Source organism: Bos grunniens, chromosome 21, assembly GCF_055505025.1.
Source record: "Bos grunniens cultivar Pamir isolate PY7600 chromosome 21, Bosgru_T2T1.0, whole genome shotgun sequence".
Taxonomy (NCBI): domain Eukaryota; kingdom Metazoa; phylum Chordata; class Mammalia; order Artiodactyla; family Bovidae; genus Bos; species Bos grunniens.
In genome coordinates this window covers 56,848,324-56,992,502 of record NC_141185.1, presented here as the reverse complement: position 1 = coordinate 56,992,502, position 144,179 = coordinate 56,848,324, and the positions used below count along the sequence as shown (strand labels likewise).

At 40.4% G+C, this 144,179-nt stretch overlaps 1 long non-coding RNA gene across 2 annotated transcripts; it reads right to left on the bottom strand.

The window, feature by feature from the left end:
- Positions 1-30,327: 30,327 nt before the first annotated feature.
- LOC147349774 (uncharacterized) lies at positions 30,328-107,588 on the bottom strand. Of its 2 annotated transcripts, XR_015150145.1 has the most exons (3): positions 106,975-107,142; positions 36,877-36,951; positions 30,328-30,491 (listed from the first exon to the last, which is right to left on the bottom strand). It is a non-coding gene; the product is annotated as an uncharacterized LOC147349774 (long non-coding RNA). The 2 variants fall into 2 exon arrangements; XR_015150144.1 differs by lacking the exons at positions 30,328-30,491; positions 36,877-36,951 and adding an exon at positions 87,412-87,562 and having other exon boundaries at positions 106,975-107,588.
- Positions 107,589-144,179: the final 36,591 nt, after the last annotated feature.

Sequence of the window (144,179 nt, the reverse complement as noted above, 5' to 3'; positions counted from 1 at the left end):
ATAAAGAAGACTTTTGGACTCTGTGGGAGAAGGTGAGGGTGGGATGACTTGAGAGAATAGCATTGAAATAGGTATATTACCATATGTGAAATAGATTGCCAATCCAGGTTCAATGCATGAGACAAGGTGCTCAGGGCCGGTGCACTGGGATGACCCTGAGTGAGGTGGGAGGGGTTTCTGGATGGGGGACACATGTACATCCCATGGCTGATTCATGTCAATGTATGGCAAAAACCACTACAATATTGTAAAGTAATTAGCCTCCAATTAAAATAAATTAATTAATTTTTAAAAATCTACAAACAGTAAATGTTGGAGAGGATGTGGATAAAAGGGAACCTTCCTACACTCTCGGTGGAAATGTAAATTGATTCAACCACTATGGAGAACAGTATGGAGGCCCCTTTAAAACACTAAAACTGGAACTCCCAGTGACTCAGCAATTCCACTACCAGGCATATACCCTGAGAAAATCATAATTCAAAAAGACACATGCACCCTAATGTTCATTGTTGCACTGTTTACAATAGCCAGAAATGGAAGCAACCTAAAAGTCCATCGACAGAAAAATGGCTGAAGAAGACGTGGTACATGTTGGGGGAGTGTGGAATTTCCTCGGTTCTGTCTTGCCACAGCAAAGATTTGAAATGGTGGACCAGTGTTACCTCTTTGTTACAGCTCAGTTTTACTTGACAAAGGATAGTACACCCTTGCAACATGACGGCAGGCCGACCACAAAGAAGAGTCCTCAATCATCTTGGCTTCCTCTCTTTATACATTTGTCTCCATGCTCCTGAGCCTACCCTATGCAAACTGGGTTAGCCAGGAGGGCTGTTTTTTTCACCCGAGGTTCTCACTCAGGTCTGTGGATTTTCTTTTGCTCCATTTTCGCGAGCTTTTCCCTTTCTTTGTCTTTCAGCCACCGCCATTTTGGACTCCTTTTTCCTACTCTAATTACCTAACATTCCCCCCTCAAGAGATGGATGGCCCAATTCTTTGGAAGTAGGAGCATCGAAGTCTCTCTAGCTACTTCCTGCTGAGCTGAGATGGCAATGGGCCTTGGGCCTTCCCCTCTCACTAGTCTCACACCTCAGAGTCCTTACAGCAGTGTCCATCTAAGGGTGAGTGATATTTTTCGTGGTCAGGTATAGTTTTATATATCCTTGTTGAACTAGCACTGCATTCTCTAGCTTGTTGACCCGGCCAGAGACAAAATGGGTTGAACAATTGATAATATATGGAGTGATCATAAGCAGCATCAACGTGGTGATAACAGGGGTTAGTAAGGGCATTAGCCAACTCTAAATCCCCCCTCACCAGGAGAAGGATCCCCAAAAGAGAGATTGTAGCCACCCTGAGAATTCTCCAGCTCATTCTTCAAGATCCTGTATGATCTCAATGTTTTTCTTAAGGACTGTGAGACTTTCTTTAACTTAGCTGGAGGTATTTACCCAGAAACAACATGTCTCATTCAAGATGGCTGAAGTTCCTCCTTGTTCAGGGATCAGGGATCTATCTCCTGTCTATTTTGGAGTACAAACCCTGCCAAGCTGTGTTGGCTGTTTAGAGCTATCCTGAGAAATCTTATCCCCAGAAACTTAATTTTGGGGGTGTTTGCTAGAATGGTACTCATTTGTAGTCCTGAATGGGTATCTGAGATCTCCCAGGGCTCACAGGTGCATTGACCGTCCTCTTCTGTTTTCTTTCATGGCTTGACTCATGAATAGTGAATCCAGGAGTCATGCCCTTGTACCTTGACTGCTGTGGGGGTAGAAAGTATTACAGGGTAGGGGCCCTTCCATGTGGGCTGGAGTTGAGCCTTTGGGGACCCATCTTTCCAGACTTTAATTAGGACTGGAGTCCTGGGGCATATAGTGGCGGCTCTGTAGAATCTTTTGGGTCCTAGTTGACACCCACAAGGATATATCTTGTTGGAATTGCCCATTGGCCGTGGTATAAGATCTCCTGGGTTATCTTTTTTATCACTGATTTTAAGAATTGGTTGGCCTTTTTACTTTTCCTGAAGACTGGGGCCTCCAGGCACAATGGAGGTAATAAGTAATGCCCACTGCTTTAGAGGACCCTTGGGTGATCTTAGAAGTAAATGATGTCCCATTGTCACTTTGTAATGATCTGGGCAGACCAAATCTCAGAATGATTTCATGGAGCAGTTGTTTTAACCACCTCCTCAGTCTAGATGGGAAAGCCTTCAATCCATCCTGTGACTGTATCTATGATGACTAATAGGTATTTGTACCTTTGGGGAACTAGCATCTGAGTGAAGTCCATGTGCCAGTCCTCTCCTGGGTAGGTCCCATGCCGCTGGATGGGCTGGGCCAGCTGGGGTCTTTGAGCTCATTGGGGCTTAATTGGCAAGTGGGACAAAAGGAAACTACTTGTCTTGTAGTTGTTTGGAGGCCTGTTCCTTTGAAGGACCTCTCTAATAATCTTTGGAAGTCCTTCTCCCCTAAATGAGTGATGGCATGTAAGGAGTTAACCAACTTCCACTGGAGAGTCCCAGGCAGAGAAAGGCGCCCCTCCTTTTGGAACCACCCCATATGATCTTCTTGAAAGCCCTCACTCTTAGCTTTAAGAGTCTCACCTTCAGTATATGAAGGAGTTTCTGGCAAATTAGTCTGTGGAACTAAGGTGGCAATCCCTATTAGGTCATGGTTCTATAATGCTGCTCTCTTAGCTGCCTGATCAGCTGCTTGGTTCCCTCGTGCCACTTCCGTGCTCCCTTTTTGGTGTCCTTTACAGTGGGAGACTGAAACCTCCATGGGCAGATGGACTGCCTCCAAGAACCTATGGATTTGATCACCAGATTTGATTGGGGACCCTCGGGTGGTCAAGTGGCCTCTTTCTTTCCAAATAGCAGCTTGTGCATGTAGCACCAGAAAGCCATACTTGGAGTCAGTGTAAATGGCTACTCTTTTTCCTTTTCCAAGCTCTAAAACTTGAGTCAGGGCTATGAGTTGAGCCAATTAGGCTGAAGTACCAGCTGGCAAAGGTTTAGCCTCTATAGTCTCGAAATTGGAGACTGGCTCTTCTTTTTCATCCAAGACAAAGCTGCTTCCATAAGTGTACCAGATTTCCTCAGGATTGGTCAGAGGATCTTCCAACAATCCCTCTCGGGGTTTTGTCCAGTGGTCCAAGGTTTCTAGGAAAGAGTGAAAGGGGAGAGAGCCCTCGGGTGTAGGCAGGAGGGTAGCTGGGGTAAGAACCTCTCAAAGGGATATAGTCAGGCCTGAATTTTCCATCAGCACTACTTGATATCTGAGGATCTTTGATCAGACATCCATAAATGGCCTCTCCCATTCAGAAGTTGCTTCACTTGGTGGCTGGTAAAAATAGTTTGCCCCTAAGAGAAGAGTTTTAAAGCATTGTCTACCAGGGACCACCAGAAACTGGTGGGAAAATATTTGTCCATCCCAGCAACAAAGAAGTGCTTGGGTGAATCTTTTTGTAATTATCTTTCCTGTAGCACCCAAGTTGATACAGGTTTGGGAGGAGAAGGCTCTGGAGTAGGAGATCAGGACATAGTGGTAGCCTCTGTGTCAATCAAGAAATTCTCAGACCTACCTGCCACATCCAATTGCACCCTTGGCTCCAGCCCCATGATGGTTATCTGTGACAGGTGGGCTGGCTGGAGAGGGCGGCTTCAGTCCTGTTGAACCATCGTGAGGGAAGACTTGGTGCTTGACCTTGAGGCTCTTGGTCCTGAGGGCAAAGTACCACCCAGTGTCCTAGTTGATGGCATTTGTAGCAAGCCATTTTAGGAGACTTTCGACAGTTTGGACACTCTTTGGCCCAATGTCCCACCTGTCTACAGATTAAGCATTTGCCTCGTGCCTTGTCCTTTAAGGACTTGGGGTCTGCCATAGGGCTTCCCTGGAGGGCAACCAGTATCTGGGCATGCCTTGTCTTTTTCCTTTTCTCCCTTTCCTAGGCCTTGGCCTCCCTCTCCTGTTCTGTTATGAAGGGTATTGGTGGCTGTCTGGACCATCTCATCTAAAGAGGCAGCAGGGTCCTGCTCCTGTAGCTGATGTAACTTTATCCTGATGTCTGATGCACATTGGGACAGGAATTTGTCCTTTAAAATCACCTGTCCCTCATAAGAGTCTAAGTCCAGATTGTAAACTATTGGAGGGCTTATTTTAGACTTTTCAGAAAGGCAGTGGGGTTCTCACTGGACTCCTGAGTTATTGCTGAGACCAGGCACAGTCCCATGACTAATAGGACTCTTTCTATTTCCATGGGTGGGCTTCCTTAGGACTGAGTCTTTCTGAAGCTTATCCTACCCAGTACTGTTGCAACCTGAGAGCTGGGCATCCCCAGGTCATGGTGCAGATCCCCAGGAAGGCTGAGGTGTGACAACCTCCCAAGGACCAGATCCCTAAGCAGGTCGAGGCAGGTCGACCTCCTGGGACCCCAGGCTGGAGTTGGGCATCCCCGAGGTCTCTAGCATGAGCCATGCTGGGTAGGATTAAGGGGTTGTAATCTTAACTCATTGCCGGTTTGTCCATGGCAGATGGGAATATATACCATGATGTAAAGTAATCCAAGCCTGAGCCCTGAGACTTGGAACCCAACAGCCTTAAGCCTTATCCTCTTATTGCTCTGAGGGAATGTAAGTCACTGATTTTTTCCCCTAGTCCTCCTTAAGAGCAGTTTAGGGTGTTTCCAATGGTAAACATTTCATTGTCATAGACTCACTTTAGATAATAGCAGAAGTAATGACAAAGGAGTGGGTTATTTGCTCCTGTTAGGAGCATTGAGAGTATTTTAATAATATGCTGGGGGGAGCAATGTTGCCTATAGAAGGGGCAGGGTCCTGGTTGTAGGAGTTAGTAAATGGCTTCAGGGAAAATTGGTGAGGCAACAGATCAGATGTTCCATAAAAGTGAAGTGCAGATTTGATCCATGTTTGTAGCTTTAGGAGAAGGGTGGTAATGGTTTGGGTCCAAACAGCCTGCAGAGCTTACTCCCAAAGTGACAAAGTTATCCCTGGAAGCCCAACTGCCCTTGAAGGGATGTCATCAACAGATGGACTTCTAGCAGGCATTGTGTGCCTGTCACCTGCCCTAGCAGGTTCACTGAGAGATGCTGTTGTTGCACATGTTGTAGGAAACATGGAATATGAAGGCCTGAATATCTAGAGTGGTTCCATATTATACAATATTTCCCTCCCAAGGGCCAGCTGTTTTCTGGTTGTCCCTCCAGAAGATTGTAGAGGCAACATTGTGGGCCTTGATGGGGCTCAGGGAAAGTGCATGAAAGGAAGGGGGCAGGGCACAACTTTCCAGAGAATGGCATAGCCCAAGGGCATAACATAAACCAATTAAAATCAAATGGGTCCAAGATGACAGACAAGTTAAATTCACCTAAACCTTAATCCTCAATCTGCAAGCTAAATGACACACCCAGAGGCACCATCAAAAACCAAGGAGTGTTGCCCAAATGTTGGAATGATCCTCCCACTTATGCATATGAGCTCAAAAAAACTAACCACACCACATTTTATGGCCTACGCATACACCCTCTGTGATGCCACACACTCTGTGGACTGTGCTTCTCTCTGAATCTGAACAAATCTACCTCTTACCTATCAAAGTGAAAGAGGAGAGTAAACAGTTGACTTAAAGCTCTACATTCACAAAACTAAGATCATGTCATCCGGTCCTATCGCTTCATGGCAAATAGATTGGGAAACAGTGGAAACAATGGCAGATTTTATTTGGGGGGACTCCAAAATCACTGCAGATGGTGACTGCAGCCATGAAATTAAAAGACACTTATTCTTTGGCAAGAAAGATATGACCAGCCTAGATAGCATATTAAAAAGCAGAGACATTACTTTGCTTTTGAACTGTGGTATTGGAGAAGACTCTTGAGAGTCTCTTGGTCTGCAAGGAGATCCAACAAGTCCATCCTAAAGGAGATCAGTCTTGAGTGTTCATTGGGAGGACTGATGTTGAAGCTGAAACTCCAATACTTTGGCCACCTGATGCAAAGAGCTGATTCATTTGAAAAGACCCTGATGCTGGGAAAGATTGAAGGCGGGAGAAGAAGGGGATGACAGAGGATGAGATGGTTGGATGGCATCACTGACTCAGTGGACATGAGTTTGAGTAAACTCTGGGAGTTGGTGATGGACAGGGAGGCCTGGCATGCTGCAGTCCATCGGGTCGCAAAGAGTCAGACATGATTGAGTGACTAAACTGACCTGAACTGAACCTATCAATGTGTCTCTCACTGAATTTTTTGCAGTGAGACATCAAGAACCTGAGCTTAGATTCCTTGCCATCCAAGGGACTCTCAAGAGTCTTCTCCAGCACTCAGCTTTCTTTATAGTCCAACTCTCACATCCATACATGACTGCTGGAAAGACCATAGCTTTGACCAGACCAACCTTTGTCAGCAAAGTTATGTCTCTGCTTTTTAATATGCTGTCTAGGTTGCTCATAGCTTTTCTTCCAAGAAGCTGCTGCTGCTAAGTCACTTCAGTCGTGTCGGACTCTGTGCGACCCCATAGACGGCAGCCCACCAGGCTTCCTGTCCCTGGAATTTTCCAGGCAAGAACACTGGAGTGGGTTGCCATTTCCTTCTCCAATGCATGAAAGTGAAAAGTGAAAGTGAAGTCACTCAGTCGTGTCCGACTCTTAGCGACCCCATGGACTGCAGCCCAAGAGGCTCCTCCGTCCATGGGATTTTCCAGGCAAAAGTACTGGAGTGGAGTGCCATTGCCTTCTTCGTTCCAAGAAGCAAGCATCGTTTAATTTCATGGCTGCAGTGATCTGCAGTGATTTTGCACCACACAAAAAATAAAGTTTGTCACTGTTTCTATTCCTTCCCCATCTATTTGCCATGAAGTGATGGGACCAATAAACTGTGGAAAATTCTGAAAGAGATGGGAATACCAGACCACCTGATCTGCCTCTTGAGAAATTTGTATGCAGGTCAGGAAGCAACAGTTAGAACTGGACATGGAACAACAGACTGGTTCCAAATAGGAAAAGGAGTTCGTCAAGGCTGTATATTGTCACCCTGTTTATTTAACTTATATGCAGGGTACATCATGAGAAATGCTGGACTGGGAGAAACACAAGTTGGAATCAAGATTGCTGGGAGAAATATCAATAACCTCAGATATGCAGATGACACCACCCTTATGGCAGAAAGTGAAGAGGAACTAAAAAGCCTCTTGATGAAAGTGAAAGAGGAGAGTGAAAAAGTTGGCTTAAAGCTCAACATTCAGAAAACGAAGATCATTGCATCTGGTCCCATCACTTCATGGGAAATAGATGGGGAAACAGTGGAAACAGTGTCAGACTTTATTTTTCTGGGCTCCAAAATCACTACAGATGGTGACTGCAGCCATGAAATTAAAAGACACTTACTCCTTGGAAGGAAAGTTATGACCAACCTAGATAGCATATTCAAAAGCAGAGACATTACTTTGCCAACAAAGGTTCGTCTAGTCAAGGCTATGGTTTTTCCTGTGGTCATGTATGGATGTGAGAGTTGGACTGTGAAGAAGGCTGAGCGCCAAAGAATTGATGCTTTTGAACTGTGGTGTTGGAGAAGACTCTTGAGAGTCCCTTGGACTGCAAGGAGATCCAACCAGTCCATTCTGAAGGAGATCAGCCCTGGGATTTCTTTGGAAGGAATGATGATAAAGCTGAAACTCCAGTACTTTGGCCACCTCATGCAAAGAGTTGACTCATTGGAAAAGACTCTGATGCTGGGAGGGATTGAGGGCAGGAGGAGAAGGGGATGACAGAGGATGAGAGGGCTGGATGGCATCACTGACTCGATGGATGTGAGTCTGAGTGAACTCTGGGAGTTGGTGATGGACAGGAAGGCCTGGTGTGCTGGGATTCATGGGGTTGCAAAGAGTCGGACACAACTGAGCGACTGATCTGATCTGATGTGATCTGATGGGACCAGATGCCATGATCTTAGTTTTCTGAACGTTGAGTTTTAAGCCAACTTTTTCACTGTCCTCTTTTACTTTCATCAAGAGGCTCTTTAGTTCTTTGCTTTCTACCATACGTGTGGTGTCATCTGCGTATCTGCAGTTATTGAGATTTCTCCCGGAAATCTTGATTCCAGCTTGTGCTTCATCCAGCCTGGTATTTCATATGATGTACTCTGCATAGAAGTTAAATAAGCAGGGTGACAAAATACAGCCTTGATGTATTCCTTTCCCAATTTGTAACCAGCCTGTTGTTCCATGTCCAGTTCTAACTGTTGCTTCTTTGCAGTAAGCCAGGCTTTCTTCCTGTAAAGTGCGGGCCTTGTTCCATGAACTTCTTGACCTGCATACAAATTTCTCAGGAGGCAGGTAGGGTGGTCTGGTATTCCCATTTCTTTAAGAATTTTCCACAGTTTGTTGTGATCCACACAGTCAAAGGCTTTGGCATAGTCAGTAAAGTAGAATCAGATGTTTTTCTGGAACTCTCTTGCCTTTTCAGTGGTCCAGTGGTAACTTGATCTCTGGCTCCTCTGCCTTTTCTAAATCCGCTTGAACATCTGGAAGTTCTTGGTTCACGTACTATTGAAGCCTGGCTTGGAGAATTTTGAACATTTCTTTGCTAGCATGTGAGATGAGTGCAATTGTGCAGTAGTTTGAGCATTCTTTGGCATTGCCTTTCTTTGGGATTGGAATGAAAACTGACCTTTTCCAGTCCTGTGGCCATTGCTGAGTTTTCCAAATTTGCAGGCATATGGAGGACAGCTCTTTCACAGCACCATGTTTTAGGACGTGAAATAGCTCAGCTGGAATTCTTCAACTCCACTAGCTTTGTTCACAGTGATGCTTTCTAAGGCCCACTTGACTTTGCATTCCAGAATGTCTGGCTCTAGGTGAGTGATCATAACATCGTGATTATCTGGGTCGTGAAGATCTATTTTGTATAGTTCTTCTGTGTATTCTTGCCACTTCTTCTTAATATCTTCTGCTTCTGTTAGGTCCATACCATTTATATCCTTTATTCTTTCCATCTTTGCATGAAATGTTCCCTTGGTGTCACTAGTCTTCTTGAAAAGATCTCTAGTCTTTCTTATTCTACTGTTTTCCTCTATTTCTTTGCATTGATCACTAAGGAAGGCTTTCTTATCTTTCCATGCAATTCTTTGGAACTCTGCCTTCAATGGGTATATCTTTCCTTTTCTCCTTTGCCTTTAGCTTCTCTTCTTTTCACAGCTATTTGTAAGGCCTCCTCAGACAGACATTTTGCCTTTTTGAATTTCTTTTTCTTGGTGGTGGTCTTGATCCTTGCCTCCTGTACAGTGTCATGAACCTCCATCCATAGTTCTTCAGGCACTCTATCTGATCTAATCCCTCGAATCTATTTGTCACTTCCACTGTATAATCATAAGGGATCTGATTTAGGTCACACCTGAATGGTCTAGTGGTTTTCCCCACTTTCTTCAATTTAAGTCTGAATTTGGCAATAAGGAGTTCATGATCTGAGCCACAGTCAGTTCCTGTTCTTATTTTTGCTGACAGTATAGAGCGTCTCCATCTTTGTCTGCAAAGAATATAATCAATCTGATTTCAGTATTGACAACCTGGTGATGTCCATGTGTAGAGTCTTCTCTTGTGTTGTTGGAAGAGGGTGTTTGCTATGACCAGTGCATTCCCTTGGCAAAACTCTGTTAGGTTTTGTCCTCCTTCATTTTGTACTCCAAGGCCAAGTCTGTCTGTTACTCTCGGTATCTCTTGAATTCCTACTTTTGCATTCCCATCCCCTATAATGAAAAGGGCATCTTTGTTGGGTGTTAGTTCTAGAAAGTGTTGTAGGTCTTATAGAACTATTCAACTGTAGCTTCTTCAGTGTTACTGGTCAGGGCATAGACTTAGATTACCGTGATATTGAGTGGTTTGCCTTGGAAACGGACAAAGATGGCTCTGTTGTTTTTGAGATTGCACCCAAATACTACATTTTGTCCTCTTTTGTTGACTATGATGGCTACTCCATATCTTCTAAGGGATTCTTGCCCACAGTAATAGATATAATGGTCATCTGAATTAAATTCACCCATTCCAGTCCATTTTAGTTCACTGATTCCTAAAATGTTGATGTTCACTCTTGCCATCTCCTGTTTGACCACTTCCAATTTGCCTTGATTCATGGACCTAACATTCCAGGTTCCTATGAAATATTGTTCCTTACAGCTTTGGACTTTACTTCCATCACCAGTTACATCTACAACTAGGCATTGTTTTCGCTTTGACTCCATCTCTTTATTCTTTCTGTTGTTATTTCTCCACTCTTCTCCAAAAGCATATTGGGCACCTACTGACCTGGGGAGTTCATCTTTCAGTGTCCTTTCTTTTTGCCTTTCGTACTGTCCATGGGGTTCTCAAGCCAAGAATACTGAAGTGGTTTGCCTTTGCCTTCTCCAGTGGACCACGTTTTGTCAGAACTCTCCACCATGACCCATCCATCTTGGGTCTTCCTGCGTGGCACAGCTCATAGTTTCATTGAGTTAGACAAGGCTGTGGTCCATGTGATCAGTTTTATTAGTTTTCTGTGATTGTGGTTTTCAGCCTGTCTGCCCTCTGGTGGAGAAGGATAAGAGGCTTTGGAAGCTTCCTGATGGGAGAGACTGACTGAGGGGGAAACCAGGTCTTGTTTTGAGGGGCAGGGCCAGGCTCAGTAAATTTGTAATCCAATTTTCTGTTGATGGGCAGAGCTCAGGCAAACCTGTTGTTTGATCTGAGACCAAACTATGGTGGAGGTGATGAAGATAATGGCAAGCTCCTTCAAAAATCCCTTGCATGCACTGCCGCACTCAGTGCCCCCGATCCTGTAGCAATCTATCTTGGCGTCCTCTTTTTATACATTTGTCTCCAGGCCCCTGAGCCTGCCCTATGCAAACTGGGCTAGCCAGGAGAGCCGTATTCTTCACCTGAGGTTCTCACTCAGGTCCGTGGATTTTCTTTTGCTCCATTTTCACGGGCTTTTCCCTTTCTTGTCTTTTAGCCACCGCCATTTTGGACTTCTTCTTCCTATTCTAACCACCTAACAGTACATATACCCAACAGAATGGTACTCAGTCTTTGATAGAAACAAATGGAATCATTTGTAGAGCCATGAATGGATCTAGAGATTATCATACAGAGTGAAGTAAGTCAGAAAGAGAAAAACAAATATATATTAATGTATGTATGAGGAATCTAGAAACATGGTACATATGAACTATTTACAGGGCATTAATATTTTGGCCACCTCATGCGAAGAGCTGACTCATTGGAAAAGACCCTGATGCTGGGAGGGATTGGGGCAGGAGGAGAAGGGGACGACAGAGGATGAGATGGCTGGATGGCATCACCAACTCGATGCACATGAGTTTGGGTGAACTCCAGGAGTTGGTGATGGACAGGGAGACCTGGCGTGCTGCGACCCATGGGGTCGCAAAGGGTCGGACACAACTGAGTGACTGAACTGAACTTAAATATTTTTAAGTGCTATGAACATAATGTAAACCTATAATTAAATAAGACATTTTAAGTTTATTTACTATCTGCACTTTTCTTTGAATTGCCTATTCATATCTTTTGCCCATTTTACAATATATTATAGCTTTTTTTGAGGTCTAATTTTTTTTTTTTTTTTTTTTGATTCTTTTTTAAGGGACCTGCTTGCTGAGCAGGTTATCTAAGAAATTAACACAAGAAGTCTGGAGGTCTGGTTTCTGGTTTAGTTTCTACTGTGGAATGACTGGGTGACCTTGAGAAAAAACATAAGCTTTCTGGGGCTCATTTTCAGAGAGTATGGAATTATGAAGGATGTAAATTCAGGGACAAAGGTTTTGTTTGTTTAAGAAATAAATTTATTTTAAAAATATAAATATAGCCATATTATAAAATACTTGGAAAGTCAGAAATAATTCTCTGTAATTCTAGATACCCAAATGCAATCATCATTGCAGTTTATTAGTATTTTCTTTGACTTTTTTCACACTTGTGTTTCTATACCTATTTATATAATTGTAGCATGTACAAAATTTTGATTTTTATGATGCTTACTCTTTAAGTCCTTGATTATGACTGTGAAAATGATTTGTCTTTCCTTTGAGAGTATTGTTGATAATCATGATACAAGCTTTAGAATGGCTGTTCCTAGGAAACTTAGACCTAATGGCTAAAAGGTCAGAACTTCTGAATGATGTTAATAAATAACTTTCATTTACTCACTCATTTGAAATAGAAAATTGTGATAAAAAAAAAAAAATCCTTCTCATGGAGGCAGTCTTGGAGAAGTTTAAAGGATTTACAGTTGAGAGTAATAATTAGGGAACTTTGCTTTCCAGTGCTTTTAGTTTCCGCTTTGAGGGAGAAGTTGAATTCATGTGTGCATATTGGTAGTAACTAAAAGGAGAGTAACTTGTAGTATTTGAAGTCTATCTTTGGCTTCCCTGGTGGCTTAGGTGGTAAAGCGTCTGCCTACAATGCGGGAGACCTGGGTTCGATCCCTGGGTCAGGAAGATCCCCTGGAGAAGGAAAGGGCAACCCACTCTAGTATTCTTGCCTGGAAAATCCCATGGACGGAGGAGCCTGGTAGGCTACAGTCCATGGGGTCACAAAGAGTCAGACATGACTGAGCAACTTCACTTTCACATGGACAAGGACATGGAGAGGCAAGTAGGGGGGACAAACTGAGAGACTGGTACTGACATATGCACACTACTGTGTGCAAAACAGACAGCTAGTGAGAACCCGGGCTTCCCTTGTGGTTCAGCGGGTCAAGAATCCGCCTGCAATGGGGGAGATCTGGGTTCGATCCCTGGATTGTGAAGATGCCCCAGAGAAGGGAACAGCTACCCACTCCAGTATCCTGGCCTGAAGAATTCCATGGCCTGTATGGTCCGTGGGGTCGCAAAGTGTCGGACACGTCTGAGTGACTTTCACTTCCACTTTCACTCTCAGTGAGAGCCTGCTGTATAGCACAGGGTGCTCAGTTCGATTCTCTGTGAAGACCTAGAAGAGTGGGATGGGGGGAAGGAGGTCCTGAAGAGAGGGCATATATGTATACATACAGCTGATTCATGTTGTTGTACAGCAGAAACTACCACAATATGGTAAAACAGCTATACTCCAATTAAAAAAAAGAAAGAAAGAAAAAGCAAGCTGAGAATACAGAGTGACAGCCATGCTAATTTAAATTAGGGAAAGTTTCTTCTTTTTCCTGTAGATAAAGCCCTTCCATAAACTCACTAACCTTGACAGCAGAATGTTAGCTTAGATATTATTTCCACTTTTAGCAATGAGAAGACCTAGAGAAGTTAACAGGATCACCCAGCATGGGGGTGGGCATTGGTAAGAAGGGGCTGCCGGGACACCCCAGAAGAAACACTGGTTGTGCACCTGGATATCAAACACCCCTCTCAAGGTGCTTTACAAATGCATAGAGCCCTCATCTGACGTTTTGATCTATTTCTTCTTTCCTTAAAAATTCTCATCCTAAGGTTTGAAGTCATTGTACAAGGTAAAATATTAGTAAGTGGCAGCTGCTGCTGCTGCTAAATCGCTTCAGTCGTGTCCGATTCTGCGACCCCATAGACAGCAGCCCACCAGGCTCCCGTCCCTGGGATTCTCCAGGCAAGAACACTGGAGTGGGTTGCCATTTCCTTCTCCAATGCGTGAAAGTGAAAAGTGAAAGTGAAGTCGCTCAGTTGTGTCCGAATCCTAGCGACCCCATGGACTGTAGCCCACCAGGCTCCTCCATCCATGGGATTTTCCAGGCAAGAGTACTGGCGTCGGGTGCCATTGCCTTCTCCGATTAGTAAGTGGCAGACATACTCAAACATATTGTGGTGATTTCAAATCCCGTTTCCATCCTACTACACAGGGACTTCATCATGGGTCAGGATCTTTCTTAAAAAATGCAGACTGCTTATTCTTTCTCAGGGAAGGAAGAGATATGTTTGTATGTACATTTATATATAAAGACTCATATTCTGAAAATTAAAAGAGTTATAATACAACATTTTTTTTAAAAAGACAGCTTCACAGGACAATAAAAAAGGCAACAGAATTTAACCAGCACTTCACAAAAGAGGATATCCAGGTGGCCTAAGCTGGTGATGGACAGGGAAGCCTGGTGGGCTGCAGTCCGTGGGGTCTCAAAGAGTCAGACACGACAGAGCAACTGAAATGAACTGAACTAAACTGAAATGGCCAATAAATATACAGAAAGGGCTCATATTTGTTTATTTTCTTTTTGTTTTTACAGCAGGTCCTTCAATTCAGTTCAATTTGGTCGCTCAGTCATATCTGACTTTTTGTGACCCCTTGGACTGCAGCACGCCAGGCCTCCCTGTCCATCACCAACTCCAGAAGTTTATTCAAACTCATGTCCATTGAGTCGGTGATGCCATCCAACAATCTCATCCTCCGTTGTCCCCTTCTCCTCCTGTCTACAATCATTCCCAGCATCAGGGTCTTTTCAAATGAGTCAGTTCTTTGCATCAAGTGGCCAAAGTATTGGAGTTTCAGCTTCAGCATCAGTCCTTCCAGTGAACATTCAGGACTGATTTCCTTTAGGATGGACTGGTTGGATCTCCTTGCAGACCAAGGGACTCTCAAGAGTCTTCTTCAACACCACAGTTTAAAAGTATCAATTCTTTAGCCCTCAGCTTTCTTTATAGTCCAACTCTCACATCCATATATGACTACTGGAAAAACCATAGATTTGACTAGACAGATCTTTGTTGGCAAAGTAATGTAATGACATTACATTAAAAGTAATGACATTACACTAAAAGTGAAGTAAGGACAGCAAGTCCTTATTAACTATATATTTTATGTATCAGTGTGTACATGTCAATCCCAAACTCCCACTGCCCCTCCCTCCCACTCTTACCCTTAGTAACCATAAGTTCATTCTCGAAATCTGTGAGTCTGTTTTTGTTTTTTAAATAAGTTCATTTGCATATTTTTTAGAGTCCTCATATAAGCGATATCATATGGTATTTGTTTTTCTCTGTCTGACTTACTTCACTTAGTATGATAATTTCCAGGTGCATCCATTATTTCAAATGGCGTTATTTCATTTCTTAGAGCTGAGTAGTAATATGATTCTGTTTATATGTAGCATATCTTCTCTATCCATTTCTCTGTTGATGGACATTTAGGTTACTTCCATATCTTGGCTATTGTGAACAGTTCTGCTATAAACATTGGAGTGCTTGTATCCTTTCAAACCATGTTTTGCTCCAAGTGTATTGCCAGGAATGGGAATGCTGGATCATATAGTAGCTCGCTGTTTAGTTTTTTAAGGAACCTACATACTGTTCTCCACAGTGGCTGCACCAATTTATATTCCCACCAATAGTGTAAGAGGGTTCCCTTTTCTCCACACTGTCTCCAGCATTTATTGTTTAGAATTCTTGAAGATGGCCAGTCTGACTGGTGTGAAGTGATATCTCATTGTAGTTTTGATTTGCATTTCTCTGATAATTAGCAATATTTAGCATCTTTTCTTGTGCCTTTTGGCCCTCTGAATGTCTTATTTGGAGACATGTCTATTTAGGTCTTCTGAGCATTTTTGATTGGACTTTTTTTTAGATATTGAGTTGCATGAGCTGTTTGTAAATCTTGGAGATGAATCCCTTGTCAATTCCATCATTTGTGAATATTTTCTCCCATTCTGTAAACTGTCTTTTCATTTTGTTTGTGGCTTCAAAAAGGGCTCCTTTATTAAACATCAGTTCAGTTCAGTTGCTCAGTCATGTCTGACTCTTTGTGTCCCCATGAATCACAGCATGCCAGGCCTCCCTGTCCATCACCAACTCTCAGAGTTCACTCAAACTCATGTCCATCGAGTCGGTGATACCATCAGAGGACAGCCATCTCATCCTCTGTTGTTCCCTTTTCCTCCTGCCCCCAATCCCTCCCAGCACCAGGGTCTTTTCCAATGAGTCAACTCTTCACATGAGGTGGCCAAAGTACTGGAGTTTCAGCTTTAGTATCATTCCTTCCAAAGAACACTCAGGGCTGATCTCCTTTAGAATGGACTGGTTGGATCTCCTTGCAGTCCAAGGGACTCTCAAGAGTCTTCTCCAACACCACAGTTCAAAAGCATCAATTCTCCGGTGCTCAGCTTTCTTCACAGTCCAACTCTCGCATTCATACATGATCACTGGAAAAACCATAGCCTTGACTAGACGGACCTTTGTTGGCAAAGTAATGTCTCTGCTTTTGAATATGCTATCTAGGTTGGTCATAACTTTCCTTCCAAGGAGGAAGCGTCTTTTAATTTCATGGCTGCAGTCACCATCTGCAGTGATTTTGGAGCCCCCTAAAATAAAGTCTGACACTGTTTCCACTGTTTCCCCATCTATTTCCTATGAAGTGATCAGGGAACACTAATTAAAACCACAAGGGGATGCTGTTTCATACATACCCAAATGACTAAAATGAAATAGAGACTGTACCAAGTACTAACAATTATGTGAAGCACCAGGAACTTTCATATTCTGCTAACGGGATGACAAACAAAGCAATTAACTTTGGAAAATCTTTAGCAAGATATATTCAAGTTAGATACTCTAGAACCTAGAAATTCTGCTCCTTGGTATATACCCAACAGAAATGCATAGATAAATTCACTTACAGACACATACAAGAATGTTCATGCTTCTTTATTCATGACAGCAAAAAGCTGGAAACAACCAAAATGTGCATCAACAGTTGATGCATGGCAAAACCAATACAATATTGTAAAGTGAAAAAATAAAAATAAAATAAAAAACAGTAGAATGTTAAATAAACCATGACATATTAATGCAATGGCATTCCATATGGCAATGAAAATGAACTACACACAACACTCAATTACACGCTACCACCCAGATGACATCCACAAACATGCCAAAGAGGAAACGAGAAGAAACAGACTCAGAGACATAGAAAACAAGCTCATGGTCACCAAAGTGGGAGGGGAAGGAATAAATTAGGAATTTGAGATTAACAGGTACACGCTACTGTCTGTCTGTCTGTCTATCTAAATGTATGTCTTGTGTTAGTCACTCAGTCATGTCTGACTCTTCGTAACCCCATGAACTGTAGCTTGCCAGGCCCCTCTGTCCATGGAATTTCCCAGGCAAGAATATTGGAGTGGGTAGCCATTCCTTTCTCCAGGGGATGTTCCCAGTCCTGGGATTGAACCTGGGTCTCCCACTTTGCAGATAGATTCTTTACCATCTGAGCCACCAGGCCACGCACCTACTGAACAGCACAGAGAACCACATGCAATATCTTATATGAGACCTTAATATCTCATAGATATCAGACTTGTGGTTGCCAAGGGAGGGGGCAGAGAGTGATGTATGGGGTTGGTAGATGCAAACTGTTACACTTAAAATAGATAAACAAGGTCCCACTGTACTGCAGAGGGAACTATATCCAATCTCCTGAGATAAACCATAATGGAAGAATATTTTTAAAAGGAATGTGTATATGTGTGTAACTGAGTCACTTTGCTGTAGAGCAGAGATTGACAGGCACAACACCGTAAATCAACTATACTTCAATAAAAAATCTTATAATAACCTATAATGGAAAAGAATCTGAAAAATTATATCTATGTTGATGTATGGCAAAACCAATACAATATTGTAAAGTAATTAGCCTCCAATTAAATAAAGAAATTTAAATTAAAAAAAAGAAAATGCAAAAAAAAAATTATATCTATATATGTATATATAAAACTGAATCGCTTTGTTATATACCCAAAACTTACACAGCATTGTAAATCAACTGTACTTCAATTAAAAACAAGGAAACCAGGCATAAAATAGTACTTACTGTGTGATTTCAATTATGCAAAGTTCAACAAAAAGCAAAACTAATCTTTTGTGCTAGAAGTCAGCCCAGTACATTTTGGGGTAGCAGCCAGCACAATTCTGGTCCCAGTAAACACTCTGCCTTGGTCTGGCTGTGGATTACTGGTGAGTTTATTAAAATGCATCATTTATTATATGTCAGTAAGAGTTTAAAAAATCTTCAGGAAAACAAAAAAGAAATAAAAGTTGTAGAAAGAAAGGAAGGGGCACAGGCTGGATTCCACAAGAAGTGAAGCAAAGAGAAAGGGCCCGCAGCATCGGGAAGACACGCAGGGACCTTGTGTGTTTCTCCTGCAGACTTCTGATCCACAGCCTCTCATGGTGGCTCTAACCCTGGGAGCTCCCAGCAGACAGCAGGGCAGGCTTTAAGCTCTTCATTAGAACTAAAGGATTTTAAGATCCATGTGTTTTCAAAGTAACACCTAATATTTTTATTTGATGCAGACAGAGTCTGTATGTTAAAAGCTACTTCCATGTTCTGTGCAGACTGAGATCTGTGACTCTATTGATACTGAAATGTGGTCTTTGCTTTGTCTGGCTCTTAAAGGAGATGTTTTGAATCACTCAGATACCAAATGGAAAACTTGATAGATTGAGTGGTTAAAGCTCTATTTGGAGTGAACCAAACAGACTGATTTTCTATTGCACATAGTTCTTCTCCAAAGCTGATTCTCCACCACATCGTTTTGTCTGTGTGTTGTTTTAGGCAAAACATTATATTGAAAGTTCTCACCGCAACTCTTTTGCTCCTTACAAAGGATCCTGACACAATCTGCTGGACTTTAGGTTCACCCCAAACACCACCACTAGCATAGATGAACTGCAGTATTTTATAGTTTTATGTGCTTATTCAGTGGACTTTTCTGGTGGCTCAGCAGTAAAGAATCCACCTGCAGTGCTGGAGCTGCAGGAGACTCAGGTTTGATCCCTCAGTTAGGAAGATCTCCTGGAGGAGGGCATGGCAACCCACTCCAGTATTCTTGCCTGGAGAATCCCATGGACAGAGGAGCCTGGCGGGCTATAGTCCACATGGTCACAAAGAGTTGGGCACAACTGAAGTGACTTAGCATGCACACACGTGCTTATTCACTACCTAGGCAAACATCAACTGAATGCCACATGCACTGGGTTATCTACCAGGAGCAAGGCCGAGGAAAGAATGGGTAAGTAACTCAAGGTCAGACAGTAGCAAGGCTACAGCACAGACATTGAAACCCACGGCTCTTGCCCCTCTCTGCCCTGCTATTTCCAGTCCCGTGAGCCTACCTCTTCCCCAACCTCTGAACTCTCAGGTAGCCTCTCGAGCTGCTTATAACTGTTAAAAACAAAGGAAAATATTCAGGGAAAGGTTTCTCACCTTGTTGCCAAATTGGTAAAGATTTAGACAAGATATACCCCCAGATGCTGGCATGAGGGTTTTTTTGTTTTTTGGTTTTTTTTCTTCTTTCACAATGGGAAGGTGAAAAAAAAAAAAAAAAAAGCATGCTCACCATGCTTTACCTCCAAATTGGAGATCAGACTCAGATCATTGGTAGCAGAAGAAAATCAAACTGTGTGGCCCTTTCAAAGGCCAAACAAATAGGGAAGCTATTTGTGATAGTAAGTGTTTACTCTTTTAGACTGGAAATTTGTCCAAACAAGACAAGTTTATTTGCCAATCAAGAGTCAAGTTTCAGGAAGGCCTCCTCATCTATTACACTAGATCATTACAATGCAAAGGATGAACTTGACAGAAAAGACATGTGGACCTCTTGGAGGACACAAAACTCTAAAATACACTTCACAGGTGATCATGCCATTGTTGAGCAAAATTTGTGTTATAAAAATTCTCTGCTAAGTTAAGCCAAAATGTTACCTACCTGCAATTTTTGTCCTTGTTCTGAATTTTGCCTTTGGAAGAAGCATGTTACAAGTTTAATCCCTCTTCAGTATGACAGTTCTTTAAAGATTTAAAAACCACAGCATATTACTGACCCCAGGCTTTTTTTTTTGGCCAAACCTAGAACCCATATCCTCTTTGATGACATTTAATTTTCCAGTCAGTATAATTTTTTTTCAAAGACCAGTCTAATGATAAGAGTTAATCTTTATTTTTGGATTACAAACTTAGTATATATTCACTATAAAAGTAATTTTAAATCCAGACAAAAAAGAAGACATAATAACTATCACCATTATTTCCATGACCCAGATAAAAGCTAATATTTTGCTATATATTTTATCAAACTCTTTTCTGTGCATATTTATAAGCATAACTTGAATATTGTAAAATGAGTCCATACTCTACATACTGTTTCAAACTGTTAGAGTTTACTTAATACACAATTAACACTTTTTCCTTATCAAAAAGTACAAGTGGTTCCATAAAAAAATGACACGCTCACTTTTTTCTGTTCTAAGTTCAAATAAGTAGCCTGGAAATTACTTAGAAGACAAGGGTAATGGACTCTGAAAGCTGGAAAGGAGGTGAACAGGCTAGAAAAGGTAAGACTTGAGTAGCAACAATGTGGTGAATTTCCTGGGTTCAAGTCTAATCTCCCATGTATCCCAGACTGAGCTCTGGAGAGTCCTAGAAACCAGTAGACAACAACACCAAAGACAACGGCACCATGGACAACGACAAAACACACAAAAAACAAATAAAGCCCTTTGGATAAAGGGCTGGAAAAGAGATGCTTGTCTCTCTCCACAACCAGGAAATGGTTCTATCCACCTACAGAAGAGCAAGTAATGCCAGGACAGCTCAATCCACAGTCTACAGCCAGGGCTGTGGTGACTTCTGACCCCTTGTACACACAGTAGGTGGACAGTATGAACAGGGAACCTGAGGAAGTGCCTCTCACCCTGGCAGATGTCACCAATAAGGGCTGAATTAGGAGTCCCACCAACACCAGGAGAAAAAGTCAAACAGCATTGCAAAGGCTCTGAACACTAAAATGTCGTGGACATAAAAGCTAAAAAGTAGGTTAGAATTTACACAATAAACCTAAGCAAAGCTACTGCTTGCTAAGATAGATTTAAGGATCAAGGTTACTAACATAGTAACCAAAGTGTTCAGGAGAACATTAAACATCATATATGCCAAGGAACCAAGAAAATCACAATTTGAATTAGAAAAGACAATCAATTTATGTCAACATTGAGATGTGTGAGATGTTAAAATTATCTGCTAAGGATTTTAGAACAGTCATCATGGAAAATGTTTCCACGATCAATTAAAAATCCTCCTGAAATTTTTGAAAGAAAAAAGCCAATCTCAGCAAAGAAATAGAAATTATAAAAAGGGACGAAATGAAAATAATAGACCTAAAAAGGTAATCAAAATTTAAAAGTGGCAGGATGATCTCAATAGTATAAAAATAACACAGAGAATAGAATCAGTGAGCTTGAAACAGATCAATAGAATTTATTCAGTCTGCACAACAGAGAAAAAATAGACCGAAAAACATTCAGACTTCAGGGATCTGTAGAGCAATAGCAAAAGATCTAAAGCTTTTCTCATTGGAGTTTCAGACTGAGGAAGAGTGAGGGATTGAAAAAATACAAAGCAAATTCCTGAAAATGTTTCAAAATAGACAAAAATCATAAATCTACAGATTCATGAATCCAGATGAACTTCAGATAGGATAAAGCTAAAGAAATTCACGGACTTTCCTTGGTGGCAGTGAAGAGTCTGCCTGCCAGTGCAGAAGATGCAAGAGACTTGGATTTGATCCCTGGGTCAGAAGATTTCCCGGAAATGGGAACCTGCTCTGGTATTCTTGCCTGGGAAATCCCATGAACAGAGGAGCCTGGTGGGCTGCAGTCCTTGGAGTCCCCTTTGCATACACATGCATGCAAAGAAATTCACATGAAGATAGAACATAATGAAAGTTACATATTGTTCTTGAGAAACCTGTATTTTTTAAAACACCGCCAACATGGACTAAGTGCTTTTTAAATTAATTTTTTTAATTGGAGTATAGTTGATTTACAATGTTGCGTTAGTTTCTGGTGTATAGAAAATGAGTCAGTTATGCATATACATGTACCACTCTTTTAAAAATTCTATTCCCATTGGGTCATTACAGAGTTCAGAGCTCCCTGTGCTGTACAGTACATTCATATTAAGTTCTCTGTTTTATATATAGTGGTGTATATTTCAATCTCAATTGGCCAATTTAGCCCTCTCCCTGTCACTTTCGCTTTTAGTAACCATAAATTCGTTTTCTACATCTGTGACTCAATTTTTGTTTTGTTAATATGTTCATTAAACCTAAAGACAAAAGAAATCTTTAAAACAGTCATGAAAAAGATATATCACATATGGAGGAAAACCAATTCAAATGGCAACGGATTTCTCACCCAAAACTATGGAGGCCAGAGAATGTGGCACAAAATTCTTTCAGAAGGAACCGTGGACCCTGAATTCTGTATCTGGTGATACTATCTTTCAGGACTGGAAAGAGAATAAAAAAGTTCTCAGATGAAAGAAAACAAACAGCATGTGTCATTGGCACACCTACCCTTAGAGAATGGCTAAATAGAAGTTCTCCAACAGAAAGATCATGATAACATAAGCAGGCTGGGACCTTTCTAAATAAAAGAACAACAGAGTGGATAAGAATACAAATAAGCATAATAAACTATCCCGAACCTCAAGTGAAAGTGAAAGTCACTCAGTTGTGTCTGACTCTGCAATCCCTTCCTATAGAGTCCAAGGAATTCTCCAGGCCAGAGAGTGGGTAGCCTTTCCCTTTTCCAGGGGATCTATACTTCATATTTAAATTATTTATAACAACATGGGATGTTGTAACAACATGGAATGTGTGTTCAACATATGCAGAGAAAATAATACCTATGATAATTTTACTTGAAAAGTGGGGAAGTAAAGAAATATAACTGTGTGTAAGTTTTTTAAATAGTTGAAATAGTAAAAAGATCACTATCAATAGGCTGTAATAAATAAATTATATTTTTGTTGGTTTAGTCGCTAAGTCGTGTCTGACTCCTATGTATGTGTTTGCATATATATAATACAAGTATACATATACATATACATATACACATACGTAAGGACTTCCCTGGTGGCTCAGGTGGTAAAGAATCTATCTGCAATGTGGAAGACCAGGTTCAATCCTTGAGTCTGGAAGATCCCTGGAGAAGGGAGTGACTACCCACTCTAGTATTCTTGCCTGGAGAATTCCATGGACAATGAGGCTGCTGGGCTACAGTCCATGGGATCTCAGAGAGTTGGACATGACTTAGCAGCTAGACTACCACCACATATGGTAATACCTACAGCAATCACAAGATAAGCAATCGGACATGACTGAGTGACTTCACTTTCCCTTTTCACTTTCATGCATTGGAGGAGGAAATGGCAACCCACTCCAGTGTTCTTGCCTGGAGAATCCCAGGGACGGTGGAGCCTGGTGGGCTGCCATCTATGGGGTCACACAGAGTCGGACACAACTGACGTGACTTAGCAGCAGCATGAAAAATAATGTGTTCAGAAATAGTATAAATAAATCAAAATAGGATTCTAAATCTTTTTTTTATTAATGTCAGAAAACAAAAGGAACAAACAGAATACTAATAACAGAATGGCAGACTTGTCTTAACATATAATTACTTTTAATGAAAAGAAGTTGTTCCAATTCCCAAAAGGAAGAAAGAGTATTCCAACCAGCTTTAGGATAATCCTGGGCAAATAAGTACATGTCAACTCAATGGGGACAGAGAATGAGGAATTACACGGGGTGTGGTAGACTTAATACATTTTATGAAATCCTATGGACAGGTATCAAAAGTTAGTAATTATGATAGTTGCTCAGCCGTGTCTGACTCTTTGTAACCTGCCAGGCTCTTATGGAACTGAAGGCAGGAGGAGAAGGGGACGACAGAGGATGAGATGGTTGGATGGCATCACTGACTCAATGGACACCAGTTTGAGTAAACTCCAAGAGTTCATGATGGACAGGGAGGCCTGGCGTGCTGCAGTCCATGGGGTCACAAAGAGTCAGACACAGCTGAGCAACTGAACTGAACTTTACTGATGAGCCTCAAAGAAACAAAATGTATGAAAAGTTTATATGTTTTAAATGTTAATAAATATTAGTTATTCGTTTACCTATATAGATCTCAAGTACGTAAAGCACTTTGCAGTGAGTGAGTCGTATAACTAATCTATTACTACTATATCTCAGCTGGTAAAGAATCCGCCTGCAATGCAGGAGACCCCAGTTAGATTCCTGGGTTGGGAAGTTCCCCTGGAGAAGAGATAGGCTACCCACTCCAGTATTCTTGGGATTTCCTGGTGGCTCAGAAGGTAAAGACTGTGCCTGCAATGCAGAAGACATGGGTTTGATCCCTAGGTTGGGAATATCCCCTGGAGGAGAGCATGGCAACCCACTCAGTAAAGAATCAGGCAAGTATACTGGAGTAGGTAGCCATTCCCTTCTCCAGGTGATCTTCCAGACCCAGGGGTCAAACCCAAGTCTCCCACATTGCAGGCAGATTCTTTACCAGCTGAGACATAGTAGTAATAGACTAGTTATACAACTCACTCACTGCAAAGTGCTTTATGTACATAATCTCAATATAGGTAAATGAGTAACTAATATTTGTAAACATTTATAATATATAAACTTTCCATACATTTTCTTTCTTTGAGGTTCATCAGTTAAGTTCAGTTGGTCAGTCATGCCTGACTCTTTGCGACCCCATGGACTGCAGCATGCCAGGCCTCCCTGTCCATCACCAACTCCCAGAGCTTACTCAAACTCATGTCCATTGAGTCGGTGATGCCATCCAGCTATCTCATCCTCTGTCATCCCCTTCTCCTCCCACCTTCAATCTTTCCCAGCATCAGGGTCTTTTCCAATGAGTCAGCTCTTCATATCAGGTGGCCGAAGTATTGGAGTTTTAGCTTCAACATCAGTCCTTCCAATAAATAGTACTGATTTCCCTTCAGATGGACTGGTTGGATCTCTTTGCTGTCCAAGGGGCTCTCAAGAGTCTTCTCCAACACCACAGTTCAAAAGCATCAATTTTTCAGTGCTCAGCTTTATTTATAGTCCAACTCTGACATCCATACATGACTACTGGAAAAACCATAGCCTAGACTAGACGGACCTTTGTTGGCAAAGTAATGTCTCTTCTTTTCAATATGCTAGGTTGGTCATAATTTTCCTTCCAAGGAGTAAGTAATTTTAAAAAGTAAAACTTACTTTAATTTTATTAAAAAGTAAAATTCTTTTAATTTCATGGCTTCAGTTACCATCTGCAGTGATTTTGCAGCACAAAAAAATAAAGTCTGTCACTGTTTCCACTGTTTCCCCATCTATTTCCCATGAAGTGGTGGGACCAGATGCCATGATCTTTGTTTTCTGAATGTTGAGTTTTAAGCCGACTTTTTCACTCTCCTCTTTGACTTTCATCAAAGGCTCATTAGTTCTTCTTCACTTCTGCCATAAGGCTGGTGTCATCTGCATATCTGAAGTTATTGATATTTTTCCCAGCAATCTTGATCCCAGCTTGTGCTTCATCCAGCCCAGCATTTCTCATGATGTTCTCTGCATAGAAGTTAAATAAGCAGAGGGACAACATACTGCCTTGACCTACTCCTTTCCAGATTTGGAAACAGTCTGTTGTTCCATGTCAAGTTCTAACAGTTGCTTCTTGACTTGCATACAGATTTCTCAGGAGACAGGTCAGGTGGTCTGGTATTTCCATCTCTTTCAGAATTTTCCACAGTTCATTGTGATCCACACAAAGGCTTTGGCATAGTCAATAAAGCAGAAATAGATGTTTTTCTGGAACTCTCCTGCTTTTTCGATGATCCAGCGGATGTTGGCAATTTGACCTCTGGTTCCTCTGCCTTTTCTAAAACCAGCTTGAACATCTGGAATTTCATAGTTCACATACTGCTGAAGCCTGGCTTGGAGAATTTTGAGCATTACTTTGCTAGCATGTAAGATGAGTGCAATTGTGCGGTAGTTTGAGCCTTCTTTGGCCTTGCCTTTCTTTGGGATTGGAATGAAAACTGACCTTTTCCAGTCCTGTGGCCACTGCTTAGTTTTCCAAATTTGCTGGCATTTGAGTGCAGCACTTTCACAGCATCATCTTTGAAATAGCTCAACTGGAATTCCATCACTTCCACTAGTTTTGTTCATAGTAATGCTTCCTAAGGCCCACTTGACTTTGCATTCCAAGATGTCTGCCTGTTACTCCAGGTGTTTCTTGACTTCCTACTTTTGCATTCCAGTCCCCTATAATGACAATGACATCTTTTGGGGGTGTTAGTTCTAAAAGGTCTTGTAGGTTTTCATAGAACCATTCAACTTCAGCTTCTTCAGCGTTGCTGGTCAGGGCATAGACTTGGATTACTGTGATATTAAATGGTTTGCCTTGGAAATGAACAGATCATTCTGTTGTTTTTGAGATTGTGCCCTCGAACTGCATTTAGGGTTCTTTTGTTGACTATGATGGCTACTCCATTTCTTCTAAGGGATTCTTGCCCACAGTATTAGATATAATGGTCATCTGAGTTCAATTCACCCATTCCAGTCCATTTTAGTTCATTGATTCCTAAAATGTTGACGTTCACTCTTGCCATCTCCTGTTTAACCACTTCCAATTTGCCTTGATTCATGGATAACACGCCAGGTTCCTAAATGCAAAAAAGCAAAATGGCTGTCTGGGGAGGCCTTACAAATAGCTGTGAAAAGAAGAGAAGCAAAAAGCAAAGGAGAAAAGGAAAGATATAAACATGTGAATGCAGAGTTCCAAAGAATAGCAAGAAGAAATAAGAAAGCCTTCTTCAGCGATCAATGCAAAGAAATACAGGAAAACAACAGAATGGGAAAGACTAGGGATCTCTTCAAGAAAATCAGAGATACCAAAGGAATATTTCATGCAAAGATGGGCTCGATAAAGGACAGAAATGGTATGGACCTAACAGAAGCAGAACTTATTAAGAAGAGATGGCAAGAATACACAGAAGAACTGTACAAAAAAGATCTTCATGACCCAGATAATCACGATGGTGTGATCAGTGACCTAGAGCCAGACATCCTGGAATGTGAAGTCAAGTGGGGCTTAGAAAGCATCAGTACAGACAAAGCTAGTGGAGGTGATAGAATTCCAGTTGAGCTATTTCAAAGATGATGCTGTGAAAGGGCTGCACTCAAATGCCAGCAAATTTGGAAAACTAAGCAGTGGCCACAGGACTGGAAAAGGTCAGTTTTCATTCCAATCCCAAAGAAAGGCAATGCCAAAGAATGCTCAAACTACTGCACAATTGCACTCATCTCACACGCTAGTAAAGAAATGCTCAAAATTCTCCAAGCCAGGCTTCAGCAATATGTGAACCGTGAACTTCCTGATGTTCAAGCTGGTTTTAGAAAAGGCAGAGGAACCAGAGATCAAATTGCCAACATCTGCTGGATCATCGAAAAAGCAAGAGAGTTCCAGAAAAGCATCTATTTCTGCTTTATTGGCTGTGCCAAAGCCTTTGACTGTGTGGATCACAATAAAGTGTGGAAAATTCTGAAAGAGATGGGAATACCAGACCACCTGATCTGCCTCTTGAGAAATCTGTATGCAGGTCAGGAAGCAACAGTTAGAACTGGACATGGAACAACAGACTGGTTCCAAATAGGAAAAGGAGTTCGTCAAGGTTGCATATTGTCACCCTGTTTATTTAATTTATATGCAGAGTACATCATGAGAAATGCTGGACTGGAAGAAACACAAACTGGAATCAAGGTTGCTGGGAGAAATATCAATAACCTCAGATATGCAGATGACACCACCCTTATGGCAGAAAGTGAAGAGGAACTCAAAAGCCTCTTGATGAAAGTGAAAGTGGAGAAGGAAAAAGTTGGCTTAAAGCTCAACATTCAGAAAACAAAGATCATGGCATCTGGTCCCACCACTTCATGGGAAATGGGGAAACAGTGGAAACAGTGTCAGACTTTATTTTTCTGGGCTCCAAAATCACTGCAGATGGTGACTGCAGCCATGAAATTAAAAGACACTTACTCCTTGGAAGGAAAGTTATGACCAACCTACATAGCATATTCAAAAGCAGAGACATTACTTTGCCAACAAAGGTTCGTCTAGTCAAGGCTATGGTTTTTCCTGTGGTCATGTATGGATGTGAGAGTTGGACTGTGAAGAAGGCTGAGCGCCGAAGAATGAATGCTTTTGAACTGTGGTGTTGGAGAAGACTCTTGAGAGTCCCTTGGACTGCAAGGAGATCCAACCAATCCATTCTGAAGGAGATCAGCCCTGGGATTTCTTTGGAAGGAATGATGCTACAGCTGAAACTCCAGTACTTTGGCCACCTCATGCGAAGAGTTGACTCATTGGAAAAGACTCTGATGCTGGGAGGGATTGGGGGCAGGAGGAGAAGGGGACGACAGAGGATGAGATGGCTGGATGGCATCACTGACTCGATGGACGTGAGTCTGGGTGAACTCCGGGAGTTGGTGATGGACAGGGAGGCCTGGAGTGCTGCGATTCATGGGGTCGAAAAGAGTCGGACATGACTGAGCGACTGATCTGATCTGGTGCAATATTGCTCTTTAAAGCATTGGACCTTGCTTCCACCACCAGTCATATCCATAACTGGGTGTTGTTTTTGCTTTGGCTCCATCTCTTTATTCTTTCTGGAGTTATTTCTCCACTGATCCCCAGTAGCATGTTGGGCACCTACCGACCTGGAGAGTTCATCTTTCATTGTCTTATCTTTTTGTCTTTTCACACTATTCATGGGGTTCTCAAGGCAAGAATACTAAAGTGGTCTGCCGTCCCCTTCTCCAGTGAACCACATTTTTTGTCAGCCTCATTGAGCTTCATATAAAGACTGTCAGCTAGGTATTGTACAACACAAATGAAATTTGAAGAAATCAGGTGTGAGACTGACTTGCATAAGGTCACGTGCCAGTATGTGATGGTGCTGAGAGCTCAGCCTAAGTAGTCTGTCCCCAAATGCCATCAGTTTTCTACCTTATCATTCAAGTTTTCCAGGAGTCCCAGGGAACACTAACTCTCAGCATTCTTCACAAGTCTCACAAGACATGATAATTTGAGGGATGTCAAGTTTATGGTGTTTTAAACAACAACCTCACAGGTATGACTAGGTTACAGCCGAATAAAATCTTTCAAACTTGGAAAGGAATTTTTGTAACATCCTAAGTTTAGTGGAGGGCTCACTAGTTCTTAAAAGGAAATGTTTTGAAAATTTAATAGATGTTTATTGAGCATCCATTACATGTAAGCAACTATGCCGAACATTGTGTGGAATGGTAGAATTTCCACAAGGAACTGGAAGAGACAAACAAAGGCTTGAAAGTGAAAGTGCTCATCAATCGTGTCTGACTCTTTGAGACCCCTATGGACTGTAGCCCACCAGGTTCCTCTGTCCATGGGATTCTCCAGGCAAGACACTGGAGTGGGTTGCCACGCCCTCCTCCAGGGGATCTTCCCAACCCAGAGATTGAACCTGTGTCTCCTGCATTGCAGGAGGATTCTTTACAGTCTGAGCCACTAGGGAAGCCCTAAACAAAGGCTTGGGTGACTGTAATAGTATTAGTCAGAATTCAGTCAGGGAAGTAGAATTCCTATGGGTGCCATGGGATGGACAACTTGTGACAGGGCGCAGACCTTTCGAGCTGTTGACAGAAATGAAAGTGTGGAAGAGGAAGTTGGAGGACCATAGAAAAAGGAAAAGGGCACATCTCTTCATAGGAAAAGGCACTAAAAAGTCTGCCTGGAGCACTGATGTGGGTCGCAAGGCAGAGTAGGAAGGAGCAAGAGGGGGCCAGTGAAGAAAGAGCTTGTGGAGAGTCTTCAGGAACCTCCTGGACAGACAGCCACAACCTCCATAGACCCACCACCAAGTGTCTGGTGGTGAGGCTGGGATCCCTGTCGGTCAGCAGGGTGAGCAGTCAGGAGGAAGAGATGGTGCAGAGCTGTGGAGAGCAGGGATGAACCAGGATCTTCGCATCACTCTCGTGACCTCGTTCCAGTTCGGGTCTTTAACCAGGTGAAGATGTTCAGAGAATCATCGCAGCTGTCTCCTTTGACCTTCCAAATATAAGTCCCTCTTTCGGCCAACTCAAACTTGAAACGAAATGAGGAAGGAGATTCTGGGAAAGGTAGGTCCCAGTGTAACTATGTTGACAGTAAAAATCCAGTACAAGCTGTTAGACCAAAAGAGTATCAGACCAGTGATGCGAATAACTTATAACAGGGAGAGAGAGGCACAAATGAGTCATGGGCTCAGGAGGCGTGTTTGGGAAACCTCTCTGCTCCTCCATGGTTCTTGCTTCTCCTCATTACTCGAATGCTTTGCTCTAGTGGGAATGATGCCACTGCGTTGTCACAGCGCTTACTGTGTGCTCTTGGGGAAGTTACTTAACCTCTATGAGGCTCCATATTCTCAGCTGTAAATGGAGAATAATGAAACATACCACAGTAAACCATGAAAATCACATGAGAAATTACAAGCCAAAGCTCCCAGTACACAGCAAATGCTTGACACATCGGGTCTACCTTGCTCTTCTCCTCTGGCTTCTTCTGCTTCAGAGGTTCATATTCAATCTCTGACCACATGTTCACTCTGGTCTCCACCAGTGACCCTGCTGGATACATAGACTCTTGTTAAATGCTCTAATAATCCTTAAATACGTCATGCATTCTGAATTTCCTTTTTGAATCATGGAAACTAGGTTTTAAAGTAGTTCAACCCTCCCTTTCTTTGGTGGTACCTAAAAGGTATTAAGCCTTTAGGTGGTGCCAAGATTGTGGAATATATATGATTATAAAAGGTAAGAACCTAAATGTTCCATTCCAGGTGTCTGTCAAGCGGTGATTTCCCCCATTTCTTTTCACACCATCCCTTTGTTCTTCACGGAGGCTTGCATTCTTTACACTGAGTTCTTGGGAACTCTCCTCCATCAAGTCCTGAGCGATTCAAGATGTCTGGCAGAAAGATTTCCAAGTGTAGGTGTATGTAATTAGTATCAGGTGGGTTGTCCTCTTTATACACCCTTCTTTCCATCTGTTTAGTTCCTTGCTGACAAGCAATTCATCTATCATGCTGAATAATTGATTCCAGATTGAAGCAATTTTCTCTTGCATCTCCCAACCATAAGCAAAAATTCCCTCTCTCCATATATATATATATGTATATATATATACACATACACACATATCTATGTATATATAAATATATACATACTCCACTTTCCATTTTGTCTACTGTGCCCCTTTGGGATACATCAACCATAATCAAAAATAGAATTTTTTAGAAATGGGAATGAGAAACATGGGTAGAGGTAAACACATTATGGGAAATATTAGCACATATGCAACAGCCCATTTGTAGAATACTGCCCAGCACGGCTCAGCCAAGTTGAAGGGAATTGATGAAGGGATTCCAACTGGCCAGATTTCTCCTGGAATCCATAAAACTCAAAATGACACTTGGTACACGAGCAGAAAAACCCACAAATCAGAGCAAAAGATGGATTTGCCAGTGCAGCCTTTTGTGGCTGCAGTGTTAATGCTCTCAGAGTGCATGCTGTCAGAGTGATCGTGCAACATGGGCTGGTGGTGGTGGAAGAAGCAAAATGCACAAAGTGCTCAGAAGAAGTATTTGAGCCAGGAGAGCTTCCTGAAGGCCTTACCCACATTTCTTCACATTAAATATGGGGCTCAAACCTACTCTACTAATGTAACAGATGTTTCAGAGAATTACATAAAAAACAAATATAAGAATGGCTTAAAACAACGTTGCTATATAACTGTAAGGCATTTTTATTACACAGCAAGATAGAAATTATTTAATTCATTATTTAAATTATTGTTCAGTCAGTAGTCCCAACTAAACTTGAAAATGTCAACAGCAAGTAGCATTTATTTAAACATTCTCTTTCTGTATCTACTTGTTGTTAACCTAAAGTCTAGTTGAATAGATCCTTCTAAGATAATACAGTCTAAACTGAACCCAATAGTGTATACAAACATAGAATTAGGACCAAAGATGTACCAATAACTATGACTGAAATAATGAAATATTTGCAGATTATTTTCAATTTTAACACTATATTCTAAACTAAAACAACTTTCCAGGTTCTCAGCTTTCCCCACAAACAGTCCTCCACCTTATTTACATCAGTCCCTCACTTCAAACCTTAAATGAGAGAATATCACAAAGATGCGTTGGTGAAAAGCAACTTAGCTCCTGGGCCCTGCCATCTTCTGCTGACATTTGCTAAAGTACCTCTAATTAATGCAGCAAGTACAGGATGAAGATTACAAAGTAGGGAAAATTTAGGTTTCCATCAATGTTTTATTGCCCACACATGTGTGCATGCTCGGTCACTTCAATTGACTCTTTGTGACCCTATGAACTGTAACCCACCAGGCTCCTCCATCCGTGGGATTCTCCAGGAAAGAATCCTGGAGTGTGTTGCCATGCCCTCCTCCAGGGTATGTTCCCAACCCAGGGATTGAACCTGAGTCTCCTAAGTCTCCTGCCTTGCAGGCAGATTCTTCATTGCTGAGCCACTGGTGAAGTCTTCATTGGCCATAATCAGTCAATTATTTCCCATGATTGTATCTCTCATAGCCCTGTACTTTTTATATTTCATTACCACATAATCAAACAGGTGTGCAAGCACCGTACTGATTCCAAAACATTGGCCAATTGCCCATTTTTCTGCTTTGACATCATTCAAAATTAAGTATCGCTGGTCTCACAATCGAAGCCCCTCAAAAGTCCTTGCTGATGAACAAGAGGGGTTTCACATAGAGTCCACTAGTTCAGTTGAATAATAACACATCTCTTACTCTGCACAAATCACCAGTGCTATCTTCAAAAAAATCATATCATGACACCTTTTACTTTGATATTCTTTGCTAGCTTTAAGAAAGGATTTAAGGTATTCAGCACAGCACACGAAGCCCTATTGACCTGTATCTTCCTATGACACCTGTCTTAGTCCAACTTATTCTCTCCTGCACACCCTAAAATGGGACCCTATTCAATTAAAAAGGCTTACTTGGTAAAGAAACTGCCTGCCAATGCAAGAGACAAGAGTTCAATCCTGGATTGGAAAGATCCCCTGGAGAAGGAAAGGGCAACCCACTCCAGTATTCTTGCCTGGAGAATCCCCATGAACAGAGGATCCTGGTGGCTACAGTCCAGGGGTCACAAAGAGTCAGACACGACTGAGAAACTAAACAACAACAAATTCAGTTAAAGTTGTTATTATCTGAATCCTCATCTACTTACTTGTATCGGGAACACTTTCCCTATAGTTTATCTTTTGGGGGATACCTACCCATCTTTTAGGTCTCTGGATCTAGACAGCATGCCCTGGGCATCACAGGGACTGGAATGTGCATGCTCAGTTGCTTCAGTCATGCTGACCCTTCGCAACTCTATGGACTGTAGCCCACCAGGCTCCACTGTCCATGAGATTCTCCAGGCAAGAATTCTGAAGTGGGTTGCCATGTCCTCCTCCAGGGGATCTTCCCAACCCAGGGATCGAACCTGTGTCTCTTAAGTCCCCTGCACTGGCAGGCAGGTTCTTTATGACTAGTGCTGCCTGGGAAGCCCAGGGTTGAGATAAGTACCCCCATATTCAGTATCATCTTCATTCATATGTCTATACTTTAGAATTATCTGTTGTTTGCTTGTTGTTTCTTTCTTTTTTGAATATCGCTCTGTCTCACTGCCTGAGAGCTTCCAAAGACCAAGACCTTTGTCACTGAAGTTAGTCTTACAATGCATGCCCTGTGCCTGGTACACAGCAAGTACTCAGGACATATTGATGAAACATCTGAGTTAATGGGTATATTAACCCATGGGATGGATGGATGGGTAGATGATAGAAAAGTTACAATCTGTTCCCAAGCCAGGTACCATTTGTCTCTCATAGTAAAGTTGCCGTTGTTTGCAATGTGATGTAATGAAACTAAAGTCTGTCCACCCCCGACCCCATTCCCCTCTGTCTATCATGGAGCTTTAGACTTAGTGAAGAGGCGTGGAAAATTTGAGACCCCAAAATAAAAATCAAAGCAGCAATCTCCTCAATAGTAAAACCACTGCTTCTGTTGGTGATATTCTTGTGAGAAGCAACAACCATTCATGATTTAAACTTCAGAGTATGTTGTGTACATTTTAAAATATTTTTCAAAGGCTTTTTCCTTTTATAACTAAATTTATTGATTTTTAATTGAAGGATAATTGCTCTACAATATTGTGTTGGTTTCTTTCAATGTTGTTTTTATTTCCTACTTCTGCCCATCGGTGTTTACGTGATAAAACACCACGATCACAAACAACATTTGTGATCACTGAGCATCCTCCTTGAAAAAGAACACCAGGCATCTCTACTTACATCTTTCCTATCACAAAGGACTTACTCCATGGGAAAATATAAAAAAGCCACATTAACTTTTAGAAGAAATAAAATACTGGTTTGTCATCCAAAGAACAATTTCATTTCTGTTAATATTTCAGCAGTTAAGTCAATGAGAATCTGTAAAGTTGAGTCAAAGAGTGCTAAGGCTGGAAGCTATAAAGTGTTCGATGTTCAGTCACTAAGTCGTGTCCAGTTCTTTGCGACCCCATGGACTGTAGCACGCCATGTCCTTCACTGTCTTCTGGAGTTTGCTCAAACTCATGTCCATTGAGTCAGTGATGTTATCTAATCATCTCGTCCTATGCCACACCCTTCTCCTCTTGCCCTCAGTCAGTCAAAAGACCTCAATCAGGGTCTTTTTCAATGAGTTGGCTCTTTGCATCAGGTCGTCAAAGTATTGGCGCTTCAGTGTTTAGTCTGGTGCTCAAGGGCTGGATTCACTTTCCATCCCTTCCAAGTGATTTAACATCTCTAAGCCTTAGTGCCCCCCTCTAAGGAACTGGAAATAAGAGAAACACTGGCTCATAGGATGAAACTCAATGAGACAATGTATGTGTGAATGCATATTGATCATTCCTTCATAAAGTATTTTGATCATTCCTTCACATAGCAAGCATTTACTAAATTCTAACAGTTCTAAAGAGAAGTGGATTATATTTTCATAACACAGGCAAGAAATTCTGAGGTCTGGAGATCTGATGTGAATTACTCAAGTTTACAATGGAGTTTATCTTTAGTTTCCCACAGTTATCTCTAGCATCAGTTCAGTTCAGTCGCTCAGTCGTGTCCGACTCTTTGTGACCCCATGAATCGCGGCACTCCAGGCCTCCCTGTCCATCACCATCTCCTGGAGTTCACTGAGACTCACGTCCATTGAGTCAGTGATGCCATCCAGCCATCTCATCCTCTGTCGTCCCCTTCTCCTCCTGCCCCCCATCCCTCCCAGCATCAGAGTCTTCTCCAATGAGTCAACTCTTCGCATGAGGTGGCCAAAGTACTGGAATTTCAGCTTCAGCATCATTTCTTCCAAAGAACAGCCAAGGCTGATCTCCTTTAGAATGGACTGGTTGGATCTCCTTGCAGTCCAAGGGACTCTCAAGAGTCTTCTGCAACACTACAATTCAAAAGCATCAATTCTTCAGCGCTCAGCTTTCTTCACAGTCCAACTCTCACATCCATACATGACCACAGGAAAAACCACAGTCTTGACTAGATGGACCTTTGTTAGCAAAGTAATGTCTCTGCTTTTGAATATGCTATCTAGATTGGTCATAACTTTCCTTCCAAGGAGTAAGCGTCTTTTAATTTCATGGCTGCAGTCACCATCTGCAGTGATTTTGAAGCCCCCCAAAATAAAGTCTGACACTGTTTCCACTGTTTCCCCATCTATTTCCCATGAAGTGATGGGACCAGATGCCATGATCTTCGTTTTCTGAATGTTGAGCTTTAAGCCAACTTTTTCCTTCTCCACTTTCACTTTCATCAAGAGGCTTTTTAGTTCCTCTTCACTTTCTGCCATAAGGATGGTGTCATCTGCATATCTCAGGTTATTGATATTTCTCCCAGCAATCTTGATTCCAGCTTGTGCTTCTTTCAGCCCAGCTTTTCTCATGATGTACTCTGCGTATAAGTTGAATAAGTAGGGTGACAATATACAGCCTTGATGTACTCCTTTTCCTTTTTGGAAACAGTCTGTTGTTCCATGTCCAGTTCGAACTGCTGCTTCCTGACCTGCATATAGGTTTTTCAAGAGGCAGGTCAGGTAGTCTGGTATTCCCATCTCTTTCAGAATAGAAGGTACTTATTTATGAGCCTACAGATTTTTGAAGTAAAAACAAACAACAAGAAACTATGGTAGTGATCCTAGTTTAAAACAGGGGACTGGGTGAATTGGAAGCCAATTTTAGGCTATCAGAAACAGTTTGGCTTTAAAGACCTATCAAACACATTACAAATATCACACAGAAAAAGCAGTATTAGAAACTACTTTCCAAACTCTCAGTCGGTGCACAGTTAATATCACTTCTTCTATCCAATTAGAGATGGAAAGAATAAAATAAGAGCAAATCTGAAATTGCAGAGGACAGGTCTGTAAATACAAACTTAATGGGGAGGTTGTTAGGTTCTGATCCCCTTTCTTCCTCTGACATCAGCTCAGCCAGTAATACCCTCTCGGGCTTCTTCACAAGTACTTATTACAAGAATCTATACTTGTTCAGTCCAGAGTCCTCACAGGTCAGCAAAACTGGAGCCTTAATGGCTTTCTTATAAGCTTTCCCACACTCTTTGCCTTGGCTCAAACCTCAATATAGTATCATTTATCATAAGTTAACTATTTGACCTTCAAATTTAAACCAGGACCTGGCAATGCAGCCAACTACAATGGTGAGGAGAGCTGAGTACCTAGATTTTCTCTTAAAAAGGCTCATTTCCAATGGTGCTGAAGTTTCTTTCTGAGCAAAGACAGAAATTGGTTTTAATTTTATTGGCATTAGATATCTTCTCCAGAACAATAAATCAATTGGCTTAATTCCTGTAGTTAAGGAATTGAATGTTGTATCCACTTAACATTTAAAAAAAAAAAGAGGCTTACCCGTTTTCCAGATGCCTGATCAGGATATAGTGATCTGATCCCAGAATTAACACAACCTTTATAATGGGTTCTTCCCTGGAAGAAGAAGTGAGGAATGAATGAGGTGGCCTGAAAGTCCTGGAGCAGGATCCACATCTGTCACTCCATCAGCAGGAGGGACAGGGTGGCAAGAATAGGGCCCCATTGAGGATGGAGCCAGCAGTGATAACCCAGGCGCCAGGGAGGAATGGAGCAACTTTTTACTAAACAGCATGAACTTCTCTGGCAGAACAACCAAATCCCAGGCTGGAGACTCTGATGCTTGGGTACATACGTTTAAAATAGTGGTAGTGTTTCAAATAGCAGAAAGTTCAAGATCTTGTACTGGCAGCTCGAAGTAGAGAAGACCTTTGCTAAGTAATCCTTCCCACTGACTGACTCAGTCCCTCCTGTGAGCATCCTGATTGGCTGAGAAGGTCTCTGAAAGAGCAGAAACAGTCAGAGTATAATTGCTTCTGCAAGAGTTATTGAGGAGATCAACCAGATGTTGAGTATCAGAGAACCTGGCCCAGGGTAACTAAGCGACTCTTAGTTCTCTTCCTTGCAAAGAGATCATGATACCTCTTCTGCTGTTTTAACATAAGATAAAGTCCTAAAATTATATTTTTGGAGATTCCTAAAGGCTATGGTTTTTCCTGTGGTCATGTATGGATGTGAGAGTTGGACTGTGAAGAAGGCTGAGCGCCGAAGATGCTTTTGAACTGTGGTGTTGGAGAAGACTCTTGAGAGTCCCTTGGACTGCAAGAAGATCCAACCAGTCCATTCTGAAGGAGATCAGCCCTGGGATTTCTTTGGAAGGAATGATGCTAAAGCTGAAACTCCAGTACTTTGGCCACCTCATGTGAAGAGTTGACTCATTGGAAAAGACTCTGATGCTGGGAGGGATTGGGGGCAGGAGGAAAAGGGGACGACAGAGGATGAGATGGCTGGATGGCATCACTGACTCGATGGAAGTGAGTCTGAGTGAACTCCGGGAGTTGGTAATGGACAGGGAGGCCTGGAGTGCTGTGATTCATGGGGTCGCAAAGAGTCGGATACGACTCAGCGACTGAACTGAACTGAAAGGTAAAATTAATACTTAACAAATTCCAAAACCATACGGCCTTTTAGACATTTTTAACTCAGACTCTACCTGCTTTCAAAGAAATAGTTTTTATGTATCCACCTACAATGGTACTAAATATGCATAACCTGGATGTCAGTTAGTATCGTTATTCCTTTCCTTCCCATCATTTTGTTAAATGTACCAGATCATTCATATACCCTCCAAAATAAGCTGAAATATAGAAGTCACAATTAAACTGAATGAAGATAAAAGAAACATTGTGTTAAAGAAAATGTAATTTATGTACTGTTCTATATGGCCTTCAGATTAATAGGAGAACAATGGATATAATAGGAAAATTATACAAGGATTGAATTTCACAAGGGTCATTTGATATTCTACCTGTGCTGTGAGCAAGTCATGTTGCATCAGATCAAATCCTGATTTTATTCTGTTGCCAAATAGCCCATTGTCTCATCCTCGCCTTTTGCCTCTTCATTACAGGGATGTAATCGCAGGATGAACCCCTGAGAGCTTGTTGTTCAACTGCCCGTGTGTGCCTATTTCACAGCCTGCCATTGTTACGAGACCCTCTGGTTAATAAGCAGATAATGGGATATGCAAATTGCATGTACCTGATGAGGAAGGAAAAGTATGCCTTCTCACCTTTGCATAAATACTAGCTGACTTCTTTGTGATGGTGAAAGCATCCCTGTTGGGGTGATTGATGGAGTGTCCTGTCCAGGCAGAAAGAACTATCCCTTTCCTTTGAGGAAATATTTGAGGTAATGAAATTGTTTCCTTGCAATTTACAGAAACCTGGAGCATGGGCAAGGCAGGGGGATCTGAGGACAGAGAATCTTTTTTAAATGTGCTCATTAAACCATAAAATAAAATGAGCCTCACACTGCAAAATGTTTTAATCAGCCCCAGAAGAGTCATAAAATATGATGCCAAAGTCTGAACAACCTCAAGAATGCTCACAAGAGGTCATATTGATAAGGAAACTCACCAGAGGCAGAACCATGGTGAGCTGGCCCTGGTATCAAAGAGAACAAGAAGGTGATTTAGTAATTTTTAAACATCAGGAGTTATTTGAGGTTCTGTATTAGCCTTCTCTGGGACAAGGTTCCATAGCATCACAAATAACCAGCCCATCAACTCACTGCTCTGAAACAGAAGAAAGAGCACGGGGTTTGTAGAGAAAAGATGTGGCTTTGATGGGTGACTTAAGACATGGCTTCATTTTCTCATCTATAAATGGAAATAATTATAAAGACTTTTCATAGGATCATTTATGATACCTTTTCTTTCTGGACCATATCATGAGACTTGTGAGGATCTTAGTTCCCCAACCAGGGATTGAATTCAGGCCCTCTGCAGTCAAAGCGCAGAGTCCTAACTGCTGGACCCCCAGGGAATTGCTTGTAAGTTTTCTTTTTTTATTGAAGTATAATTGATTTACAGTGTTGTATTAATTACATCTGCACAGCAAAGTAACTCAGTTATACATACATTCTTTTTCATCTTCTTTTCCATTATGGTTTTCAATAGGATATTGAATAAAAGTGCCTGTGCTATATAGTATGACTTTGCTGTTAATTCATTCTATCTATCTATACCGGTGTATACATGCTAACCCCAAACTCCCAGTTCATCTCTCTCCCACCTCCTTCCCCCTTTGCAACCACCAGTCTATTCTCTGTGTCCCTGATTCTATTTCTATTTCATAGATAGGTTCATTTGTTTCATATTTTAGACTCTACATAAAAGTGATATCATATGGCATTTGGCTTTCTTTCTGACTTATTTCATTTAGTATGATAATCTCCAGTTGTATCCATGTTGCTGCAAATGGTATTTTCATTCTTTGTAAGGCCAAGTAGTATTCCATTGTATATATGTACCATTGATGGTTGGATGGCATCAGTGACTCGATGGACATAAGTGTGAGCAAGCTCTGGGCATTGGTGACAGACAGAGAAGCCTGGCGTGCCTCAGTCCTTGGGGTCACAAAGAGTCAGACATGACTGATCAACTGAACTGAACTGAACCATTGTAAATATGTATAAAAGGATGTGGTACATATATACACATGGAATGTGTATATATGTACCACATGTGTATATATAATGTGTATATATAATGTGTATATATAATGGAATACTACTCAGCCATTGTAAGTTTCAAAAGTTGGGATAATTATGGGGACTGTGTTCTGAGTAGCTTCCCTCTGCTGGTACTAAATCCCCTTGTCCCCTTCTCCAGCCTCTTCTATGCCCTGGGAGAACTGCCTGGATGAATTTTCCTGATCCTCACACCCTCTGACTTTAGGCTGGTTTTGACAATGGTGAGCAGGACCAGGAACATAGAAAGAAAAAGAAGAGTGGGTTTGGGATTATATTCCTTTGAGTCTTTCCTGGCAAGGTCAACCCAGGCTAGGTATGTCCTTTGGACTAAGGTGGTTCTTACCTTCTGTTTGTGAATTCCAATAACTGCTCCTCTCATCATTCCTTTGTATGTAAATGCCCCTCAACTTTGTTACTAGTTCAAGATCCTGTTTTATCCTTTGTGATTTTGCTATATACAGCTCATACCATCTGAAGAGGTCTTTTATTAAACCTTACTCAGATTATCCTAATTTGAATGTCCTGTCTGAGTCCTGCTGGGTGCCTCAAACATGTACACTCTAAAAATGTTTTATGGGCTAATACACGTAAGGTTCTAAAGTAATAAAAAGAAGTCCAAAGCCAACAGTCAAATTCTCTATTTTTCAACTGCTCGTTTATAATTCTTCTATTACAGAAGTCATGACAATGAAAAAGTTCTGCAGGCCCACAACAATTTGTATGTAGAACATGAAATCAGGTGAATCATTTTCACTCTCATCTGGGTTTCTCATCAGCGATCTGGATGCTAAAACCTATGTTACTAAACAAACAAGGCACACTCATCTGTTTATAGTTTATAGTTTGTTATTGTTATTGCTGTTTAGTCTCTAAGTTGTGTCAGACTCTTTTGCAACCCTATGGACTGTAGCCCGCCAGGCTCCTCTGCCCATGGAATTTTCCCGGCAAGAATACTGGAGCGGGTTGCCATTTCCTCTTCCCAGGACATCTTCTCAACCCAGGGATCGAACCCATGTCTCACGCCTCTTGCATTAGCAGGCGGGTTCTGTACCATTAGTGCCACCTGGGAAGTCCTAGTAGTTGTTGATGGATTAAGTTGGAATGACTTTCACATACAGATAATTTGAGAATGGAGATAACACCACTACAGAGTTAAAGACAGAACTTAAAAAAAAAAAACATCATTTATTTTGCTTTCTGTGTCTTAGTTGTGCCATGCTGTATCTTCATTGCACCACGCAGGATCTTTCACTGTGTCACACGGACTCTAGCTGTAGCTTGGGATCAGTAGATATAGCGAGTGGGCTTAGTTGCTTCATGGCATGTGGGGTATTAATCCATGATCAGGGATCAAACCCATGTCCCCTGCATTGCAAGGCAGCTTCTTAACCACTGGACCACCAAGGAAGTCCCAAGACAGAACATTTTAAGTAAGGCCATAGAAATGCCTTGCATTTGGAGAGTCCTGAATCTGAGGCCCCAACTTTCCCTCTGATCATCTGTCACTTTCAGCCACCTGTGCATCTTTTAGACCCTATGGTCTTTCAAGCACTATTTGGAGATATCAGCACCTTTCCCATCAGAATCTCCTAATGGAGGGGCTGTGATTATCAGTAAAAGTTATAAAATATGATTACATTTTGCAAAATTAGACTCTAAGCATATGTGTCACTTTGTTGTTAATAAAAACATGAAAACAGGTATGTATGAATGCATCAAGACTGGAAGAGTCCCTGGGGCTCATAATTAAATGTTCCTGGGAGGCAGAACCCTTGAATGTTTCCAGAATTAAACACTTAGGATGGACTAGGGAGAAGAGCATCAAAGGGAACCCCCTTTTTTGATAATGGGAAAGCAAGAGAGGATCACTGGAGGGAAAAATGCAGTTGAAAATTTTTGACAAGAAAGAGACACCTGAACTGCTTCAAAACTTTCCTGAGGTGACCTTTCTAAGATCACCCTGACCTAAGGTGACTAAGTGTCCTCATTTGCCCAGGCCTGCAGTATTTTATGGGACGTGGGACTTTCAGGATGGCAACCAAGGCAGCCAAGAAGATATGTGTGCTCAGTCACTCAGTTGTGTCTGACTCTTTCATGACCCCACAGACTGTAGGCCACCAGGCTCCTCTGTCCATGAGATTTTCCAGGCAGGAATACTGGAGTGGGTCACAATTTCCTACCCCCAGGGGATCTTCCCAACTCAGAGAGCAAACCCACATCTCCTGTGTCTTCTGTATTGGCAGGGATATTCTTTACCACTAGCGCCACTCAGGAAACCCATGAAGATATGGTCACCCTACTTATATCTCCCCAACTCCAGCGGGCAGATTATGGTAGTTTTGCTTCTCTGGGTATGGTGGTATTTCTCCACTGAAATTCACTTTATCTACTCTTTTAAAAAGTGCATTTCACCCTTTCACTTGTCTAGTCCTTCTGCTAAACATATAGAAGAAAAAGAGGCACCCAAGGACCTCTGTCCCTTGGAAGGGTAGTCTGTTGGTACCCGTACGACTACTATTTTTATGTGTCTTGTTACTTTTTTAATACTCTCTCCAATTACTTCCAAAAAGAGCAATTGAATAAGCCAGCCCACCCTCCAACAGGAATTTTACCATTTTATTCTGCATGCTCCCAATAGAGACAGTTTGGCGAGGGGGAAATACTGTTTTCTCTTGATTCCACAAATATTATGCAAAATGTGTTCTCTCTTCACAGTTGCTATGGCTTGGATCCTCTGCATGAGGTCACCTGCTTATACAATTGCTTTTGCCTGAAGAGGAGTTTGGATGCATGAAATACTGCAGATAAGCTTTTGATTTTTGATGACTGGTGACCACGGTCCTCTCGTTAACCAGCTGAGGACCCTGGGCTCCTCTCTCCAGAGCTACCACTGCTGCAGCAGAAAAGAGACAGCAGAGCCAAACGGTAGCAATTATCCTGAATTTTACTAAAATTTAATTTAGCTCCATTCACTTTCACCAGCTTCTTGGCACATACACTAAACCCGAGGAGCTAGGCATGAATGTAAGAGAGGAAAGGATCATAGCTCTTAATCCACTGGGAGATCAGAGTCTGATAGGAAGGCTAACACACAATTACCCCAGAAGGCAGGTGATGGTGAGTGCTGAGCCACTAAAGTGGAGTCCCAGAGACACTATCCAAGCATCACATGGAAGCTAGTGAGACATGCAGAATCTCCAAAGCATGACAGACCTAGTGAATCAGATGTGGTATTTTAGCAAGCTCCCTGGTGAGCTTGTTATGCACTTGAAAGCCTGAGAAGCATAAGAAATGTAAAGCATCTCTTTACATCTCAAATAAGAAATGTAAAAGCAAAATGCTTATATCTGGAGGGAGGGATGCCAGCAGTTGAGAGCCTCCCTGAAAAAGGAATGAGGGAGAAAATCCTCAAAGCATTGACATGACTCTAGGGGAACACTAGTTGGTTACAGAGAGCAGCAAAGTGGAGTGTAGGATTGAGACTGAGATGAGCTGAGATCAGGATCATCAAAGGGCTTGAATGTCAAGCTGGGAATCTGGTCTTAGTCTGGAGAAGTGAAAAGTCAATGATGATTTTGATGAAGATAAAACTTTGATCAGGACTGTGCTTTAGAAACACACCAAGGATTGCTGTGTGAAGGACAGAAGTGAGGGAGGAAATGAAAATCAGTTTTAAAACAGCATCAGATATTAACCACCGCCTCCCTTCCCAGGGAACTTGTCAACAGTACAGTGTCCCAGAGCCCCACTGCACCTTCCCTTCAAATGATGCTGCTGCCCCCTGACATCTGAGAACAGCTGTGGATAGAATGATTCATGCTTTCCTTTGGGGAAAAAAAAAAAACTATAATTTATTTCCCCTGGGGCAGTTCTGATTTGGAGGAATATACTGGGTTAAATGAAATTTTCCCCAAAAGATACATCCATGTGCTAATACCCAGAACCTGTGCATGTAATCTTACTTGGATGAAGATTCTTTGCAGATGTAATTAGTCTGGATTAAATGAGTAAACTGTGGATCTAGTGACAAGTGTCCTTATAAAAGACAGAAGACCCAGTTAAAGGGGAAGAGCAAGAAAGAGACCCTGTGAAGACAGACAGAGACGGAGAATGGAGAGACGCCGCCTCAAGCCAAGGAATGCCTAGATCCACCCGAAACAGGAAGAGGCAGGGGAGCATTCACCCTAGAGCTTCAGAGGCAGCACAACCTGCCAACACCTTGGTTTTGAACTTCTGGCCTCCAGCACTAGGAGGGAATGGATTTCTCTTTTAAGCCACCTCATTTGTGATAACTTATTACAATAATTTTAAGAAATAATTCACGGAGTGATTGGGACTTTTGGATTTACATATGCAAATGAAGGACCACTTAAAAAGTCATATAAAAACATAAAATCAAAACTATGATGGTGAAAGAAAGAAAGAAAGATAGCGCTAAGTAGTGTCCGACTCTTGCAATTCCATGAATTGTAGCCCGCCAGGCTCCTCTGTCCATGGGATTCTCCAGGAAAGAATACTGCAGTGGGTTGCCATTTCCTACTCCAGGGGAACTTCCTGACCCAGGAATTGAACCCAGGTCTTCCGCATTGCGCGTAGATGCTTTACCGACTGAGCTACACGTGAATACATGAGGGTGAACCACGATGCAAATGATAGCGTTGGTGTCCGGACTTGAGCAAAACATGTCCCTTTATCCCCATTAGCTGGCCATCTGTCCTGAGTCATTTCCCATCATTATGGTTGCATAGAATCATATAAGTTCTTTCACTGTTCCTCCTCCCCTGCTGCTGCTGCTGCTAAGTCGCTTCAGTCGTGTCCGACTCTGTGCAACCACATACACAGCAGCCCACCAGGCTCCCCCATCCCTGGGGTTCTCCAGGCAAGAACACTGGAGTGGGTTGCCATTTCCTTCTCCAATGCATGAAAGTGAAAAGTGAAAGTGAAGTCGCTCAGTCGTGCCCGACTCTTAGCGACCCCATGGACTGCAGCCTACCAGGCTCCTCGGTCCATGGGATTTTCCAGGCAAGAGTACTGGAGTGGGGTGCCATTGCCTTCTCCTTCCTCCTCCCCTAACACAGAACTAATAACACATGCATTTCTTTCATCTAGGTCAGTGTTTCCCAAGTGATTGGCAGAGTAATGTGCCCTCCCCAAATATGTCCAGTCCCAGAGCTTGTGAATAAATTACCTTGCCTGGCCAAGGGATGATGCCAGTGTGTTTAATGAAGGATTTTGAAGTGGCAAGATTGTCCTGGACTATCCAAGTGGAACCAATATAATCATAAGGACCTGCTAAAGAATCCGCCTGCAATGCGGGAGACCTGGGCTCGATCCCTGGGTTGGGAAGATCCCCTGGAGAGGGGAAAGGCTACCCACTCCAGGATTCTGGCCTAGAGAATTCCATGGACTATATAGTCCATGGGGTCACAAAGAGTTGGACGCGACTTTCACTACACTATATGGGAAAAGGGAGCAAGGAGATGTGATTATAGAAGCGGGGTCAGAGGATGCAGCCATGAGTCGGGGAATGTGGTGGACTTTAGAAGTTGGAAAAGGCAAGGAAACAGATTGTCCCGTAGAATCTCAAGGGGGGGCTGACCCTCTGCTGACCTGTTTTAGACTTCTGACCTCCAGGACTATAAGATAATAAATATGTGGTGTTTAAAGCAACTAAGTTTGTGATAATTTGTCACAGCAATGATAGAAAACTAATACCCCAGTTTTTTTTTTAAAATCATAGCTTCTCTAAGAAACCTTTTAAGATATTTTCCCCCTAATTGCCTCACTTTCAGCATGAAATATCAATATCACAGATATACTGTACCTGTTTTTACAGTGGGCTTCCCTGGTGGCTCAGATAGTAAAGAATCTGCCTGCCACACAGGAGACCTGGGCTTGATTCCTGGGTCCTGAAGATCCCCTGGAGAAAGGAATGGCAACCCACTCCAGTATTCTTGCCTGGAGAATCCCATGGTCAGAGGAGCCTGGTGAGCTATAGTCCAGGGGGTTGCAGAGTCGGACATGACTGAACAACTGTGTTCTTTAGGAAAGCCACAGGCTATTGTAATATTTAAGCTTTTTTCACCCTCTAAGAACTAATGTCATTGTCTTGCGGCAATATTGTTCCTGTTAAGATCCATGCTCCAATTTATATCCATCTTTCTTGGTACAACTCAAGTGTTATCTGTTCCATAAAGCTTTCCCAAATAATCCAAGCCGTTTTGGATTATAGGTGCATTTTAGTGATCACCTCACCGCTGCCCAATTTTAATCCATATGACTTCGAGTACTCACATATTTATTCCTGAGCATCTTTTTCAGTCAACCTCTTTGCAAAGATGAAATATCCAATAGCTAAACTCTGCTGAAAAACTTTTTCACAGGTTGAGCTAAAACCCATCTTCCTGAAGCTTCTATCCATTGGTCTTAACCCTATCCTTTCAGGAGGGTGTAAAATGCAGTTGATTACTTTGTTCATACAACAACTGTACTTTTTGCCAAGGACCCTCTTCAAGGTTGCTGTTCTGAACTTGATATTCTCAGAACTTAATTAAGTTGTTTCAGGTATAGTTTGACCAGAATAAAGAAGAGCAGGATCTTACCTGCCTTATTCCGCATAATATATTCCTACAGAAGCAGCTTTTGGTGACAATATTTTGTCAGCCAGATTACACTGTTGATTCACATTATGCTTACTGTTAGCTAAAATGTTCAGCATTTGCTGATGCTAATCCTGTTGGGTTTTGGAAAAATTTCAGGACCTCATGCTTATTCCTATTAACTTCTATTGCATTCATCTCTCTAAGCCTTTTGATGTTTATTTAGAGCCAGATTCTGGTAACAGCACAAGCATAATCTCCTAACATTTGAACATCTGCAACATGAATATGCCTTTCTGTTTTTCCATGTTATTAATACCATAAATATTAAACTATCAAGGTAGATCTAAGGCCAAACCCCTGAAGTACACTGCTAGAAAACTCTCTTGAGGTAGACATTTATCATTAACCAGCTTAACTGGGCTCAATCCACAGCCATCTAATAATACAACTCTTTAATCTTTCACGTGTGTCTGTATTAGTTCATAAGGCTCTGGGAAGATAGCGTACCTTGTTGATATCTCCTGGGGCTACCTCTTCTTTCTAAGCTTCAGCACATGCTTGTGTGTGCTCAGCCATGTCTGACTCTATTCGACTCCATGGACTAGCCCACCAGGCTCCTCTGTCCATGGGATTTTCCAGGTAAGGATACTGGAGCAAGTTGCCCTTCCCTTCTCCAGGGGATCTTCCCAACCCAGGGAACGAACTCAAGTCTCTGGAATCTCCAGCATTGACAGGCAGATTCTTTACCACTGAGCCACCTGGGAAGCCCAATCTTTAGCATAATAATTTTCAAAAAAAAAAAGGAGATGATATGACTTGTTTTCAAGGTTCTCAGTCTCTCCCTGTCAGCATCACTGCCTCCTCTCAGTGCTCACAACCAGGAGCTGGTATTTCATTTCAGAATCTTACCCAGTGACTAGGCAGAAGGATGCTATAGACAGGAAGCAGGCTGGTAGAGGGCTTCCTGGGCCATCCCACTCTCTACGTCCTATGATCCTGGGTAAAGCTCTGCCTTCTCTGAATGTTGAGATCAGTAAAACAGACGCCCCCACCAAAGGCCACAGGAGGCATCAGGACAGCTCTGGAGTCTGAATGAATGGAAACCAAAACATAGTAAAGTCAGCCTGGCCAGCTCATGAGATTTCCCTCCATGTTTTCAACCACAGAAATAAAGAATCACAAGCTTTCACAAGCATTACCAGAGACAGAGATATCAGGAGCTTCCCAGGGAAGCAAGAATGAAAAGAAATAGATTGGTGGAGAGACAGAGGGTTTTGGATTCCAAAGAGTAAAGAGAAAAACTCAAGATCTTCATTCATGACTTCTAAATCTCCAACCCCTAAACTTCCAAGCATTCAAGTTTTTTCCCCTTCTCAGTGTGGGCATTTCAGTTAAGAAATCACCATAAAATAACAATAACCTCTTAGGGAAAAATTATAAAACATTTAAAGAACTAAGAGCTATAAGAAAAAATAAGAGTAACCCAGCAGAGCAGAAGCAGGGCTAACAAAACAGAAAAAGTAGTGATTCACAATCAGATTAATAAATATGCTTGAAGTGTTAAAGAAGTATTCTTAGAAATATGAAGCAGGAACCAGCATTATAAAGAACCAACCAATTATATTTGTTATTAAAAGTATAGTTGCTAAAATGAAGAGCTCAGAAGGTGGTTTGAGAAATACAATAGATTCAACCAAAAGCCTTAAGAGCTAGGAGATTTGCAGGAATCTACCCAAAAGGCATTAGAATGGAATTAAGTGGGGTAAGAGGGCTTCCCTTTTGTCTCAGCTGGTAAAGAATCTGCCTGCAATGTGGGAGACCTTGGTTCAATCTCTGGGTTGGGAAGATTCCCTGGAGAAGGGAAAGGCTACCCATTCCAGTATTCTGGCCTGGAGAATTCCGTGGACTACAGTCCATGGGGTCACAAATAGGTGGACATGACTGAGGGATTTTCAGTTAAGGGGGGGTCAGAAGAAAAGAGAATAAAACGATAAGAGTAGAAACTTCAGCATCCAACTAATTAGAATTTCAAGACAAGAAGAGAAGGTAAAACGAAGGTAGAATACATTTGAATAAATGATAATTGAGAGAGTCCTAGACCTAAAAAGATTTAAGACTTTGGATTGAAAAAGGCAAAAAGGGAGTCAATTCAGATCAACAAGAAAGCTTACCTTTCCAGAAGCCACCTTATAGCCTACTGACCAGAACTGCCCCATGTGACATGGGTAGATGAGGCCCTGATTAACTTAGATCAATCATATTTCATCTATGAAGTTATATGTGACTTCATTGAAAATTGAGAAGTCAGTGTATTAAAACTCATGTTACTTTATGTCTAAATATTTCAGTTCAGTTGCTCAGTCATGTCCAACTCTTTGTGACCCCATGGACTGCAGCGTGCCAGGCTTCCCTGTCCATCACTAACTTCAGAAGCTTGCTCAAACTCATGTCCATCGAGTTGGTGATGCTATCCAATCATCTCATCCTCTGTCATCCCCTTCTTCTCCTGCCTTCAATCTTTCCCAGAATCAGGGTCTTTTCTATTGAGTCAGTTCTTCACATCAGGGGGCCAAAGTATTGGAGTTTCAGCTTCACCATCAGTCCTTTCGATCAATATTCAGGCTGACTTCCTTTAGGATGAACTGGTTGGATCTCCTTGTTGTCCAAGGGACTCTCAAGAGTCCACAGTTCAACACCACAGTTCAACACCACAGTTCAAAAGCATGAATTCTTCTGCACTCAGCTTTCTTTATAGTTCAACTCTCACATCCATAAATGACTACTGGAAAAACCATAGCTTTGACTAGATGGACCTTTGTTGGCAAAGTAATGTCTCCACTTTTTAATATGGTGTCTAGGTTGGTCATAGCTTTTCTTCCAAGGAGCAAGCATCTTTTAATTTCATGGCTGCAGTCACCATCTGCAGAGATTTTGGAGCCCAAGAAAAGAAAGTCTGTCCCTATTTCCATTGTTTCATCATCTATTTGCCCTGAAGTGATGGGACCGGATGCCATGATATTAGTGTTCTGAATGCTGAGTTTTAAGCCAACATTTTCACTCTCCTCTTTCACTTTCATCAAGAAGCTCTTTAGTTCCTCTTTGCTTTTTGCCATAAGGGTGATGTCATCTGCATATTTGAGGTTATTGATAGTTCTCCCTGCAATCTTGATATCAGCTCGTGCTTTATCCAGTCAAGCATTTTGCATGTTGTGCTCTGCATGTAAGTTAAATAAGCAAGGTGACAATATACATCCTTGATGTACTCCTTTCCCAATTTGGAACCAGTCCTTTGTTCCAAGTCTAAAACAGGCTTGATTGTAATTTTACTTTCTTGACTTCAATAGAAGTAAACTCAACAATATTATTTTCAACTTAAGGCAAGATAATCCAAGAAGTCAGTTTTGGCCACCTGCTACAAGTGCTGACTCATTGGAAAAGTCCCTAAAGCTGAGAAAGATTGAGGGCAGAAGAAGAAACAGGAGACAGAGGATGAGATGGTTATATTGCATCACTGACTCAATGGATATGAGTTTGAGTGAACTCCAGGAGACAGTGAAGGACAGGGAAGCCTGCCATGCTGCAGTCCATGGGATCACAAAGAGCTGAACATGACTTAGTGACTGAACAAGAGCAACAACAGTTTTGGAAATTTATGACTGGCTCTGAAATGATTCAGGATGCCCTGAAGAGAAAGGACTGCCTGCACATTTGGTTCTAATCTGCACATGACATGGATCATGTTTGAAATGGGCCACACCTCCTCCTAGTGCTTCCGGGGCCCATCAGCTAATACTGATCGCTCCTCAGTTGCTCCTTAAATGGCTTTTCAGGCTTTAAAACTCCATCACAGGCGTGCCATGAATGCCACAGTCCCTGCCCACCCACCAATCAATGTTTGCTTGCAAAACTCTTCTGTTTGTTTGTTTGATTGGGAGTGCTATTCAGATTGCTCAGGTTGAAGCCACACCTACCTTTGTGAAACATACTTTGTGGATCTGTTAAGTCATTTAGTTAGAAAATCACACGAGAGTGGATAATCGATTCTACAATCGATTCTACACAGGTTCTTCTCACCTGGTTGTAGTGAAGCTGCCTTTATGGCAATCTCCTTGGCCACCACCAAAGTCTATCTTTCCAAGCAATGGTGATATCCCAATTAAAAGTGAAAATCTAGGTGCTGGTGAAATGTTTTGGAGAAGGACTAAAAAAATTATTGAAAAATTGATAAATTATTGAAACCACAGGGTTTTTTTTATTATTTTTAAGGTAAAAATGGAATTGATTCTTTCTTCTGTTCTCCCTGATTCATTCCATTTCTACACTCTTTGGAGGTAGGTGAGCTATTCATAGAAGCAGATTTGTCTGCTCATTGGAGAAGTTAAGTCCTATGGTGTGTGAGTACGCGTTCTCAGTCTCTTGGGGGTGTCTGACTCTTTGTGACTCCGTGAACAGTAGCCCACCAGGCTCCTCTGTCCATGGGATTTTCCAGGCAAGAATACAGGAGTGGGTTGCCATTTTCTACTTCAAGGGATCTTCCTGACCCAGGCACTGAGCCCTCATCTCTGCATCTTCACATTGGCAGGTGGATTCTTTACCACTGAGTCACCTGGGAAGCCCAGGTCCTATGGTATTGGGCCTCAAACTTTTAGAAGCCATCAGAATTATTTAGAAGGCTTGTTAAAACACAGTTGTCTGGCTGGGTTCCAGCCCCAGAATTTCTGATTCAGCAGGTCTGGGATATAGTAGAATATTTGCTTTTCTAATGGATTCCCAGGGCCTGTTGATGCTACAGGCCCAGGAACTACATTTTCAGACACATTGTACTGGAGTGATGTGTGTAAAAAGAGAAGTCTTGCTAAACAATAAGATTTCGCTTACAAGTGACAAGTGTTATCTATTCTATAACACAACTAAGTGGACACTTGTATTGAAGTAAACCAAAACTGCACACACAGACCGCATACTGGTCTGGTTGTTTGGAATAGTCCTTCTCAATCCTTAAATGCACTCAACATCACCCAAGAAGCTTGCTAAAACACAGATTTCCAGGCAGTATGAAGGCAAACACTGGATTTCCATTTCTCACTTGTGATGCTCCACAGCTCACACTTGAAGTAGCAAGAGGGTAAAAATAAGCCCTATTTGACACAGCTTTTCATTAAATCCCTTACTGTTGGTTCAGAATAGAAGGCTTTTGTTCCTGTGAACAACTGGTGAAAAATACATTAAATTCAGAAATGTTTTGGGGTTTTTTTTTTCCACTAATGTTTACTAAAAAACAAATTTTTATTGTATGACTTCTGTATTGAGCGACTTCCTTAGTATTTCACTTCCCTTCAGTGAGGGAGATGCCGGGAAACATACAGAATGTGAGATGGTCTGAGATGCAGTCTCATCCAGAGCTTTTGGGCCTCAGGGACTCCTAGATCTTTATTTTAGCCTCCCCCCTGAGCACCAGCAGTTCTCCAGAACTTCAATCCAACTTTATACTTATAAGAAGGGGAGCTTTGATTGGGCAGGATTCCCACCTTGGGTGCAAAGCAACTTTAATGCAAGGATTGACCTCAAGTAATAGAAGAGACACCATTCACTGGTTCACCACCTGTGATCAATGATATGAAATCAGGTTCAGTTGCCAGGGCAACCTCCTTGCAGCATCAGCAGCAAGCATTTTACAGCTTCCTCTGTCCAGCACAGTCCCAAATATACATGCATTAGAGCTAAGATGGCCACCCCTTCCGGTTTACCCAGGGCTGTCTGCATTTTGGCACTGAATGCTTTGCATCCTAGGAAAACGCTCAGTCCCAAACAAACAGGGACAGTTGGTCAGCCTGTGTGCGACAAGGCAGTGATCTTTGCTGATATTCTTTCTGCTCGATTCCCGGCACGCTGGAATTCCGTTTACACCTCCATATCCTCATCTGTGGTGGGGTGTTCTTTTTTAAGTTAAGTAAATCGGAAAGAGAAAAACCAATATCGTGTATTAACACATATGTGTGGAATCTATAAAAAATGGTATAGATGATCTTTTTTTGCAAGGCAGAAAAAGAGACACAGACATAGGATCAAATGCATGGATACCAAGGGGATTGGGGGAGGGAAGTTTAGGATGAACTGGGAGATTGAGATTGACACATATACATTATTGATACTATGTATAAAATAGATGACAAATGAGGACCTACTGTACAGCACAGGCAACTCTACTCAGTGCTCTGTGGTGACTTGAATGGGAAGGAAATCCAAAAATGGGGGGATATATGTATTTGTATAGCAGGCTCATTTTGCTGTACTGTAGAAACTAACACACTGTAAAGCAACTATACTCCAATAAAAACTAATTTTTTAATGAATAAAATGATTTTATCATTTTATTTTTACATTTTTGTTTATTGCACTAATTTCCATGCTGTACTTATTCGCTCAGGTGTGTCCCACTCTTTGCAACCCCATGGACTGTAACCTGCCAGCCTCATCTGTTCATGGGATTCTCCAGACAAGAATACTGGAGTGGGTTGCCATGCCCTCCTCCAGGGGATCTGGAGGGTTGGGAAGATCCCCAATCCACAGATTGAGCCCAGGTCTTCTACATTGCAGGCAGATTCTTTACCATCTGAGCCACCATGGAAGCCCAATTCCATGCAAGAAAGTACAGATATGTGTACAACTTAATGGTTTTCCACAAGTCATACTCTACTGTGTAGCCATTTTTATATTAAGAAGCAGAATGTTACCAGCACCACTCTCCCAATCACAGTTCTCTCCCAAGGGTAGCAATTATCTGACTATTTTTTAATAGCTTAGAAAATTATGGTAACACAAACACCCTTATTTTTATTGTGAAAGTCGCTCAGTTGTGTCCAGCTCTTTGAGACCCCATGAACTATACAGTTCATGGAATTCTCCAGGCCAGAATACTGGAGTGGGTAACCTTTCACTTCTCAAGGGGATCTTCCCAACCCAGGGATAGAAACCAGGTCTCCTGCATTTCAGGTAGATTCTTTTCCAGATGAACCACAAAGGAAGCCAAAGAATATTGGAGTGGATAGCCAATCCCTTCTCCAGCGGATCTTCCTGACCCAGGAATTGAACCAGGGTCTCCTGTATTGCAGGTGGATTCTTTACCAACTGAGATATCAGGGAAGCCTGATTTTTTTTATCATAATCCTTGTTATTTATTATTATAAGACAAGTACCATAAGTGTGCTTACCATATGTAGTTTATTTTTTTAATTTCTCAAAAGTTTTCCCCTCACTTCATCCTCATTCCCTGCTCTGCTAATACATTAGACAAAATTCTTCCTCATCTAATCTGCCCCAAGGGCTTCCCAGGTGGCTGAGCAGTAAAGAATCCATCTGCAACGCAGGAGCCACAGGAGACCCGGTTTCGATCCCTGGGTCAGGAAGATCCCCTGGAGGAGGTCGTGGCAACCCACTCTAGTATTCTTGCCTGAGAATCCCATGGACAAAGGAGCCTGGTGGGCTACAGTCCATGGGATCATAAACAGCCGGCCATTACTGAAGTGACTTAGCATGCAGGCATGCAATCCATCCCAAATACCCCTGACTTCATGCTCAAGAGGTGGGAATAAGAGGATTTCTACTAAACACCAAGAAGTTGAGGAGCAGTTTCCATTTGTTGAGAAAAGCTTACTGTAAAGACAAAGGAATACAAGACTTAACTCATGACTACACTTGGAGACTTTTAGCTTTCTTAAAGCTAACATTGTAATATTCTGCAAGTGAACTGCTTCAATCAAATGCCAACATTAGTTATCAATGGAAAGCTAAGTAATCGGATCTCAGCAAAAAAGCTAGATGGCTCCATATTGAACACTTACAGAAGATAACAAGAAATGTGGATATTAGCCTGGGATTTCCAGATAAATTGAAAGTGTGATACCAGATCTTTGTGAAGCAAGGAGGCATTATTTATCTATTCCCTCCAACATCCTAGGAAGCTTAATGAATATAGATGATTCACCTGGAGTCTGAAATGGCAAACAGCAATCTCCCTCCAACAAGATGAATGAACACACTGCATAGCTAGACTACTTCATTCGTCAAACAGGCGATCAGCGTTCACTGAAGACATCCAGAGGTTTCATCATCTCCCCGTATTTTCTAAGGTGAATCTGACTCTTCCTTGATGTTTCAGTTCTTTCCATTCAACAATTCAAGAATTCCCTAGCAATTCTCTGATTTCAGGCTTATTACTTGGATTCCTTGACAAATTAGTCAGGTTGGAGAGGAGAGAAACTATTATGGTATTTGTCAGAGGACATATCTCTGAACTGTCTGTTGCCCAACTCTTATCAAAAACTTCGCCAAGATAATTGATACACTTGATGGTCTGAAAATCAATGAATGATACATTTCTCAATATACTCCATGCTTCATCTGTAGATTAAGTCAGACAATCAGAAAGCAGATTTGTTTGTAGGAACCTGCCCAGGATTTCAAATACTCCTTTTACTAAGTCACACACTTATATCCAGAAAAGGCTACAGAATCAAGGTTATTAAAAAGAAGATCACTTTTGTTATAAAGCCATTGCCTTATACACTGCATGATGCCTGGCTCCTATACTACATAGAGCCACAGATGTAGCTTTCAGAACAAATGCCAAGAATACTTTTACTTTTCTAGAGAAACCGATATGTGTTCTTTGTGTGGTCCAGGGAACCAATACAACAGAAGGTACTTCTCTTTTGCTCTAACCACAAGAAAGTGCGAAGCCAAATTTTCAGTTCAACTTTAACAATATAAGAGTCTGTGGGACTTGCCTGCACTGGCTTACATATAGGTCTTCTGATGTGTCTTTTTGCTTTTTAAATTTTTTTGACAATTTTTTTAATGTCTTTGCAATTTTTAAATTTTTTAGTGTTTGTCTAAGGGAAGGAGGAAGAGAGAGATGGAAGGAAGCGGGGAGGGTGGAAGGGAGAAGGAAGGAAGAGTAAAGCAGGTAACAAAATAAATTGGTTCAAATGGGATTAGAGTGCTCCAGAGATCAAGAATGATCGATGTATCCTTTTCCCCTGCTGAATGTCACTGGCAAACAAACAGATTTGACAAGTTTTACTAGCATCACATCCTTCTTAGAGAAATAGAAAGGATTCTTTAACACAAGCTACATGGCTTGTTTCAGCCAAATATCAATAGCAGATTTTTCAGAAGCAGAAGAGAAAACTGAAAGCTAGACAACCAGGAGAGGAGAGTTTGGCCAAAGGAACAGGAGCGTCAATCAGTTCTATCCAGAAATAACTGTAAGGCTATCCATTCTGCATACTTGAGAGATGAGTCACTGAATTGAATAAGTCTTTAACTTTCTTCCAGTTTCTTAAAGTGTATTTTTATTGAAGTAGCATTGGTTTATAACATCCTATAAATTTCATGTGTACAATATTATATGCAGCTCAGGAGAGTGAGACAGCAGAAGACAATGCTTCATGTAGGGTGTGGCTCCATGAGGCTACCTACGTCACCACTCAGATAGAAGCAGAAATAGCCCCAAGTGCCTCAGACTCCATCATGCTGGGTCTTGTCCTTCTGGGGCAATTCATGAGATGTCCTCAGGAATTTAAATGACAGCTACAGAATCCCAGTTGTTGTTGCAGCCGCTCAGTCATGTCTGACTCTTTGCAACCCTGTGAACGGCAGCACACCAGGCTGCCCTGTCCTTCACTATCTCCCAGAGTTGCTCAAATTCATGTCCACTGAGCCAGTGATGCCTTCCAACCATCTCATCCTCTGTCACCCCCTTCTCCCTCTACCCACAATCTTTCCCAAGAGCAGGGTCTTTTCCCAGTAGAGTATAATAAGACGTAGATTTAGAAATATATTGGGGAAAATGAAACATTAGTAGACTCCTGAGAGACATAAAGAGAATAAACTGTATGGTTTCTTTGGCTTTTTTTTTTTTTTTTTTTTTGCAAAGCCAGTTTTGACATGGGCATGAAAATCCCCATAGAATTGGAGTAAAATCCCTTTGCATGTAGGATTTCATGGGAACATTTCCACAGTTGTTAGGGTTCCATTCAGATTATGAACTAGCTAATGAATTAAATTTTTAAAAAAGAGAAGACCCATAGTCCCTGGGTACAGCTGATTGCTACCCTTTTGCAAAAGTGGCCACAGCTGCATGATGCAAAAGCCAAGAAGAGAGTCAGACCAAAAACAGTGCTAGTCCCAGAGGTCTGCACGTGTTTGTTCCTTCAGCTGGTGTGTTATCTCCCTCAGACAGGAACATAAATAAATGTTGCCTCAGACAGCATCAAATACAAAAGCTGTGTATGTGAAATTAATTGTTTTCTGGCATAATTCTGTAAAAAAAAAAATGATATGCTTTCAGTTGAAGCACTTCCATGTAAAGCCAATTAAGCAAGAGAAGCAACAACTGGACTGAGGTCAATAAAAGATGTTGGTTATTGTTCTGCGATGAGACAAGCTGTGCTGGTCACCATCTGTGGAAGCAAGTTAGGATGCTGTTTTCAACAAAGGTTGTCAAGGCCTGCTGGAAGTAAGATGACAAGTGGAAGGAAATTAGACCTCTGGATTAAAAAAAAATACACCTTCCCTTTCTTCTAGTTATGTCCTCTTTATTTATCAGTTATCTCCATTCTTTTCAAATCCAATTCTTGGGGAAAACTTGACCATTTGATGAATACCTTGGTGTGAGGGTACCTCTGGGCATCTCCTGCCCTGGGATGTCTACCACTGAGCCATACTTGATTTTAACATCTTAATTGAAATGGAATTTGCAAAGCATACAATCCATCATTTTATTTGTTAAATTTTTTGGCTATACCATATAGTTTAGTTCCCCAACCAGGAATTGAATCTGGGTTCCAGCAGTGAATCAAGATTCACAAGCCGGAATCAAGATTGCCGGGAGAAATATCAATAACCTCAGATATGCAGATGACACCACCCTTATGGAAGAAAGTGAAGAGGAACTAAAAAGCCTCTTGATGAAAGTGAAAGTGGAGAGTGAAAAAGTTGGCTTAAAGCTCAACATTCAGAAAATGAAGATCATGGCATCCGGTCCCACCACTTCATGGGAAATAGATGGGGAAACAGTGGAAACAGTGTCAGACTTTATTTTTCTGGGCCCCAAAATCACTGCAGATGGTGACTGCAGCCATGAAATTAAAAGACACTTACTCCTTGGAAGGAAAGTTATGACCAACCTAGATAGCATTTTGAAAAGCAGAGACATTACTTTGCCAACAAAGGTTCATCTAGTCAAGGCTATGGTTTTTCCTGTGGTCATGTATGGATGTGAGAGTTGGACTATGAAGAAGGATGAGCACCGAAGAATGGATGCTTTTGAACTGTGGTGTTGGAGAAGACTCTTGAGAGTCCCTTGGACTGCAAGGAGATGCAACCAGTCCATTCTGAAGGAGATCAGCCCTGGGATTTCTTTGGAAGGAATGATGCTAAAGCTGAAACTCCAGTACTTTGGCCACCTCATGAAAAGAGTTGACTCATTGGAAAAGACTCTGATGCTGGGAGGGATTGGGGGCAGGAGGAGAAGGGGACGACAGAGGATGAGATGGCTGGATGGCATCACTGACTCGATGGACGTGAGTCTGAGTGAACTCTGGGAGTTGGTGATGGACAGGGAGGCCTGGCATGCTGTGATTCATGGGGTCGCAAAGAGTTGGATACGACTGAGCGACTGATCTGATCTGATCTGATCTGATCCAGCAGTGAAAGCACCAAGTCCTAATCATTTGACCACCTTGGAATTCCCTAAAATTCCTCATTTTATTGTTTTATTTATTGGACAATAGTTGACTTACAATTGTGTTGTGTTAGTTTCTGATGTACATCAAAATGAAGCGGATGTGCATATACATATATCCACTCTTTTTAAGGCTTCCTTCATATTTAGATCACAACAGACCACTGACCAGAGTTCCCTGTGCTATACAGTAGGTCCTTATTAGTATTTATATATCAGTCCCAGAGCTTCCCAGGTGTTGCACTGGTAAAGAATCTGCCCGCCAATGCAGGAGACATAGGAGACAAAGTTTCAGTCCCTGGGTTGGCAACATCCCCTAGAGGAGGAAATGACAACTCACTCCAGTATTCTTGCCTGGGAAATCCCATGGACAGAGGAGCCTGGTGGGCTGCAGTCCAAAGAGTTGCAAACAGTCAGACATGCCTGAGCACGCACACCCATGTCATGTCATGTCATGTCATGTCATGTATGGATCTCAGTCTTCCAATTTATCCCTCCTCCCCTCCCTTACCTTTTATATCCTTACATATACTTTTATATATAAGGATATAAAAGGATCCTTATATATACTTTTATATCCTTAACTCTATTCCTGTTTTGTAGATAAGATCATTTGTACCTCTTTTTTAGAGTCCACATCTAAGTTGTATCATACGATATTTTTCTGTTTTGGTCTGACTTGCTTCATTCGGTATGACAATCTCTGGGTCCATTCATGTTGCAAAATTCATCATTTTAAATGTACAATTCTATCATTTTAATATATTTCTTCTCTAGTTTTAGAATGTTTCCATCACCCCCAAACTGTCCTTCATGCCCAACTGTAGTTGATCAACCCCTGTTCCCACCTCCAGCACCAGGTAACCACTAAAGCATTTCGTGCATCTATATACTTTATAAAGTTTGGACATTTCATATAAATGGAATCATGTTAGGGAGGAAGGCAACTAATGTGTATACTGTATGGCAGGTGAAGAAAAATCAAACTTATGAAAGAATTCTCCTCTCTTTTCTCCTAGAATTGCAACTGATTCTATTTTTTCATTTTTAAATATTTACCCATTAAAATTTCATCTAAATTTTCCACTCTTTTTTTTTTTTTTGATTGTGACTTGACAGCTTCAATACTTCCATTTTTTACACAGCTTGTATTTTTTTTTTTTTCCTGTGGTTTGAGATGCTACTGGAGTTGGACAGTAGATTCCTATGAGTCTTTTGCTTTCTGGTTTGTATTCTATTCTATTTTATTCTAATCCACCTATCACTTCATGTGCTATCATGCAGTGCTCAGTTGCTCAGTCATGTCTGATTCTTTGTGAGTCCATGGACCTGCCAGGTTCCTCTATCCATGGGGATTCTCCTGGCAAGAATACTGAAGCAGGTTGCCATTTCCTACTCCAGGGGGTCTTCCCGACCTAGGGATCAAGCCCTCGTCTCTTGGGTCTCCTGCATTGGCAGGCAGATTCTTTACCACTGTACTACTTGGGAAGCCTTCATATACCATTGCCATTTCTTTAAAGTGTTTTTCACATCTGACAGTGCTCATCTCCACTGTTGACTCTTCTTTAAAAAAAGAAGACATTTTTATTTGCCTATTTTTCCCAACAAACTTTATGTTTCTCTTTCATGGGAAAGAAATTTGTCTTTCCAACTTAAAATGCAGTAACTGTTAAAAGATTGATATGTATATCCATATGATAGTACAGTCTTTTGAAAGACAAACTAAAAGAAACAAAAGTCTATAAAAGGAGTCAAAATACAAATGATAAACTGGGCAATAATATTTGTAACTCATTATAGATAATGGATTAATTTTCCCTAAAGTATAAAAGTTTCTAGAAATAAGAAGACCAACAGCTCAAGAGAAATGGGGAAGATATATGACCAATTCACAGAAAAGGATGCCTAATACCCCACTGTTCAATAGCCTCACACTCAGTCTTGCTCTGTTTTTTCTTTCTTATCTGAAAATGGACATAACAGTGAGAATAATAAACAAAGTTGACTCACTTTGGGGGAACACTTCTTTTCCTGAAATTGAAACTGAACTTGGAAGAATGATACTAAAAAAGGGAAGGAAAAGAGGGCAATTTCTGCACTGGAGGGGCTCTTGGCAGTTATTGCAGCCCACAGACAAAGACCACTAAAGAAACCCACTAGTCATATAAAGTATCGTAGTGTCTCAAAATAGGGAATTAAGGGAAAGGAGTTATATACTGATTTGGGGACAGCTATTAATCAAGACCTTGGCAATGACTGATCAAAATATATAAATAGGTGAATTGCTGAAACAGTCCAGTGGTCTTCTCTTTGGGACACGTGGGTCCAGGCAGAGTTACTAGTAAAGCGGTATTTTTATGGTCTAATCTCAGAACATGTTCATCTGGGGGAGCCAGGATTTGAACAAGTTGAGTTTTGATAGTTTTGTTGCATTTCATTGTACATTTTACAAGTTGTAGAACAGGGTTGCAAGTTGCGATTTTTCTGTTTTCATTTCTCATGGTTGATATGGCATTTCAATATCCACCATAACTAATCCATTAGATGTGTACCATAATATTCATTTTATAGATGGGAACATCGATGCACTATGACTTTAAGTATTTTGTCTAAATTCCCACAGTTATTAAGTGGCAGACTGAGTTTCAAAATCATGTCTGTCTAGCTCCCAAGCCTGGGCTTTGAACATCCACTCCATATATCTCTGAAGAAGGGATTCTTTACTTGGTGCACGTGAACTATCAGGAGGATTCACAACCCCTGCATACTGCTAAGTCAATTCAGTCGTGTCCGAGTCTGTGCGACCCCATAGATGGCAGCCCACCAGGCTCCCCCATCCCTGGGATTCTCCAGGCAAGAACACTGGAGTGGGTTGCCATTTCCTTCTCCAATGCATGAAAGTGAAAAGTGAAAGTGAAAGTTGCTCAGTCATGTCTGACTCCCAGCAACCCCATGGACTGCAGCCCACCAGGCTCCTTCATCCATGGGATTTTCCAGGCAAGAGTACTGGAGTGGGGTACCATTGCCTTCTCCACATCATTTGCTAAATATGTATTTTGGAGGCAGAAGGGTGAGAATGCATACACTGATTCTCATTGGGTAGGTAAACCAACAAAAGAAGCTAAAAGTCTTTGCCCTACAGAAATTCTTTCCCTAAACCTAGGACAACTTAATCCCGCCGTAGAATGGGGAAAGGACATCTATTTATTTTAAAAGCAAAATGGCCATGGTGACCGTTTTCAGAGCCATTGCAAGGATTGGGTTTCTCATTTGTAGTTCCTCTGGAGTTAAAGAGCTAAAAGAGCTTGAAGAACTAAAAGCAAACAAGCAATGATTTTGGGCTTGGAACCCATAAAAGAAGGAATCCATGGGTTCTATCTAGCCAATGCAATTGTCTTGGGAAAGTCATGCAGTGCATCTGAAAGTCATCCAGTGTTCTTGGCTCTCTATATCAAGTCCATTTATCCCAGACAGATCCAAGTGGAAAGTGATTTCAAAAGGAAATTCAAAAAAGGGGGGGATATACGTATATGTATGGGCTTCCTGGGTGGCGCTGGTGATAAAAAATCTGCCTGCCAAAGCAGGATATATAAGAGATGCGGGTTCAATCCCTGGATTGAGAAGATCCCCTGGAAGAGGCCATGGCAACCCACTCCAGTATTTTTGCCTGGAGAATCCCATGAACAGAGGAGGCTGGTGGGATACAGTCCATAGGGTCACAAAGAGTTGGACACAACTGAAGTGACTTAGCATATACATGCACATGTACGTATATAGTTGATTCACCTTGCTATACAGCAGAAACTAACACAAATTGTAAAACAACTATATTCCAGTTACAAAAAGAGGATAACTCTATTCTCTATGTGGTTCATGTAAATTTGGAATAAGAATTACAACGGCAACTTCTTCCCAACAAGGTCTCAACTCAGAAGCTTACCTTTAGAAATTGAAAAGATATATATATATATATATATATATATATATATATATATAATGCATACCATAATAGGTAAGTTTGTTTTTCCAAGAACAAGAAAACATGCTTTAACTCATCTGCTCATATGACTGGTTTTTCAAGTACAAATAGTGAAGGAGTTTGGAAATTAACAAAAGAAAAGATTATAGCTCATGGAGGAAAAAGTGTGTTTCCCCCTTACAGCTTGTTGCAAACTATATTCTCCAAAACAGAGTGAATCCAGTGTCCTGAGGAGGAAGATTATTGTAAGCTAACGGTAACAGGAAAAATCTCCCTATAGACACAAGGATTTAGCAACAGATTCTGAAAAGGCAAGGAGACAAAACAACCAGGCAGCTGACAAGACACAGCCAAAGTGAACTGTCTCCAGTTCACAGAGTCCAACAACTCCCTCTGCTTTGAACGCTTCACATTAGGCTGGGTTTTTATTTTTATTTTTTTGGTATGCTTATCACTATTGCAGCCAACCCACAGCTGTTATGCACATTTCAGAATAAACGTTAATTTATAATAAGGTATTGTTTATCACAGAAGACAAGGGGGTAATTGAACTCTTTCCATCCATCTGGATTTGGTGAGCAGCTGGTTAAAATCAGGATTTTGACATATTTTGCTTTCTAAATATCTCACCACCCTAACCCACCAGCCCAGCCATAGCTGTTTCCCCAGAATGCATGTTGGTGTCTATCATCTAACGTCCTCTGTTATTACTCTTCAGCCATCTGGCTGGAGGTTTGTCCTTACTCTCGGAAGTTTTGTGAAACAAGTGTCTGAGAATTCATGAGAAGAAACTCTATGCAACAAAAGGGCAGAGGGTCTTCACTAATCAGACTCTGAAATTAACCATAACCAGACTGCATGCATGCCTGGAGTCAAATTATTCATATTATAGGAGAAACACAACAGCAATTTCATGGCTCAAAAAGATTGTCTAGATCAGGCCTGTGGCAAACCATTAAAACTTATAGGAAACAAACAAAACGGCAAATACAAGTATACTTTATATCCCTCTGGATATCCGGCTGGTAAAGGATAACATCGAGATTATACGCCCCTGAGAAATACTGAATAGGACCTTCATTAGAAGCTCTCTCTGAGAATCAAAAATGACCCAGTAACTTCAGAAAAGTGTTGCTGTGAATCAAATGAGAACCTCCTAAATTTGTCAGAGGAAAATTCAATCAGACATCCATGTTGCCCCAAAACTTTGTCATATTCAATTATTTATTTCATTGTAATGTCACACTCAGCTACTTAATGAACATTTCCACTAGTCAAAAAGGAAAAAAAATAGTGAATCTGAGTATAAGAAGTAATGGTCAGGTTGGTTCCTTACCATCAAAATTATTACACTGTTAATGCATATTCATGGTCATTATGGACCTCCAATGTTGTCTTGTTTGTTTGTTTGTATATGGCCCACAAAGTTACAGAAATCTATAAATAATTATGAACCATAGACTCAGAGACCACAATCAACCCAAGTAAAATCAGATTTTGTATTTCTAAGGAGAATTAGTAAACTATCATTCTAATACTAGCTTATCAACTTCCACCAAGTCTGAAACAAAGTAAAAATGAAATCTCAGTGCATCACCCAAGACTTAGGGTCAAACCCAAAATAGACCAGGTCAAACAAGGCCTGAAGCTCAGCTTCAATTAGTTTATAATGGTCTAGTACTCTGACTGCCCAAAAGAAAGATATTAAATCCTCTATATAGAAAGATAACCTCACCCAAGGCCTCTAAAATAGTTCATAAGCATTGGCCAACATTCAATGAAAAATTACTAAGCATGAACATGAACAAATGACCATAACTAGACAAGAGAAATAAACTCGCAAGTGATGTAGCTGTTATAATATCAGACAAGTGTATTTTTTAAAAATTTAATGAACAAAATAGAGAAACAGATGCACCTCTTATCAGAATACTGGAATCTATTAAAAAGAATCAAAAGAAACTTCAGAATTGAGAAAATAATTTACTGAAATTAAGAGCTCAGAAGAAGGATTTAGCAGCAGAATAGAGAAATAATGAATTGGAAGATTTGCCAGTAGATAAATTATATTGGGACACAGAGAGAGAAAAGATGGAAAATTCATAAAAGAATATTTTAAAATATATGGGACGCAGTGAAAAGTTCTAATGTGCATGGAAGTAAAGAATCAGAAGGCTGAAAGATAATGAAATAGTATTTGAATAGGTAACAGGCGTGCTGCGATTCATGGGGTTGCAAAGAGTCGGACACAACTGAGCGACTGAACTGAACTGAACTGAAGAGATTTCTAAAACAGACATGAGATATCAAACCATAGGTTCATGAAATTGTAAAAAGCAAAGCAAGATGAATTCAAAGACAATCAAAGCTAAGAATCTATAGTAAAACCTCTTAAAACAGAGAAAAAAATAAAATTTCAAAAGCAGTTCAATTATGCATTCCTATCAAAAAACCTACAGATATCATCAAACTCAAAGAGCAAGCTTGAGAATTATCTGTAATTCTGAGGAGCAAGAGTAGGATATCCTCTTTTTTTTCAAGTGTTCAATAATTTCTAGAGGCCTATTAAGGCCTTTAATTTGAGGTATTTTGTCTTTTCACATTTGGTACAAGATCCAGGAAATGAAAATATCTGAGTCTAAACTCAGAATCCATCATGAATACAAGTACTAGCAGATATTTGTACTAGTTAATATAGTAAAATAAAACTTTACAAAGACTGATATTTACTCTCCTTATTTAGAGCTTTTTGATTATTTATATATCTAATGGCAAAATAATAGAACCAATTCCAGTGAATAAAATTAATATAGAAAACTTGATAACCACTAATCAAATAGCAAGAAAACTGTTATGAACTTGACAAGCTGACCCTAAAATTGACATGAAACAGCAAAGGCTAAATATAACTAAGATAATTTTATAGGAAAGATACAAAGTATTGGAATCAGATAAACTGATATTAATTCATACCACAAAGTATGATGGTTAAATATAAGGGATGGATAAATTAAATCAGGAAAAAATAGATATTATTAAAGTGAATGCATATATATATTAAAATTTGACATATGACTCAAAGTAAGACATGGTCTTCCTGACAGAATGATAGCTTAGATAGTCTTAAAAAAAAAAAAAAAACTCATGATGAAAAAATAACCAAAAATGTGGAGACATATAGGTATATGTATATATTGTTGCTGTTGTTCAATCACTAAGTCATATCTGACTCCTTAGACCCCTTGGACTGTAGCCTGCCAGGTTCCTCTGTCCATGGAGTTTCCCAGGTAAGAGTACTGGAATCGGTTGCCATTTCCTTCTTCAGGGGATCTTCCCGACACAGGGACTGAATCCATTTCCTTCATTGGCAGGCAGATTTTTTTACTGCAGAACCACCAGGGAAGCCATATATATATATGCCTAGTTGATGCTTTTGAACTGTAATGTTGGAGAACACTCTTGAGAGTCCCTTGGACTGCAAGGAGATCCAACCAGTCCATCCTAAAGGAGATCAGTCCTAGGTGTTCATTGGAAGGACTGATGTTGAGGCTGAAACTCCAACACTTTGGCCACCTGATGCGAAGAGCTGACTCATTTGAAAAGACTCTGATGTTGGGAAAGATTGAGGGCAGGAGGAGAAGGGGATGACAGAAGATGAGATGGTTGGATGGCATCACCAATTCAATGGACATGGGTTTGGGTGGACTCCGGGAGTTGGTGAAGGACAGGGCGGCCTGGCATGCTGCGGTTCATGGGGTAGCGAAGAGTCGGATGTGACTGAGCGACTGAACTGAACTGAACTGAACTGAACTGAAGTGGCAGGCAGATTCTACCATCTAAGCCACCAGGAGAGTCCAGTTAGTGAAAGCAGAAATCTGAGAAGACTCTTGAGAGTCCCTTGGACTGCGAAGAGATCCAACCAGTCCATTCTGAAGGAGATCAGCCCTGGGATTTCTTTGGAAGGAATGATGCTAAAGCTGAAACTCCAGTACTTTGGCCACCTCATGCGAAGAGTTGACTCATTGGAAAAGACTCTGATGCTGGGAGGGATTGGGGGCAGGAGGAGAAGAGGACGACAGAGGATGAGATGGTTGGATGGCATCACTGACTCGATGGTCGTGGGTCTGAGTGAACTCAGGGAGTTGGTGATGGACAGGGAGGCCTGGTGTGCTGCGATTCATGGGGTCGCAAAGAGTCGGACATGACTGAGCGACTGATCTGATCTGATCTGAAAAAGGCAAGGAATCTCTGAATTTAGTTTTTATCCTGCATTCATTCATCTTGATGAACCATAGTTTTTACTTCCATATTTATATGCAATATGGAGAACAGGGAAAGAAACCCAAGTTTATCCAAAAATTAACAATCAACTAAAAAGTGTCTACCTAAAATTAGAACCCCAAAGGCCTGTTCTTTCAGTGTTTAGGTGAAGGAGAGAAAAAATTCGTAATGCAAAAAGGCAGAGCAAGAAATTTGCCAAACTCTGTTGGGCAGAGAGGGGATGAGTTCCCCTGTAAGCTGGGCTTTATGAGAATTTGAGAGCAGAGTCACATCATATGTGTCCAGAACACCTCCAGCCAAGAATATATATTAAAACTGTCTTGGCAGTTATTGTTTCACATATCTGCAAGAAAGAAAACACACTTCTCTTTAAAAAAAAAAAAAAGAATGCCTTCTGAAAAATAAATAAGAGTACATAAAGAACAAAAATAACAGCATAAAGAATGACCTAAGGTATTATAATTATCATACACAGAAGATAAAATTTGTATACTTAATGTGTTTCAAGAAATAAAGAATTGAAAATATTTTTAGAAAATAAAAATAAACATGAGACTATAAAATATGACCCAGATGGTTTCCAAAATGTTTAAACAAATCCTCTAAGAAAGACAACATTAACTTAGCCTCAAATATAGAAAACCAAAATCAATGGATCTGCACAGAGAACTGATACATCCGTCAGCATACTAGAAAAATATAATCAAAACCACCATAAGGGACTGCCCTTCTGACCCAGTGGTTAAAACTCTGCTCTTTCACTGTAGGAGGTGTGGATTCAATCCCTGGTTGACAAATTAAGATCCTGGATGCTGTCCGGAGAGGCCAAATAAATAAATAGTCTTTAAAAAAAAACCCACAATGACATAACCTAATACTTGTCATGATGGCTATTATCAAAAAAACAAAAAACAAAAAAACAAAAAACACAATAATTACTGATAAGGATGTGGAGAAACTGGAACATTTGTATACTGTTGTTGAGAATGAAAAATGGTGTAGCCACTATAGAAAACGGTCTGGAGATACCTTAAAAGTTGAAAATAAAGCTACCATATGATTCAGCAATCCTACTTCTGAGTATCTATCCAAAAGAAATCAGCTCTCCCAGGATCATTGCAGCACTATCCACAATACATGCAGAAGGAAATGGCAACCCACTCCAGAATTCTTGCCTGGAAATCCCATGGACAGAGGAGTCCATCACGGGAGTCAGACGCAACTTAGCAACTTAAACCACCACCTCACCACAGGTGCGGACACAACCCAGCTATCCATGGACAGATGAGTGGATCACACACACACACACACACACACACAGTGCGATACTGTTTATCTTTACAAAAGAAGGAAATTATGTATTATGTATAAACATAGACAATCTCTGAGGATTCTTTGTTAAATGAAATAAACCGATCACAGAAGCATTCCATTGATATGAGGTTTCTAAAATGGTGAAGCTCATACAGATTGGAATGGGGTTTGTCCAGGCCTGGGAGTGAAAGGGGAGGAGAATGGGGAGATACTTATCAATGGGCACAAAGTTTCAGTTAAGCAAAAAGAATAAGCTCTAAAGACCAAAATACAAAATTGTAACTTTAGTTAATATTGCTGTATTGTACACTTAAAAATTTGTTAAAAGTGTATATTTCAAGTTAAGAATCCTCATTACACTATCACATATAAAATAGATAGCTAGTGGAAAGCTGCTATATAGCACAGGGAGCTCAGTTTGGTGCTCTGTGATGACCTAGTGGGGTGGGATGGGGGGAGGGTGGGAGGGAGGGGATATATGTATACATACAGTTGATTCACTCTGTTGTATCACAGAAACTAACACAACATTGTAAAGCAATTATACTCCAATTAAAAATAAATAAAAGTGTATAAACAGTAAACTATTTGACTATTAAAAAGCATTCTCATTACAATAAAATAAAATTTTAAAAAGAAGAATAGCATACATACATAAATAATCACTTTATTTATCAGACCCCAAAAATCAGTGAAGATGAAAGCAGCACAACTGATAGAAATATAAAGCACAAGGCGCCCAGCCGTTGAAGAATAAATATTGTGTTAAGTATAAATTGATGGTTAATAAGAAATGACCATGTTTCAAACTATACCTCTCAAAAGATTTTCCTAAGATGCCATATAGACAAAATTCTCTAACTACAATTCAAGTAAGTTAAAATCAACAAAAAGAAGGTAACTAGACAAATACATCCATAAAAAATAAAGAATGCTATTTCAAATAATTCATGGGTTAAGGAAGAAATGACAATGCAATGGGGAATATTTGATTAAATAGTAACAGAAATACTACATTTCAAAACATAATATATAACTCAGGCAGTATAAAATAAGGAATCTATAGTCATTACTTCTTGAACAAGAGTGAAAAGCAGGTTGGAAATTAATGAACTAAGCATCCAACATAATAAATTCATCATTACAAAACCAATGCAAAGAACTCATGTTTCATGTCTTTTGCCCAGTTATCAGAAAAATGCATGTTTTAAGCATATAACTCGATGAATTTTCACAAACTGAATGCACATGCAGCATTATCTAGATCTAGTAGAGTATTACCAGCATCCCATAATTCATTTTAATTAAAAAAAATTTATAGATCAGGGAAACATTTTGTTTATGATTTTGGTGCCATTCAAATGTTTTATGTAACCAGATTTATCAGTGATTACTTTATTGCTTTTGAATTTTGAGATCTGTTTAAAAAGGCTCTCCTCACATCTCAGTTATAATATTTGTGTATGCAGTTCTCAGGTTCACTTGGGGTTTGGGGTCAAATTTTATCTTTTTCCTTAGCTTCTAGGTTGCCGCAATGCCATTTATTGAAAAGTCAATGCTCTCCAGAGACCTGAGGTGCCACATTTGCCAAATGCCAACTTTTCATATGAACTTGGACTATTTCTGGATTTCCTATAACATCTTATTCGTCTATCCATTTTGATGTCAAACCCACACAACATAATTAAAGAAGCTTTTTACTAAATGATACTATTTTATCAGGCTAACATCTCCCCAGCATTAGGCTGCTCTTAGTTGTTTTTTTTTTTTTTTTCCTGGCTATTTTTCCTTAATTATTTTCCCCTGTGAACTTTGTTATCATATTTACCAACAACAACAGCAAAAAAGACATCTTGGCATTTTTATTAATTTTATATTAAATGTGCATATTAACATCGGGAGAATTGTCATCTGTATGACATCTTTCTGTTTCTTCAAGTCAAAAGTTATTACAAAATATTACCTGATGCCAATATTTTTCTTTATCCTTCATAAGAAGCAGTTTTTATTTTGGTGCTCAGTCACTTCAGTCATGTCCGACTCTTTGTGACCCATGGACTGTGGCCCGCCAGGCTCCTCTGTGCATGGGATTCTCTAGGCAAGAATACTGGAGTGGGTTGCCATGCCCTCCTCCAGGGGATCTTCCCAGCCCAGGGATCAAACCCACATATCTTATGTTTCCTTTATTGGCAGATGGGCTCTTTACCACTAGTGCTATCTGGGAGGCCATAGAAATGATTTTATTGTGTCTCAAAGCAGTAACTTGTTTTTACTAGACTATGTCCTAGAATTGATCATTCTTGGCCAATTTCCCGTATATGATAAATCCTTTTCGTATGTTGATCCACAGTTTTTCTTTCATTTTTTAACAAGAAGATTCTATGGCAAAAAAATCTGGAATCAAACTCAGCTACAAGAATTAAAGTGAATTTACAAATGTCTGCAATCTCGCCTACCTTCATTTTGCTTTTCATTTTTCTATTTTAATGGAGATAAAACTTACCTTATATGAAATGTACAGACCAGAAGTGTGTAGCCTGAAAAATACATACATCACAGTAACCTACAGACATATTAAGAAATAGGATATTTCTTTCACCCCAGAAAGTTTCCTTGTGCTTGTCTCAAACTCCCATAAGCAATTTCTGCTCTGATTTCTATGACAACAGACTACTATTGGTATTTCTAGTATTTATAAATGGAATCATACAGTATACATTCTTTTGTATCTTTCTTCTCTCATTCAGCATTATAGTTTCAGATTCATCCATGCTGTTCTATCCTTAACTTGTTAAAGAGCTAAGCACTACTCCAGGGAATATCTGACAATTATTTATCCATTATACTGTTGAAAATGATTTGATTTTTTTCCCATGTAAGAATATTATGAATAAAACTTCTATAATTACTCTAGAACATAGTCTTTGGAAATTATATATGGTTTTATTTCCCTTAGATAAGTACCTAGTGATGGAATTATTAGCTCATAAGGTTTAACTTTGTGGGAAACTGTATTTCCCATAAAATTATATTAATATTAATATGAGATCAAAAATATTCCAAGTAATAGTACAAGTTTTTATGCTCTCCAGCACTATGTGAAAGTTATCTCTAAAACCTCATCAATAGTTCATATTTGAGTCATTAGTCATTCTAGTGGTTCTATAAGAGTATGTTATTGTGGTTTAATTTGCATCTCCCTGATTACTATAGACGTTAAGCGCTTTTTCACAAGCTTTTCAGTCTTTCATCATGTCCTCTTTTCAAGCCTTTTGTCCGTTTTAAATTAGGTTATTTATACTTATTATTGAGTTGTAAGTTTATTTGCAAATAAGAGAAAAACCCTTTGTCAATTATGCACTATGAAGAAGCTCTTCTGAACTGTGGCTCGCCAGTTCACTTTCTTGTGATGTCTTTTGATAAGCAAAAGGTTTTAATGTGGATAAATTCCAATTTGTCAATTAAAATGATTACTGTTGGTGCTCTTGGTTTTGGACTTCCCTGGTGGCTCAGACGATAAAGTGTCTGCCTACAACAAGGGAGACCCGGGTTCAATCCCTGGGTCGGGAAGATCTCCTGGAGAAGGAAATGGTGATCCACTCCAGTTTCCTTGCCTGGAAAATCCCATGGACAGAAGAGCCTGGTGGGCTGCAGTCCATGGGGTTGCAAAGAGTTGGACACAACTGAGCGACTTCACTTTCACTTTCTTTGGTTTCTCAGAAGATTTTGCTCGCTTGGAGGTGGTAAAGATATTGTACTATGTTTTCTCCCAGAAACTTTGTAGCATTAAATTTTAATCTTTCAGTCTATGATCCATCCCATATTAATATTTATCTATGCTATAAGAAAGGCTTCGCATGTGGTTCAGTGGTAAAGAATCCATCTGCCAAGCAAGAGGCACAAGTCCAATCTCTGGGTGGGGAAGATGCCCTGGAGGAGGGCTTGGCAACCCACTCCAGTATGCGTGCTTGGAGAATCCCATGGACAGAGGAGCCTGGTGGGCTACAGCCCATGGGGTTGCAAAGAGTCAGACACGACCAAAGCAACTTAGTGTACCCTCATGTATCTAGTTGTTACAGCACCATTTGTTGAAAGGGTTTTCTTTTGCTGATTTTCATTAGCCACATTGCCATTATTGTCAAAAAAAATTTTGATTGTATGAATATATCTCTATTTCTGTTCCATTGATCTATTTGTCTATCTTTTTGTCAATACTACATAGCTTGATTAATATAAATTTTTAAAGTTTTAAAAATTGATAGTGTAAACCCTCAACTTTCTTCTTTTGGAGATTATTTTGACTATTTGAGTCTCTTTTTATGTTCATAAATTTTTAAATTAACTTATCAATTCTACATAAAACTGGCTGAGATTTTGATTTGGATTGTGTGGAATCCATAGAAACACGACTGGGGAAAGATGATTAAAATAGGCATGCAAAATGATGGGTTTGTCTGTTCCTCCCTTCAACGCTGTCACATTGCTTCTGGTATGTGAGGCTCTGTGACTGAATGTCTGTATGAATCAATTCCACTTCTTCTATTTGCTTTCAGCTTTGTTTTCATTTGTTTGTTTGGTGGTCACTCAGAGATTACACTTGCATCGTTAACCTATCATGTTTTACCTTGGATTCATATTCTCTCACTTCATGTAAAATCAAGACTCTTACACTTTATTTATCACCTCTTGTTCTCTGTGCTGTTTTTGTCCTCAGTGTTTCTTGTCCATATGTTGTAAACACCATAACATATGGTGATTATTCTTATTTAAAACAGGAAATGCCTTAAGATAGTAAGAAACCAACAAAAATATTTTGAACATTTACCTACGTATTAGCTATCACATGGTTTTAGAAAGGGTGAGGGAGAGGGTATGTAGTTTGATAGTTGAGAAGTCACCACTACGGTATTCTATTGTTACAGTTTCGTCTCAGTTAACCACCATATAGACAGGGTCCCCATGTAATAACTGTATTACGTCTATAAGAACTGCAAGCATACATAGAAAAACCCCAAATCAAGGGGCTAACCAAAGCAAAAACACAAGAGAAATTTGAATGTAAGGTACCTAAACCAAGGAGCAACATGAAACTCAACCCAACTCTAGTTAGATTAATATTAATATAAATTAGTAGTATAGTATATAGTACAGTATAAATTATAGTAGATTAATATAAACAAAGGCTTATACATATTTATATATATATAAAGGCTTATATATATTTATATATATATTTACAGGCTTATATATATTTACAAAGGCTTATATATATTTACATATATATGTATATATTTACATATATGTGTGTATATATACATATATATTTACATATACAGTAGATTAATATAAACAAAGGCTTATACATATTTATATATGTATATAAAGGATTATATTGGAGAAGGCAATGGCACCCCACTCCAGTACTCTTGCCTGGAAAATCCCATGGACAGAGGAGCCTGGTGGGCTGCAGACCATGGGGTCGCAAAGAGTCGGACACGACTGAGCAACTTCACTTTCACTTTTCCTTTCATGCATTGGAGAAGGAAATGGCAACCCACTCCAGTGTTCTTGCCTGGAGAATCCCAGGGATGGGGGAGCCTGGTGGGCCGCTGTCTATGGGGTCGCACAGAGTCGGACACGACTGAAGCGACTTAGCAGCAGCAGCAGCAAAGGATTATATATATTTATATATATATATATATATATATATATATTTACAGGCTTATATATATTTACAAAGGCTTGTATATATTTACATATATATGTATATATTTACATATATATATATATTAATATATGTAAATATATTTACATATATAGTAGATTAAACAAAGGCTTATACATATTTATATATATAAAGGCTTATATATTTATATATATTTACAAAGACATATATATTTACACATATATATGTTTATATTTACATATATACATATATGTAAATATATTTACATATATAGTAGATTAATATAAACAAAGGCTTATACATATTTATATATATATAAAGGCTTATATATATTGATATAAGGCTTATATATATTATGACAAAGGCTTATATACCTCTTTTTTACTACCTGATACAAGAAAGAAAAAAAAAAGAGACGCCAGAGAAAGAAAAGAGACAATCTGAAGAGACAAAGCAAGCATCAGAACAAGATACATATATAATGGATACTGGAATTATCAGATAATTTAAAATAGCTATTATTAACATGTTAAGGGCACTAATGAAAAAAGTTATCTAAGCAGAGAAATTGAAACTTGGAAGAAAGTTAAATGAAATGCTATAAATGGTTGTCATTATCAATTGCCTATGGACACATCATGGACAAAAATATGTGTGAAATTGAATCATTCCAGCACGAGAAGATAGATTATAGACACATCCCAAGAGGAAAAAAAGGAGACAGTTAGTTACTGCTGGCTGCTAGGTAAGGAGCCATCAGTACCACCCTCCCTGAAATCTGGTCAATTGCTTAAATTATTATTAAATAATAATAGATAGATAAATTAGATAGAAATTAGAAAATAATTTTTTTTATTTACATTTTCCCTTACTCTGAGCATGATCAGTTCTGTAATTGATGAAATGACAATCTTGATTTAAGTGTAATTACATAAAGAAAGTCTTCCCAGGTGGTGCTAGTGGTGGAGAACCCGCCTGCCAATGCAGAAGACATAAGAGACGCAGGTTCGATCCCTGGATTGGGAAGATTCCCTGGAGAAGGGAATGGCAACTCACTCCAGTATTCTTGCCTGGAGACCATGGACAGAGGAGCCTGGTGGGCAACAGTCCATAGGGTTACAAAGGGTTGGACATGACTGAAGCAACTTACCATGCATTCACGCACTATAAATAAAAATGCCAGTTAGAGGGGTTCTTTTATTTTTGAAAAATTATACAAATATAGTACGGCTTCATTTTCAGCTTCTATTGCCATTTTTGACATTTGAAGATATAAATGTTAAGTAAAGCATGATGTATCATGATTCTCTCAGGTCTCCTTAATAACTGGGATCACACTAATAACAAGGGCTGGTGGCCACTGAAATGAGGCTCACCAGAACAGGAAAAGGGATCCCTGATTTGATTCCTCTGGAAACATTAGGCAGTACATCTTTGGTACCAATTAGAAGTGCCTTTACTGTTTGGGCTCGGACTGGGGCTATTCTCAGAGTGACGTAACTCATATTGGAGGCCTTGTTTTAACAACCAGCAGGCAATGTTAATGTGAAAGGCAGTTAACCTCTGTGCACCTATAGTAATTAAACTGCAAAATCAGAATAATAAATCAGACTTCACAAAGTTGTCATGAATGTTAAATGAGTATTTACACCAAAATGCTTGGTTGGATAACCATCAATCAGCTTATGAAATTAAAGCAACACTATTATTTTGCATAGGTTAATTTTATTACTTGGCATAAAGAGAATAGTTTGCAAAGAAGCCCAATGCCCTACCTTCATTTCAAATTCCAGTTCAGAGGCTCATTTTATTGTTGATTGCAGAGACGACTACACATATCTTATTAGAACTTTCTGGAAGTAGTTCAGTGAATTTCACTTGAGTTTCAAATCTAGGTGGGTGATATTGAGGAGGTCACTTAAGTCATTTAATTTATTCAAATGAAAAGGTGAGAACTGGGCCAGGTAAACTTGGAAGTCCTTCCCAGGATTGATTCTTACAGTCGCATGATCCCATAAAGCACCTTGACTGTAAAATGTCATCTCTCCATTTGCTTTATTTCAGTTCTGACTTTAGATCGCCCCATGCCAGCTGTTTCTATAAGCTCAAGGAAGGGAAGGAGAGGATCATGGGAAGAACAAGCCTGTCAGAGGCGGGGAATCCCACTGCTTCCAAGAGCTTTATTCCTTGTTGCTACCCTCAATCAGCTAAACTGGTCTCTCCATTGTCCTGAACCTGAGAGTAAAGAATTTTAGTAACAATGTAAAAAGACAGTAGTGAGTTGGCAGGATTGTTCAGAAAGGGGCATCTGTTGAAAAGCAAGGAAGATATATGTCAAGGTATATTAATAGAAATAGAATAGAAATAGAATTAATAGAAATAGATGTGCAGGGCAAAGAAACAGACATAGCTGCGGAAGTATGAGATGATTTGCAGAATTGCAACTCCTGGCAAAGGTGGGGTGCCTGCAACACAGTGGTACTTTGATCAAGAAGCCTTAAGGTTTCTCTGTGCCTCAGACATCATTACCTTCACCTTTGGACAAAATAATACAAAAGGGAGACCTGCATGAGAATAAGAGAACCGGCCCTGAAGAGCAGAGCCTCTTGTTATATGGCTGATCCTACATCGGAGGAGTCTGAAAATCATGTCAAGGATGAGGTCACAAAGCAAAAAAAAAAAAAAAAAACCAATGTTTTTTATAGACTTTTATTTTCAATAATATAAAATTATTAACTTGAGCTTACACATGGCCAGGGCTTCCCAGGTGGCGCAAGTAGTAAGGAACTCGTCTGCCAATGCAGGAGACTCAGCAGACTCTGGTTCGATCCCTGGGTATGGAAAATCCCCTGGAGAAAGAAATGGCAAACCACTCCAGTATTCTTGTCTGGGAAATTCCCTGGACAGAGGAGCCTGGAGGGCTACAGTCCATGGCGTCGCAAAGAGTCAGGCAAAACTGAGCAACTTCACACGTACACACGTGGCCAAGAGGAGACTTGCTCTTTCCTGCTCTAGCTTCACGGCCACATGTGTGCAGCGAATCACGTCTCTGCATTACCCGTGATCCTGTCTACTGTGACCAGCAGCCTCCACCCGGAGGAACCCTGGGCTGAGAATGTGAGAAGGCTCAGCGTCATGGTGAGCCAGTGTACTGTCTGAAAGGACCCAAGTGGTCCTGACATAGATTTCTTCCTAGCATCGCAGTCAGCCCTGGACAGGAGATGCTGAGCATGCCGAAATATAACTTTATTTTTCTAAAACTAAGCTCAACTAGCCCTAGACCCCAAGTTTTGCAAAGGGCCAAACCCAAACCAAAATAAAATTCTCCTTACTTGACAATTAATGTTAACTCAGCCCCTTTCCAATTCAAAACAATCTCTTTTCATCCTTAACAATTAGTTCTAATGACTAAGTCAAATTTAAGGCTGTAACTTGATTGGTTACAGATTTTCTCAGTTCCCTCTTCTTAAGCTGGACTCTTGGTATGGAAAATATATTATTATTATATATTACATATATTATATATTATTATATATATTATAATATATATGAGTGAAGTCACTCAGTCGTGTCTGATCTTTGCGACCCCATGGGCTGTAGCCTACCAGGCTCCTCTGTCCATGGGATTTTCCAGGCAATAGTCCTGGAGTGGATTGCCATTTCCTTCTCCAATAATATATATATATATATATTATTCTTGGGGAACTCAATCACTGCACCTGTATAATTACCCTGCCTTGGCTTATACTAATGATGGCCATTCCCTTAACCTGGTTCCCAGCTTAAAGCCTTTACATGCATAAATTAAAAATAAATTCGATTGGGGAGGAGCCAAGATGGCAGAGGAGTAGGACGGGGAGAACACTTTCTCCCCCACAAATTCATCAAAAGAGCATTTAAACGTCGAGTAAATTCCACAAAACAACTTCTGAATGCCGGCAGAGGACATCAGGCACCCAGAAAAGCAACCCAACTTTTCGAAAGGAGGTAGGAAAAAATATAAAAGACAAAAAAAAAAGAGACAAAAGAGGGAGGGACGGAGTTCCGTCCCGGGAAGGGAGTCTTAAAAAGAGAGAAGTTTCCAAACACCAGGAAACCTTCTCACTGCCGAATCTGTGCCGAGCTTTGGAAGCACAGAGGGCAACATAACAGGGAGAAAAAATGAACAATTAAAACTCGCAGATTGCGAGCCCTACGGTAACTCCCCCAGCGGAGAAGCAGCGCAGACGCCTGCACATGCCATTAGCAAGCGGGGGCTGGGCAGGGAGGAGCGGCGCGGGCTGCATCGCTCAGAGTAAGAATCTGGCCTGAATACCCTGAGCACTATCTGAGCGAAATAATTTGGGCTAGCAAACCAGACTGTGGGATAGCTGCCACGCGAAAAGCCAGCCCCAACCTAAGATACCGCCAGGCCCGCGCATGGAACAAAGAGAGATAGCCAGCTGCAGACCTTCCCCCTCTGGTAACAGGCAGCCAGAGCCAGAAGGGGACAATCGCAGCCCGAGAGAGACATTATCTATAAAACTGTAAGCAGGCTTCTTTGCTAACTAAAACTGCTTGGGGGTCTGGACGGTAAACATCTGCCTGAGAAGGTGCGCCGGTTTTACACCCAGATAACTGAGTGGCGGGGAGGCGATAAGTCGCAGCATTGGCGTTCGCCAAACACCTCATCACCTGAGCTGCTCGGACCTGGGAAGAGCACAAAACGCAGGCCCAACTGAGTCTGTGCCCCTGAGGGCTACCCGAGTGCCTGAACCTGAGCGGCTTGGACCTGGGAGGTACATGCAGCCCAGGGCCGGCCTCGGATTGTTCTCGGCGGAACAACCTAGAGCCTGAGCAGTGTGGGCAGGGAGGCTACACGCGCCGTGAGTGGGGGCAGACCCAGTGTGGCTGAGGCTCTGCGAGCCCACGCCAGTGTTATTTGTTTGCAGCATCCCTCCCTCCCTCCTCACACAGCGCGACTGAACAAGTGAGCCTAAAAAAAAAAAAAAAGTTTCCCCCACCGTCCCCTTTGTGTCAGGGCGGAAGCCAGACACTGAAGAGACCAGCAAACAGAAGTTATAACAGAGGGAAATGCCTTGGAAGCTATGGGCAATAGATTAAAACCCCGTGGTTACTACGGGCTACATAGGAAGGGGCCTATAGATCTTGAGTAATATAAGTCGGACCAAGGAACTAGCCAAAAATGAACTGAACCCACTATACGACAAAACCAGAGAAAGTCCTAGATATATTTTTACTATTTTTACGATCATTCTTTCTTTCTTTTTTTTTTAATTAAAAAAAATTTTTTAAGTCCTCTATTGTTCCTTTAATTTTCACTTTTATAACCTATTACTTTGCAAAAAAAAAAAAAAGACCCTATTTTTTTCTTCTTCAGCAAACTTCATATATATATATTTTATAATTTTTTGACCTTTTTTTTTTTTTCTTTAACATTGTATTTTTGAAATTCCAAACTCTACTCTAGTTTTTTAATTTTAGCTTTTTGGTATATGTTACCAATTTTGTACCTACAGGTTTTTTTTTATAATTTCTGTGACTTTTTTTTTTTTTCTGTTTCATTCTCTTCTTCTTTTATATAACATTGTATATCTGAAATTCCAAACTCTACTCTAGATTTTTAATTTATGCTTTTTGGTATTTGATATCAAATTTGTACCTGTATTTTCTTTATAATTTTTGCGACATTGTTTTTGTTTGTTTGTTTTCTCTCTTTATGTTTCTTCTTCCTTTTTTTTAACATTGTATTTTTGAAATTCCAAACTCTACTCTAGATTTTTAATTTTTGCTTTTTGGTATTAGTTATCAATTTTGTACCTGTATTTTCTTTATAATTTTCGCGACCTTGTTTGTTTTTCTTTGTTCGTTTTTTCTTTCTTTTCCTTCTTCTTTTCTTTAACATCGTATTTTTGAAATTCCAAACTCTACTCTAGATTTTTAATTTTTGCTTTTATGTATTTGTTACCAATTTTGTACCTTTAAGAACCCAATGTTCAGGACCCATTTTTCACTACGGAGCGAGATTACTGGCTTGACTGCTCTCTTTCCCTTTGGACTCTCCTTTTTCTCCACCAGGTCGCCTGTGTCTCCTCCCTAACCCCTCTCTACTCTACCCAACTCTGTGAGTTTATGTGTATTCCAGATGGTGGAGAACACTTAGGGAACTGATTACTGGCTGGATCTGTCTCCCTCCTTTTCGTTCCCCCCTTTTATCCCTCTGGCCACCTCTGTCTCCTTCCTCCTTCTTCTCTTCTCTGTGTAACTCCGTGAACATCTCTGAGTGGTCCAGTTGTGGAGTGCACATAAGGAAGTGACAACTGGCTAGCCCACTCTCTCCACTATTGATTCCACCTCATCTCATTTGGGTCACCTCTAACTCCCTCCTCCCTCTTCTCTTCTCCATGTAACGCTGTGAACCTCTCTGAGTGACCCTCACAGTAGAGAAACTTTTCATCTTTAACGTAGATGTTTTATCAATGGTGCTGTATAGAAGGAGAAGTTTTGAAACTACTGTAAAAATAAGACCGATAACTGGAAGCAGGAGGCTTAAGTCCAAACCCTGACTCCAGGGAACTCCTGACTCCAAGGAACATTAATTGACAGGAGCTCATCAAACGCCTCCAAACCGACACTGAAACCAAGCACTAAACAAGGGCCAACAAGTTCCAGGGCAAGACATACCAAGCAAATTCTCCAGCAACAAAGGAGCACAGCCCTGAGCTTCAAGATACAAGCTACCCAAAGTCACCCCAAAACCATAGACATCTCATAACTCATTACTGGACACCCACCAGAACACCGACACAAGCTTCCCTAACCAGGAAACCTTGACAAGCCACCTGTACAAACCCACAAACAGCGAGGAAAAGCCACAATAAAGAGAACTCCACAAACTGCCAGAATATAGAAAGGACACCCCAAACTCAGCAATTTAAACAAGATGAAGAGACAGAGGAATACTCAGCAGATAAAGGAACAGGATAAAAGCCCACCAAACCAAACAAAAGAGGAAGAGATAGGGAATCTACCTGATAAAGAATTCCAAATAATGATAGTGAAATTGATCCAAAATCTTGAAATCAAAATGGAATCACAGATAAATAACTTGGAGACTAAGATTGAGAAGATGCAAGAAAGGTTTAACAAGGACCTAGAAGAAATAAAAGAGAGTCAATATAAAATGAATAATGCAATAAATGAAATTAAAAACACTCTGGAGGCAACAAATAGTAGAATAACAGAGGCAGAAGATAGGATTAGTGAATTAGAAGATAGAATGGTAGAAATAAATGAATCAGAGAGGATAAAAGAAAAACGAATTAAAAGAAATGAGGACAATCTCAGAGACCTCCAGGACAATATTAAACGCTACAACATTCGAATCATAGGGGTCCCAGAAGAAGAAGACAAAAAGAAAGACCATGAGAAAATACTTGAGGAGATAATAGTTGAAAACTTCCCTAAAATGGGGAAGGAAATAATCACCCAAGTCCAAGAAACCCAGAGAGTCCCAAACAGGATAAACCCAAGGCGAAACACCCCAAGACACATATTAATCAAATTAACAAAGATCAAACACAAAGAACAAATATTAAAAGCAGCAAGGGAAAAACAACAAATAACACACAAGGGAATTCCCATAAGGATAACAGCTGATCTTTCAATAGAAACTCTTCAAGCCAGGAGGGAATGGCAAGACATACTTAAAATGATGAAAGAAAATAACCTACAGCCCAGATTATTGTACCCAGCAAGGATTTCATTCAAGTATGAAGGAGAAATCAAAAGCTTTTCAGACAAGCAAAAGCTGAGAGAATTCTGCACCACCAAACCAGCTCTCCAACAAATACTAAAGGATATTCTCTAGACAGGAAACACAAAAACGGTGTATAAGTTCGAACCCAAAACAATAAAGTAAATGGCAACGGGATCATACTTATCAGTAATTACCTTAAATGTAAATGGGTTGAATGCCCCAACCAAAAGACAAAGACTGGCTGAATGGATACAAAAACAAGACCCCTACATATGTTGTCTACAAGAGACCCACCTCAAAACAGGGGACACATACAGACTGAAAGTGAAGGGCTGGAAAAAGATTTTCCATGCAAATAGGGACCAAAAGAAAGCAGGAGTAGCAATACTCATATCAGATAAAATAGACTTTAAAACAAAGGCTGTGAAGAGAGACAAAGAAGGTCACTACATAATGATCAAAGGATCAATCCAAGAAGAAGATATAACAATTATAAATATATATGCACCCAACACGGGAGCACCACAATATGTAAGACAAATGCTAACAAGTATGAAAGGAGAAATTAACAATAACACAATAATAGTGGGAGACTTTAATACCCCACTCACACCTATAGATAGATCAACTAAACAGAAAATTAACAAGGAAACACAAACTTTAAATGATACAATAGACCAGTTAGACCTAATTGATATCTATAGGACATTCATCCCAAAACAATGAACTTCACCTTTTTCTCAAGCGCACATGGAACCTTCTCCAGGATAGATCACATCCTGGGCCATAAAGCTAGCCTTGGTAAATTCAAAAAAATAGAAATCATTCCAAGCATCTTTTCTGACCACAATGCAGTAAGATTAGATCTCAATTACAGGAGAAAAACGATTAAAAATTCCAACATATGGAGGCTGAACAACACGCTGCTGAATAACCAACAAATCACAGAAGAAATCAAAAAAGAAATCAAAATTTGCATAGAAACGAATGAAAATGAAAACACAACAACCCAAAACCTGTGGGATACTGTAAAAGCAGTCCTAAGGGGAAAGTTCATAGCAATGCAGGCACACCTCAAGAAACAAGAAAAAAGTCAAATAAATAACCTAACTCTACACCTAAAGCAACTAGAAAAGGAAGAAATGAAGAACCCCAGGGTTAGTAGAAGGAAAGAAATCTTAAAAATTAGAGCAGAAATAAATGCAAAAGAAACAAAGGAGACCATAGCAAAAATCAACAAAACCAAAAGCTGGTTCTTTGAAAGGATAAATAAAATTGACAAACCATTAGCCAGACTCATCAAGAAACAAAGGGAGAAAAATCAAATCAATAAAATTAGAAATGAAAATGGAGAGATCACAACAGACAACACAGAAATACAAAGGATCATAAGAGACTACTATCAACAATTATATGCCAATAAAATGGACAACGTGGAAGAAATGGACAAATTCTTAGAAAAGTACAACTTTACAAAACTCGACCAGGAAGAAATAGAAAATCTTAACAGACCCATCACAAGCACGGAAATTGAAACTGTAATCAAAAATCTTCCAGCAAACAAAAGCCCAGGTCCAGATGGCTTCACAGCTGAATTCTACCAAAAATTTAGAGAAGAGCTAACACCTATCCTGCTCAAACTCTTCCAGAAAATTGCAGAGGAAGGTAAACTTCCAAACTCATTCTATGAGGCCACCATCACCCTAATACCAAAACCTGACCAAGATCCCACAAAAAAAGAAAACTACAGGCCAATATCACTGATGAACATAGATGCAAAAATCCTTAACAAAATTCTAGCAACCAGAATCCAGCAACACATTAAAAAGATCATACACCATGACCAAGTGGGCTTTATCCCAGGGATGCAAGGATTCTTCAATATCCACAAATCAATCAATGTAATACACCACATTAACAAATTGAAAAATAAAAACCATATGATTATCTCAATAGATGCAGAGAAAGCCTTTGACAAAATTCAACACCCATTTATGATAAAAACTCTCCAGAAAGCAGGAATAGAAGGAACATTCCTCAACATAATAAAAGCTATATATGACAAACCCACAGCAAACATTATCCTCAATGGTGAAAAATTGAAAGCATTTCCTCTAAAGTCAGGAACAAGACAAGGGTGCCCACTTTCACCATTACTATTCAACATAGTTTTGGAAGTTTTGGCCACAGCAATCAGAGAAGAAAAGGAAATAAAAGGAATCCAAATTGGAAAAGAAGAAGTAAAACTCTCACTATTTGCAGATGACATGATCCTCTACATAGAAAACCCTAAAGACTCCACCAGAAAATTACTAGAACTAATCAATGACTATAGTAAAGTTGCAGGGTATAAAATCAACACACAGAAATCCCTTGCATTCCTATACACTAATAATGAGAAAACAGAAAGAGAAATTAAAGAAACAATTCCGTTCACCATTGCAACAGAAAGAATAAAATACTTAGGAATATATCTACCTAAAGAAACTGAAGACCTATATATAGAAAACTATAAAACACTGGTGAAAGAAATCAAAGAGGACACTAATAGATGGAGAAACATACCATGTTCATGGATTGGAAGAATCAATATAGTGAAAATGAGTATACTACCCAAAGCAATCTATAGATTCAATGCAATCCCTATCAGGCTACCAACAGTATTCTTCACAGAGCTAGAACAAATAATTTCACAATTTGTATGGAAATACAAAAAACCTCGAATAGCCAAAGCGATCTTGAGAAAGAAGAATGGAACTGGAGGAATCAACCTACCTGACTTCAGGCTCTACTACAAAGCCACAGTTATCAAGACAGTATGGTACTGGCACAAAGACAGAAATATTGATCAGTGGAATAAAACAGAAAGCCCAGAGATAAATCCATGCACATATGGACACCTTATCTTTGACAAAGGAGGCAAGAATATACAATGGATTAAAGACAATCTCTTTAACAAGTGGTGCTGGGAAAACTGGTCAACCACTTGTAAAAGAATGAAACTAGAACACTTTCTAACACCATACACAAAAATAAACTCAAAATGGATTAAAGATCTAAACATAAGACCAGAAACTATAAAACTCCTAGAGGAGAACATAGGCAAAACACTCTCTGACATACATCACAGCAGGATCCTCTATGACCCACCTCCCAGAATATCAGAAATAAAAGCAAAAATAAACAAATGGGACCTAATTAACCTTAAAAGCTTCTGCACATCAAAGGAAACTATCAGCAAAGTGAAAAGACAGCCTTCAGAATGGGAGAAAATAATAGCAAATGAAGCAACTGACAAACAACTAATCTCAAAAATATACAAGCAACTCCTCCAGCTCAACTCCAGAAAAATAAATGACCCAATCAAAAAATGGGTCAAAGAACTAAATAGACATTTCTCCAAAGAAGACATACAGATGGCTAACAAACACATGAAAAAATGCTCGACATCACTCATTATCAGAGAAATGCAAATCAAGACCACTATGAGGTACCAATTCACACCAGTCAGAACGGCTGCGATCCAAAAGTCTACAAATAATAAATGTTGGAGAGGGTGTGGAGGAAAGGGAACCCTCTTACACTGTTGGTGGGAATGCAAACTAGTCCAGCCACTATGGAGAACAGTGTGGAGATTCCTTAAAAAACTGGAAATGGAACTGCCTTATGATCCAGCAATCCCACTGCTGGGCATACACACTGAGGAAACCAGAAGGGAAAGAGACACGTATACCCCAATGTTCATCGCAGCACTGTTTATAATAGCCAGGACATGGAAGCAACCTAGATGTCCATTGGCAGATGAATGGATAAGAAAGCTGTGGTACATATACACAATGGAGTATTACTCAGCCATTAAAAAGAATACATTTGAATCAGTTCTAATGAGGTGGATGAAACTGGAGCCTATAATACAGAGTGAAGTAAGCCAGAAGGAAAAACACCAATACAGTATACTAACGCATATATATGGAATTTAGAAAGATGATAACAATAACCCTGTGTACGAGACAGCAAAAGTGACGCCTATGTATGGAACAGTCTTATGGACTCTGTGGGAGAGGGAGAGGGTGGGAAGATTTGGGAGAATGGCATTGAAACATGTAAAATATCATGTATGAAACGAGATGCCAGTCCAGGTTCAACGCACGATACTGGATGCTTGGGGCTAGTGCACTGGGACGACCCAGAGGGATGGTATGGGGAAGGAGGAGGGAGGAGGGTTCAGGATGGGGAGCACATGTATACCTGTGATGGATTCATTTTGATGTTTGGCAAAACTAATACAATTATGTAAAGTTTAAAAATAAAATAAAATTTAAAAAAAATAAAATAAATTCGATTATATTTTTTAAATTGTTGATATTTATATACACAATGCTTATTGACCTATACTAGAATAAAGTCATACTTTTTCATGAGTATCCCAGGGATTAAGAGAGGAAGCATAAGGTAGAAAGAAATGAGAGAGAGCCTGAAGTGAAAAGAGGCAGAAACCCTCTTTCTGTCATTTCTATATGCACCTTAATTTATTACACCATCATCCTACTCATAACATTTTTCTTGGTACAAATTTTCCACCTCAGTGAGTAACCTTATACATATATCTGTTCATACATGCAAGTATTTCTGTAGGATAAATTACTAGCAGGGAATCACTGGGGAAAAGGGCAAATACATTTAGAATCTTAATAGATAAAGCCGACTTTCCATCCAAATAGGTTATACCAATTCAGATTCCCACAGCAGCACAAGAACACCCATCCTTCCCAGTGCTATACATCGTTTTAAAATATTATGCAAGTAAAATGAGTTTTATGCTCAGTTCCATTTGTTTCTTATCAAGGTTGAACATTTTTTCAGCCATTTATTGGCACTTTGTAGTCCACCAGCTGTGAATTGTCTGCCCATGGTGTTCACATTTTTTATTCAGCTATTTGTCTTCTTCTTATTAATCTATAAGAATTGTTTGCTCTGAGTATTAATATTTTGTCTATGCTTTTTGTTGTTAGTAAAAAAAAATCCCAGTAATTTGCCTTTTATTTATGATGTTTTTGTCATCTAAAAGTTTTGAGTTTCTGTATGGTAAAATCTTTCTGTCTTTTCTTTATGAAATTTGGTTTTTAATTTTTTCTGAAGAAAGTCTTCTTAGTATTTGAAGTACTTAAAGCAAAAATAGTCCTTCTAGAATTTTTAAAGCAAAACTATCCCTTCTAAAAGAATATTAGTTTCTAGAATTGCTATTGTTGTCTGCTTACTTATTTTTCTTTTTTTTAATTTTTATTATTATTTTTTTTCACTTTACAATATTGTATTGTATACATGTGTACATCAACATGCATCTGCCACAGGTGTACACGTGTTCCCAATCCTGAACCCCCCTCCTACTTCCCTCCCCATACCATCCCTCTGGGTCATCCCAGTGCACCAGCCCCAAGCTTCCTGTAGGAATATCATGAAATCAATCTAGATTATTTTTGCCTGTGGTATGGGTAATTTTTTCAGATAGATAACCAATTGTTCCCAAAATATTTATATCAATCCATTATTTTTCTTCTAAGACAAAATGCTATTCTTGACAACAAAATCCCAGAGACCTATAGGTTTGTTTCAGGGCATCATTCAAGAAATTTTAGCAGTTTGAAAGGGTCCAGAAATTCAGTGGAATAAAACTAAAGACATATATCAATTACATTATTTTATTTTTTACTGAAGTATAGTAGACCCTGATGTTGGGAAAGATTGAGGGCAAGAGCAGAAGGAGATGGTTGAATGGCATCACCAACTCAACAGACGAGAGTTTGAACAAATTGCAGGAGATAGTGAAGGACGGGGAAACCTGGAATGCAAAAGTTCATAGGGTCTCAAAGAGTCAGACACGACTTAGCAACAGAAAAACAGCAAGTTAATTTGCAATATTATATTGGTTTCAAGTGTACAACGTCGTGAGTCATCTTTTTTTTTAGAATCTCTTTTATTTAAAGTTATTACGGAGGGCGCAGGGGCTGCTGGGAAGATGGCGGGGGTGGGCCTGGCGGCCATGGCTCCATGGGTGACTTGTCGCAGGTGGGGCTTGGTGGCAGTCACTTTCAGCTTCCACCATGGTCTCAGCACGTAAAAAAATAAATAAATAAATAAAGTTATTACGAAATAATGGTGATATTTCCCTGTGCTATACAGTATATCCTTATCGCTTATTTAAGCAATTACTTTATTCCACAACAGTACTAAAAACCAAACATAAGTGCTTCATCTCCTGGAATTGTTGTTTTTTTTTTTTTTTTCCCCTCTGACTAAATAAATTAAACATCTCTTGGATAACTTAGACCAGCCATAAAAGAGGCAGATTTCCTACAGACAATTCAGCTGAGGTGTCCCAGTGACATAAGATTCCCAGATTGAACCTGCAACAGAGGAACATGTAGACAGATACTTGAAAGGCTGTTGAAATATCTGCATTGAGTTTAGTAGGATCAGAAAGCCTCTTCTCACTCAGGCAGGCTGGAGACCACATTTCATTGGCTGAACAGGCATGCATGCATGCTCAGTCACTCAGGTGTCTGACCCTTTGCGACCCCACGGGCTGTAGCCCACCAGGTTCCTTTGTCCATGAGATAATCCAGATAATCCAAGAATACTGGAGCACGTTGCCATTCCCTTCTCCAAGGGATCTTCCCAACCCCAGAATCAAACCCATGTCTCTTATTTTCCTGCATTGGAAGGCAGGTTATCACTAGTGCCACCTGGGAAGCCCCAAAGAAGCATATTTGAGAGTTTAATTTTCACCTCCTAGGTCTGCAGGTATGTGCTGAGACTGTCCTGCTGACACCACTTTTCAAAATGGAAACTTTCTAAGCCAATGTTTTCAGATACAGCTCCTCTAAACAGAGAACTGTGTTGACTGGGCTGTGACCTCCTGTGTCATCCAAGGCAAGGGGTTCTTTGACAAACACAAATCAACATACCATTGGAAATATACCCTTTGGAAAAGCAAAAGCCAACCTCCAGTCAAGACATGTGCAGTCAGCATGCGTTACTGGAAAAGAGAGAGTAAATTCATTTCTTTATTTACCACCTACTGAGTCAGGCTTAAAGAGAGTCCTGGATTAACAAGCACTCAATGGCCAACAGAGGGTTTTTATGTTGCAAGATAAACATGCTGTTTTTCAGGTTATAGCATGTTCAGGATATCCGCTCAGTTCAAGGAACTTGCCCAGGGAGGATTTGCAGCTTCCTGGTGACTCAGGGGACCACACCAATATGCTTGGACTGGTGATGGCCTCCTTGCACCCGGAGGAAGGCAGGGCCAAGTGCAAGGGTGAATCGGGGATGAGCCAGGATGAGTAAGCCCTGCTCAACTGCAGTAGGATTTCACTGCATGCCAGGGAGACATATGAGCCAATCTGGGAGCCTTCAAACCTCCTCTTCCTGCATCGGGCCAGTCCATCCAGTGGAGCACACAGGTGTGTGTGTGTGGGTGAGTGTGTATGTTGAGTGTGAAAAATGCAAAAACCTTACCTGTGATGACTTTGACTCACTCTCCTTTACTCCCACATGCTTTGTTTTGATGTTGGTCTATCACACACCCAACTGCCTAGTTCACAGTCAGTGGTGTCTGATGTGGAAGCCACACAGGGTTCTCTAAACTTAAATGCAAGTGAATTCGAATTAAATGAAAATTTTTTCAATTTTTTTTTGTTTTGGAGCATAGTTGATTTATACCGTTGTGTTACTTTCAAGTGTGCAGCCAAGTTATTTAGTTATACATATTCTTATCCCCGGTGGCTCAGATGGTAAAGAATCGGCGTGCAATGGAAGAGACCTGGGTTTGATCCCTGTGTCAGGAAGATCCCCTGGAGAAGGGAATGGCTACCCATTCCAGTATTCCTGCCTGGAGAATCTCATGGACCGAGGAGCCTGGTGATCTACAGTCCATGGGGTCACAAAGAGTCGGACATGACTGAGCCACTAACACTTCACCTCTTTCTTATACCTATTCTTTTACAGATTCTTTTTCCATTTAGGTAATTACAGAGCATTGAGGATAGTTCCTTGGGCTATACAGTAGGTCCTTGTTGATTATCTATTTTATTTATAGTCATGTGTATATGCTAATCCCATAAAACTCTGTTCTTCGGTCACACTGGCCACATTCTCATTACACAATAGATGGCTGGTGGCTACCATAGTGAACAAGGCAGATACAGAACATTTTTATCATCGCATAAGGCTCTCTGGGAGAGAGCCTTAAGATTGCTGGGAGAAATATCAAGATTGCCTGGAGAAATATCGATAACCTCAGATATGCAGATGACACCACCCTTATGGCAGAAAGTGAAGAGGAACTAAAAAGCCTCTTGATGAAAGTGAAAGAGGAGAGTGAAGAAGTTGGCTTAAAGCTCAACATTCAGAAAACGAAGATCATGGCATCCGGTCCCATCACTTCATGGGAAATAGATGTGGAAACAGTGTCAGACTATTTTTTGGGACTCCAAAATCACTACAGATGGTGACTGCAGCCATGAAATTAAAAGACACTTACTCCTTGGAAGGAAAGTTATGACCAACCTAGATAGCATATCCAAAAGCAGACATTACTTTGCCAACAAAGGTTCGTCTAGTCAAGGCTGTGGTTTATCCTGTGGTCTTGTATCGACGTGAGAGTTGGACTGTGAAGAAAGCTGAGCACCGAAGAATTGATGCTTTTGAACTGTGGTGCTGGAGAAGACTCTTGAGAGTCCCTTGGACTGCAAGGAGATCCAACCAGTCCATTCTGAAGGAGATCAGCCCTGGGATTTCCTTGGAAGGAATGATGCTAAAGCTGAAACTCCAATACTTTGGCCACCTCATGCAAAGAGTTGACTCATTTGAAAAGACTCTGATGCTGGGAGGGATTGGGGACAGGAGGAGAAGGGGACGACAGAGGATGAGATGGCTGGATGACATCACTGACTCGATGGATGTGAGTCTGAGTGAACTCCGGGAGTTGGTGATGGACAGGGAGGCCTGGCGTGCTGCAATTCATGGGGTCGCAAAGAGTCAGACACAACTGAGCGACTGAACTGAACTGAAGGCTCTCTGGTTCAGCACTGTCCTTACATGAGTCCTTATATGTTTTGTCCTGCTTGGTAGGTCCTGCCTTCAAAGGGCATCTAGCCCAGTTGCAAGACAGGCAGTAAGTATTCTCTTAAGTGAAAGAGCAGGAATAATTTGTGATAGTGCTTACAAAGGAAAGGTGCTAGGTGCTTGGAGAGGGTGCAGTGTCAGGTCTGACTTGTCTAGAACTTCCCAGATAGCTACTTTGGTGAAGTCTAGCAGGAGGCCTGAAGAAACATGTGGAAGAAAGATTTCCCACTAGAACACTTGCGTCTGTGGGATGATGCTGATTGGAGGGGTCAGGGTGACAAGTGTACAGAAGGAAGAGGTGGGAGCAGCAGCGGGATAAGATTTCAAGATGTCTCCAGGAGGGAGTTCCCTGGTGGTCCAGTGGCTAAGAATCTGCCTGCCAACGCAAGGAACATAGGTTCAGTCCCTGGGCTGGAAAATGTCCACACGCCATGGGACAATGAGGCCCACCTGCCGCAACTACTGGGCCTGCACCCTAGAGCCCATGCTCTGCAAGAAGAGAAGCCACTGCGGTGAGAAACCTGCGTGCTGTAACCAGAGAGTAGCCCCCACTCACCGCAACTGGAGAAAGCTCGTGTGCAGCAGTGAAGACCCAGAGCAGCCAAAAAAAAAAAAGTCTCCAGGCTTCCCCACCTCCACTTTATGTTTTCAAGCCCATGTGAAATCTGCCCTCTGATTTATCTTGCTCCCTGCTCCACCCCCAGGTTCCCTTCAAAATCAGGTTTTACCTAAGATAATTCAGACTAGGAAAAATAAAGACTTCTAACTCCTAAAATTTGAATCAAGTGAAAACTACCGTCCTTTGCACAACTAATGGAAAAAGCCAGGCTCACTTTGCTAATTTTCCCCTGGCTGAAGAAGAAAGGCAAGGGCAGGGGGAACTTGGGCAGGTAAATCTTGGAGAATGCACATGGGGATCCATGGAGTCAGCATAGATACGGAGGAAGAAAAGAAGAGTTAGGAAGGATCTGGGAAGAGGAAAGTGACAGAAAAAAAGAAACCAAACACAAGTGAAATTAATTACACAGAATATTTATAATGTAACCCTAAAGTTAGGCTGAGCAGGCAGAGTTTTCATCAGAACATTATTTATGAAATTGTTTTATGACTTACGTGCTTCCTTCCTAAACAGGTGTTTCAAGAAGAAAATTGGAAGGGAAAGCCAGCATTTACAACACAACTTCCAAATAGTATGCTAGCTTGCCTAATTGAAAGAATAAATACAAGGGTGGAATTGAATATCTAATTTTAATAAGCCAATAGCCTGAGTTGGACAACAGCTACTACTCAAAGTTCCTTTCCAAAGCAGTGGGATGAAATATAAACCTTAAGTTAGCTGTTCTAACAATAGAGACAAAGAAATGATTAAGAGGGGATTTTTTAAAATAGTCTAAACTTTGTTTTAATCATTGATTTAAGAGAGATTTATGCAAGGAGTTACTGAGGGAGAAAAGTGAGAAGCAGAGAGGAATTCAAAAAAAAACACAGAGAACAATGTATAATGTGGCATTTCTGATAAAAGATGACAAAATTTTTACATAAATATAGAGAAAAATTATCAAAAACTGGTAGCATTTCAAGACAATTTACAATAATTTTACAATAAAATACAATATTATTTTGGAAAAACTAAACAAATGGAGTCCCACATATATGTTATGTATGTGTGTGTGTAACTGGCTTATTAGATATTTATTTCTCTTTTCATGCACTTTCCAAAGGCTATCTTCATTATCTCTATATAGTTGGTCTTTTCCACGAGACCCAGTCTCTCCCCTCATCTGTGTATTTCCAATACCCAGCTACAATCTCTGGCGAGAACTAGACATGAGATGGATGGCTGTTGCCTAAGTGACAACTAGACCAGATGGCATGGTTGGGGAAGGATGGATGGGCAGAAGCAGGAATAGCTCAGGGTTGACGTCAGAGAACTCTGACCAGGGTGTTGGCTGTACGCAGATGGAATCACCAGTCATGTGGGCCAGGATGGCTCTTTCCTGGGCTTGGATTCTATACCAAAGATGGGACCAGCTACATAAGTTTTTGAGCCCAGTATGAAATGAAATGTCAGGACTCTCGTTTTAAAATGATGAAGAAGTTCACGGTGGTGACCGCAGAGCATCAAACCAAGCATGTGGGTCAGGTGCACTGTCCCACACTCGTGAAATTGACCCTGACTACAGGCAATCAAGCATCTTTGTTAGCTGTGAAGCATAAGCAAGCTGATCAGATTTAAGAAGGTCTTTAAGAAAGATCAGTGCAGGGACCTCAATGTATGCAGTGGTTAAGACTTTGTCTTCCAACGCAGGGAGTGTGGGTTCAATTCTTGCCTGGGGAGCTAGGAGCCCACATGCCTCGTGGCCAGAAAACTGAAACATGAAAGAGATGCAATATTATACCAAATTCAATAAAGGTTTTCTTGAAAATGGTCTGCATGAAAAAAAAAAATCAGTGTAGGTGTGTTATAGACAATTGTTCTCAGGAGGCTTGGAGAAGAAAACTGAACTACCATGAAAAATTAGAAAGGCCTGAACAAATCTGCCAATAGCAGAAGGTTGGAGAGGTGCAGAAGGGTAGAGGAATTAGGAACCACTATCCTGACTGCACTGAGATTGAGGATTGGGGAAGAGAGTTGAAGATTTCTTGTTTCTTGTTTTCTTTTTGTTCCTGCCTCTTGCGACCAGATAAATGATACTACAAGCAGAGCAGCACACAAGGACATCTAACATTCTCTCGAGAATGAAACAGAAAGTGAGAACATGAATTTTCACTGAAAAAGTACAGGTAGCATGCTAATGAGCTCAGAGGAGACAGGCAGCATTTCCTTCAAAGAACCTGGGAGGGCTAATAATTGGCCCATGGCAAAGACGATGGGTTTGTGCTGCATCTCAAAATATTGTTAATTTTTGTATGAAGAATGGCAGGGAAGAGAGTTCAGGAGTACAGGCAGGTGCCTAGGGAGGTTCAAGGTATGTATAAGGAACTGCTGGTGTTGTAGATCACAGCAATCAGATAAGCCCTGTTTACAGGTGATGGTGGAAGAGGTGCATAAGGAAATGAGGTGACTTTCTCAAGGCTACAGTAAAATAATGCTTAATTACAGAGACATCAATTTGCTGACAAAGGTCCATACAGTCAAAGCTGTGGTTTTTCCAGTAGTCATGTATGGATGTGAGAGTTGGACCATAAAGAAGGTTAAGCACAAAAGAATTGAAGCTTTTGAACTATGGTGTTGGAGAAGAGTCTTGAGAGTCCCTTGGATACCTAAGAGATCTAACCAGTCAGTCCTAAAGGAAATCAACTCTGAATATTCATTGGAATATTCAGATGCTGAAGCTGGAGCTCCAATACTTTGGCCAGCTGATGCGAAGAGCCGACTCACTGGGAAAGATTGAAGGCAAAAGGAACAGGGGGCAGCAGAGGATGAGATGGTTAGACAACATCACCAGCTTAGTGGATGTGAATCTGTGCAGACTCCCGGAGACAGCGGAGGACAGAGGAGTCTGGCATGCTGCAGTCCATGGGGTTGAAAAGAATCAGGCACAACTAAGCAACAACAGCAAACTAGAAAATGATGTCACCAAACTCCCTACCCGGAGTTTCGTCCAATAGGCCAGTTTCTCCTCCAAACCCTCTGTTGTTTACATTAATTGAATTATCAACATGGCAAAATTCAACAGAAGGTGGGATGGATGCCAGGTACTAAGACCACCAAAGATCTGAATGGTAAACAATTAAATGGTTGGAAATGAGGTAGGCTCCAAGGTTAACTTATCCAGAGTAATAAAATGCTTCTGGAGAAGACTGGCCTCATGATTTTTTTGATTAAGGCAAATCACTGAGCCAAATTGAGCGCACAAGTGCTCACAAATCCACAGAAGGATTTTTTTCAGGTTATGCCTGAATGCCCAGTATTGTCATGAGAAAGTGCTTGTTGGAACATTTGCTTCTTTGTTATTGATGAGCAGCTGTGGATGACAGAAACATAAGACTCAGAAGTTTCTGTCCCTTAGCCCCTTTAGTCTGTTCTGGTTTAAAATGATTACATAGCTATTTTATATAACAAGAGCCAGTCGCATGGAAGAGACAAATGGTTTTATTTCTCAAACCAGCTTCATCAAGGATTACTCAAAGCAGAGTCTCATCCATCTTTGCACCATTTCACTCTCATTATAGCTTGGAAATGGGCAGTCATTTTTCACAAGGCTGATCTCCTGTTAGCGATGGAACCGTTAACATTGGTGCACCCTACACAACCGGACATTCATTCTCTGCCCCTGCTGGCCTCAGCCATGCCATGAGTTCCCATCCATCACAGCAACTCCTTGGGTAGTTTGGCCCCCCCTGTCCCAGAGGTCTGTGCCAGGGAATCCCAGACCTTGAACAGGAAATGGTCAAAGAGACCATTTCCAGAACCTTTCAAAAGGAGCCACGAAACCACTGTTCTTGGGAGAACACCATGTAATAAATCATCCAAACACTTTTATCATCTCCTGGAACACTCTTAAAAGTAGAGAAAAGTTTTATTAATAATTGCATTGTCAATAGATATAAATCAAACCTAAATGATATAAACAGGGCATCTGTTCACTCCAACTCTTACCAATGGGATTTCAACCTTTCCTACCTGGACAAGCACCTGGCATCGTAGATATATAGTCACTAAAGTTAGAAATAAAATATACTAGTCAATTGACAACTGAATCATTTGTTAGCTTTTTTCACTTCCATATATTTGAATCAATTGACTCTCAAAGATAGTCCTGGATATTCAGAAAATGCTGAACCTTTTTATCTTAAAGTCAAGGGCACTTAAATCACAAAACTAAAGATATCACTAACACAAATAAATTGGTTTTACCTTGGCTCACTCCATTTATCATGTCTGGAATTAATAAATATTCATTGAATAAATAAATGAAGTAATAAATTTCATCAAAACTTATCTGGTTGCCTCTGATGTTCTCAAAATGTTGTGTTAAAAAATAAATTGGTAATGATAGTTATTACTAGAACCTCAAGGTAGTAAAGAGGAAAGAAAATGACCATCTCAGCACTTACTCCAAGCCGGGAAGTATTCAAGGACCTTTATATAAGCTATTTTAATCCTAAAAACAATCCCATTAGATAGATATTATAATTCTCATCTTAAAATTGAGAATAAAAGGTTTAAGTTAGTGAAGTAACAGAGCAGTCACATTATGTCCCAAAACCATGACTTTCTTTTATTTGATTTTAAATGTTTTAAATTTATTTATTTGGCTGCATTAGGTCTTAGCTGAGGTGCACAGGCTCTCTAGTGTGGGGCACAAGCTCAGTAGTTGAAGCTTAGCTGCTCTGCAGCATCTGAGCTCTTAGTTCCCCTACCAGGGATCAAACCCACAGCCCCTGCATTGAAAGGCAGGTTCTTAACGACTGGACCACCAGGGAAGTGGTGTCTCCAAACTCACAACTTTCTGTATTCACCACCCAATCCTTTTTTTTTCTATTATGGATAATTACAACTTTTAATGGATCACCTAAATGAAAACACTTAGCGCTAACAGACACTTCCTAATATTACAAAATAGGTAATGAAATTGAAGTTTGTTGAAAGAAAATATAAACTATGTATGTAAATACATAAAGCAAAAAAGAGCATTCTCATTATGATCAGTTCAGTTCAGTCGTTCAGTCATGTCCAAATCACTGCGACCCCATGGACAGCAGCATACCAGTCTTCCTTGTCCATCAGCAGTCCCAGAGCTGACACAAACGCCTGTCCATCGAGTCGGTGATGGACTCAGTCTTTCCCAGCATCAGGGTCTTTTCAAATGAGTCAGTTCTTCACATCAGGTGGCCAAAGTATTCAAGTTTCAGCTTTAGCATCAGTCCTTCCAATGAATATTCAGGATTGATTTCCTTTAGGATGGACTGCTTGGATCTCCTTGCAGTCCAAGGAACTCTCAAGGCTCTTCTCCAACAGTTCAAAAGCATCAATTCTTCAGCACTCAGCTTTCTTTATAGTTCAACTGTTACATCCATACATGACCACAGGAAAAACCATAGCCTTGACTAGACGGACCTTTGTTGGCAAAGTAATGTCTCTGCTTTTTTAATATGCTATCTAGGTCGGTCATAACTTTTCTTCCAAGGAACAAGCATCTTTGAATTTCACGGCTGCAGTCATTATCTGCAGTGATTTTGGAGCCCAAACACTGAAGTCTATCACCGCTTCCACTGTTTCCCCATCTATTTGCCATGAAGTGATAGGATCAGATGCCATGATCTTAGCTTTTTGAATGTTGAGCTTTAAGCCAAGTTTTTCACCCTCCTCTTTCACGTTCATCAAGAAGCTCTTTAGTTCTTCTTTACTTTCTACCATAAGTGTGGTGTCATCTGCATATCTGAGGTTATTGACATTTCCCCTGGAAATCTTGATTCCAGCTTGTGCTTCATCCAGCTCAGCATTCAGCATGATGTACTCTGCATATAAGTTAAATAAGCAGGGTGACAAAATACACCCTTGACATACTCCTTTCCCGATTTGGAACCAGTCTGTTGTTTCATGTCCACTTATAACTCTTGCTTCTTGACCTGCATACAGATTTCTCAAGAGGCAGGTCAAGTGGTCTGGTATTCCCATCTCTTTCAGAATTTTCCACAGTCTATTGTGATCCACACAGTCAAAGGCTTTGGCATAGTCAATAAAGCAGAAATAGATGTTTTTCTGGAACTCTCTTGCTTTATCAATGATCCAGCAGATGTTGGCAATTTGATGTCTTGTTCCTCTGCCTTTTCTAAATCCAGCTTGAACATCTAGAAGTTCACAGTTCACATACTGTTGAAGCCTGGCTTGGAGAATTTTGAGCATTACTTTACTAACGTGTGGGATGAGTGCAATTGTGTGGTAGTTTGAGCATTCTTTGGGATTGGAATGAAAACTGACCTTTCCCAGTCCTGTGGCCACTGCTGACTTTTCCAAATATGCCAGCATATGGAGGACAGCACTTTCACAGCATCATCTTTTAAGATTTGAAATAGCTCAATTGGAATTCCATCACCTCCACTAGCTTTGTTCGTAGTGATGCTTCCTAAGGCCCACTTGACTTCACATTCCAGGATGTCTGGCTCTAGGTGAGTGATCAAACCATCATGGTTATCTGGCTCATGAAGATCTTTTTTGTATAGTTCTTCTGTGTATTCTTGCCAAATCTTCTTTGTATCTTCTGCTTCCATTAGGTTCATATCATTTCTGTCCTTTATTGTGCCCATCTTTGCATGAAATATTCTGTTGGTATCTCTAATTTTCTTGAAGAGATCTCTAGTCTTTCCCATTCTGTTGTTTTCCTCTATTTCTTTGGACTAATCACTGAGGAAGGCTTTCTTATCTCTCCTTGCTATTCTTTGGAACTCTGCATTCAAATGGGCATATCTTTCCTTTTCTCCTTTGCCATTCACTTCTCTTCTTTTCTCAGCTATTTGTAAGACCTCCTCAGACAACCATTTTGCTGTTTTGCCTTTCTTTTTCTTGGGGATGGTCTTGATTCCTGTCTCCTGTACAGTGTCTCAAACCTCCATCCATAGTTCTTAAGCACTCTGTCTATCAGATCTAATCCCTTGAATCTATTTCTCACTTCCACTGTAAAATCATAAGGGATTTGATTTAGGTGATACCTAATTGGTCTAGTGGTTTTCCCCCACTTTCTTCAAGTCAAGTCTGAATTTGGCAATAAGGAGTTCATGATCTGAGCCATAGTCGGCTCCCAGTCTTGTTTTTGCTGACAGTATAAAACTTCTCCATCTTTGGCTGCAAAGAATATAATCAATCTGATTTTGGTATTGACCACCTGGTGTTGTCCATGTGTAGAGTGTTTTCTTCTGTTGTTGATGGAGGGCATTTGCTATGACCAGTGTGTTTTCTTGGCAAAAATCTATTAGCCTTTGCCCTGCTTCATTCTGTACTCCAAGGCCAAATTTGCCTATTATTCCAGGTATCTCTTGACTTCCTTCTTTTGCATTCTAGTTCCCTGTAATGAAAAGGATATCTTTTTTTGGTGTTAATTTTAGAAGGTCTTGTAAGTCTTCATAGAACCATTCGGCTTCGGCTTCTTTAGTGTTACGGGTTGAGGCATAGACTTGGATTACCGTGATATCGAATGGTTTGCCTTGGAAACTAACAGAGATCATTCTGTCGTTTTTGAAATTGCATCCAAGTACTGCATTTTAGACTCTTGTTAACTATGATGGCCACTCCATTTCTTCTCAGGGATTCCTGCACACAGTAGTAAATATAATAGTCATCTGAGTTAAATTCACCCATTCCAGTCCATTTTAGTTCACCGATTCCTAAAATGTTGATGTTCACTCTTTCATCTCCTGTTTGGCCACTTCCAATTTGCCCTGATTCGTGGACCTAATATTCCAGGTTCCTATGCAATATTGCTCTTTATAGCATTGGACTTTGCTTCCATCGCCAATCACACCCACAACTGGGTGTTGTTTTTGCTTGGGCTCCATCTCTTCATTCTTTCTGGAGTTATTTCTCCACTGATTCCCTGTAGTATATTGGGCATCTACTGACCTGGGGAGTTCTTTCAGTGTCTTGTCTTTTTGCCTTTTCACACTATTCATGGGGTTCTCAAGGCAAGAATACTGAAGTGGTTTGCCATTCCCTTCTCCAATGGACCACATTTTGTCAGAACTCTCGACTATACCACATCTTGGGTGGCCCTACACGGCATGGCTCATAGTTTCACTGAGTTAGACAAGGCTGTCTGTGGTCCATGTGATCAGATTGGTTAGTTTTCTGTGACTGTGGTTTTCATTCTGTTATGATAGGCTTATTATGATAGGCTCTTTCAAACATACGTGTCTCTATATTACCAGTCATCTTCACTGAAAAGCATCTGAGGTGTCAGATGCTTTGCTGAGTCACCATGAAGAAGATCTATACATCCCTCGCTCAGTCTTTCTGAGACTGTCCTCCCCTAGGTATCAGATCGATGAGAAGAAACCACTGCCCTGGCTCAAGAGATCGGCTAACATGTGAATGATTGAGATGAGAGGCCCTTTTTGAGGAGACCCAAAATGAAAATGGTCTCAACAGTGTCCCTGTGGATTTCTACAAAATCTTTTCATAAAAGCAGCTGGAATTTCATCCTGACTCACAAGCTCTCACTATGGGTTCCAAGTACTTCAATCTTTCTTTCTTTTTATTTTTTCTTTTCTTCTTTTACTGCTTAGAGCCAAATATCAGAGTCTTGAAAATACTGGAAAGATTGTTTGCTTTGCATTTTGCTCCTTTCTCAGGTTCCTTTTTGCAAATGTCTTGTGGGTTCCACATTCCTTAGACATTGCTTGGCAGTTAGTTATCGAAAGGAGCATATCCCTGTGACCGTGCTTAGCCAGGAATGCCACTAGTTTGGTGAGATTTAAGGCCTGTTGCTGACTTGCAAGATCCCCTGAGTATCTCTGCCCTCTCCTTATGTTGCAGATTCAGGGAAAGGAGGCAGGAAACCAGCACTGTCAGAAGCAGCTGAGGATCTGATCTCATCGTTCCTCCTATTGAAGCCCGTCCCTGGGGACTTCCCTGGCTGTCCAGTGGTTAAGACTTACCTTCCAGTAGTGGGGATGAGGATTTGATGGGGGAGCTAAGATCCCACATGCCTCATGGCCAAAAAAACTCAACATAAAACAAACAATATTGTAACAAATTCAATGAAGACTTTAGTAATGGTCTACATAAAAAAAACAAATCCTTTAAAAAAATCCCATCCCAAGGTTCCCAAAGTGTCCATCTGCCAAGGGCAGGGCTTTATCAGCAACTCACATTGCTCATGAAATCTATTAAGCACAATCCTAGGATACCAGCTGGCCCAAAGCTGCTGTCTTTCTACAGACCATGCAACAAATGGAAAAAGAATGGGACTTCGAGCTCACAGCCCTGAACTTCAATTCCAGCTCTATCTTTTAGCAGTAATTACTATCATAATTCACTGGGAAGTTTATTTAACTTCACTGAGTTTCTGCTTTCTTGTTTTCTAAAATAGACTTTATATATAACTGTAGAAAAACACTCAAAAAGGACATTGCTTTTAATAAAAAGAAAAAACCTAACTGCAGACATTACTACTTTGTGTGGCTGGCAGAACAGCTTTCTGAGATGCTTAGAAAAATGCTTCAGTTTGGTCTTGATGAGTCATGTGGAGCTGAAAAATATGGTATCACTTGAGCAGAGCCTAAATGGAAGTAGAATTTGGGAGAAGCAGATTTCTATGCCCCAAAATATATGTGGAATGATAAGATTCTAAGATTCCTCTGGAGGAGGAAACGGCAGCCCACTCCAGTATTCTTTCTTGGATAATCCCATGGACAGAGGAGTCTGGCTGGCTACAGTCCACAGGGTCCCAAAGAGTCGGACATGACTGAGCGCAGACACATACACCCACACACAAGATTCTACAGCTAACCCTAGATCAGGGAGAAGGGTTTCCAAAACAGAGAGAAAACAGAGATAGAGAGTGGTCAGTAAGGAGAACTCCAAAGTTGTACGGGAAGCTGGGGCAGGCTTCCCACTACGGAAGCTTGAGCACACACGTCCTGCACAAGGAGAGCCAGTGAGGAGAGGTGCAGCCCTCGGGGCTGGAATTCTGTGCAAGTCAGGCCAGTCTTACAGCCAGGGTTAAGGTATATTTTCCTTTAGGGAAGGCACTAAAGGTTTCCAAAGCACTGGACAGAGACCGACAAAGAGACACAGCCCAAATGATGCTTCCATAGCAAATCAAATGTTAAGTTTGAAGATATTTCTTACCCTGTATTGCCCTCCTCACATACAACATGCCCCTAAGTATGCCTCATCCTTCCAGTAAATCCTTTGTTAACAGTGGGGTTATGGGAGTTATGAGAAGGTAGATGATAACTGGGTTTTCCTGATGGCCCAGCAGTAAAGAATCCACCTGCCAATGCAGGAGATGTGGGTTCCATCTCTGGATCAGGACAATCCCTTGGAGGAGGAAATAACAACACATCCTGGTATTCTTGCCTGGGAAATCCCATGGACAGAGTAGCGTGGTGGGCTACAGTCCATGGAGTTGCAAAGAGTCTGACACAACTGAGCATACACACACACACACACACACACACACCAATTATATATAGAAAGGATCTACAACAAGGTCCTACTTTATAGCACAGGGAGCTCCATTCAATACCGTATGATAAATCTTAATGGAAAAGAACTTTAAAAGCAAATGTCTCTATATGTATCACTGAACCACTTTGCTGTACAGCAGAAATTAACACAACATTGTAAATCAATGATATTTCAATTTTTAAACAAAAAGTTTAATAAAAGAAAATCATGTTCATTTTATAAAACTTCCAGAAAAAAGTCTGTATTTTTACTTACAATTTTTACTTAAAAGTTTTTTTCTTAAAAAAGCTATTAAGAAATTTGAAATAACTAGCAGTCACATGACTCCTTACAATTTGCAATGAGCTGTCACACTCATTTTCGTCTTACCCAACCTTATTTAATTCTTATCACAAACCCAGTGGTGTCAGAAACACTGTTCATGGGGCTCAAACACAAGTCCTTGCAGTAGCTTTATTCCACTACAGTTGAGGTGACATCATTGACCAGATACACCCACTTCTCCATTAACCTCTCCAATTTAATGGGAAAACTGAAATAATGGTACAAAATTAGAAAGAAAACAAAATGGGAAGCAGAAGCCTACACACTTGAAATTTGTCCCTTTGCCTTCACAGTCACACTTGTAGCCTGCTCACCCTTCTGTCTCCTTCCATCTCCCCTGCCCTTGTGTGTCTGGCAACCCTGGGGCAGTCACAGAGGGGAGTGTGCTTGGCCCTATGTTCCTGATGTGAAACAGCAAGGACACGATTCTGAGAAAATGTTCCTCCTTGTAAAAGACCCTAGGGAAATAAACCAGAGCTTCACTGTTTCAGTAAAAGGCTTTATCTCCAAGTCTTTTCTGTCTTCTAAATCTGAGTTCACAGTCATCGTAGGCAATCCACAGTGGTTCCAAGGGCATCTACATCAATCAGTACAGGCCTAAGCTCTTCATTGCTAAATCTACTGAAGTAGGAGATTCTTTTCAATCCTCAGAGTCCTTCAGATCGGTTGGCATAAGAAGACAAGCTACTCAACATTTCACGTCTGTGCAAAAACCAAAGAACTCTAATAGATGACAAAAGGGAAGCCACAAGATTTTCACATGTCATCTCACTTGGCTGAGCTGCTAGAGAGAAATTGCAAAATGTAAGTGCTTTATGCCACTTCAGGAGACAACAGTCATTGTCTGAACCAACTGTTTCTTCAGCTAAGGGAACATGAGCCGTGTGCAGCTATGGACGTCTTCCTGACCATGGCCCATTAGTTTCAGCGTGTTTGGGCCCGGCTTTGCCTTTCCATCTAAGAGAGGAAAGTTCCAAGGAAAAAGCTGACGGGCAGATTACAGGACACTACTTGCTAGAGTCATTCCATCCTCCACCTGAATATCCAAAGAAATCCCCTTGTGGCTCAGGGCTTCCCCTGTGGCTCAGCTGGTAAAGAATCTGCCTGCAATGCGGGAGACCTGGGTTCAATCCCGGGGTTGGGAAGATACCCTGGAGAAGGGAACAGCTACCCACTCCAGTATGCTGGCCTGGAGAATTCCGTGAATTGTACAGTCCATGGGGTCACAAAGAGTCAGACATAACTGAGTGACTTTCACTTTCACTAATCTCATCTGAATGGATTTGAAAATTATAGGACTCATGAATGATATGATAATGAACACAGCTGGATAAACACAAAAATATTCCCAAATCAAGTTTTCTTTAAGAAGTACTTTCTTCATATGAATTCATCAAAGGGTAGATAAATGGTAATCTGGATAATATGCCTCCATTTTAAGCAAAGCAAATGATGCATATGACAATTGAAAATAATCATTCTATGATGAACATTGGGGTACATGTGTCTCTTTCAGTTTTGGTTTCCTCAGTGTGTATGCCCAGCAGTGGGATTGCTGGATCATATGGAAGTTCTATTTCCAGTTTTTTAAGGATGCTCCACACTGTTCTCCATAGTGGCTGTACTAGTTTGCATTCCCACCAACAGTGTAAGAGGGTTCCCTTTTCTCCACACCCTCTCCAACATTTATTGCTTGTAGACTTTTGGATAGCAGCCATTCTGACCAGCATGAGATGGTACCTCATTATGGTTTTGATTTGCATTTCTCTGAAAATGAATGATGTTGAGCATCTTTTCATGTGTTTCTTAGCCATCTGTATGTCTTCTTTGGAGAAATGTCAGTTTAGTTCTTAGGCCCATTTTTCGATTGGGTCACTTATTTTTTCTGGTATTGAGCTGCATGAGCTGCTTCTATATTTTTGAGATTAATTATTTGTCAGTTGCTTCATTTGCTATTATTTTCTCCCATTCTGAAGGCTGTCTTTTCACCTTGCTTATAGTTCCCTTTATTGTGCAAAAACTTTTAAGTTTAATTAGGTCCCATTTGTTTATTTTTGCTTTTATTTCCATTACTCTGGGAGGTGGTCATAGAGAATCCTGCTGTGATTTATATCAGAGAGTGTTTTGCCTATGTTCTCCTCTAGGAGTTTTATAGTTTCTGGTCTTATGTTTAGATCTTTAATCCATTTTGAGTTTATTTTTGTGTATGGTGTTAGAAAGTGTTCTAGTTTCATTCTTTTACAAGTGGTTGACCAGTTTTCCCAGCACCACTTGTTAGATTGTCTTTTCTCCATTGTATATTCTTGCCTCCTTTGTCAAAGATAAGGTGTCCATAGGTGCGTGGATTTACCTCTGGGCTTTCTACTTTGTTCCATTGATCTATATTTCTGTCTTTGTGCCAGTACCATACTGTCTTGATGACTGTAGCTATACCACAAGCATAGTCTGAAATCAGGCAGGTTGATTCCTCCAGTTCCATTCTTCTTTCTCAAGATTGCTTTGGCTATTTGAGGTTTTTTGTATTTCCATACAAATTGTGAAATTGTGTACCCCAATGTTCATCACAACACTGTTTACACATGGAAGCAACCTAGATGTCCTTTGGCAGACAAATGGATAAGAAAGCTGTGGTACACATACACAATGGGATATTACTCAGCCATTAAAAAGAATGCATTTGAATCAGTCCTAATGAGGTGGATGAAACTGGAGCCTGTTATACAGAGTGAAGTCAGAAAGAAAAACACCAATACAGTATATTAATTCATATATATGAAATTTAGAAAGATGGTAACAATGACCCTATATGAGAGACAGCAATAGAGACAGAGATAAAGAACAGACTTTTGGACTCTGTGACAGAAGGCAAGGGTGGGATGATTTGAGAGAATAGCATTGAAACATGTATATTACCATATGTGAAATAGATCACCAGTCCAGGTTTGATGCATGAGACAGGGTGCTTGGGGCTGGTGCACTGGGATGACCCTGAGGAATGGGATGGGGAGGGAGGAGGAGTGGGGTTCAGGATGGGGGACACATGTACACCCATGGCTGATTCATGTCAATGTATGGCAAAACCACTACAATATTGTAAAGTAGTTAGCCTCCAATTAAAATAAATTAATTAACTTTTAAAAAAAGAAAATAATCATTCTATAAAGAATAGTTAGGGAAGAAGGTGGGGTGGGGGAGCATAAAGTAGGGGAAGAAAAAGACATATTAAGTGTAATAAATGTAACAAGATTAATTTGTTCCCTAACAATTCCCTGTCCCCCTTTCAACCCCAAATACACTGTGGGACCATCAAGATGTGTGGGTGACTAGGAAAATGAGTGTGTTCGATGTGTCTATATGAGTCTCTGTGTATGTGGTATGTATATGAGGGGAGGGAAACTTGAGAGTGAACAAAGTGGAGAGGTTTCAGTCTGTATGGGTGTGCAGGGTGTGTATCTATAAAGGATGTACATAAGGGGATTTGAATACAAGGGTGTGGGACTGTGAGTGTGGATGGAGGTTATAAAAGAGTGTTATGAGCTTATGTAGGTGATATTTATAGACTATGGAGGGGGTCCTATTTGTTAGGGTGATAAATGTGGGTGTGTGTCTTTGAGGTGGGAAGTGTGTGCCTGAAGCTCTGTATATATGCCTGGGGTACATGTACAAGCTGAGGGTGTGCACCTAGGAACTGCAAGTGGGTCCTGTGTGAAAAAGGAGATTAGCATGTCTTTGCAATCAACATGATGCATGAAATCCTCTGAAAGGCAAACCAAGCCTTTCTTTTGCCTCCGCTGCCCTGCCCTGAGCACCCACTCCCAGAGATGGTCTTGCTCTCAGTATTCAGTCCCCTGTAGCTGCTTCTGAACCAACCCACACCTCTGTCTCCTCTGCTAGGACTCAGGGGATTCATTTACCATGACCTATGTTACAATAGACTTTTATTTACAACTTATTATCTTTTAATTTATTACTTTATAAAAAGTTATGATTTATTTCACTGTAGCTATGGTTTCTCCCATAGTCATGTGAGAGTTGGACCATAAAGAAGGCTGAGCGCCAAAGAATTGATACTTTCAAATTGTGGTGCTGGAGAAGACTCTTGAGAGTCCCTTGGACTGCAAAGAGAGCAAACCAGTCAATCCTAAAGGAAATCAATCCTGAATATTCATTGGAAGGACTGATGCTGAAGTTGGAGCTCCAATACTTTGGCCCCCTAATGCAAAAAGCCAAATCATTGGAAAAGACCCTGATGCTGAGAAAGATTGAAGAAAAAGAGTAGGGGGTGGCAGAGGATGAGATGGTGAGATAGCATCATAGACTCAATGGACATGAATCTGAGCAAATTGCAGGAGATAGTGAAAGACAGAGGTGCCTGATGTGCTCTAGTCCATGGGCTCACAAAGAGTCAGGCTTAGCAATAAAAAACAACAACAGATTTTCAATTGCCCACTGAGCTTATTTGGGAAAAATATCTCTGGGCCATAATTTCTGTTGATAAATCATCATTGTCATCATCCCCACCACCATCACCATCATCCTCACCACCATCCCCATCATCCCATCACCATCACCACCATCCCCATGTGCTGAATGGCATTCAGCATTTACCATGCATCATCATCTCAGCTAATGCACATTATGCTTTTTGAAAAGTTAATTCTACAGCACAAAATACAGCTGAATTGGCTCACAAATCCATGCTAATCAAGAAAAAGCTGTCTGAAAGGCTAAGCTGAGGAGTACTAGAGACTTTCAAATTAACATACAGCCTCTGTTTCCTGTCCAAAGCCCCAATCCATCCTGAGATCTTGTTTGTTCTACCCTTACATGAAAATTCATTTAATTCAGCTTCAGTTTATTGATCCCTTCTACCACCTACCTTAAATACAAAATTAGTCATCTATAAAATTTCCCTGGATGGTCAAAGAATCTACCTGCAATGCAGGAGCCTCAGGAGACACAAGTTCAATCCTTGGGTTGGGAAGATCCTGTAGAGGAGGAAATGGCAACCCACTCCAGTATTCTTGCCTGGAGAATCCTATGGACAGAGGATCCTGGCAGGCTACAGTCCATGGGGTCACAAAGAGCCAGACACGACTATAGCAACTTAGCATGCGAGCACAGATGGTTATAGAGATACCTAATGCTATGTTGCTGGTGTCAGTATGTAAACAGGCTTATTGCAACTCTGCCCGTGGAGATAAAATTGCTGTGTATCATTTTCCCGGAATGGAGCCCCACAGAGAACAGTTTGTTACGGCATTTGCACCAAGGACTTCTTCACAGGGCTCCACATTTCCACTTCATAAACATCCATTCCCAGGAAAGCAAAATAGGAAATTCTCAAGGACGACAAAACAGCTGCAATAGGGTGATTTGCCAGCAAAGATATTGCAAGTGTGCCAAACCTTTAATACTGGAGGCAGAGTTCAGTCTGTTTAGAGCAGGAGAGCCAATGTCATCTTCCAGCTTCACCTGGTGTTTTCTCCAAGGCAGGAATAAAGTGAAAAACAGTGAGGGAGTGTTCACAGCCTCTTTCTGTGCAGTGAAATTTTCTCTAACTGTAATGGAGTGAAAAGTTGGGAGGTTATTCAAATACAAAGAGAACTCATTGATGGCTTTTATGGCCCCATGAGTTCCGTATCCTTTGACTTGATGAACTAGAGTGACAAATGGCCTCAGAACTTGCATCTCTATCCATTCAAGTCTCAAATGGAAAGGAGACTCTAGCTCCAATGCCCTGAGGCAAAGAAACGCAGCCCTCCTTGTGGCTTCTAGCCTAAGTCTTTCTAAAAACCAGAGGGCTACATAGATATTCCAGAGACCCAGATGGTGGACCATGCCACAGCTGTCTGCTGGCGTTGTTCTCAGGCCATGTCTAGGGAGAGACAGATGCCACACCATTATTAAAGCTGGGCTCATCCTCACTGTGCAGCTAAGAACAGTATGATCAAGCAGAAAAGATAAGATCACTTAATTATAATGCCAGCCAACCTGTTGACAGGCTGGAATATTTTTCCTTTTGTGAAATTGTTTCAAAGACTGATTTAGACCTCACAGAGTGACAAGAATCAGCTCATTCATGAATGTGGATACAAACAAAATGTGGGCACAAAATATAGCCGAGTTCATGCTTTAACACCGTCCGTTCATTCATCCATCCACTGAGCATGCCTTTGTTGAAAGCCTGCAGTGGCCAGGTGTAGGTCTTAGAATTGAACACCCAAAGGTGACCATATCAGGCTTCACACACTCAAGAAGTTCAAAATCTACAGACAATTCAGCGAAACCATTAATAGGGAGGTCAGTGCTTTAAAGGCAGCTAAAGGAATACAGTGGGTGTGTAGTGGGCAAAGCCTGGGAGGAGGCAAGGAGGGCCAGAGAGGCGAAGCTTCCTTGAAGTCATGACACTTGAGCTGAGCCTTGAAAGACGAGCAGGAACTGTCCAGGCAGATGGGGGCAATTCTCCGTCCGCAGAATAAGTGGCTCAGAAGATCCTCTTACAGGATCACCAGAGAGAGCTGGAGCTGGGGAATGTTGAGCCCAACAGTTCACACACGAATCAGTGAGAATCCCCAGGAAAAATCGACCTCCCAAAGCTGTTCTGTAGAGCTCTTAGTAAATGCTGCCTCACACACACTCAGACATATTTCCCTCTTCCTAGAAAGCACGGAGAACACTGTGGGAAAAATGAGGTGAGATTACAGTGTGGTCTTTGGTCTGTTGATGCCAAGGCTGAGGGAGTACAGCTGCATAATTTGTGTTAGATTTTCCTGGGAAACAGAATCACCTAAAGACTGTGAAATCTTGGTTTGCATTGCCTTCCAGGGGATTAAGTGTCATCCTGTTTACAAGGGCATCAGTCCCTCCAGGCCCACACCTTACATCTGTTGTTGCACCAGAGACCCTGTGCCAGCTGCAGTCCTAAGGAGACATAGAGCTACTTTTGATTTACAGTGGGTGTAGTACACGCAGCCGCAAACTGGGGCGCAGAGTACAGAAACCCAGAAACGCGAGGGAATCCAAGCCTGTCCTTCAGCAGGATTAATTAGTTATCAAAACTATTGCTAATAGTGACCATATCACATGAATATGTATCAGTTCTTTAGGACCTGTCAATCTTCCCTGCTTTTGCACCCAACTAAACACTTCCCACCCATCAAGAGCCAACTCCTTAAAAAAATAAATACATTTTTTTAAAAAAGAGCCAACTCAAGTCCTCCATGTCCCTTTAATTCTCTTTTCCTCTAAATTCTTGCAACAAAGAAAGCGTGCCATACACAACTTAGCCCTAAGTTACGTTCTTGTATTTTTGTTGCTTATAAAGTGTTATCTTGATCTCCCAAGTAGATCTTAAGTCCTCTGAGAAAAAACTACACCTTGTAAGGCATCACCATCCTTGACACTGTAATCCAGTATCCTTCACACTACTATATGTTATTTCTCTCCCCTAATACCTAATACTCTATTTCTCTCTGCCTACTGGATGTCCCCAGGTGGAGAGTCTACAGGAAACAAAACCTCAATAAGTCTAAAACTGAGATCATCTTTCTACCAAAATAAAGTCCTGTTGTTGACTGCCTCTAATTCTCCGAGGCTCTGACTTTTCCTTGTGTTAACCTGCCCACTCCCTTCCTGTCTCTTACATTCATGCACTCCATTGATGACTAATGCCATTGCTCTGGTTCTGATCTCTATCATTTCTCATCAGGACAACTGTTAGAACCTCCTGTCTGATTGACTTTTAACCCTTCTCTTTCAAATCCTGTCACCCCTTATAAGTCAGTCACATTAAACTCTTGTTTGGGCTTCCCTGGAATCTGCCTACAACGCAGGAGACCTGGGTTCGATCCCTGGGTCAGGAAGATACTCTGGGGAAGAAAGAAATGGTTACCCATTCCAGTATCCTTACCTGGAGAATTCCGTGGACAGAGGAACCTGGCGGGCTACAGTTCATGGGGTCGCAAAGAGTCAGATACGACTGAAACGGCGTAGCACACACGCAACATCACATGAGTGCCCCGCCTTGGCGTCTCACTGTTCACTTAGTAAAGCTCATACATTTCTTTATCTGCTGTTCTAAACCCTCTACATTCTGGCACTCACTTTTTCTCCTTCCTCCTACCTACTTCTCATATCCCTTATTCTAGCAAAGCTATTTCTGCTCCTTAAACCTCTCTCATGCCTCTCTAGCTCCACACCTTAACTGAAGCTATTATTTTCACATTAAATATTTTTTCCAATTAACATATCATAATTTGGCTCTGCCTTCAAGATACATGTAATGTGCTGTGAACTCTTTATAAATAAACCCATCAGGAATTAGGTATTATGTTCTTTGCTGAGGGCATTTTTTACTTAAGTGGTTTTAAAATACATCTATACTTAGAAGGTGATATGTTAAATATTGTAAGATTACTCTAGAAGCACAAATCAATTTAGTAAGCTGTCAAAAAGGAAGCCTAAATTAATTCAAGAGAATAGACCTCACACATGCTGTTCTCTGATCTTATTCAATAAACAATAAACAAGAACTAAAAAAGATCCTATATGTTTAACAATGTAGTAACAAAATAATTCATGTTTAACAAGAAAATTAAGAAAAATTTAGAATTGAATGCTAATCTAGATTCTCACAGAGCTAAATTACAGGAAATTTTATAGTTACAGATAATACAAATTCACTTTTATACCTAAATGAGAACCAAAAAAACTACAGAGACTTTCTGTTTCTAAAGACCTAATTTAAAATTTTTTAAAAATCAATTCTCCATATATTAATATATAGATTTAAAGCAACCTCAATCATGATTGTCAAAGGATTATTTTTATGTAATTTGAGAAAATGATTCTAATTTGTATCAATATTCAAGTATTTCCCCAACATTTTAAAATGATGAAAAGTGCCTTGCTTCATTAGGTGCTGGAGAGTACTGAAAAGTCCTATAAATTGAAACAATGTTGGATGTATTTAAGAAAGATGAATCTATAAATGGAGAAAGGAGAGCTGCCATTTCAAGTATTAAAGTCCATACAGTAGTCATCAGCGCTACCTAAGAAATATTGTATAGGGTATCAGTGCATCACAGCATCCCCTGCCCCGCCCCATTTGAAGTTAGGTGTGGTTATGGGACATGTTTTGTACATTTTGAAATGTCCAAAGTACATTTCAACCAGTGTAATTATCAGGTAAAAGAATTAAAACTTACCCACTCTTTCCTTCTGATATCGTGACTGTTGGCAGCAGCTCTGATGCACCAGATGCCTGAGCAAGCATGCAGCAGAACCCTCAGCCAACCCACAATAGATATGTAGCATAAAGGAGAAGTGGACCTTTGATTTGAATACCACTGAGACCTGGGTTGGGAATTCCCTGGCTGTCCAATGGTTAGAACTCTGTGCCTTCACTCCCATGGTCCCAGGTTCAATCACTGGTTGGGGAAATAAGATCCCATATAAAAAATGAATTAATTAAAAAATTAGAAGATTGAAAAAAAGACTTGAGTTGTACTATGACATAAGCTAGCCTCGGGGCTTCCCTAGTAGCTCAACTGGTAAAGAATCTGCCTGCAATGTAGGAGACCCCGGTTTGATTCCTGGGTCAGCAAGTTCCCCCGCAGAAGGGCTAGGTTACCCACAGCACAGCACAAGCTAGCCTAGACTGAAAGAGAAAGAGGTCTTTTACCAGTTACCTTTGTGACTTCTTATAGTACTCCACATTTCAGAAAAATGTACCCAGATATTCCTTCTAAAATGTAAATTAAAAAACTTACTAAAAGTTGCTTAACAGGAACAAAAAGAAGATATTGGGAGGAAGCTGTTTGCACGTTATTGTAATAATTCATTCCTCTGAGTTTAATTTCTGACAAGGTAGGTCACAATAAAACAATGCTTTACAGAAATTAGGACTTTAACCATCTGAGAGATTGAAAGAATAACTTCGTAAGAATCTCTTATTTTAAAATAAAACAGGCAATAACCCTACTTCCCTTCTAAACATTTTAGTTTCTAGGTATTTTAATTGTTGTTGTTGCTCGTTCACTAAGTTTTGTCCAACTCTGAATTTTGATCAAGAGATATTAACTGCCCTACAGTGATGGGAAAGAATATAAAATACATATACCTGCTGCCTCATCTCTAGTGATTCAAAATGCAACAGGAATAAAGATGAACAACTTTTTCTTTGCTAACCTCTCATCTTTAGAGAAAAATTTAAAGGCAATGGGTGGTTAATAACGGCCAATTATCCATGGAAACCCCAAAGAAAAAATGGCTTGTGATAGATCTGAGCTCTGACAATTGCTGAGACTTTGATTAGCAGAATCCTGTAGATATGTAACAGAAATCAGAGTTCTCTTCTTCAACATTAATCGTATTATGAAACTATAAACAAATCATGGCCTGTAATTTGCTCAGTGGGTCCTACTATTTTAGACCAAAATCTCTCTTTCTAATGTCTCCCATTAGGTTATTCTTTAGCTTTTCAATTTTAACATCTCAAAGCTACTGATCTCAATTTGCTTAAAATCCAGACAGATGGTCTTTGCAATATAAGTGAACTAACCATAGCACATTGATAGGGAATTTTATGATGTTTGGATATTGCTACAACACATAGATCAACTGGAAGTAAACCCTATTCAACTGATAAAATTGGCAAAGAAATGTGATATATTTACTCATGGCCCATTTATTTAGGTAAAAAATGACAAAGACACTAGAAATTCTAGCTCTCAGCACATGTCAACATGCCATAATGATTGGAAGGCAATTTGGAGATGTCTAACCAACATGAAATTAAAAGACACCTGCTCCTTTGAAGAAAATTTATAACCAACCCAGACAGCATATTAAAAAGCAAAGACATTACTTTGTCATCAAAGGTCCATCCAGTCAAAGCTATGGTTTTTTCAACAGTCATGTATGGATGTGAGTATTGGACTCTAAAGAAAGCTGAGCACCGAAGAATTGTTGCTTCTGAACTGTGGTGTTGGGGAAGGCTCTTGTGAGTCCCTTGGACAGCAAGGAGATCCAACCAGTCCATCCTAAAGGAGATCAATTCTGAATATTCATTGGAAGGACTGATGCTAAAGCTGAAGCTCCAATACTTTGGCCACCTGATGTGAAGAACTGACTCATTGAAAAAGACCCTGATGCTGGGAAAGATTGAAGGCAGGAGGAGAAGGGGACGACAGAGGATGAGATGGTTGGATGGCATCACTGACTGGATGGACATGAGTTTGAGCAAGCTCTGGGAGTTGGTGAAGGACAAGGAGGCCTGGTGTGCTGCAGTCCATGGCATCACAAAGAGTCAGACACGACTGAGCGACTGACTGAACTGAACCAACATTCAGATGCTGACTCAAGCACCTTTGACTTAGAAATGTAGTTATTACTATTACTGAACAAAAATAATCTGGAATCTCAACTGTGAGAATTGGAAAACTAGGCTAGAATATTTCTTTAATACAATTCTCTGTTGTTGTTGTTTAGTCATGTCAACTAAAAATATAGTCATCACCTGAAAGTAGAGTTATTTTATTTGGTGGGAATGTTTAGGTCTCTGAACCCAGTAAACAGCATTTCAGCAGCTCTGAGAAAACGGCTCCCAGGAGACAGGAGGGGAAGTCAGGCTACATACAAGTTTGCAACAAAGGAAGAAGGCAATCTGAACATCAAAGATCAGATACCAAGTCAAGGCATTTCTCATTCTACGTATGGGAGGATGCAAGCCTCCGGGCTGACTGAATTCATTCCTTCCACAAGCACCTCAGCCGTCTGGGGCCAAATTCTCTTCCTCATTCACCTCAAGGAGTGGCAGATGGCTGCTTCTCGCATTCTCCCTGCTCCTCAGCAAAAGTGCTCGTGGCTGGACACTGAACAAGATTAGAGAAATGAGCATTTGAAACGGCCATTTCATCTTGAAGTGGTAGGGGTGGTAGCATCTTGGGGGTGGTAGCTACTGGGGGGTGGTAGCCTCTGCTGGATCACAGTCTGGGGAGCCCTCCTTCACATTTGGAGGCCAGAAATCCCTGAGACTTTGACATTTCTTGTTTACTAATATGGCAGGAGATATTTTCACTTCACAATTGCTAAGTCATGTTCGACTCTTTGCGATGCTATGGACTATAGCCCACCAGGCTCCTCTGTCCATGGAATTCCCCAGGCAAGAATACTGGGGTGGATATTTCCTTCTCCAGGGGGTCTTCCTGACTCAGGGGTCAAACCTGCATCTCCTGCCTTGGCAGGCAAATTCTTTACCACTGAGCCATAGGGAATCCCCTAGTATAATTCTCTAGAGATTCTCTAAACAAAACTGTGATACTATCTGCAAGACCATTCCAGAAAAGTCCATTCCATCTTTTTATTTGTCTGAATTGATTCTAAAACAGGCACCATTTCTCTTTGCCGGGTCACTCTGGTTCTTTCTCAGCTAATTAAGATTAGTTACAGAAAAAGTGTAGAGAGGAGCAAACGTGCTCATGGCTGGGCACTGAACAAGATCAGAGAAATGAGCATTTGAAACGGCCATTTCATCTTAAGTTATACTAGAAAGAAAATGTCTTTGATTTGCAAGTGATATTGCACAGATGTCTATGTGGAATAACAGATGGGATAAAGAATGCAGAAATGACTGAAATTAATGGAGTAGTTACCACAGAGAGCCAGCCTTTGACTTGGGATCTGATTTTTCTTTCACCATAGCATATAAGACAAAGGCAAGTGGAGAAGCCTGGAAAGAAAAGAATACTTAGAATCAGCCATCTGAATCGTGGAGACTCTGAGCTGGAGAGTTTACCGTTTACACACTTGTGTACTGGTCCTCACTTCTGAAGTACAGATAGTGACATTGACATTAGCAGTTGTTGTACGGGATTAAATGAGACAATATGCAAAATCCTTTATCACTTGCAAAGCATTCTTCAAGTGATCAATTTTATGATCCACTTTCACAAGCAATATTGAAAGTTTCAATAATAATCTAGTGGAATGTGAGATAGAAACATGGATACCAAGGTCTGCTCCATGCTATAGATGGAGCTAACATTAGTCATTCATGGAGAAGGAACAGACTACCAAGAAAAAGACAAGCTCAGAATTCACTGAAAGTGTGTGCAGGCTCTCCAGCAGCAATCAGTGTGGGAAGAAGCAAGCTGGTCAGGCCACTGTAATTTGCCTCTTAAAATCAGAAGGCCAAAGTTTGTTTCTATTTTGTAAAGAAGTTCATTTGTACCGTTTTTTTTTTTAGATTCCACTTATAAGTGGTATCATATGATATCTGTTTCTTTGTCTTATTTAGTGTAACAATCTCTACATCCATCCATGTTACTGCAAAAGGCATTATTTCATTTCTCTCTCTCCTTTTTTATTTTTATTTTTTTGCTTCTTAACTCACAGACTTAGAGGACAAACTTATGGTTATCAGGGGCAAGGATTGGGAGTTTGGGATTGACATGTACACACTGCTATATTTAAAATAGATATCCAACAAGGACCTACTGTATAGCACAGGGAAATATTCTTAATATTCTGTAATACCCTAAATGGGAAACAAAGGAAAAAGAATAGGTACATGTGTATGTATAACTGAACCACCTTGCTGCGCACCTAAAACTAACGCATTGTCAATTAACCATGTACTGCATGTGTGCTAAGTTACCTCATTCTTGTTCGACTCTGCGACCCTATGGGCTGTAGCCCACCAGGCTTCTCTGTCCATGGGATTCTCCAGGCAAGAATACTGGAGTCAGTTGTCATGCCCTACTCCAGGAGATCTTCCCCACCCAGGGATGGAACCCATGTCTTCTGCACCAGCAAGCGGGTACTTTACCATTATACTCTGATATAAAATTTTTAAAAATTTTAAAGAAGTAAGGTCTGCAGAGACCTGTCTTCCTTCAATGTGCCTAGTAGGCAATGTTCAGCCTTGCTGGATCTTACTGATCCTTCCTGGTCCAAATTCATGTCTCCCTTGTTTTCATATTTCACTGGTTTGCTGAATGATTTGATTGGTAAATTATTCAGTAAAGCAACCATAAATTATTCTATCTCATCAATTTTGCAACCTCTGAAGGAAGCTGTTCAAAGCGTTGTCTTGGCTTCTGCTTGTTGTGTACTTGGAGCCCTCTACCACAAAGCACAACTTTCCTATAAGCTGTGCATGCAGAGAGACTCTGAAATCCGTTCAGCTTCAGCCAGTCACCAATGTGACATGAACATCTATTAATAATCAAAAGGCCATGTTCACTGTGTTTGCCTTGGATGATAAATATATACCAGCTGCGTGACCTTGGCAACTTATTTAACCTTTCTTTGCCTCAGTTTTCTTACCTGTAAGAATGTTGTTGCTTAGTTGCTAAGTCATGTCTGACTCTTTGTCACCCCATGGACTGTAGCCCACCAGGCTCCTCTGTCCATGGGATTCTCTGAGCAAGAATAATGGAGTGGGTTGGCATTTCCTCATCCAGGGGATCTTCCTGACCCAGGTCACCTGCATTTCCTGCATTGGCAGGTGAATTCTTTATCACCAAGCTACCTGCGAAGCCTCTATCTGTAATATAAGGATAATAAAGGCAGCTATCTCATAGGAATGTTAAGAAGAGTAAATGAATAAATACTTACAAAGTACTTAAAATAGTGTCTGGGACATGGTAAGAGTTGTATATGGGATTGATAAATTGAAAAAATACATTGTTTTTTATAGGGAAAATCATATGTGAATCTAGAATAACAAATTTTTAAGTGACAATGAACACATATTAAATTTTTATTGTAAAACAGTATTTCAAGGGTGGTTGTCTCTGAGAGGGACAATAGACGTTGGTCAAAATTCATAGAGCTTTACAGGGCAAACAACGAACCACAATGTACATAAAGTTGAAAAATCATAGGAGGTCAGGGGATGCCCAGAATAAATGCAGATTGGGACAAATGAATTCAACCATATTACAAATGTATGGGACAACCTCACTGAATAGGGTAGGAGCAAAAAGTGATGATCTAAGAAGCTTTGGACATGAATAAAATCTGTAAGATTAAAGGCAAAAGAAACTAACCAAGCAGGTATTCTAGTTGATAGGATGGTTTTCTGTGGGGTCAGTTGTTAATAATTCCGATACTGCTATACATGTATACTGGACTAGGACAGATAAATAAATGGAACAGGATGGAGGGGCTGTTTCTCACTGTTGAATGAGAAGTGACACGTAAGCAAGGGAGTGGAGGTGTGAATGATCCATGTGATAATATAGCTGGAGATAGCAATATAAAATCATATATAGCGTCATAGAGACAGAGATGTTTACATATAGCTGTGTGTATATACACACATTATTTCCTTGTTCTGGCAACCAAGAGGGCCTGAACAGTATCCAGCAACAGCAAGCATACTCAGTGCCAAGATCTTGGTTTTTCATGATATTCTCAGTGATGGCTCAGATGGTAAAAAATCTGCCTGCAATGTGGGAGACCTGGGTTTGATCCTTGGGTTGAGAATATTCCCCTGTAGTAGGGCATAGCTACTCAGACTCCAGTATTCTTCCCTGGAGAATTTCATGAACAGAGAAGCTTGGTGGGCTACAGTCCATGCGGTCCCAATAAGTCGGACATGACTGAGGGACTAACATTTTCACTTTCTTTCTTCAGTAAAAGAGCCAAGATCCTTGGAGAAGTGGCTGATTCTAGGACTAGAGCAGGAAACTCTCAAGAAATATCTGGAGCATCTTATAGTACCCAAAAGGAAGAATATGGCTTTGAAAAGAAGAGCGATGTGGTATGTCAAAAGGAGACAGAAGCCAGGGGAGCATTCTCAGAGGCCTGAGCTGAAACTTCATTTGAGCCACAAGATGAATGAAGTAGTATTGGATTTATAGCCCAAAGTACAAAATAAATATTCATAAGTTTATAAACAGATGACTGAATAAGTAAATAAAGTTAAGGAAAAGAGATAATCTTCCCCCCCAAAAAAATTTCAAATAGTCTATAGAGATAGAAAGTTAAATATAACTTCCCAGTCAGTGACATCTTGCCAAAGATGACAGTTTTCTTGAAAGAAGGAAAAAGATTAACTTAACAGGGAGAAGTCTATCAAGTGTGACCTCAGCCAGGCAATCCAAGTCAGTAACAAGAGTGACAAGCCAGGTTGACACTAAGCACCCGTGAGATCATGTGACGAAAATGCCTCTGTGGTCTTCCCCCCCAAAACTAATAACCCAAGTCTAATCATGAGACAAATATCAGACAAATCCCATCTGAGAGACATTCTACACAATATCTGACTAGTCATTTTCAACACTGAAAAGATCTTTAATAACACAGGAAGTCAGAGAAACAACCACAGCCCAGAGGACACAAAGGAGACATGATAACTAAATGTACTACAATACCCTAAATGGGATCCACAAACAGAAAAAGAACATCAGGTAAAAACTAAGGAAACAGGAAGAAAATGGTAGGAAGGGAAGAGGGATGGATCCATTAACTGCAATAACAGTGTGCTGTGAATTGAGAACGGCTGACTCAACCCTCTGCCCCCAAGGCAATGAATCAAACAAATTAACTGGCATTTGTACAACAGAAAGGTAGCACCTGAAGAAGTCAGAGCTATCCTGAGAAGAGAAGGGAAAGAAGTAACAGGGAAGTGACCGGCTTCCCTAGAAAGACAGCTCCGGTGGGGCCACAGAGCAAGCATTGGCCACCCTAGCTGAGACCGGCACATGCCATCAGCCCTGGACGGAGTGACACACGTCACGCTGAGTTAATAAGGATGTGGTGGGACCCGGCATCGGTGTGTCAGGGAAGATTTCCAGGGGACCCTGAAATCCAGCCTTGGTTGAAAGGGCAGCGCTGAACTATTTCCGAGGTGGCGGTGGAGATCTGTGACACCGTATAGCTTTCAGCACTTGAAGCACCGTGGGGACTTGCAGCCGTTCATCCTGCCATCCTGCCATCGCAGACAAGTGTCCGACGGTATTGAAGTGGACAAGAGAGAATATGGAGGACTTCCCTGGTGGTCCAGTGGTTGGGAATCTGCCTGCCAATGCAGGGGACATGGCTTCAATCCCTGGTCCAGGAAGATCCCACAGGCCACAGGGCATCTAAGCCCATGCTCCACAACTATTGAGCCTGCACCCGAGAGCCCGTGCTCGGCAGCAAGAGAAGCCCGTGCAACCCAACCAAAGAGTAGCCCTGGTCACTGCAACTAGAGAAAGCTTGTGTGCAGCAACGAAGACCCAGCGCAGACAAAAAAAGAAGAGAGAGAGAGGGAATACGGAGGGTTACATACCAGAGAAAAAGAGAAGAGAAAAAAGAAAAAGAACCCAAACTCATTTGCTGTGTTTTAATACTTGTAGCAAACCATTCTACAAATGACATGGAGCCCAATTTGGGAAATCATGCCAGTTGGAGCAGATCACTGGGGTAAAGTTTACAGCAAAGGCAAGACATTCCCTCAATTCCTTCTTCTCTCAGCTAATTTCTAGGAGTGAAGAAAGAAAGAACACGAATACTGGCTGCCTGCCAGGGACCCAAACTGGACTAGAACCAGTATCCCAAGGCAAGGATCTGCCAACTCTGAGGTGGACCCTGGTCCATAGTTTTCTCAAAAGGAGTTCCTAACTCTAGCTGGAGTTGAAAACTACAAATTTATTTTCTTAATATGGAAGTCCTGATGAGAAGCTGGACCTAGGAATATACACCCAAACATCACTGATCCTTCTATATCAAAGGTTACTTGGTATGAGAAGAAAATCTTTTACCAAGATGCAGACTGTCCAAGATTTTTTTTTCCTTTTCAAGGAAAAGTGCTATAAATAAATAAGGACATCTATTAATATAACACTTGGTAGTAGATTGAAGAAGAAAAATATGATCTAAGGATACATAATATTTAGTGTAAGTAGATTAAAGAAGAAATAAATGCTCAAAAATGATTATGTCTCTTGATAAAGTACTAAAATACAGGAGTGGAAGAAAACAGCTTTACCATAATAAAGGCCATCTGCTTCTATCTAAAAGCCTATTCAGGATAAAATAAATGTGTCAGTTTCACTATTAATATTCTAGAAATTCTATTCATTCAAAGCAAAAATGGGATAGCAGCAAGGGTTAGACATATTGAAAACCAAGTGATAAAAATTTCTGGCAGTATGATTTCATAGTTAGATAAGAGAATAAGCTAAGAAACTATTTTAATTAATAAATGTTTGATAGATAGCCTGGTAGATGATTAAGTATACACACACATAAACACACACACACCAATTCTCATAGTGTGGTTGAAGATATAATGAAAAAATCTCCTTTCACAATGCCCATGGAAATATGCAATTATAAGAAATAGCTTTAATGAGAAATCTCTATGAATAACTCAGTAATATTTTACTGAAATACACAAATAAAAACCTGAATAAATGAAAGAGAACATCATGATCTGAGATGGGAGACAAAATGTTTTAAAAGCAACAATTCTTTCAGATCAACTTACATTTCATATAAGTGCAATCAAAACCCCAACCTGTTTTTTCACTTGGAAAAATTGCTGTAAATATCACCAGAAAAAAATGTTTGGAGTAAATATAATTTTTAAAACACGTGATGAAGGAGGAGCAATCTTATCTTTAATCTACTTACACTAAATATTATGTATCCTTAGATCATATTTTTCTTCTTCAATCTACTATCAAATGTTATATTAATAGATGTCCTTATTTATTTATAGCACTTTTCCTTGAAAAGGAAAAAAAAATCTTGGACAATCTTCAGTTCAGTTCAGTTCAGTCTCTCAATCGTGTCCAACTCTTTACAACCCCATGAATCGCAGCACACCAGGCCTCCCTGTCCATCACCATCTTCCTGAGTTCACTCAAACTCACACCCATCGAGTTGGTGATGCCATCCAGCCATCTCATCCTCTGTTGTCTCCTTTTCCTCCTGCCCCTAATCCCTCCCAGCATCAGAGTCTTTTCCAATGAGTCAACTCTTCGCATGAGGTGGCCAAAGTACTGGAGTTTCAGCTTTAGCATAATTCCTTCCAAAGAACACCCAGGGCTGATCTCCTTTAGAATGGACTGGTTGGATCTCCTTGCAGTCCAAGGGATTCTCAAGAGTCTTCTCCAACACCACAGTTCAAAAGCATCAATTCACTCTTATAGCAATGTATATTACAGAAGAACAATCTTGCTACAATCTTATGCTATGCTATGCTAAGTCACTTCAGTCGTGTCCGACTCTGTGTGACCCCATAGACGGCAGCCCACCAGGCTTCCCCGTCACTGGGATTCTCCAGGCAAGAACACTGGAGTGGGTTGCCATTTCCTTCTCCAATGCATGAAAGCGAAAAGAGAAAATGAAGTCGCTCAGTCTGTGTATTACAGAGGAACAGTACAAAAGAGATTTGATACTGACACCAGCTAGACATATGGAGAAACTGAACAAAAGAGTCTATTTAGTAACATAGAGAAGTGGCTAACAACTCATACACACACACACAATTACTCAACACGAGCTTTAGAGGCTAATAATGATTTGGGCAAACAGACTTTTAGAACAAACTTCTAACCAATATAAATACAGCACTCTACCAAGCACATGGGCTTTCCAGGTGGTACTAGTGGTAAAGAACCCATCTGTCAATGCAGGGGATGTAAGAGATGTGGGTTTGATCCCTGGGTCGAGAAGATCCCCTGAAGGAGGACACAGCAACCCACTCCAGGATTCTTGCCTGGAGAATCCCATGGACAGAGGAGCCTGGCAGGCTTAAGTCCATAGTGTCGAAAAGAGTTGGACACGACTGAAGCAACTTAGTATGCACATATATATAATCAAATACATATGATTATATCTGAGCCACTTTGTTGTATGCCAGAAATGAATACAACTTTGTAAGTTAGCTACACTTCAATAAAGTACATTTAAAAAAAATTTTCCAAGAATTTCTCCCATTTAGGATAGCTGGGTGGAGAGAGACAGAGTCTGGTGGAAAGAGCTAGATTTAGAAGATAAATCAGGCTCTGCAGCAAGAAAGAATCACTTTTTAAATCTAGCCTACCCTGAACATAGGTATCCTTTGAATCTAGTTGAATGCAATTTATAACCTGACAAATATACTGGAACAAAGAGGTTTTGTTCATTCAAGATAAATGGCCAGAGAGAAGGGCTAACAGAATCTCATAGGAGGCACTGGATTTGTTAGAGAAAGATATTAAGTATTCATTAAAGATTTATCAGTTAATTTAGTATCTGTTAGAAAGGACCTATCTGACCAAATGAATCTTACCTCACAGTCTGACCCTCTCAGTCAAATATCAAATGGGGAAGAAGTAAAAATAAAATCAATGTCCCTTTTGAATTTTAACCTAAATATTTTAGATTTTGTTTAATTCTCCTTGTTCTAATTCTTTCCTTGATATTGTGGCAGATATTATATGTCATCCACTTAAGACATACCCAAATTCCCCTTTTCTAGAAGTTATAGAGCAAAATATTTAAATTCCAGCCTCTTTAGCAGTAAGGATGATCAGGTAACCTGGATATTGCCAACAAAATTCAAGGAGACATTCCTTGGCAGCAGGGAAGAGGGAGGAGGGGTTTGCTATTTTCTTTTCTGTTTGTATAAACTTTTTATTTTGTATTGGAGTATAGCCAATTAACAACAATGTGATATTAATAGTTTCAGTGATATCGAAAGATTCTTTACCACCAAGCCACCAGGGAAGCCCTTTCTCATCTATAAGATAGGAAAAATACCTACCCCACTGAACTACCTGGAAGCTGGAGAGAATTCTCCACATGATAATGACCATATTCATGTTAGTATATGGTATTTTTTCTGTTTTCTTAACTCTGATTTTTGAAGTACTATTGGCCTTATTTTTCAAGTCATCTAAGGAAATATGTAAGAAATGTTTTAACAGGTAAATATCATTTTTTATAAATGCAGTTTGTTAGTGACCAAGAATTCAGCAAAGTCCTCTCAATTATTCTTTTCATTTTATTTGGCACAAGAAAAAAAATTAGCATTGCTCAGAATGTCCCATTTGTATGACTTAGGACTCCTGGTCAATATGAAAATATGTTTATGATGATAAACATATTTATGTGATAAACTTCCCATGTCTTCAATTCTTTATCTTTTCACTGAACTGAAACCCCAAGTCTTTCCTCCGGTGCTACAAAGACAGAAGTGATATATCCAAAAGCCCAAATGTACCCCCATGTAATTTTCTTCTAGAAATTTCTAAGCCATTCTGGAGGGAAAAAAAATTTTTTTGAAACAGCATAGAGTTCTCAATACTGCTCTCAATAGTCATTTCCTAACAAAGGTATCAGGAAGTCAAATGAAGTTGCCAGAGAGTGTATTGGGAGTGTGAACAGCACGAGAGAAGACAGACAGGTAGACTAAAATGTAATCCTAATGATCTAACTCAAGGACTGTATTTGGGTGAGCTTTTAAATTATCACCAGTTATGAAAAAAGCAGAACCCAAAGCAGTTGATCTATGTGTGTGTGTGTGTGCTAAAGTAATACACCCACGGATTTTCTTTTTGATTGCAGAGAGATCAAACTTAGTTCAAGTCGTGGGTAATTCTAGCATTTTCCAAGACGCAGGATATTTTCCTGCGTCCCACACAATGTCTGCAGTCGATACACCACAGGTAGAAATGGCCCTAGCACGCAGTAGGTATCATCAGTGTTGGAAAGTACCGGCTACCCCTCTGAACGCAGAATTTCAAAGGCACAACTTCAAACCATGCAATCTAAAGTTTCCAGCGCTGCTTTGAAGTTGCTTTCTATTTGTTGTTATCGCTGAAGCAGAAAGCCTGCAATAAATCATTTTTGCTATTTATCTGACTTCTGTTCAGGAGAGAAAATATGTACAATCAATGACTTTGAACACCACAGTGTTGGTATTCCAGGTGAAGTTTCTTTGATACACCTCAAGCGAGTGAGGAAGAGAATGCAATAAAGAGTACAAATAAACCCGAGTCTTCACTGACTGGCTTGTTCAGACAGCGCGGGGCATAGCCCGCCTCCCTGGGGATGATGGCCCACGGCTCAGGGCTCCTGTCCTCTGAGGGTTCTCTAACCTCCTAAAGAACCACCGTACTGAGCAGTGTTTTCTCTGGACTAAAAACGTTTTCCTACACTTTAAGTCACAAAAGCCTTAGAGAAAAAGACACAGACCCCAAAACTGAATTCCCTTGCAATTCTTCACTCACAAGAAAAGGCTCTCTTCATGAAGGCATTTTGAAGAGGGGAGACAATGGGGTCATCAACACCCCCTGCCCACCCTTAGAGAACACGGTAGCCCTGCTCATCCCACGTGAGGAGGGAAAATGATGGCTGGGGGTCCAAAGGCCATAGATTCAGTACTGACTCTGCCACTTGTTTCCTTTGGGTTTTTCCTCAAGTTACTTCCTGTCTCTGAGGCATGGTGTCATTCTAATCAAATTCAAACTAATCATAAAAGGGATCATAATAGCAATAATGCACTGTGTCATCATATGTGTCAGTCAATGCCCAAGACACTTTTTGGAAGCATCTCCTCCAATTTCCAAAGCAATGTTAGGAAGGGTTACTGTTGCTACTCGCAGATGTGGAAATTGAGGCTCAAAAGGACAGAACAATTTATCTGTGTCGTATGTGCAGTATGTCTTGGAAAAGGGTTCAAATCTCCTATATGTCTCTCGAATTTATAGTTTCTCCAAGAATAACATTCCCCTTCCAGAAAATTTATTCCTCTGCCTTCTCCCACCTCTGCATTCTCCCACCTCAGCCTTCTCCCCAGGAATCATGAGAATCACAGCAGAGAAAGTATGAAAAGTACCTTAAATGCACAATGTGAGTGTAACACCTGAGTTTAGGATGTCTTTCACATCACAGGTTAATCATAGGGAAGAGGAAGAAGGGAGAGAAAGAGAGAAAGAGGGAGGGAATGAGACATTCCTTTAGATAAAGAGATCTTGTGTGTGTGTGTGTGTGTGTGTGTGTGTGTGTGTGTGTGTGTGTGCTAAGTTGCTTCAGTCATGTCTGATTCTTTTCAACCCCCTGGACTGTAACCTGCCAGACTCCTCTGTCCATGGGATTCTCAAATACTGGCCTGGGTTGCCATGCCCTCCTCCTGGATCTTTCTGACCCAGGGATTACACCCGTGTCTCTTATGTTTCCTGCATTAGCAGGTCGGTTCTTTACCGATAGTGCCACCTGGGAAGCCCGGATAAAGAGAGATACAAATAAGCAAAGGTAACTCAGGTTAGATTGTCCTTGATTCCAAGGATGAGTAAATAATCACAGCCATGGATTTACTGAGGGATGATTTATGAGTCTAGAATCAAAAACCCTGGAAGAAGAGAGAAATTCAAAGAGACAGTCGTGCAGAGGAGTTGCAGGGTGCTGCCATGGCAATAAGTTCCCAGTACAGAGTCCCATGGGTAACCTCACAGGATCCCCCCAGGGGCTTACTGGAGAATTCTGCTTTCTGTAGCCCCATGATATGATTCCATAATTGTAGTGAGCCAGTGCCAGAAGGGAAACCCTTCTTTCATGCAAAATTGGCCGTGACTCACGCCCAAAAGGAAAACTTACCAACCGCGATAATTGACCTGTGGCTTCTGTTCCAAAGAAGAATGTGGTCTTCAGGAGCCAAATTACAGGGTAATAGTCTTTCCCAGCCATAAACATCCAGTCAATGGCTCGTTATGAGGGCTTTTCCCATTTCTGGAAGAGAGCTGTTACAAGTCTTTAGTATTTAACTTGTTATCCAAGCCACTATTTCTAGTGTGTTAGTTGCTCAGTCATGTCCGACTCTTTGCAATCCCATGGACTATAGCCTGTCAGGCTCCTCTGTCCATGGAATTCTCCAGCCAGGAATACTGGAGTGGATTGCCATTTCCTTCTCCAGGGGATCTTCCCAACCCAGGGATCAAGCCCAGGTCTGAAGCTTTGAAGGTGGATTCTTTACCTTCTGAGCCACTCAGTTCAGTTCAGTTCAGTTCGGTCGTTCAGTCGTGTCCGACTCTTTGTGACCCCATGAATCACAGCACGCCAGGCCTCCCTGTCCATCACCCAAGCTCATGTCCATCGTGTCGGTGATGCCATCCAGCCTTCTAATCCTCTGAGCCACTAGGGGCTCTTTAAAAATCTACACGATGGGGCAGTGCAGGAGGTTGGGTACAGAGGCAGTCTATGCATGGTTTGCCTTTTGTTGACTTGATCTCATGACTTTCTAGGAGGACTGACTGTGAAAAAATTCCTTTGTCATTACTGACGTCACTGCCCTGTTCCTGCTCCAGCTTTGGAATGCTGGTTTGCATGGAATTGGCTACCAGTTTCTCATTTGTAGTTAAAACTTATAATCACCTAGTCACCCAAAAGAAGAGTTTTGTCTTGGAATTTGAGGTTAGCCGCAGAAGTCATATAGACATACTCACACATGTACACACACAACACACACATACACTTTGATTTTATTTGAAAGAGGTTTAAGAAGACACAAATTTCTTTAGGTTTTAAGAATTACTCATACTTTTTTGGCTGTGTGCTTTTTTTATGAGGGTGTGCGTGTGTTTCTGTGCACACTTGTGTGTAATCTTTTGTAGAAAGAGTAGCCAGCGCCGCTTGGCCACGGTGGCCTCATCTGAACGACATGTGAGGAATGAAAATATTTCCTGCCATACCAGTGGGCAAGAAACATCACAGTGGTTTCTGGCATCCAAAGGTGAATGAGGGCTCCCCAAAATGGAGCACAATGCCCGAGATCCAGCAGAGGCCACCAGCCCCGCAAGGTGACTGCTGAGGAGCTGGGGAGATACAAGCAGCAGCCATCTACCAAGGTCAACGAGGAAGAGAATTTGCCCCAGATAGCTGAGGTGCATATGAAAGAAATGAATTCAGTGAGCCCAGAGGCTTGCATCTTCCCATATATAGAATGCTAAATTTTTTAGCTTAATAGCTGATTTTTCTTTCTTCACAATAATCTTTGATGTTCAGACTGCCTGTTTATTCTTTGTTTGCAAACTTGTATATAATCTGACTCCCTCTCCCACCTCCTTGGAGCAGTTTTCTCAGACCTACTGAGATGCTGTCTTCTGGGCGTGAGTCCTACACATTCCCACCAAATAAAATAGCTCTCCACTTTCAGGTGGTGACTATATTTTCAGTCAACACAAGGAACCAGAGAGGCTGCCTCAATTCAGTTCAGTCGCTCCGTCATGTCCGACTCTTTGTGACCCCATGAACTGCAGCATGCCAGGCCTCCACCAGTCCATCACCAACTCCCGGAGTTCACTCAAACTCATGTCCATCGAGTCAGTGATGCCATCCAGCCATCTCATCCTCTGTCGTCCCCTTCTCTTCTTGCCCTCAATCCCTCCCAACATCAGAGTCTTTTCCAATAAGTCAACTCTTTGCATGAGGTGGCCAAAGTACTGGAGTTTCAGCTTTAGCATCATTCCTTCCAAAGAAATCCCAGGGCTGATTTCCTTCACAATGGACTGGTTGGATCTCCTTGCAGTCTAAGGGACTCTCAAGAGTCTTCTCCAACACCACAGTTCAAAAGCATCAATTCTTCAGTGCTCGGCTTTCTTCACAGTCCAACTCTCACATCCATACATGACTACTGGAAAAACCATAGCCTTGACTAGGCGGACCTTTGTTGGCAAAGTAATGTCTCTGCTTTTGAACATGCTATCTAGGTTGGTCATACCTTTCCTTCCAAGGAGTAAGCATCTTTTAATTTCATGGCTGCAGTCACCATCTGCAGTGATTTGGGAGCCCAAAAAAATAAAGTCTGACACTGTTTCCACTGTTTCCCCATCTATTTCCCATGAAGTGATGGGACCAGATGCAATGATCTTTGTTTTCTGAATGTTGAGCTTTAAGCCAACTTTTTCACTCTCCTCTTTCACTTTCATCAAGAGGCTTTTTAGTTCCTCTTCATTTTCTGCCATAAGGGTGGTGTCATCTGCATATCTGAGGTTATTGATATTTCTCCCAGCAATCTTGATTCCAGCTTGTGCTTCCTTCAGCCCAGCATTTCTCATGATGTACTCTGCATATACGTTAAATAAGCAGGGTGACAATATACAGTCTTGACGTACTCCTTTTCCTATTTGGAACCAGTCTGTTGTTCCATGTCCAGTTCTAACTGTTGCTTCCTGACCTGCATATAGGTTTCTCAAGAGGCAGGTCAGCTGGTCTGGTATTCCCATCTCTTTCAGAATTTTCCACAGTTTATTGTGATCTACACAGTCAAAGGCTTTGGCATAGTCAAGAAAGCAGAAATAGATGTTTTTCTGGAACTCTCTTGCTTTTTCCATCATCCAGCAGATGTTGGCAATTTGATGGTTCCTCTGCCTTTTCTAAATCCAGCTTGAACATCTGGAATTTCATGGTTCATGTATTGCTGAAGCCTGGCTTGGAGAATTTTGAGCATTACTTTACTAGTGTGTGAGACAAGTGCAATTGTGTAGTAGTTTGAGCATTCTTTGGCATTGCCTTTCTTTGGGATTGGAATGAAAACTGACCTTTTCCAGTCCTGTGGCCACTGCTGAGTTTTCCAAATTTGCTGGCATATTGAGCTCAGCACTTTCACAGCATCATCTTTCAGGATTTGAAATAGCTCAACTGGAATTCCATCACCTCCACTAGCTTTGTTCATAGTGATGCTTTCTAAGGCCCACTTGACTTCACATTCCAGGATGTCTGGCTCTAGGTGAGTGATCGCACCATCGTGATTATCTGGGATGATAATCTTCATGAGAAGATCTTTTTTGTACAGTTCTTCTGTGTATTCTTGCCACCTCTTCTTAATATCTTCTGCTTCTGTTAGAGGCTGCCTGAACACCCACCAGTGTCCAAGCCCAAGGCAGTTCTGAGAATTCCAGGAGCCAGAGATGTCAGCAATGCTATCATTCTGTCATTCTAGTGTAGGAGCAGATAGAGGGGAATAAAGCCAAGACAATACAGTGCTGAAGTCCAAAATGTGAACTTCCTCAAATTAGAAAAAAAATACTGAGCCTCCTTGTCAAAAACTCAGCTAGCCCTGGCATGGAGCATCATGTGAGAGCAGAGGTGAAGGTGAGTGAGGGGATCCGACATGCAGATCGGCTCCTCTCCATTGTTTCATTGTATCATTGAAATCATGTTTTTGTTTGGGAACTGATGTTTCTCTGAAGACATTAGCCAAGTCTACGCCGAGCCTACACTCTAAGATTTATTACCCTTTATGCAAACTTAAGCAAGTAGGCATGCAATAGGAACTCCAAAAGGTCAGAGTAGAGAGAAGGGAGAGAAAGACAATATTTGGAAAGAAAACTTCTGAGAGTTTTTCTCAATGGGAGAAAGGCGTGAATCCTTACATTAAAAAGCATTTCTTTCTTCATAATGTAGCTTTTCTGTTCTAGAATTTCATAAATGGAATCTAACCATATGAATTGTTTTGTGTCTGGCCTCTTTTATTGGCTTATCGTTCATGAGATTTCTCTGTGTTGGTTTGCATATCACAAAGCAGTTTTCATTTAATGATTATGCCACAGTTTTTTGCCCATTCTCCTGTGGGTAGTATTTTGGTTGTTTCCATTTGAGCACTATTATGAAGGATGCTTCTCTGAATATTCTTGTACAAGGCTTTTTATGGACATCCATCTTTATTTATCTTGGGGAAATAACTTGATTATAGTGTAGGTATACATTAAATTTGATAATAAATTACCAAACTGTATTACAAAGTGTATTTTGTCCCATTTTGAAGTCCCACTGGCAGTACACGAGAGTTCTAGTGGCTCCACATCCTCAGTGACAACTTGATATTATCAGCCGTTTTAATTTGAACCTTCCTAGTGGGTATGCAGTGCTATATCACAGTGTAGAGGGGTGAGATAGGATTGACATAATAACATATTGGTTTCAAGTGTACAACATAAATGATTAGGTATTGACAAGTGGTCACCACAATAAGGGCTTCCCACAATAGCTCAGCTGGTGAAGAATCCACCTGCAATGCAGAAGACCCCAGTTCAATTCCTGGATTAGGAAGATTCCCTGGAGAAAGGATTGGCTACCCACTCCAATATTCTTTGGCTTCCGTAGTGGCTCTGCTGGTAAAGAATACACCTGCAACGTGGGAGACCTGGGTTCGATCCCTGGATTGGGAAGATCCCCTAGAGAAGGGTAAGACTACCCACTCCAGTATTCTGGCCTGGAGAATTCCATGAACTGTATAGTTCATGGGGTTGCAAAGAGTTGGACATGACTGAGTGACTTTCACTTTCACTTCACCACAATAAACCTAGTTAACCTTCATCATCACATATAGTAACAAACTTGTGTGTGCATGTGTGTGTGTGTTTGATGAGAACAATTAAGATGTACTTTCTTAGCTTTCAAATATACAATATGGTATTATTAACTACTGTGACCATGCTAACTCTATTTACATCATATTCCAATATATTTACTTTATAACTTGAAGCGTGTACTTTTTGACACCCTTTTCCCACTTTGCACCCTCCACACAACCCCAACCTTGCCCCTATAAACCTTAAAGGGTTTTAAATTGCAGTTCCCTGAGGATCAGGGCTTCCCAGGTAGCTCAGTGGTAAAGAATTGGCCTGCCAATGCAGGAGACACAAGTTTGATCCCTGGGATGGGAAAACCCCTCGAGAAGGAAATGACAACCCACTCCAGTATTCTTGCCTAGCAAATCCCATGGACAGAGGAGCCTGGCGGGTTATAGTCCATAGGATTACAAATAATCAGGCACAACTGAGCAACTAACACATATGTTGTGAAGTAGAATCCAAACCTTTTTTCTTTTCCACATGGAGATCCAGCTATTCCTGCATCATGTCTTAAAAAGAATTTCCTTTTCCTCGGTAAATAGCTCTGATATAGTGCCTTTGTCAAAAATCCACTGACCATATAAGTTTGGGTCTATTTTTGGGCTTTCTATTCTTCCATAGATATGTCAGTTCTACAATCTTGATGTCTGGTGCTTATAATAAGTCTTGAAGCAAGGTAGTGTAAATCTTTCAACATTGTTCTCTTTCAAAAATTGTTTTGGTTATTACAGGTTCTTTGACTTTCATATACCTTTTAGAATCAGGTTGTAAATTTCTACACAATTTTTTCATGAAATGTGTGAAATCCTATAATAAGCTTAGAAAGAACTGACATTTTTATAGCATTGAGTATTCTTTTTTTCTTAATACATTCTAAAAATAAATAAAGAATAAATAAAACACCCGGACTCTAAAACTTGAAATAGGAAGGAGATGTGGGTGAAACATTTCCCAATTTTTAGTGGGAATTTTATTACCTGTTCAAAAACTCACTTCATGAAAGCAAGGGTTTTGCATTAAAATGAACCAGTTAGAACTCATTGCCAAGAAACTTTAAAATAAATATCTTAGGATTTTCTCTCTGGACTCATGCCTTAACGTGTCCTTTCCATTTAAGAAATTTTATTGAGTGCTTGCTATGTGTCAAGCATTATTCTGGGCCCAGAAAATATCACTGTGACCAAAACAAGCAAAAATCCCTGCCTTCATGGAGCTCACATTTTTTAGTGAGTACTGTCCAACATCTTCATGCTTAAGTTTCTTGTGTTAGTACAAGTTCATGTGCCCAATGCACAATGAGGCCAAATAAACTGAAACATCTGAGTTTGGAGCAGAGAAAGGTTTATTGAAGGGCTATGCAAGGAGATAGGTGGCTCATTCACTTAAAAAGCTCCAGGCTTGTTTTTTAACTGAAGGATAATTGCTTTACAGAATTTTGTTGTTTTCTGTCAAACCTCAACATGAATCAGCCATAGGTAGAATCTAAAAAATACAAATGAATCTATATACAAAACAGAATCAGACTCACAGATATAGTAAGCAAACATGGTTATGTCAGGGGAATGTGTAATTTCCTCGGTTCTGTCTCACCGCAGCAAAAATTTGAAGTGATGGACAAACCATGTTACAGCTCAGTTTTATTTGGCAAGCAAAGGAAAATACATCCTCGAGGTGTGAGGGCAGGCTGACCCAAAAGACGCGAAGAGAAGAGAGCCCCCAGCTCAATTTTTGCATCTCTTTTTACAGGGTTTTCTACCCTCCTGAGCCTGCCCTGTGTAAACTGGGCTAGCCAGGAGGGTGTTTGTTTTACCTGAGGCTCTCACTCTGGCTCTGGACCTTCCTTTGTTCTATTTTCATAGGCTTTTCCCTTCTTTGTCTTTAGCCATCACCATTCTGGACTCCTTTTTCCTATTTTAACTACCTAATAGTTACAACAGGGAAAAGGAAGTGGGGCCAGGATAAATTAGGAGTACAAGATTAACAGATACAAACTACTACACATAAAATAGACAAGAAACAAGGATTTACTGTATAACACAGGGAACTATATTCAATATCTTATAACCTATAATGGAAAATATTCTGAAAATAAAAATCTGTACGTAACTGAATCACGTTGCTGTACACCTGAAACTAACACAATATTGTAAATCAACCATACTTCAATAAAATGTTTTAGTGTGGCAGGGGAAAAAGCCTCAGGCTTTTGCAAAGCACTGTTAAAAGCCTGGCGTGGGGGGAGGAGGAGGTGGTCCACAGGATCTGTGATCAGCTTGTGCAGGATTCTCTGATGGGCTGACATGAGGTAACAGGATGGTGTCACAGGGGTTAGCATTATCAGTCTTTAGGCTCCAAGAGGCCTGGGGCAATCTGTTCATGGTCATCAAGTAGTTAACATCTTCCATTTGGTGAGAGATGATCACATCTGCAAAACAACTCAGAAAATGTGCATCAAACACTCTTATCTAGGTACTTCAGAGAGAAACTAAGGTAGAGAATATAGGGGAAGGCCTGTCCACCCCCCACCCCAAGACCCCATGGGGTCCTGCTAGGTTATATTTGGCAAAGGTCTCAAACAAGTCTTTATTATTCCAAATAATGTCCAAAATTAAATATTGTATTTGTGAACAGGTAGCAATGGCACCCCACTCCAGTACTCTTGCCTGGAAAGTCCCATGGACGGAGGAGCCTGATGGGCTGCAGTCCAAGGGGTCGCTGGGACTTGGACGCAACTGAGCGACTTCACTTTCACTTTTCACTTTCATGCATTGGAGGAGGAAATGGCAACCCACTCCAGTGTTCTTGCCTGGAGAATCCCAGGGATGGGGGAGCCTGGTGGGCTGCCGTCTCTGGGGTCGCACAGAGTCGGACACTACTGAAGCAACTTAGCAGCAGCAGCAGCAAAATGTAAGGTTGAAAATAAACGCTGTGTATTTATATATAAGATTCTCAAAGACCCTCCCTTAAGATTTTAGAATAGGAAAGATTTTGACCTTGATCCTTGTAGAAGAGCAAAGCTCTAGTTCAAGAAAGGACGGAAGTAATTTCCAGAAACCATTGACATTGGCTCTTTTGCTGTTTTCATGTCAAAAAGACATATTTACTGCAGTTATTTGCATATAAACACTGCTTTTTGTTACCAGACAATTCCTGTTCTGACAACTATGTTTGGTATTCTATACAGATTAAAAGGAATGTAAAAGAGAAAGGAGCTCTTCACCAGAGTACTAATCAAAAGAGAAACTAGGCAAGGGTCGGGGGATAAACAGAGAAGGATGGATGCAAGGCCAAGAGAATAAATTATCAGCAAGAATCAGAACTATTCTGACTCCAGATATTTTTCAGATACAAGTCTTCCAACCAAATCACATATATAGTTCTCAAACCCTCATATACCAATTTGTCTTCCTTCTTTTCCTCAGAGAATGGTGGTCTGTTTATTAGCCAAGTATTGGGTTGGCCATAATATTTATTCAGATTTTTCCATAAGATGTTACAGAAAAAACCCAAACAAACTTTTTGGCCAACCCAATAAAAAATAACTATTTAGTCATTGTTTATTCATTTCATTTATTTATTATTTATTCATATTCATCTGATCTTCAAACTTTTGAAGAAAGACATGTTTTCCTTACAAATATGTTTATTCTTTTCTGACAGAGAGAGGGAAGCAGGGAAAATGGAATACAAAGGAAAGACCATTTGGGGCAAAACAACCTCATATGCTTGTGTATCCCTCCATCTAATAGATTGACTATCCAGGCAATCTATTCTATGCTTTTGGAAATGAAGAGAACAGGTACAGCTAGGCATATATGTAAATTTTCCATAAAAAAAATCTACTGATGGCCAGATATTTATCACCTAGAGAGGATATGATTGTTCAAATCTTAATTTTAGAGCAAGAAATAGATACGCTTTAAATGGTAAATAGCAATCCATGTCTAGTAAATTGACTTTAAACTCACTAATTTTAATGAAACTGTTCAAGCTGATTGATTTAGAAATATAATGTACTTGGGCTCCAGTTTTTAATAATTAATTGCTCATTGCAAGGAATTGCTTTGGGGTCATCCCATCCCATCTTGGCCATCACCTCATTACTGCTGGGCTCCTCACATCAATTCCTCATTCATTCCACATGCAGAAATTAATGAACAACTCAGAACATCTTTTATTTTCTTTGGGGGAAATAGTTACTTTGGCAGGAAATGGATGTGAGCAAATGGAACACCAGTCTAGAGCAAAGTAGTCCTTTTCTGTGTGGGATAAAAGACAGAGATGAATCATGACATGTCTTGGACTGGAACGTCCAGAGTCAGGCAGCCTCCCAAGGGCCCGGAGGGAGGAAACTGGTGACCCTTCCCCTATTTCCAAAATGGAGCGGTTGGAGAAGATGATGAGACCAGAAGCAGAATCTGGAGCATCTTGTGAGCTTGATGGGAGCTTGCAGTACTGCTTGGACGCACACCAGTATCTAACTGTGACACAATGATACAGGGTCTATTTTCGTGTAATGACAAAGGCAGCACACAGTTACATAAAACGCCTTGAGTGCCAGGGGTGGCAAAGCACACGGCAAGGCAAGCCAAACACGTTTTTCTAAGAAAATGTCTGTCTCTATCTCTAGCTCACTGCAGAGATCCACCAGAAAACCAAGGCAGAAGGTAGAAACACATCCAGAACACTGTGAGCTACAAAATTAGCAGTGAGGATTCTTGGAAAAGAAAACAAAAACTCGTGATCTAGTCCAACCTTCCCATTCTGCGAGTTTGTTGAACAAAGGAGGCATGAAAGAGGGAAGAGACCTGCTTAGTATTGAAAGGTTGTTGTTGAATCGCACGAAGACACCGGGATTCTTGGCCCCCGGAGGAGAAGAATTCAATCCGGGGCCAGAGACGAGGCTTGATCGCTCAGAGGTTTTGTGTAATAAGTTTTATTAAAGTATAAAGGAGACAGAAAAAGCTTTTTGACATAGGCATCAGAAGGGGGCAGAAAGAGTACCCGCTTGCTAGTGTTAACAATGAAGTTATATAATCCAAAGAATATCTGGAGGTTGTAAAGACCTCATCAGACCTACTCCCATAATTTACATTTTAAGATAGCACTGTCCTCAGGCAAGATACATCCTTGTAAAGACCAGGTCTACTCCCATAATTAACATTTTAAGATAACAGAAGGTTGAATCCAAAGACTGTCCTTAGGCAGGATACATTATTGTTATATAATCCTAAGGAATGTGGAGAAAGAAAAAAAGTTTGTCCTTTCTTCCTCCTTGAGAATTCCAGACCCCTCTCTCCTTGGGGACCCCTAGACTCCCTATCAACCTGCCCAAGAACTGACTCTCTCAGTATCAAACTAAGTCCATGCAAAATTATATTTAGAACAATGCATTACCTGAGGTGTGATGCTCTTTTCCAATATCCTATGTATTTATTAAAAGCTCATAAATACATACATAAAAGTATACATAAAGTTATTGAGACTGAATCTGCATTTCGTGAAATGTACATATTGAAAGTGCACAAGTGAATGATTTTTAGTATATTCATATATTCACAGAATTGTACAACTACTACAATACATTTTAGAATATGCCATACCCATTCGTAGTCACTTCCAAGAACCCCTCCCCCACCCAACACCTGGGCAACTATAAAAGGCTACTATTAATCTACTTTCCTGCTTTATAGATTTACCTAGTCTTGTCATTGTCATTCAGTGGCTCAGTTGTGTCCGACTCTGTGCCACCCCATAGACTGCAGCACGCCAGGCTTCCCTGTCCTTCACCAACTCCTGGAGTTTGTTCAAACTCACGCCCATCAAGTCAGTGATGCCATCCAATCATCTCATCCTCTGTCATCCCCTTCTCCTCCTGCCTTCAATCTTTCCCAACATCAGGGTCTTTTCTAATGTGTTGGCTCTTCACATCAGGTGGCCAAAGTATTGGAGTTTCAACTTCAGCATCAGTCCTTCCGATAAATATTCAGGGTTGATTTCCTTTAGGATTGACTGGTTTGCTCTCCTTGCAGTCCAAGGGACTCTCAAGAGTCTTCTCCAACACCACAGTTCAAAAACATCAATTTTGCACTTCGGCCTTCTTTATGGTCCAACTCTCACCTTCATACACAACTATTGGAAAAACCATAGCTTTGACTAGACAGACCTTTGTTGGTACAGTAATGTCTCTGTTTTTTAATATGCTGTCTAAGTTTGTCATAACTTCTCTTCCAAGTACAAAGCATCTTCTAATTTCATGGCTGCAATCACTATATGCAGTGATTTTGGAGCCCAAGAAAATAAAGTCTGTCACTGTTTCCATTGTTTCCCCACCTATTTGCCATGAAGTGATGGGACCAGATGCCATGATCTAAGTTTTTTGAATGTTGAGTTTTAAGCCAGCTTTTTCACTCTCCTCTTTCACCTTCATCAGGAGACTCTTTCATAAATATGAAATCATAGAACAGTTGATTTTTGTGACTGGCTTTTTTCACTTAACATGTTATCAAGGCTCATCCATGTTGTGGCATGTACTTCGTTTCTTCTTACAGCTGAATAATATTCCATCATATGGATATAGTATACTTTGTTTTTCCATTCATCATTTGATACACATTTTAGGTGTTTCTTCTCTTTAGTTCTTACGAATAATACTTCTAAGAACATTGTGTTAAAGTTTTTACATCTTTCTGTTTCTCTTGAGTGTAACACTTAAAAATTAAATTGAGTCAAATGTTGTTTAACCAGACTTTCCTTAGCCAGTCTTGCTCTCAAAGAAGCTGCATCATTTTACATTCCCACTCAGAAAGTATGAGGGTATCAATTTCTCCAATCTTTTCCAAATCTTGTTAATGTCTGTTTTACTATTACTATCATAGTGGCTGTGAGGTGATGTCTCAGGGTGGTTTTGACTTTTATTTCCCTAATGGATAATGACATCAGCTTATTTTCATGTACTTATTGGCCATTTTAATATTCTGAGGGGAGAAATATCTATTCAGATCCTTTGCCTATTTTTAATTGGGTTATTTGTTTGTTTTTGATTTCTGAGTTGTAAAATTTCTTTATATATCCTAGACACTAGACCCTTATCAGATATATTATTTGCAAATATTTTCTCCCAATCTATAGATTATCTTTCCACTTTCTTGATAGTGCCCTTTGATGCCTAAAGGTTTAAATTTTAATCAAATACAATTTATCTATTTTTTGTTGTTGTTTTTATTGTTTATACTTTGAGGATCATATCTAAGAAATTGTTGTCTCAGTCAAGGTCATAAAGATTAACTCCTATGCTTTTTCTAAGATTTTAATAGAATTAGTTAATACATTTAAGTCTTTGATTCATTTTGAGTTAATATCTGTAAATTGTGGGAAGTAAGGGTCCAACTTCATTCTTTAACATGTGTATACCCAATTGTCTAAGTATCAGTTGTTGAAAAGTGTATTTATTCTTTCCCGTTAGATGGTATTGGCATCCTGGTAAAAAAAACCAATTGGTCACAGATGCATGGGCTTATCTTTGGAATTTCAACTCTATTTCATTGATCTATATGTCTATTTTATTGCCAGAACTGGCCTGTCTGGTTACTGTAAATTTTGCACTAAGTTTTAAAAAAAGCTCAGGTATGAGTGAGCTCTCCAAGTTTTTCTTTTTCAAGATTGTCTCGGTTATTCTGGGTCTTCTGAGTTTCCAAATAAACTTCCAGATCAACTTGTCAATTTCTGCAAAGAATCCAGCTGAGATTTTGCTACAGATTCTGTTGAATTTGTAAACCATTAGCATTGGAAAAAATATAATTAAGATAAAATAAAATCAGTAATCCATATTTTTTAAAGTTATTATCATCCCTTTCTTATTTTACTGGGAAAGAATCTCAGGAATTTAACCAAATGAAAAGAGAAATGGACTTAACAATCATGGAACTCCCACTCTCTTCTTAGTCTCATGGTAGGTATTTTGAAGTAAGCTTTCCCTCATTGAATTCTCATGATAATCCTCTGAGAGACTAGTGGTATTATCTCCAGTTTACCTACCAGGCATCAATATTAAAACAAGTTAGGAAAGTTATGCAAATCTCCAGTCAACAAAAGGAAAAATCATATTTTCAACCCAGACTAACACTGTACTGATATGCTGAAGTGCTTGAAGAGCCTTATGTTGCTTCTAAGAAAAGCTGTGTCATTCCTGAAAGTACCCTCATAACTTTCTATGACTGGGCTATGGAATTACCTTCCTTTTGTAAAAGAATACAAATAAACTTCTGAATTTTCTCAAGATATTTTCTGTTAAAAGGTTGATGGATCTGGTCTCTAAAGTACATTTTCAATTCAATTCAGTTCAGTCACTCAGTCGTGTCCGAGTCTTTGTGATCCCATGAACCGCAGCACGCCAGGCGTTCCTGTCTATCACCAACTCCCAGAGCTTACCCAAACCCATGTCCATTGAGTAGGCGATGCCATCCAACCATCTCATCCTCTGTTGCCCCTTTCCCCTCCTCCCCTCAATCTTTCCCATCATCAGGGTCTTTTCAAATGAGTCAGCTCTTCACATCAGGTAGACAAAGTATTGGAGTTTCAGCTTCAACATCAGGCCTTCCAATGAACACCCAGGACTGATCTCCTTTAGGATAGACTGGTTGGATCTTCTTGCAGTCCAAGGGACTCTCAAGAGTCTTCTCCAACACCACAACTCAAAAGCATCAATTCTACAGTGCTCAGCTTTCTTTATACTCCAACTCTCACAACCATACATGACCACTGAAAAAACCATAGCCTTGACTAGATGACCTTTGTTGACAAAGTAATGTCTCTGTTTTTTAATATGCCATTTAGTTTGGTCATAACTTTCCTTCCAAGGAGTAAGCATCTTTTAATTTCATGGTTGCAATCACCATCTGCAGTGATTTTGGAGTCCCAAAAAATAAAGTCAGCCACTATTTCCACTATTTCCCCATCTATTTGGCATGAAGTGATGGGACCAGATGCCATGATCTTCGTTTTCTGAATGTTGAGTTTTAAGCCAACTTTTTCACTCTCCTCTTTCACTTTCATCAAGAAGCTCTTCAGCTCTTCTTCACTTTCTGCCATAAGGGTGGTGTCATCTGCATATCTGAGATTATTGATGTATCTCCTGGCAATTTTGATTCCAACTTGTGCTTCATCCAGCCCAGCACTTCTCATGATGTACTCTGCATAGAAGTTAAATAAGCAGGGTAACAATATACAGCCTTGACATACTCCTTTACCTATTTGGAAGCAGTCTGTTTTTCCATGTCTAGTTCTAAATATTGCTTCCTGACCTGCATACAAATTTCTCAAGAGGCAGGTCAGGTGGTCTGGTATTCCCATCTCTTTCAGAATTTTCCACAGTTTATTGTGATCCACACAGTCAAAGGCTTTGGCATAGTCAATAAAACAGAAATAGATGTTTTTCTTGGAACTCTCTTGCTTTTTTGATGATCCAGCAGATGTTGGCAATTTGATCTCTGGTTCCTCTGCCTTTTCTAAAACCAGCTTGAACATATGGAAGTTCACAGTTCACGTATTACTGAAGCCTGCCTTGGAGAATTTTGAGCATTATTTTGCTAGCGTGTGAGATGAGTGCAATTGTGCGGTAGGTTGAGCATTCTTTGGCATGGCCTTTCTTTGGGATGGGAATGAAAACTAACCTTTTCCAATCCTGTGGCCACTGCTGAGTTTTCCAAATTTGCTGGCATATTGAGTGCAGCACTTTCACAGCATCATCTTTTAGAATTTGAAATGGCTCAACTGGAATTCCATCACCTCCACTAGCTTTGTTCACATTCCAGGATGTCTGGCTCTAGGTAAGTGATCACACCATTGTGATTATCTGGGTCGTGAAGATCTTTTTTGTAAAGTTCTTCTGTGTAGTGTTGCCACCTCTTCCTAATATCTTCTGCTTCTGTTAGGGCCATAGCATTTCTGTCCCTTATTGAGCTCATCTTTGCATAAAATGTTCCTTTGGTATCTCTAATTTTCTTGACGAGATCTCTAGTCTTTCCCATTCTATTGTTTTCCTCTATTTCTTTGCATTGATCGCTGAGGAAGGCTTTCTTATCTCTCCTTGCTATTCTTTGGAACTCTGCATTCAAATGGGAATATCCTTCCTTCTCTCCTTTGCTTTTCACTTCTCATCTTTTCACAGCTATTTGTAAGGCCTCCTCAGACAGCCATTTTGCTTTTTTGCATTTCTTTTTCTTGGGGATGGTCTTTATCCCTGTCTTCTGTACAATGTCACGAACCTCTGTCCATAGTTCATCAGGCACTCTGTCTGTCAGATCTAGTCCCTTAAATCTATTTCTCACTTCCACTGTATAATCATAAGGGATTTGATTTAGGTCATACCTGAATGGTCTAATGGTTTTCCCTACTTTCTTCAACTTAAGTCTGAATTTGGCAATAAGGAGTTCATGATCTTAGCCACAGTCAGCTCCTGGTCTTGTTTTTGCTGACTGTACAGAGCTTCTCCATCTTTGGCTGCAAAGAATATAATCAATCTGATTTCAGTGTTGACCATCTGGTGATGTCCATGTGTAGAGTCTTCTCTTGTGTTGTTGGAAGAGGTGTTTGCTATGACCAGTGCATTCTCTTGGCAACACTCTATTAGCCTTTGCCCTGCTTCATTCCGTACTCCAAGGCCAAATTTGCCTGTTACTCCAGGTGTTTCTTGACTTCCTACTTTTGCATTGCAGTCCCCTATAATGAAAAGGACATCTTTTGGAGGTGTTAGTTCTAAAAGATGTTGTAGGTCTTAATAGAACCATTCAACTTCAGCTTCTTCAGCATTACTGGTTAGGGCATAAACTTGGATTACCATGATATTGAATGATTTGCCTTGGAAATGAACAGAGATCATTCAGTCGTTTTTGAGATTGCATCCAAGTACTGCATTTCGGACTCTCTTGTTGACTATGATGGCTACTCCATTTCTTTTATGGGATTCCTGCCCACAGTAGTAGATATAATGGTCATCTAAGTTAAATTCACCCATTCCAGTCCATTTTAGTTCCTTGATTCCTAGAATGTCGACGTTCACTCTTGCCATCTCGTTTGACCACTTCGAATTTGCCTTGATTCATGGATCTGACATTCCAGGTTCCTATGCAATGTTTTACACTTTATCGATTACATGACCTTCAGTAACTCTTCAGAGAGTTCAACCATGAAAATTCACATTTTTCATTTGCATTTTGTGTTTGCAACTACCAGTGGTTGTTTCTGACAAGACTTTAGGCATTCTTGAAGTTGGAAAGATTGATTATTCATCCCTCTAGGCTCTTAAAAAAACTATAATAATAGTATCTTAATAAAAATAATACTAATAAAAATAAACAAATGCAAAATTGTTACATCAACAAGAGAGTTTGGAAGGCAGTATGTAAAGCCTAATAAATCAAGTCTCTCTGTTCCAGTATTTCTCATTTAAATTAAGGCTCATATGTGTTCTGGGCTTCCCTGATAGCTCAGTTGGTAAAGAATCCTCCTGCAATGCAGGAGACCCTGGTTTGATCCCTGGGTTGGCAAGATCCCCTGGAGAAGGGAAAGGCTAACCACTCCAGTATTCTGGCCTGGAGATTTCCATGGACTGTATGGACTGTACATGAGGTCACAAAGAGTCAGAGATGACTGAGAGACTTTCACTTTCACTTTAATATGTGTTCTAGAAGACCTATACACACAGTTTCTCAGATGTTAAATGCTTGTCAGTGGGCTTCTCTTAGAACTATCATCTCATGGAACGCAAGTTAGCCTCAGGAAATGCCACAAATGTCCTCTATTTCCTTAGATTGCTATAGCAATAATTCCTCTGAATAAAGTCAGCGTTCATCACGACACTTCCTTCATCCCTACCACCACCATCACCACCTGGACTTTTAAATAGATGCATATAACAAAAATTCATTTGAGAAAGTGTCTAAATATTTAGAAAATTATGTTTTAAAATTCTATCTTTTATATTATCAGATGTCATATATATATATATATATATATATATATATATATATATAAATGAACCCAGATAATAAATTCTACCTGCAAGCCAATGATAAGAGAAGGACCATCCCTTCATGCAAAGATGTATACTTCCTTTGATACTGAAAGTTATATAATACAACATATTTTTCTTTTTTTCATTTTTTTCCTAACCTCAGGGAATCTGTCTAAGGTAAGTACCTACCCACAGTGCATAACATCTCCATTGTATACTGGTCACCAAAGTATTTGCTTTCTGGCTTTTTAAAATTGTATTTCTGCATCTATTTTTGCCTTGTCTTATATGTTCTAATATGATGCATTCTGCTCAATTCTTCTTGAAATTGGGGCAAAGGGTATAATTGATTAATCAAGAACTAAATGGATAAATAATTTACATGAAAGTATAAATTTTCAACTTTTAAAAATTACCTTGTTAGATGAAAACTGCTGTACATATTCTCAAAATTTGTGAATTGTGGGATTGAGACTCTATGTATCAAAGCAAAGGTTCTAGTGTATACATGAAAATTCATGTTGAAGAATTCGGGGGGCGAGAGAGGGGTGAAGTTTTAAGACATACCCAGAGCAGCTGATTCAATAACAATTCAATTACATCATCCCAGAGCAGTCGACTGAGATGTACAGACTTGCATGGCTATACATCTGCAGAAACTCATCACATGTTTTAAGAAACTATGAACAAAGCAAAAGCAAAACAAAAAATAAACCAAACATCCCCAAGGTTTTAAACATCAACTCCCAAACAAAGTCACAAGAAGTACCCAATTTCAGCGTAATTTGTGATTGTGTTTACTTGTCAGATGAGCAACTTTAAGTGAATTACAGAATGAGATGGAACTTACTTATTCAACAACACTTAATGTCTCTCCAGCACAAATCTCAAGACAGGGGATAAGTAAATTAATTAGTAAGCAAACAAATGGGTTATCTATGGAACCAGTGCGTGTTTGGCCCTGCTTCTCAAAATAAAGCTTAAAACTAGACTTTTTGAGAAATCTTAAATAGAAAGATTTATGAATACATGAAAGCAAATTTTGGTCTAAAGATTTTTGAAGTTCTCTTTCATGAGTGAATGATTTTTCAATCCTAATCTCAGGATTTAGAGCCATTTTTAAGGCATTAATGTTGTACATAGTGTCAATAGAGAGGTAGAAATAGTCTTGAGAAATAACATTAATATTAATTTTTTTTAATTCACAGGAGAAAGGATTCCTTGAAAGACCCAATTTTAAAGGTTTCTATTTTTATAAATGGTTGCTTTTGCACTACCCCACCATTATCAGTCCCAGTGCTAAAGCCCCTTGGAGTTCATGAAAGCATTTTTTAAAAGAAATGGAGCTTTACAATGACCCACACTTTCATCCCAAAGAACTGATCAAAATCTTGTGTTGTGCCATGTGATCCTTGGGTAGGCATGCCTTGAAGACTGGCAGAATGAGGTTTCTGCTTTGCAGAGATTGGTCTGTCCTGTAAGTGTTTAGCTAGGATTTGTGAAGGAGCAAAGTAAGGGAGAGGGCAGGTTTAAAAAGAAAAACTAAAACCTTTGAAGGATTCCAGACATAGACAAGACCTTAGCAGTTCTGATGGTCTTGATTATAAGGAACCAAGACATCAATAAACCACCTAGAGTGGGCAAACACTATCTGAAGAAATATCAGAGATGACACCCAAATGATTGAGGAGGATTAACAAACAGGCTTGATCACAAGTCACCATGTCCTGTTCAGACTGTCCTTGGGAACTTTTGATTGGCAGCCCATGTTCAGAATGATCAGTGAGGG